The sequence below is a fragment of the Narcine bancroftii genome, chromosome 3 (assembly GCF_036971445.1).
Source record: "Narcine bancroftii isolate sNarBan1 chromosome 3, sNarBan1.hap1, whole genome shotgun sequence".
In the NCBI taxonomy this organism is placed as follows: domain Eukaryota; kingdom Metazoa; phylum Chordata; class Chondrichthyes; order Torpediniformes; family Narcinidae; genus Narcine; species Narcine bancroftii.
This window is the reverse complement of record NC_091471.1, coordinates 309,017,265-309,139,896: the sequence shown is the minus strand read 5'-3', so window position 1 is coordinate 309,139,896 and position 122,632 is coordinate 309,017,265. Positions and strand designations below refer to the sequence as shown.

General features: G+C 42.5%; 3 protein-coding genes across 9 annotated transcripts; 2 read left to right on the top strand and 1 right to left on the bottom strand.

Moving 5' to 3' along the window:
* Positions 1 to 5,124: 5,124 nt before the first annotated feature.
* Positions 5,125 to 13,505, top strand: mrpl54 (mitochondrial ribosomal protein L54). 4 transcript variants are annotated; one of them, XM_069928907.1, is made up of 4 exons: positions 5,390 to 5,708; positions 6,251 to 6,407; positions 6,873 to 6,939; positions 13,166 to 13,257. In XM_069928907.1, exons 1-3 carry the CDS (start codon positions 5,600 to 5,602, stop codon positions 6,934 to 6,936), a joined length of 330 nt encoding a protein of 109 aa, XP_069785008.1. In that variant the 5' UTR covers positions 5,390 to 5,599; the 3' UTR covers positions 6,937 to 6,939; positions 13,166 to 13,257. The 4 variants fall into 4 exon arrangements, with proteins under 4 accessions (XP_069785010.1, XP_069785009.1, XP_069785008.1 ...); XM_069928909.1 differs by lacking the exons at positions 5,390 to 5,708; positions 6,873 to 6,939 and adding an exon at positions 5,125 to 5,194 and having other exon boundaries at positions 13,166 to 13,505; XM_069928908.1 differs by lacking the exon at positions 13,166 to 13,257 and having other exon boundaries at positions 5,389 to 5,708.
* Positions 13,506 to 18,823: 5,318 nt separating this feature from the next.
* Positions 18,824 to 97,158, top strand: LOC138759052 (mucosa-associated lymphoid tissue lymphoma translocation protein 1-like). Of its 4 annotated transcripts, XM_069928899.1 has the most exons (18): positions 18,824 to 19,071; positions 20,390 to 20,568; positions 24,578 to 24,744; positions 31,236 to 31,366; positions 36,480 to 36,624; positions 45,260 to 45,426; positions 49,977 to 50,073; positions 51,429 to 51,476; positions 53,930 to 53,983; positions 55,755 to 55,958; positions 61,306 to 61,483; positions 64,438 to 64,512; positions 67,612 to 67,739; positions 73,311 to 73,460; positions 75,265 to 75,422; positions 76,358 to 76,492; positions 81,836 to 81,910; positions 96,833 to 97,158. In XM_069928899.1, the coding sequence occupies exons 2-18, from the start codon at positions 20,429 to 20,431 to the stop codon at positions 96,848 to 96,850; spliced, it is 2,070 nt and encodes a 689-aa protein (XP_069785000.1). In that variant the 5' UTR covers positions 18,824 to 19,071; positions 20,390 to 20,428; the 3' UTR covers positions 96,851 to 97,158. The 4 variants fall into 4 exon arrangements, with proteins under 4 accessions (XP_069785000.1, XP_069784998.1, XP_069784999.1 ...); XM_069928897.1 differs by lacking the exon at positions 96,833 to 97,158 and having other exon boundaries at positions 18,825 to 19,071; positions 81,866 to 96,199; XM_069928896.1 differs by lacking the exon at positions 96,833 to 97,158 and having other exon boundaries at positions 18,826 to 19,071; positions 81,836 to 96,199.
* rx1 (retinal homeobox gene 1) lies at positions 93,387 to 99,974 on the bottom strand. The gene is made up of 2 exons (XM_069928904.1): positions 99,678 to 99,974; positions 93,387 to 94,613 (listed from the first exon to the last, which is right to left on the bottom strand). The coding sequence occupies exons 1-2, from the start codon at positions 99,969 to 99,971 to the stop codon at positions 94,170 to 94,172; spliced, it is 738 nt and encodes a 245-aa protein (XP_069785005.1). The 5' UTR covers positions 99,972 to 99,974; the 3' UTR covers positions 93,387 to 94,169.
* Between the last annotated feature and the right edge of the window lie 22,658 nt (positions 99,975 to 122,632).

The following is a 122,632-nucleotide window of genomic DNA, read 5'->3' as shown; positions in this document are numbered from 1 at the left end:
AGCAGTGTCCTTTATATAGCAAAGATAAAAAATATATAATTGAAGTTTAAGGTGTGAGCCCCTCATTAAGGTATGGAAAAATGTCAGCAAGTGTTTGAATAAAAGAATAGGGAGGGGGGGGAGGTGTGATTGCAAAGGCAGGAGGTAATAAGTGGAGAAGGGGAGGGGTGGTGGTGGAAGGATGGCCAGGTGAATAGAGAGGGAAGGGAAGGGGGAAAGGAGAGCAGGTTAGCAGAAACCAGAAAAATCAATGTTAATGCCATCTGGCTACCCAGATGGAAAATCAGATGTTGATCCTCCCTTCCCTTCCCCTGATCAGGTCTCCACTTCCCTCCCACTTCACCCAGGCATATCTCCTTCCCTTGCTGCTGTGCCCTCCCTCCCTTCTCCACCATTATCTCCTGCTTTTGTGACCATGCCTCCCCCCTTACCCTTTTATTCAGATGCCTGCTGACAGTTTTCTATACCTTGACGCAGAAGCATATCTAGGGCAACCAAGGCACATACCCGACGCCAGTCTCCTCTCCTGTCCAATATCAAAGTCCCAACCCCAATGCTGAACCTCGCCTTTCGCCTCGTGCTCATCACCCACTGATCTGACTGCTGATCTTGCCCTCGCTGTGGTGCTGCCTGAGTAAGCCTGACATGACACCCAACCACCTTGCTGATACTAGCCCCATTCATTCTTCCCCATCTAACTCCCAAAGCACATCTGCCTCAGCCTCGCTAATCCTATCGAGCACTGTCCATCGCCCCTGCCCCCATCTAACTCCCAACACCCGACTGCTTTGGCCTCACTGATCCTACCTAGGCCTGTCTTCGCCCCCACCCCTATCTAACTCACGACACCCAACTGCCTCTCTGATCCTAGACATGGCTGTCCATCACCCCCCCCCCCAACTAACTCCCGATGCCTGACCGCCTTTCTGATCCTTGGGAGCTTGCCTCATGTATGTTACCTGCTAACCTGACCACTGACCTTGCCCCAGCTTTGGCGCTGTCTGACATCTAACTCCTGAACCTGACCGCTTTGCTGATCCTACCACTGGCACCTGCCCATCTGACCATGAAATGTTTCTAAACAAAGGAGGAAGAAAGTGGAGCTGAAGGATGGAAGTGACAAAAGTTGGAACCAGAGGAAGCCAAGAAGTCGAACAAGTTCTTCATGCCCTTCTTTGAAAAAGCAAGTAGTTCAACACATTCCATGGAGTCGCCGACACCTGCTACAAGTTTGTTAGAATCCGAAATGCATCACAAGCCGAGGAGGAAGTCAAGTCAGATAAATCTGAGTATGAAGAGATTAAGAGTGAGCCTGCCAAGGAGAACATGGACATAACAGGATTTATTGACAAGATTTTATCTGATGAGAATGAACCCGACTACACTGATCCTAGTGAACTGGATGGTGTCAAAGAGCCTCAAACTCTTACCAGGTGATTGAACAGCTTGACATTGGACATCTGAATTTCGACAAGGATACTGGAAACACGATTCTGCCTGACACGTTGAGAACAAATAGTAAAGCTAGGTTTGAAGTATTTCCAGAACATTGAGGAGCCTTTCCTACCAACAAATAACTGCTCAATTAACAAAACTTGGTTCAAGAGGAAATTGGGAAATGATCATAATGAGGAAGTGGTCTATTCCCCTTGTAAAAGGTCTGCATTTTGTATCTGTTGTCTTCTCTATTCCCGGTCAGACCATCAATTCTCTTTGGAGCAGGAAAGTGGATTCAACCAGTGGAAAGCACCTGAAAGGATTACTGTTCATGAAAATGCCAAGAATCATTGGGAGATCTTAATGCAGTGGAAAATTTTTTTGCTGGAAACAGAGAAATAAATGACATGGAATTTCAGTCACTGATTGAGAAGGAAAAGCAGAAGTGACATGATATCTTGACAAGAATCCTTAACTGCATAAAATTCCTTGTGACTCAGAACCTGGCTTTGCAAGGACACAAGGAGTTACTTCAGCTAGACGATGACTCCGATGAGGGAAATTTCCTTGGCTTACGAAAACTACTGGTCATCTTTGACCCTGTCTATCATAAAAGAACATCTCACTCATGTGGAAAGTCATCCTAGATCCATGTCTTATTTTTCACCAGGTGTAGAGGAAGAATTCATCCACATAATAGCACCCACTGTTCACCAGAATTTACTGAGAAGCATTTGTAAAGCCAAATACTGTGGTCTCATGCTCGACAGGACTCCTGATCAGACACACTTTGAGCAGAAGTAGTGAGGTACATGGATTTTGAGAGGAAAACTGACTGTGTTAGAGGGTCCTTCCTTGGTTTTATCCAGGCAAGTTGGAATGATGCTGAGAGCTTGGTTGAAGACATCTTGAAACAGCTAGAAAAGGATGAAATTGAGCTCCAAGATTGTCAGTCACAGTGCTATGACCATGCTGCTGTGATGGCGGGACACAGAAGTGGTGTTCATCAAAGAATAAGTGAGAAAAACAATTTGGCAGATTTTGTGAATTGCAACAATCACTCACTCAACTTGATGGGCACACGTGCAGCCAACCAGGATATAATGATTTTTTGGGGGAACCATTAGAAGCTCTCTACGTGCTTTTCTTGCATTCAACACAGTGCTGGAAAAAACTCAAAAATGCTGTGCCTGTGGCTAAGTCAGAGTGGGAACTAGGTAGAGTGCAAGGACAAGCAGTGAAGCCCATCAACAAGGAGATGGTTCAAGTTCTCCAGGTCATGACAGACAATGAAAATGAGACCAGTGAAACAATAAGTGTTGTGAGGCAGCTGTACAAATATGTTGAGTTATGATTTTCTGACCTTGCTAAGATTTTGGAACAAAGTACTCATTCACATTCACCGTATTCAAAAGAGGTTGCACAATCCTAGCAGGAACTTCCACGATGCTGCCTGGGATTTGAAAGCCCTCAGAGATAATTTTCATGATGAAAGAGACATGTTGGTCAGTGAGTCACATGAAGAAGGACTCTGTCTCTGTCAAGAATCGAATATTGAAAGATGTCAGAAATGAAAGAAAAGAATGGCTGATGAGAACTCGAGAGATGTTGGGTTAACAGCTAAGGAGGAAATGGAAAGAGTCATGGAGAGAACACTTGACCACCTTCACAGAGAAATGGACAGTGAAAGCAAGGAAGGTGCAGTTATAATATTCATGTAGTGCCATAATTTGTTAATTAAAATAGGAAAAATAATCTAAATGTTGTTTCTATTTAACTTGAATTTATTTGTATTTGAATCTGAATTATTTTTGGAATTTTGTGACTTGGGATTCTAACAAAATAGCTATTGCTATTTTGACTGAGCCAAGTCCATTTATTCTAAGGGGTTAATACTGCCACAAGAGTTGACAAAGTAATTGCAGAAAAGCACTTTGTCTGCAATCAGTGATGTGTTAATATTAATCCTTAATTTAATGTTGAAACTATATTTTATCTAGATATGGGTTAATAAGTTAGTTTGGGAGGACAGGGCTCATTAACATTCAACGGAAACATGGTTCTTTGCAGATGCAAGCTGACTTCAGCACAAAGACAACATATTGGCATTTTAAACACACCTGGTTCTTTGAGATGGAACACAGAAGCCAGTTTGAGCCAAAAATGGCTGCTGATTGAAGTTGGAATCAAGCAGATTAAAGAATTTTTATGATGGCTTTTGAGATACTGAAAACAATAGGTGTTATTTCAGAAGCACCTGTATTTATGCATGGCCATTTAAAGCTCTTTGGCAAGCAGAACTCAGGGAGGCATAAGTGGATTTAAATGCTTTTAGCACATGTGTGACAAAAGACTTTATAAACTTCAAAGACTGAAATTATGTCACATACCACGTGACATGTGAGATTTGCAAGAAATATATTATTGAGACAAAGAGGTCAGTTTTCAGGAAAATCACTGTTCTGTTCAAATGCAGAACTGACCAGCAGTAATTTTTCCTGCAAAAGGGGAAAAGCTGCCTATGTAACAAAAAGGGGGGACACAGAATAAGTAGATTTCAAAAGAGAAGCCTACTTCTTACTGTCTCTTTAAGATAAAGATGACAGTTTAATAATTTGGAAAACAGATTTCAAAGTCTTCATTCAAAAGAAAAAGATTTGATCCTGGGAAGACAGAACTTATATTATCCTTTTCATAGCAGATACATAAGTGGCTAGAAGATGGTGACTTCTGCATGAAGAATATCTCTCAAGGACAACTCATCAAAAGAATTGTGAGTTTAAAGAGGTCTGAAGATATGATGTTTAAAAAGTGCTTTATAATTATTTCTGAACTGAAAATTGATTCTTAAGTTTTAAAATTAACTTTTCAGAGTGGGATTTTAATTATACACATTTACATATGTGCAGAGTGGGGTTATATTTAGAGATTGTTTAATAAAAACTATTACTTTAAATTTACCATTGATGAATTTTCCATTGCTGTTCCTTTGTTAGTGCTAACAAAATTCCTTTAGACCCTATCAAAATTAAAAGGATTGTTAGTTCGTAACAATGCTCTCTGGCATAATTTAAGTACACAATTTCAGAATATACACTGAGTTCCTCCAGCAATTTGTTTTTGTTCCATGATTTACAGACTTTTCTCCAGTGCGGGTAGGTACAAACTTGTAATGCAAAGCTTCATGCTGATATAGATCAGTACTTGGGGTTATGGAATATCAAAGGCAAACAAAAGATTGTTGATTTTGTTACACCAGTGCTATTGGACCCTTTGTACTATGCAATGTCCATTTGTCTTCAGCCAGCTTGATCAGTGAAATTTACTCTGTGGGGCTGTGCCATTTTGACAATTTATGTCCCTGCTGCTTATTTCATCCACTGGCCAACTTCTTTGCCCCATTCATGTAATGAGCAGATACACAAATTGTAAAACAAAGGCAAAATAAACAAGCAGGGAATTTTAACTAGTGGGCTGTTGCAACAACAGCTCAACAGCACGCGCACTTTTCCCCGATGGTCCAGCATAGTGGAGGATGGCAGGCACTAACGTCACAAAGGGCCGCGCGTCCCGCTAACTCACAGCGGGCTCTGAGTGACGGTGGAAGTGGTGCGCACCAGACCACACGGACTCTTGGGGGGGGGGGGGGGGGGGAGGGAGAGTCGGCGACCAGCGTTCCCACGCGCGTGGCGTGTCCCTACCCCGAGATGCGGGGTCGGCGGAATGAGAGGACATGGGGCAATTGCGGGGAGAGGAGGTAGGGAGGGAAGGCGAAGTGGATGGCGTGGTAGCAGCAAGGGATGCTTGCAGGGTGAAATAAGTTTTAAATGGGGGGGGGGGGGGGTCAATAGGTGCTATTTTCCCTAACTACACCACTGCCTGGATGAAGGGCTCAAGCCCAAAACATTGGATATGTGTCTCTTTACCTTTGCTACATAAAGGACACTGTTTGACCTGCTGGGTTTCTCCACATTGTGTTTTTACTTCAACCACGATGTCTGCAGACTCTCAGTGCCCGGTAATGGGAGAAACCCTCACATTGACTGCACCTTGGCCGTGTGAAGCGTCAACACGAAGGCGGGCTCCTTCTGGGTGACGTCATTATCCGCGGGCGGGGCGTGGTGACGGAGCCACTGTGATTGACAGGTCGGGGGGGGAAATCATGGCGGCGCGCAGTGGCTGGCTGCTGGGTGGCGGCGCCTTGAGGATCGCGTGGCTCCGAGGCGGCGACCTCCGCAGACTGGCCGCAAGTGGGTACGCCAAGAAAGCAGGTAGGCAGGGTGCCCACGGGTCACCCATCCAGTTTGGGCAGCGGGGCGTCCTCTTCCCCCTGCTCATGGCGCAGTCCCTCAGTGAGGGGCAACCTCCCGATTCTCTCAACTAGTCTGGGCACGGAGTAACCCTTCCTGGCCCATCACCCAGCCTGTCCTCACTTAACGTTGTCGATACGTCCTTGGAAACGACGTTACCATCGTAAAAGGCCAATGCTGGAGACACTCCGCAGGTCAAACATTGTACAGTGTATAGCAAAGATAACGTTCTCTCCCTCCCCCCCCCCCCCCCAATACTTTATTTGCTTAGTCCCATCTACCTGTATTCCCTAATCCCTCGTGGACCATTAGTTTATTGTGCACCCTCCCATTCACCATCTCCCATCTCCCACTACCAATTTCTCCACACTCACCAAACTCTGTGTTATCTTTTTCCATTGCTGCATATCATTGGTGCGACCAATCCTCAAGATGTGATGGGAGAAATAAGAAGATCCCCACTATGATTCAAATTTTCTGATATTTTTGCTTGCATCTTTCAGCATTCAAGGGGAAAGGTAAGATTGGAGTTAAAGAGGCGTTGCGAGGACCAGAAGTTTGTAAAGATCCTGTCATTCTGACTACACATGCTGTGGGAGTGAATATCTACAAACAAGGCAATGATCCAAAGCTACTGCCAGATACTGAATACCCTGAATGGTAGGTATTTCCCTCAGCTTGATGATCTTTTGTCCTGGCTTCACTGGTATAGACAGGTATAGCTGCAGAACGTTTTTCTATAAGGATATAGCGACTTTGATCCAATAAATAGTTGCTTGAGGGTTAAGTGAGACACTTATTAGTGACCCATTTTCAATTAGTTTCAATGCAAGTTCAGATGTATTTATTTAATGTGTAAACTTGAAATTATCTTCTTTAACAGTGATGTGAAATATTCTTAAATATCATCTGCACTGATGCTTCATGAATACAGAGTAATATTAGCGTTAACGATCAACTAAAGTTATGAGCGTTTCACTTACCTTTTACCGTTGCCATGTTTATATTATTCGAACTAAACTCCTGATTCGTGCTCTGCCCCATTGCGCATGCTCCTCCCGGCACGACACCACCCGAACGCACTGCACCTTGCTCCTGGAACCGCGCATGCGCATAACCACAAAGCTGGCCATGGGAAGTAAAACTAACCTCCGATGACCACGCAGGGACCAATGGGACACTGACTTAACGAGTAAGTAAATTCTTTACACACTTTTATCCCTTTTGTTCCCAACAAAGGATATCAATTGTTCTCAGCCAAGGCAACTAATAGTTTTCCAACAGCTCAGATGTCCTTTCATAACACCTGCTTGTAACACCTGCCTGTTCTCCTTTTTCCCCTGCCAGACTCATCAATGTTATTTCCAGGTGATGCTGAAATTTACTTGTCTTTCTTCATTTTAGTAGACAGCATTCATTGATCATAATATGGATTTTTTTTAGTTATGGGGAAACCAAAAAGATTGAGTAAATGCTTGAGAGAACACATGTAATTAACAAGGATGACTCAGAGCTTCAGTTTAGTTGCCTGTCCCTTTAGGTCCTTTTACACCGCCCTTGAACCATTTCACTTTTCTGTGCGAACACGACAAACACAGGATGGTTGGGGGGTGGGGCATTTTCATCCTGGTACTTACCCGCCAAGGTAGGTAGTATCAGAACCGATGCGTTTTGCATTGGCTCCAGTGTAAATGGCTTACCCATCTTCCCAGGCCACCGATGCAGGTTCCGTCTCCTTTTGACCTGGGATGCCAGGTTGCTATGTAACTTTTCTTAGTTGAGTTTGAACACCCTGACCCGACCTGGCTTTAAACACTGGTTGTTCATATGCTACTCTGTGTAAAAGGTATATTTGATTCTCCAACCTTCTTCCACTTGAACCTTGGGCCTCCGTCCCTGTAAAGCTTGAGGAATGGCACCTCTTTCTCTGACTTGACAACATTATAGTTTTCCTGAATTCACTGGTTTTGCACAGTCATTCCAGCATTTATAGCATTTGTTTTTCTCCTCTCCTTTTTTGATAATTTCATTTTTCATTCCTCGTTCCTCACACGTTTCCCCACACTTCTTATGTTCCTCATCCACCTTAAACAAGTACTACTTGCACCATTCAGTCTATACTCCACAAACTTTCCCTACTTGGTTCGGCTGGGAGTCGGAGGAGGAGCTTGGAGAGAATCAGGCTGAGTCAGAGGAGGAGGAGCTTGCTGCAAATGATAGGGTTAATTGGTCAAGGGGTTAATAAAAGGGAGAAAAGGTAAGCTGAGTTATTTGCCTTTGTATTCAGAGTCATGCCAATAGGGTTAGTGCTCTGTACTGGGTGTCAGATATGGGAAAAATGGGTGACCTCCACCCTCCCAAATGGCCACATCTGCATCAGGTGTACCGAGATGCAGTTACTAAGGGAGCGAATTAGGGATATGGAGTTGCAGATTGATGACCTGCGGCTTGTAAGGGAGAGTGAGGAGTTAATCGACTCAACTTTCAGGGCGATAAATACTCCAGAACCTGTGTCAGTTAAGTGGGAAACCATCAGGGGGGGAAAGAAGAAAGCGAGAAAAACGGAGAGCACACCAGTGACTATCCCACTCAGCAACAGTTATGTTGTGTTGGATTCTGTTGAGGGAGATGACCGGACAGAAGATGGCCATGGGCACCAGGTCAATGGCAATGAGCCTGGCAGAGTGGTGCAAAAGAAAAGGAAAAGGAGAAATGCAGTAGTTATTGGGGACTCCATTATCAGGGGTACAGACAGGAGGTTCTGTGAGCCAGATAAGTATACCCGCATGGTGTGCTGCCTCCCTGGTGCAAGGGTACGAGATATCACAAATTGGGTCCAAAATATTCCGAGAGGAGAGGGATAGCATCCTGATGTCTTGGTACATGTGGGTACAAATGAAATTGACAAGAAAAGGGAGGAGGTAATGAAAAGGGATTACAGTGAGCTGGGATGAAAGCTGAAAGACAGAAATGCTAGGGTGGTGATCTCGGGATTACTACCTGTTCCAAATGCAAGTGATGAAAAGAATGTAAGGATAAGGAAAATGAACGTGTGGCTGAGGTGCTGGTGTACAAGGCAAGGATTTGGCTTCTTGGATCATTGGGATCTCTTTTGGGGAAGGCATGATCTTTACAAGAGGGACAAGTTGCACCTAAATCCAAAAGGTGTCAACATTTTGGCAAGTATGTTTGGTACAGCAGTGGGGCAAGGTTTAAACTAATTTGGCAGGGGTATGGGAACCAGAGTGATAGGGAAAAGGATAGGGAAGATCAAGTAATGGCCAGGAAAAGTAAAATAGGAAAAGTAATGTTGGGAGGAGAAAGTAAAAAATCAATGGCAGTGAGTTTTCGGGTCAATGATAGTGTTAAGAAAATTACAAAGAAAAATAGTGGGCAGAAAAATCAAAAGAAAAGGTTACAGAAGTCACTAGATATTAAAAGGACAAAGAGCATAAGGGCACTTTATCTGAATGTCCGCAGTATTAGAAATAAGGTTAGTGAACTTGAGGCGCAAATTGGTACCCATGCCTGATTTGGTAGCCATCACGGAAACATGGCTACAAGGTGACCCTAAATGGGAATTAAACTTTCAAGGGTATCAGGTGGTGCAAAGAGATAGACAAGATGGTAAGGGAGGTGGAGTTGCACTCTTAATCAAAGATGAGCTCCAGGCAATAGTGATGGATGATATAAGATCTAAAGAGCATAATGTTGAGTCCATTTGGGTAGAGATAAAGAATAACAAAGTGAAAAAATTATTGGTGGGTGTTATCTATCGCCCACCAAATAACATTAGTTTAGTGGCACAGGAAATAAATAGAGAGATAAATGAGGCATGTAATAATGATACGGCAGTAGTCATGGGGGACTTTAACTTCCACATAGATTGGGAAAATCAAGTTGGTTGTGGGAGTCTGGAAGAGGACTTCATAGAATGCATCCGCGATAACTTTCTTGAACAGCATGTTAAGGAACCCACAAGAGAAAATGCTCTCCTGGATCTAGTGTTGTGCAATGAGATAGGTAGAGTAAATGATGTAATAGTCAGAGACCATCTGGGAAATAGCGATCATAGTATGATTGAATTTCTCATTCAGATGGAAGGGGAAATAGTTAGATCTAAAACTAATATATTATGCTTAAACAGGGGTGACTACCATAGGATGAGGGTGGAATTGGGCAGTGTGGACTGGGAGAACAGGCTAATTGATGAAACAGTTGAGGAACAGTGGAAGATTTTCAAAGAAATATTTTGTAATGCTCAACAAAAATATATTCCGGTCGGGAAAAAGGGCAGCAAGGGAGGAAAAAAATCAACCGTGGTTAACAGGAAATAAAGGAGAGTATAAAATTGAAGGCGCAGGTGTACAAAGCTGCAAAGAGCAGTGGGAAACTGGAAGATTGGGAAAACTTTAAGAGACAACAAGGGGTTACAAAGCGGGTAGTAAGAAATGGGAAAAAGGATTATGAAAGTAAATTGGCACAAAATATAAAAACAGAAAGCAAAAAATTTTATAAGTATATAAAATGGAAGAGGGTGGCCAGAGTTAACATAGGACCCTTGGAGGATGAGAAAGGAAAACTGGTTGCAAAAAATGAGGAAATGGCCAAGGCATTAAACAAATATTTTGTGTCAGTCTTCACGGTGGAAGACACGTTCAGAATGCCCAAGTGCGGAGTTAAGGATGCGAATGTTGGGGAGGGCCTTGATAAAATAGTTGTTACAAAGGAAGTAGTGATGGAAAAACTAATGGGACTAAAGCCAGACAAATCATCTGGTCCTGATGATATGCATCCAAGGGTTCTGAAGGAAATGGCAGAAGTTATAGTTGATGCATTGGTGGTCATATACCAAAATTCCTTGGATTCTGGGCAGGTCCCGGCAGACTGGAAAACAGCAAATGTCACGCCACTTTTTAAGAAGGGACGTAGGCAGAAGACTGGAAATTATTGGCCAATTAGCTTGACGTCTGTAGTTGGAAAAATGCTTGAAGCCGTCATTAAAGATGAAATAGTGAAACTTTTGGAACGTAAGGGTTCAATCAGGCGGAAGCAGCATGGTTTTAAAAAGGGAAGATCTTGTTTGACAAACTTGTTAGGATTCTTTGAGGATATAATGGGTGCGGTGGATCGAGGGGAACAGGTTGATGTTGTATATTTGGATTTCCAGAAAGCGTTTGATAAGGTGCCGCACAAGAGACTTATCAGTAAGTTACAGGAAAGTGGAGTCCGGGGAAGTATATTGGCCTGGATTGAAAATTGGTTGTCTGACAGGAGGCAGAGAGTCGGATAAATGGGAGTTTTTCAGGTTGGCAGAGAGTGGTAAGTGGGGTGCCGCAGGGGTCAGTGTTAGGCCCACAACTGTTCATCATTTACATTGATGACTTGGAGGAGGGGACAAAATGTGGTGTAGCCAAGTTTGCGGATGACACCAAATTGAGTGGAAGAGCAAATTGTAATGAGGATGTGGAGAGTCTGCAGAGGGATATAGTTAAGCTGGATGAGTGGGCAAAGGTCTGGCAGATGGAGCACAATGTTAGTAAGTGTGAGGTTATCCACTTTGGCAAGAAAAATAAAAGTGCTGAATATTATTTAAAGAGTGAAAAACTACAGCATGCTGTTGTGCAGAGGGACTTGGGAGTGCTTGTGCATGAATCGCAAAAAGTTAGGTTGCAGGTGCAGCAGGTTATTAAGAAGGCAAATGGAATGTTGGCCTTCATCGCTAGAGGAATTGAATTCAGGAGTAGGGAGGTAATGTTGCAACTGTATAAGGTACTGGTGAGACCGCACCTGAAGTACTGTGTCCAGTTCTGGTCTCCATATTTGAGGAAGGATATACTGGCTTTGGAGACGGTCCAGAGAAGGTTTACTAGGTTGATCCCTGGGATGAAGGGGTTGACTTATGATGAAAGATTAAATCGTCTTGGATTGTATTTGCTCAAGTTCAGAAGAGTGAGAGGAGATCTTATAGAAACATATAAGATTATGAAGGGTATGAATAGGATAGATGAAGGAAGGTTTTTTGTGCTGGCCGGGGAAACTAAAATGAGAGGACACAGTCTCAAGATTCGGTGGAGTAGATTTAGGACAGAGATGAGGAAAAGTAGTTTTTCCCAGAGAGTAGTGAATGTTTGGAATTCTCTAACCAGGGAAGTGGTTGAGGCTGCCTCATTAAACATATTTAAAATTCGGTTAGATAAATTTTTACATGATAGAGGAATTAGGGGATATGGGGAGAAGACAGGTAGGTGGAGTTAGGTCATAAATGAGATCAGCCATGATCGTATTGAATGGCGGAGCAGGCTCGATAGGCCTTTTTTGGCCTACTCCTGTTCCTACTTCCTATGTTCCCTTTTGTTGACCTCCGCTAACCCTCTTTCCTTTTTGTGGCTACTGAAAACTTCTTATACTTTTAATTTTCCCCTCTTCTGTTTAAGATCACGACATGAGACATTTCATCTATTTCCTTCTCCATGAATGCTGCTTAACTAGCTGTGCAATCCCAGCACTTTCTGTTTCAGAAAACCAGCATCTGCGGAATTTTGCTTTTGGGTTGTGCATATTCCTCCTCCCTTTCGTTTGATTTTTCCCATCACATGTATTAGTTTCCAAAATTCTTATAACCCTTTGTGGCGAAGACTTTTAACAATCTCAGAAACAGCATGATTAGCATAACAGTTAGTGCAATGCTGATGGAGCGACAGCAATCTGGGTTCAAATCTGGTGCTATCTGCAAGGAGTTTGTACGTTCTCCCCGTGTCTGCGTGGGTTTTCCCTGGGGGCTCTGGTTTCATCCCACTGTTCATAATCTACTGGGGATTGTAGGTTAATTGGGTGTAAATTGGGATGCACGGACTCGTGGGCCAAAAGGGCCTTTTGCTGTACTGTATGTCTAAATTTTTTAAAAATAATGTTTATTTATCATCTCCTTCGATCTTTAAAAAGTTATCAAGGATGGCAACAGTAAATGCGGATTTTCCAATGTTCTCCAGGTAGAAAAAGTCCTTTTTCCAAAAAGTTATGAGAATGTTGGGAACTAATATATTTGTAGGGCATCAAAGGTTATGGGGAGAAGGCCCAGTGGTGGGGCTGAGTGGGGAAAATGGATCAGTTTGAAATTAAATGGTGGGGCAGACTCGATGAGCTCAGTAGCCTATATCTACTCCTATGTTTCATGACACCGATCTGGAGCAGTTAGTTAATATGTAATTATTTTGATTTTATTTTCTCTTCAGATAATCTTTAATTCTAGTTTATTGAGGTCAGTTTATTCAACACAGATTTGACATGAGCACCATCTGGATGACTAGATGAGACTCAGTAATGCAGTTTTCCCTGTTGGTCACTAGGTGGGGTTGTCAAATGGATGTTTTGAGCAGTAAATGAATTGATCTTTTTATCAGATGAATCTCTTGTAGGTTATTTTCCTTGAACCTTGGGCCTCCAAAGAACCTGGATGAACTTGACCCAGAATCCCGCGAATACTGGAAAAGGATAAGAAAACAACACATGTGGCAACACAACAAAGAACACAAAGGGAAGAAATTCTAACAACTTTGGATTTTAGCAACGTATCCATTTCACCAAAATGAAGAACATCTTCAAAGGAGAAAATTTGAACAGCATTGGACATGTGCAACATATCTTCAAACTGGTCATTATTCAAGGAGGAACTATGACAGAGTTGAATTTGAGTTTCTCAGCTGCACACAAGTTGACCCAATAATGTAAAATAAAAAGTAAATAATTTTGTTAAAATATTTTATTCAATGTGCTCCAAATAGGCTTGGGTCTTGTGTGGGGGAAAAGTCCTTAATCTCATACATTCTGTCTAGAGTGATGATGGGTGTCCTGCGACCTCGCTATTTCTAGGATTCAAGTACTAGCTCACTACTATAGGGATCCTGTCTATCTGGGATCAATATTATTAGGATGCTTGTTCTCCAGTTGAACACAAAATAGAGCAGGTTAGGGCTTGCTAGCCTGCCATTCAGCATGACTATGGTTGATCAATGCTGGCTTCAGCACCTGTGCCTCCTTTCCACAACCCCCAGTTCTTTTCTTTTTCCCCCCCAGATACCTGACCATCTCCACTTAAAATATATCTAATGATCTTGGAGGAAAGAATTCCAAAGATTTGCCACCTTCTGAGAGAAGAAATTTCCATGCACCTCGGTTTTAAATTATGTCTCTTATAGCTATCTCCTTCACCAGTGAAAACAAAATCTCAAGATCGACGCTGTTGGACCTCATTAGGATTCAGGCATGCTGTTGCGGGAGCATTTTATTTGATCTCTGTTCCTTCCCTCCAACCAAATGGCATTAACAGTGACCTCCGGTTTCCATTAAACCCCCCGCCTTCCCCATGTTGTCTTCCCCCAACTCTCTCACTCTCCCCTTTTCTCTCTGTCTCCTTTCACAGAGCCAAAATCAATTCTTACCTCTCATCTTATTATATTCAATTAACAACTTTTGGTCTGGACGATTCCCCCTCCCATTCTCCCCTTTCTCTCTCCAGTCTTTTTCCAGGTGCCTTCCAGTTTTTTTGCTTATATCTTAAAGAAGGGCTCACATATCTTTACCTCTTATGACACCGCGAGACTGGCTAAGTTCCTCCAGTTTTTACTGTGTGCTCCTGGAGCACTGGTTCTCTGGACTCAGTGTTGCTGAAGAGTTGGTACAGGGCACTAGTTCTCTGGTTTCGGGGTTGCTTGAGCACTGGTCCTTTACCCCTCTTGCTGGGGCACTGATTGCATGGGTTATGCCTCTGCTGGTTTACTAGATTTGTGAGCTTGGCCTGGGTTTGAAGAAGCTTGATGGAAAATTACAGTTAACACAATGCTCTCTATAGTTAAAAGATTCTCAGCAGCATGGATAGGAAATTGGCTTAAAGGCATCAACAAATGGTTTTGGAGCCTAGAAAAAAGCAGGCAATAGATTTCCTCAGGGGTGAAGGCCACAATTTTATATTTATCACATAGATGTGTGGTCTAAATTTTGGATGACACATAACGTAGTCGAATGCTAACCAGTGAAGAAAGTAGTGATTCAGGATAATATATAAACATCGATACAGAATATTTAATAAGCAAATATCAGGTTTGCAGCTGATGCAACAATAAGCAGAAAAGTTCTGAAGAGAAGAAAAAATGCCTCATTTGTCCCATCCAAAAATTTGTCCTTCAACCATCCCCAAAACAGATTTTTATGTTAAATTGTTGTCCTAACATTAATAATTGGAATATAATATGAAATTTCAAATTTTTTTTTAGATATACGGCACTGTAACAGGTCTTTTCGGCTCTTGGCCCACGAGACCATGATGCCCAATTTATACCCATTAACCTACAAACCCCAGTACATTTTGAACGGTGGGAGGAAACCAGAGACCCTGGTGAAAACCAGCACAAACACAGGGAGAACGTACAAACTTACAGACACCGTGAGATTCGAACCCTGGTCCCGATCACTGGCGCTGTAACAGCATTTTGCTAACCGCTACGTTAACTGTGCAGCCCCAAATGTATTAGGGTATTTCTGTGGTATGATGAGGAGTCTTTTAAATGCATCCCTATTGATCTCTTGGTTTCCCTGAGAATAGCATGTTCGTATCTCATCAAAGTATTTAAATTTGTTACCTTTTCAACCAGAGTTTTAAAAAAATCAATGTGCAATGCAGTTTTAAATAACTAAGGACTTTCTTTCCGATATCTAAAGTAACAAAAAAAAGGTCACACTCTTGTGCTTTTCTGCCAAAATCAGATATTATGTGGATTGGGACTAACTTTCCATGCCAGGTTCACTTTTATGTTTGAGGGTGTATCATATTTGTAAGTAATGGGCTGGTGCAGAAAAAAATAAAGTTAATTCTTGTTTTTGGCTGTGTAACTTCTCTCCAGATTGATACCAACAGCCTACATCTCTTGTATCCATTTGTTTACCTCTTCAAGCATCATATCAGACAAAGGGTGTTATCCATTTAATGCTGATAATATTTCAGGGCCTTTGCGCCTCGTTGTACTGTCAGGTTTCCACAGCCCCCCCAGTTTTTTTTTATCCCCCCTCAGATACCTTGTCTATCTTCACTTTAAATATATCTAATGATCTTGAGGGAAAGAATTCCAGAGTTTTGCCATCTTCTGAGAGAAAATGTTTGTGCATCTCAGTTTTAAATGACCAATCTCATCGAGTATCTCCTTTGCTCGTGAAACATCTCAAAGTCTATTACTGCTGAACCTCTTTAGGATTTTGGACTTGCATAAAATTGTATGGGCAAGGGAGAAGGGAAAATCCAGACAGAGACCATGCTCATTCTTGATGGAGCATTAACTTATGCTGTGATTATTCTGACAACCCATTCTGCACCCGACTCGTAATAAGATTGACTAACTTAACACAGAACGACAATTAAACCTGAGATCAGTTCCCAGACTTCCTGTGTTTCATCGATGACAAAAGAAAACAAAATATTTTTAAAGAGTTGCAAAGTAAAATGGACATTCTGAGATCATGAAATATTGATGCAAGAAACTAAAAAAAGTTGTGATATGAACCCAGGAAATTATAGGCTGGTGAGCCTGACATGAGTACTAGATAAGTTATTAGAAGGTGATCCATGGCTGGGAGGGGTATGGAATGGGTGCATGTCAGTGAGATGAGGCAGAATAATAGTGCGGTACAGGCTAGAAGGGCTAAAGGGCCTGTTTTTTGTGCTATGTTGTTATATGCTTATATATCTCAATATTAAAATATGAGGTGAAATTCTCAAGGATTTTTCACGAGAATTATATAAGACAATATAATTTATATATGACTCATTCTATATTGCTTTATATAAAAGCTATAAAATTAATTAATATCTAAACAATACATGCATGTAATATTTCGCATTAAACCCTCCCTAACTCGTAACCCTCTATTCTTTTCTTCCATCCACGTGCCTGTCGAGGAGTCTCTTAAATACCTCTGTTTCAGCCTCCACCACCATCCTTGGCAAGGCATTCCAGGCACCCACAGCCCTGTGTATATTTGAAGAAAAATCCCTGATTTCTCCCCTAAACTTACCTCCCTTCACTTTATACACTCTGGTGTTTGCTCTTCCTGTCCTGTGAAACGGGCTGGCTGGCTATGCCTCTCAGAATCTTCAAGACCTATATTAAGCCTCCTCTATCTAACGAGAAAAGTCCCATCTCTGTTTATCCCTACATCTTTCCCATCTTTCTCTTTGGCTTGGCTTCGCGGACGAAGATTTATGGAGGGGTAATGTCCACGTCAGCTGCAGGCTCGTTTGTGGCTGACAAGTCTGATGTGGGACAGGCAGACATGGTTGCAGCGGTTGCAGGGGAAAATTGGTTGGTTGGGTTTTTCCTCCTTTGTCTTTTGTCAGTGAGGTGGGCTCTGTGGTCTTCTTCAAAGGAGGTTGCTGCCTGCCGAACTGTGAGGCGCCAAGATGCACAGTTTGAGGCAATATCAGCCCACTGGCGGTGGTCAATGTGGCAGGCACCAAGAGATTTCTTTAGGCAGTCCTTGTACCTCTTCTTTGGTGCACCTCTGTCACGGTGGCCAGTGGAGAGCTCGCCATATAACACGATCTTGGGAAGGCGATGGTCCTCCATTCTGGAGACGTGACCCGCCCAGCGCAGTTGGATCTTCAGCAGCATGGATTCGATGCTGTCGGCCTCTGCCATCTCAAGTACTTCGATGTTAGGGATGACGTTGCTCCAATGAATGTTGAGGATGGAGCGGAGAAAACGCTGGTGGAAGCGTTCTAGGAGCCGTAGGTGATGCCGGTAGAGGACCCATGATTCGGAGCCGAACAGGAGTGTGGGTATGACAACGGCTCTGTATACGTTAATCTTTGTGAGGTTTTTCAGTTGGTTGTTTTTCCAGACTCTTTTATGTAGTCTTCCAAAGGCGCTATTTGCCTTGGCGAGTCTGTTGTCATAGACAACAGACTCGCCAACGAGATAGACACATCTTTCCCATCACCTTCATCCATAAGCAGGCCTTCCAGATGAGGCAGAGTTTCACATTGCACCTCATCCAACGTAATTACTGTACACAATGTGACCACCCCAACATTGCTTTGTGGTGCATCCACACTTTTTTGGAACTCTGTTACCAGCTACTTTAATCCTTTTTGTTAATTCTGACACAGATATGTCTGTCATTGACCTCACCCATTGCCATTATGAAGCCAAATGTAAACTTGAGGAACCAAATATTCCTCAGTTGCTGTGAAGCCGTTTAGGTAACCACCACCCCCCCCCCCCCCCCCCATCCCCCCTTGCTTGTTCCACTGTTTCCAACTGTCCTTTACCTGCTCCTGTCCTATTTTTCACCCCCACTACCAGTGGTCCCTTTCTCTGCCTATCCTACCATTCCGACCTTCATTTGTCCAATATCCTCTCACCTCGGCTCATCCCCTCCCCCTCATTTTACACCTGCTAGTTTCCTTTCCCACTTTTATTTCATCCAAAGGTCTCAAGCAAAAATAACCAACTGACCATTTCTCTCCATGCAATCCATCCCCCACATCTGAGAAGGAGAGGCAGAGGAGACCACCCACAGGATGGTGACCAAGGCAGTGAACCAGTGAGGGAACTCTGTGGTGCAAAGGCCAATGCATACTGCGGTCTGCTGGTGGCTCAAGGCAAGGAACCCACGGAGACTGGGGGACTGCTGGAGGTTGCTGTCGGGAGACTCACGCCGGGATTTGGACTGCTGGAGACTGGCTCGAAACTGGCTGAAGGGGTACAGGGGTGCCAAAGGTGCTGAAGGATTCCTGACCGTGTCGGAGGTTCGGATCTGGAGCTTGGGTTACCAATTATTTGGACTTGACTCTGTGTGGCTGTGGAGGCTGCGGAAGCACTGGAAGTGAATCTATGGATGCTTAGGAACTCTGGGGGGACTTTCGTTTGCTTCTCTTTTTCTGACTGCAAGATACACTTCAGGGAATTTTTGCCGGTGGTGAATCTGCCTTCGGGCAGGCAAAAGCATTTTCATGTAATATAAGTCTGTTTTATGACAATGACAATAAATTGAATCTTGAATCTGACCAGAGCTCGCGATCAAGTTGGGGAAAATTCAGTGGAAATGCAGAAGTGAGTTTGTTGACAAATGCATCAGAGTTTCACATCCTCAGTTTTGCCTGTGTCTTTATACACTTCCCTTTTTGAAGAAACCAGTAGTAAATAGGGCATTTGTATCTAATCGTGACTTGATGGGTGCCTCAGGATGATCCATAACCTATATGGAATTGAATCGACTATGTACCCTTTCTCTGTACTGGGATCTCATCAGTTTCCAGACCATTCTAGCAGAGGTAAGTGTGAACACTTGTGTTGTAGGTCAGTGATTCTCAGCTTTTTTTATACCCCACTCACATACCACTTTAATCCCTTACTAACCACAGAGCACCTATGTTGTAGGGAGATATCTGAAAATACTAAATGTTTAGATTCTATAATTTCATGAAGAAATTCGACAAACTTTGTGTCAGTCGTTTCCAGAACTCTTAGTTGTTAAATTTGGATAATCCCCACAATCATTAATAAATAACTGCATTTCCTCTCACAGTTTTCAATGGGGATGATAGTTTGTTTTCAATGGTTCAAATGCATTTTGTAAACTAAATTGACTTCAAATGAATTTACAGTGTCTGTGCTGTATCAATGAATTACAGCCTGATCTGTCTCAAACCATAAAATGAGCTGCTGGAGGGGGTTCAATGAGTCAGGCAATGCCTATGGAGGGAAATGGAGAGTCGGTTTCAGATCAAGATGCTGCATCGTCTTTTTAAGCCATCTCCACAGCCTCTTAATTCAGGCACCTGCCTACTTTTTACTCGTATACCTTGATGAAGGGCTCAAGCCTGAAACATTGGTTATGTATCTTTATCTTTGCTATATAGAGGACACTGTTTGACCTGCTGTAGTTTCTCCAGCATTGTGTTTTTACTTCATCCATGGTGTCTGCATGCTTTCATGTTTTACTTCTACTTTTTACTCATACCTTGAAGAAGGGCTCAGGCCCAAAATTTCGATAATATACCTTTACCTTCGATAGACCTGCTGTAGTTTCTCCAGCATTTCTGTTTTTTTTAACCACCATTACAGTGTTTGCAGACTTTTGAGTTTCACTGTTCAGGATATGCCCACTTTGAAGCAGTTTTCCTCATTTTCTTTCACAGATGCTGCCTGATGCGCTGAGAACTCCCAACAACCATTTTTTTTTTTGCTCAAGATTTCAGTATCTGTAGTCTTTTGTGTCATTTATTGTCCTGTTCTGTCAGTTAACGTTGATCCTTCATTTCATTCCATTTTTCCTTTCCTCTTGTATTCTTTTGTATTTCTTCTGAAGACACAACCCATTACCTTTGAAATTAGCCCTTGTAGGAAGAACAAGCTATGGTAAAGCATTCCAGTTCTGCACCTTGTAGAAAAGCATTTGTTCTCCTTTCCCCATTCAATCATGTGCTTTCATTAGAAACATCACTTTCCTACTTCCACATTTGTGCTTTGAATTAGAGCTCAGAAACAAGGTAGCTCTTTATTACTTAAGCTGTGCCAATTTGAGAGCTTTTATCTCTGTCTGATTTGTAGTGATTACGGCATTCACACTTCTCTGTGTTGTGCTTCTAGAAGTGTATTCATTGCATTGAGAAGTTGAAGTAAAAAACCATGGACTACTGGAGTATGCCTTTAAATAGCCTTGGGGAATTAACACTGAAGAAACTCAGCGTCTATCTGGACAACTGCACAATGAAAGGTTGGAGAAAATTGGCTGAAATTGTAGGCACAGACAGTCGGTACAAGTGCAGGTAGGTGCCTAGTGATTTGCCCACTATTTGACTGCTGGAAAAAAATGATCAGATTCTCAATGTTACCATATTTTCCAAGCTACTGACTGCTTCTGATGGTGTGCTCTCTCTCAATGGCAAATCATCATGGCTTGGCTTCGCAGACGAAAAATTAGAAAAAATTGTAGACATGGACATGTCCTTTGAGCCGGCACAATGGATTTTTTAGGGGGAGTGTAGTGTGCAGTACTGGCCCCAACCTTTACACCCAGGGTTTATCTGCTAGAGCCTAGAACCTGGGATGGTGGCATCCAGATCCTTGGGTCATAGGTGTTACATTGCAGTGTCCTCCTAGATGAATGGCCTGGCAGGACTAACAAGCCCCTTCTGCCTGGGTTTGAAATCAGTGTTTTCCTTCTCTTCGGCTGGCTGCCAACCAAGGCTAATAAGCCCAGCCTACCCATCCAGTTATATCACCAGACACTCAGTCGCGCCATGACTTAGAAAACTCGGTGAAAATGGGGGACACCAATGAGAAGGTGTTGCTACGGATGCAATAATGTAGGAGTGGCCATTTGCATTGACCTCCTGTCTGGAAAGCCAGTCAGCTGCCATGCTGCAATCCGAGAAAGGAGAGGCGATATATTATGCGTGCACTTTCTCTGGGTTAGCGGGACATCAGGCCCAAACCTCACCCACCCCCACCCCCCATGGGAAATACCATGTGCTTTATAAACCCAACTGAGTGCTCATTTTCATGCCCTATGAAGAAAGATGGGTTACGAAGGTTCATTATGTTGAATGGATTGATTTACATTACATTCAGTTCTAACATAACTCAAGATGCAAAGATAGAGTCTTTTATTTCTCCTACATAGATACATTACAAAAGTGCAAAGTTAGAGAGAGGGATCAGCTGGTATGGAGCAAAGGCAATATAATGTTGGGGTTCATTCAGGAGTCCGATAATGGCAGGAAAGAAACTGTCCTTGAATATGGTGGTGTGTGTCTTGTGAATCTTCTTCCTGATGAGAAGCCAGTAAAAGGAATATGGGATGAGACTTTAAATATGTTGTCTGCTTTTCTAAGACAGCAGAGTCGTAGATGGGTTCAGTGGAGGGAGGGGCGTTATGTGTGATGGCCTGAGCCACATTCACATGCTGCTGCAGTTTCTTAGGGTCTAGGATGGAGTCGTTTCTGTACGTGCAGTGATGCATCCTGATGGGATGCAGGTGTCATGCTGAATTTCCTCAGGCTTCTGAAGAAATAGAATGCTAGTAGAATGCTGGTGCGCATTCCTGGCCATTGGATCGATGTGGATACCCAGGACAAGTCCCTGGAGATACTTACCCCGAGGGACTTAATGCTCAGAATCAGAATTTATTGTCATGAACAAGTCATTGTTTTGTGGCAGCGTCACAGTGCAAACATACATATTGTAACTATATTATTACAACATTACTACTAAAAAAAATAGCTACAATATTAGAGCATGAAAAGTAAGGCAGTGTCTTTGGTTCATTGATTATTCAGGAATCTGATGGCAGTGGGGAAGAAGTTGTCCTTGTGCTGTTGACTGCTCATCTTTAGATCCTGCACCTTTTCCTTGATAGTAGCAGAGTGAAGAGGGCAGGGCCTGGGTGTTGGGGGTCTTTGAGGATAGAGGCTGCTTTTTTAAGACACCACCTCATGTAGATGTCCTCGATGGAGTGGTCTACTATCTGCACCCCAGCAATGTTGACGTGGACTGGTGTGTGAGCTCAACCCCTACTTCAGAAGTCTGTAGCCAGCTCCTTGTTCTTGCTATCATGGCACCATCCCAGAAGTCCCCCTATCTGTTTTCTCTATTTTGTCATTGTTAAAGACTACGAAGGGGGTATTACCCACAAAATTTGTGATGGAGTTGGAGCTGTGTTTCCCATTCATGAGTCATGAGGAATACAGTGGAGACTGGGCAGACAGCCTTGTGGTGCTCCATCCTACGTAACGAACCTTCAAAGCAAAGGTGGATGGAAAGTGATTAGGAAAGGCAACTCTGTTAAGGTAGGCCATGATAATTTCAGAGCTAATGGTATCATCTGCTGAAATCAACTAACTTACTACGGAGCGAATGGGGAATCATAACATTAAGTTGAATAATTGACAATGGTAAAACATCTTTATTTCTCCATTCCAACAGTGATTTGTATTTCTCCATTCCAACAGTGATTTGTATTTCTCCATTCCAACAGTGATTTGTATTTCTCCATTCCAACGGTGATTTGTATTTCTCCATTCCAACGGTGATTTGTATTTCTCCATTCCAACGGTGATTTGTATTTCTCCATTCCAACGGTGATTTGTATTTCTCCATTCCAACGGTGATTTGTATTTCTCCATTCCAACGGTGATTTGTATTTCTCCATTCCAACGGTGATTTGTATTTCTCCATTCCAACGGTGATTTGTATTTCTCCATTCCAACGGTGATTTGTATTTCTCCATTCCAACGGTGATTTGTATTTCTCCATTCCAACGGTGATTTGTATTTCTCCATTCCAACGGTGATTTGTATTTCTCCATTCCAACGGTGATTTGTATTTCTCCATTCCAACAGTGATTTGTATACCCATTGCATTTCTACAAGTATTCATTTCTCTTAATGTAATTTTCTTGCAGCTGCCCAACCAACAAACCTATTCCCAAATATTTCTAATTTTCCATTCTAGTATCTCTTTTTACAAATGTAGCTCATGTAGATGAATCTAACTTCTGGAACGGCTGGCTGCCAGCTGCACATTAATTAATCACGAGGCTCATTTTCTTGCTGACCATGATAAAGATCCCATGAAAAGTGAAAGGATACATCAGTGTGGCCAGGCCCAATTCCAATGCTACCTACAAATTTGCTGATGACACCACGGTTGTTGGCAGAATCGCAAACAGGCAATGAGGAAGCGTACAGGATAGATCAGCTCGTTTTGAGTGGTGTCACACCAACAACATCAAACTCAGTGTTAGCAAAACCAAGAAGATGATTGTGGACTTCAGGAGAACATGATCCAGTCCTCATTGCGGGCTCAGTAGTAAAAAAAAGTCAAGAACTTCAAAATTTTGAGTGTCAATATCTCCAAGGATCTGTCCTGAAATCTCCATGTTGAAGCGGCTATACTTTGTGAGGTGTTTGAGGAGATTTGGGTACGTCACAGAAGATTCTTGAAAACTTCTACAGGTGTACCATGGAGAGCATTCTGGCTGGTGGCATCACTGTCTGGTATGGGGGTGCCAATGCTCAGGACAAGAAAAAAACTCCAGAGGTTGTTAAATTGGCTTGCGACAACAGGGGCACCAGCCTTAACTCCATCGAGGACATCTAAAAGAGCTGGTGTCTTAATAAAGCAGCCTCTATCGTCAAGGACCCCCACCACCCAGGCCATGCTCGCTTCACTCTGCTACCATCAGGAAAAAGGTACAGGAACCCAATGACGAGCACCAGCAGCCATTAGATTCCTGAATGATCAATGAACCAAAGACACTGCCTTACTTTGATTTTACTTGCACCATTTTTATTTAGTTTTTGTGTGGTGGTTTATATGAATGTTTGCACTGTGACGGTGCTGAAAAACAATGAATTTCGTGACATGTTCATGACAATAAATTCTGATTCTGTTTCCCACCGTGTTACTAATATTGAAATGCCAGGTTTGACTATTATTCCTGGCCAAAATCTAAATTGACAGCCTACAGAACTGGGGTGGGATGGGGTGCCACATTGTCAGAGATATTTAATTAATCCCAAACAGTCTGTTCAAAATATGCTTGATCCATTCAGAATTTTCTCCTTGTCTCAGCCAATATGATGGGAAGGTCAGAATGAGAAATGTTATAGGAAGATGGAATTAATGGAAACATTTGGAGAAGGGTAGTAAGGTTCATATCTGAAAAAGGTTCATATCTAAAGATTATTGGATTGTATTTTTGATGTTAGATTCAGGGGAATGTTACAGAACAGGAGCAAATCATTTGACCCTTCATTGATGTTCTGTTGCCAGTGAGAAGGAGCTGGAGGCTTGCTCGCTGAAGGTTCTTGACCCAGATGGAAGCCCAAGTCGATACTTTATCCAGTTAATCGCAGAGCGTGGCTGCCCCGTGAACTATATGCTCAGCTGTTTGGATAAGATGGGACATACAGAGGCAATGCAGTGCGTGTTATCAATGGGTGAGTGAGATTATACTGTTGACACGATGTGTATCATTTGGAGCAGAGCTGCAGCTAAGGGGGCTGATGTAATCAGGAAGCTGCTGTACATTTATCCTATTAGTCATTGCAAGAATAATGACTTTAAGTTTGTAAAGGTCACCCACTTATGTGATTCATGAGGATTGATCTTCTGAATCCAAGCCGACAAATGTACCAATAACTGTAGGCAGGCTTTGGAAGGTCAGAATCTGGAGTTGATAGATGGATATATTATCCTAACTCTTCCAATCATTTTACTCCCCTAAGATTCAAGATTCCTTTATTTTTATATAATAAATACTGAAGATTCATCAAAGACACACAGAGGTATCACTAGCCTGGCATTCCCACCAATGAGAGAAAGAGAGCTCATCTCAACAGTTTAATTTCTCCTTGCTCATCACTTCCTACCTATGTCTCTGATCCATCTTATTTTAAGTTTTCAGTTTCTTAGATCCAACTACTTTGTAAAGTATATATGCTTACTTCATTTCCATGAGAGAACCTGCAGACATATTTGTATAATTCAGAAGTTCAATATTGCTCATAGTCTGTCTTCAGAATTTCCTAGAAAATGTTGCTGTAACTACAACAGTTAAATTATACAACCCTTAAGGGATGATAATCTTGTAGTAGCTATCATTGATCACCGCCAATGCTCCATGCTCTGCTTTCGCATTAACCAATTGAAGCTTTTTACTAATTTCACCAGGTGATTGAATTTTGCATATTTCATGATCTTTGTAGTTGTACTGATTTTGTTAAAGACTCTAACATTGCATAGTAGCACTACAAACTTCAATGTATTGTTGGAGTATTCAAGGCCTCTTCTATTGCTGTAATTCCATGTGTAGCATCATGTGATGTAATATTTAAAGAGACTGCGTTTACCTCTGGCCTCGATAATGAATCTCTCCTTGAATCTCAGAGAAATGTTGTACCTTTACTCTTCTTGAACATTAGTTGGACTCCCAAACATCTTTGATCTCATGGTCTGCTACTTTCATGGGTATGGTTCACAAAGGAATGGCTGAGGGGGGATAGATGACAGCTGCATCAAAGCCCCAGTGTCTCGGATTCAGTCTGGATATCCAGTAATGGAGTTTACATGCTTTCCCTGTGCCTACATTGTGTTTTTCTTCTAACAACTTTGCCTTCCCTCCACCATCTTAGCCCTCACTTGTATATCCTCCATTACCTGCACACTGCCCTGACATCTTCCACCCCCACGTGCAACAAGAGCAGAATTCCACTTGCCCTCATTTACCACTCCACTAGCCTCTATGACCAACTTATCCACCTCCGTCATTTCCGTTAACTACCACATGATCCCACCACCAAATATGTATTCCCCTCTCCGCAGGAACCACTCCCTCTGTGATTCCCTTGTCCACTCCTCCCTCCCCACCAATCGTCCCCTTGGCGTCTTGACATCTGTAACTGCAGGAGAGGCTCCATCTGCTCCCACAAGGCCTTCTCATCACTATATGGGGCCCCAAACAGTACTTTAAAGTGAAACAGCATTCCACTTGTGAATCTAAAGCATCCCGTGTTCCCATTGTGGTCTCCTCTACATCGGAGAGACTTGGATATCGCTTTGTTGAGCATCTCTGCACTGTCCACCACAATAACCATCCATTTCAATTCGCCGATCCATTCCCTTGCTGACATGTCTGTCCGTGGTCTCATGCATTGCCAGACTGAGACGACCTGCAAATTGGAGGAGGAACACCTCATTTTACGACTGGGCGCCCTCCCACCATATGGCATAAATGTGATGACTTCTCTGGTTTCTATCAAACTCCCCCACCCCTTCTTCTCCTTGTCCCTTATCATATCCAATTAACATCTTTTGTTGGTCTGGACTCCTTCCCCTGCCAGTCTTCAGTCTTTATTCAGATGCCTTTCTGCATTTTGGTTATTACCTTGAAGCAGGGCTCATGCTGAAATGTCAGTAATATACCTCTTATGGATGCTGTGAGACTGGCTGAGTTCCTCCAGCATTTCTGTCCGATTTTACTACATAGTTTTCCACTGGGTGCTCTGGTTTCTAGCCACAAGGCACGCAGTTTAATAAAGCAATTAGTCACTGCAAATTACCTCCATTGTGGAGGTGAATGGTGGTCATTGCTTTGGATGAGAGAAAAATGAAATGGGAGTGGAGTTGGATTAGTCCAAATAGGTGCTGGATGATTAGTGTGGTCATGGAAAGCCATTGGGCTATTTCTGCATGTATGACTCCTATCTCAAAATTTTTTCCAGTTTTCACAAAATAATTGCCCTCCATAACGTTTGGGACAAATTCATTTTTCCCTATATTTGCCCCTGTACTCCACAGTTTTAAATTTGAATTATCAAACAATTCACATGTGATTAAAGTGCACATTTTAGATTTTATTCAAGATTATTTGTGTATATTTTGGTTTGACCATGTAGAAATTGCAGCACTTTTTAATACATTGTTTCCCCACTTCCGGGTACCATGTTTGGGACATTTGGCTTCACAGGCGTTTGTGACCCATCCTTCCGCTTCTTCAGGTATATTTAACTGCTTCATTGGTACAGGTAGAAGAGAACTAGGCTTGATTCAAAGCTTTTTATCACCTTTGGAGCCTGTAGTTTCCAATTTTCAAAATGAGGACAAGAGTTGTGTGATCAATGTCAAAGAAGCCATTATGAGGCTGTAAAACAGGAATAAAACTGAGACATAGTCCAAACATTAGGCTTACCAAAATCAACAGTTTGGAGCATCGTTAAGAAGAAAGAGTAAACTGGTGAGCTCAGTAATCGCAAAGGGACTGGGGGGTGGGGGGGGGGGGGTGGGGGGGGGCAAGGAAAACTGATAACAGAAGAATTCTCATCACAATAAATAAAGATCCACAAATGCCTGCCGACAGATCAGAAACCCTCTTCAAGAGGCAGGTCTGGATGTGTCAATGACCACTGTCTGCAGACTTCATGAACAGAAACACTGCAAGATGCAAACCACTTGTTAGCTACAGAAACAGGATGGCCATTACAGTTTGCCAAGATGTATTTAAAAGATCCCGCAGATTTCTGTAAAAATGTCTTGTGGACAGATGAGACCAAGATTAACCTGTATCAGAGTGATGGCAAGAGTAAAATGTGGAGGCAGAAAGGAACGACTCAAGATCCAAAGCATTTAACAAGGTCCACCTTGAGAGACTTGCTCAGGATACTATGAGGCGTGGGATCCATGGAACCTTGGCTGTGTGGATTAAAAATTGGCATGCATGTAGAAAGTATTCGGCTTGGAGGTCAGTGACTAGTGGAGTTCCACAAGGATCTGTTCTGGGACCCCTGCTCTTTGTGATCCTTATAAATGACCTAGGTGAAGAAGTGGAAGGATGGGTCAGTAAGTTTGCGAATGACACGAAGGTTGGAGGAGTTGTGGATGGTGCTGAAGGTTTCAAACAGTTGTAGACAGAATGCCCAGTTGGGCAGAAATGTGGCAGATGGAGTTCAATCCGGATAAGTGTGAAGTGATGCATTTTGGCAGGACAAACAGGCTGAGAACAGGGTTAATGGTTGGTTACTTTGGAGTGTGTATGACAGAGGGACCTTGAGATATGTCCAGAGATCCCTCGAGGTTGCCATGCAGGTTGTTGAGATAGTTAAGCAGGCCTATGGGATGTTGGACTTCATTAATTGGGGAACTGAGTTCAAGAGACGAGAGATCATGTTGCAACTCTCCAAATCTCTGATGTATTGTGTTCATTTCTGGTCATCTCATTATAAGAAGGATGTGGAAGCTATGGAGAGGGGGCATTTGAGATTTATTAGAACATTGCCTGGTTTGGAAAATAAGCCTTATGAGGCAAGGTTAGTTAATGGAGCTGGGACTGTTCTCTTTGGAGTGTAGAAGGATGAGAGGAGACTTAATAGAGGTCTATAAGATTATGAGTGGTGTAGATAAGGTTTTCCTAGGGTAGGAATATCAAAACTAGTAGACATCTGTACAAAGTGAATGGAGGGAAATTTAGGGGAGACATCAGGGGTAAGTTCTTTTTTTACACAGAGAGTTGTGGGGGCCTGGAATGCCTTTGCCAGGGATGGTGGTAGAGGCTGAAACATTAGGGGTATTTAAGAGACACTTTCACAGGCACATGGATGAAAGAAAAATAGAGGATTATGGGGTAGGGAGGGTTTAATTTTTTTAAGGAATATATGGGTCAGTACAACATCAAGCATTGAAGCTGTGCTGAAGTGTTCTTTGTTCATACCACCTCATTTGTGAAATATGGTGGTGAGGGTGTTATGGCCTGGGCATGTATGGCTGCCACAGGTACTGGTGCACTTATCTTCATTGATGATGATAGCTGCAAAATGAATTTTGAGGCATATAGAAAAGTCTTATCTGCTCAAGTTTGAGCAAATGCCTCCAAGCTCATTGGATGGCGCTTCACCCAACAGCAAGACAATGATCCCAAACACACTGCTCAAGCAACAAAAGAGTTTTTCAAAACTAAAAACTGGAAATTTCTTGAATGGCCAAGTCAGTCACCTGATCTAAATCGAATTGAGTATGCCTTCCATGGGCTGAATGAAAAAAGTAAGGGGACAAGCTCCCAAAACAAGCAGGAGCTGACGATGGCTGCAGTAGAGGCCTGACAGAGCATCACCAGAGAAGATACTCAGCACCTGGTGATGTCTTTGATCACAAACTTCAAGCGATCATTGGATGCAAGGGATATGCAACAAAGTACCAAACATGACTGCTTTAATATACATACCATTGCTATGTCCTAAATATTATGGTGCCCTGAAATGACGGGACTATGTATTTAAAAAGTGCTGTAATTTCCTCATGATCAAACCAAAATGTACACAAATACCTTTTACTATAATCTGGAATGTGCACTTTAATCGCATGTGAATTGTTTGATTATAAATTTAAAACTGTGGAGCACAGGGTCAAATAAAGGGAAAAAAAAGTGTCTTTGTCCCAAATATTATGCAGGGCACTGTGTATATATGCCTCCACTGTTTTTCTGATGTTTTATCTCTTCTTCTCCAACCTGCCAGGGCATCTCAGAACATGAATTTTATCCTGCAGACCAAACTCTCTGTCTTGCTACTTGTGCCCAGGAACTTGCCCCTATCAAATGCATTCTGAGCTTTTTATTAAATTTTTAACACTTTGTCAGCTCGGATTCAGAACTCTCATCAATCATTCTATTGCTTGCATAGGTGGGTGACCTTTACAGACTTAAAAGTTGTAATTATTCACGAACACTTTGGAAGGAGTAAATCTAAATGTGAGTGTGCCATTGTCCCTGAACAACTGAACAATGTCTTGAGAGATGCCTGGTGATACCCAATCAAATTTTCACAATCTGTTTCTTTAATATCTCCTGTGGTCTGAAAACCAACCTTTCCACTTCTCCATTTAAAGTTGGGTGGTACTAAGAATTGAAATGGTGTTTGATTCCATTGTTCTTTGTGAATTGTTCAAGCTGAAGCCATTTAATCTATTGGCCTTTTATCTGAAATAAAGTACAGGAACACAATCCTTTATCCGGAACCCTTGGTGGACAGTGTATTCCAATATTCAACCTTTGATTTTCAGTGGATAGAGTAAGGGTGGAGCTCATAAAGTTAGTTTGGTTTTTAATTTTATATGTGTTGTGCTTTTTGCCCTTTGACGCCCTTGAATTGAGGATGATCTCCTCATGGTATTCCAAAACATGTTTTTCTAGTTTATTTCTCAACTGATGCTGTTTTTGGCTGTTATCAGCCTCTGTCATTCTCAGTGAGAACAGTAGGATTAGTTTTGATGAAAGCCTTTAACCCAATCTGATACCATCCTTGTGGAGTCCTTATTATATTATTCAATTATTTCTTAAATAACTCTGAAATTTTGTCCTCAGTAACTTCTCTGATACAGATTCCAGCATCCATCAGTATCTGAGGCATCCATCCTCGCATTACCTTTCACTGTCTTGGACACAGCAGTGCAGTTAAATGATTGCACAAATAAATGAGAGGCTTTAATTTATAATCTGTACAGTGTGTTCAAACTCCACCAACAAAGTCTAGAAATTAAGTTTGGTGTGGAAGAAATGGCTTGAAGCTGATAAACTGGTTTACCTTATGATGAAGATATGACTCCCGGCCACACAGCGTGGGTTGTTCTTGCCTGTTCTCCAAAGTGATCAGAAACCAGAATCAAAATTACTAGTGCAGTTTTGGAAGTCTGTCATAACTGTAGATAAGGATGACAACAAATTCAGATTCCTAGGATAGATACCCAGATCATTAGAATGGAACAGAATGAATGTAAAAGAATAAAAGGTTTGGAATAATCTGCAGGGGTGGGATAGAATTACAAGGTGCATGATTGGATGCAAAGGAAAAGTTTAGGGGGTGTCTTGATGAAAGAGGAAGACTATTTTTTGCTGTATTCATTCATTTATTGTTACAGTTCCTGATGTCTGCCTTTCCCACAGCCTTGAACACTATACAAATCATTGCACAGCCCAAGTCACAGGATGTTACTGTTGGAAACAGGGTGTCGCTCTGCTGTCAAGCCATAGGGCCCCCTGCTCTGGGCTATCAATGGTTTCGAGGAAAGCACGAGGTGAGAATGGTGACCTAAGCTATTTTCTGTTCTTTTTAGGCAGTCTCTCGAGATTGAGGAAAACTTGCATCCAGTTGATTTTGCAATGGTTGATGAGGCCAGTGTGAGACCCACAGACTTTGTCTTAGGTGGGGCAGGAAGATGCTTGATGGGATGCATGGTGCACCAGCTTCCACTCATTATGTTGATATATGGATGCAGAATTCCAAATGCTGCGATAGTGCTTCGAGTTAAACATGAGTCTGCAGACATCCCGGTTGAATAAAAAACACAAAGCTGGAGAAACCCAGCAGGTCAAACAGTGTCCTTTATGTATCAAAGATAAAGATACCTAACCAACATTTTAAGGTATATCATATCTTGATGAAGGGCTCAAGCCTGAAATGTTGGCGAAGTATCTATCTTTGTACACTGTTTGGCCTGCTGAGTTTCTCCAGCTTTGTGTTTTTATTTGTGCTTCTACTCCATTTTTTGAGTGGTCATTTGCTGTAGATTTGCAGAGTTCATTAGCGACATTACTCTTTTTCAAGGAGTCTTTGAGAGCTTTCCCTTGAATAATTTCCTCTGTCCGCCTGCTAATCTTTGCTGTGAGTGAATTTAACATTGTTTGAATGAATTTCATGGTCTGCCTATTGGAGCCAACTGTATAATTAGGGTGCTAAAGTTATGGATGTTGGCCTGGGAGATGATGCTAACATTAGTTTGCTTTGCCTACACTGGATCTGGAGGATTTTGTTGAGGCAACAATGGGTGGTATCTCTCTGTTCTTTGAGGTGCTTACTATTGGTAACACAAGTCTCAGGTGTGACAGAGTTCGTCATGACTCACTGGACTGTGTACACTGTGCTGGATCAAGCTCTTGATCTTCAAACACTCTTCTCCTCAAAAGGCCAAAAGACTATGGTTGATTAATAGTGAATTTAACCATTAATTGTCTTCATTGAGAGTTGGCTCCCAGAATAATGAAAGTTTTCCAGTGCATTGTGGGGCAGTGGATTTGTGCTGTGGGGACAGGTTAGTGGAGGACCTTTGTTCTGTAGATGTTGAGAGTTGGGGCTACTGTTACATATGCTAGTGAATGGATGAATGTGGTCTTAGAGCTCGGCATCTGTACAAACCCATATGTAAGCGCTGATAATATATAGCAGCTTGATGTCAATGGTTGGAGTGAGTTATGTTCTAGGGTGAGGTTAGGCCAATTGAACAGTTTCCCATTTTTCCTCTGGATTATGTCCACTTCAGCAGAAAGTTCAATGCTATAAAAGTGATGGGAGGGAATTTAGGGTGAAAGGTCACATTGGACAGAATCAGAATCAGTCTTCACTGAGTTATGGCTTCTTGAGGAGTCATTGATAAGATTACTGCTTCATGTCATCATCAAACAGACATAGGAGAGAGACCTAAACAGGCTGGCCATTCAGGACAGAAATTGAAATACATTTCTTCTCCTTGACAGTAGTGAATCTTTGACATTCTCTACCTAAGAAGGCAGTGAAACTCGGTTTCTCTGTATATTAATGACAGAAATGAATAGATCTTTAGATATTTTGTGAATTAATGAGTGTTGAATTAGAGCAGGAATTGGCACTTAAGTAAACGTCAATCATGAAATTAATAGCAGAACAAACACAAGGGCCCACTTCTACTTTCATTTCTTATTTCCCGGGGGCTCCGTCGATGGATAGACGCAAAGCCTTTTGATCTTCGAAGCACCAGTGAAGTCTGTGGTGTTTCATCAATACCTGCCTTTGTTGAGAGGTGGCATGCTAAGTGATCCAAAGGGCCGAGTGTAATGGATGATGATGCACCATGTGATTCCCTTTGTGTAATGCAGTGAAGATCATGTCAGCAGAGTGGTGCCACTCTTTGTGTTGCTGCCTACAGCACCACAGGCATCTGGATTCCTGATCATGGGTCCAGTTTCTGAGGCATTTGCACCTTCTCTCTGAGACCACAAAAGTTTCCTTTGCTCTGGTTATCACCCACATCACAAAGATGCGTTGGGAGGTGAAATATCTATTGTAAATGATCAATTAATGGCAAAATAATTGAAAGATGAATTGGTGGACGGTTGTCTTAGAGGGCGGCACGATTGGTATAGCGGTTAGTATACATTTACAGCGCCAGTGATTGGGATGGACCTGGGTTCGAATCCCGTGCTTTCTGTCAGGAGTTTGTACGTTCTCCCATGTCTGCGTGAGTTTTCCCCAGGGGTTCCAGTTTTCTCCCACCTTTCAAAAATGTACTAGGGTGTCGGTTAATGGGGTGTAAAATGGGCAGCATGGACTTGTAGAGCCCAATTGGCCTGTTATGGTGCTCATTTAAAATGAGAAAGAGACAGAATAAGTTTCAGGAAGACAGAAAAATAAGGAAAGGGGAAATGGGAGGAATAGGGTTACCCACTTAGGAGCCTGTCAACACACAATGGGCCAAATGGCATGTCTACTTTGGCTCAAAGTGGATGGAATTCACTGCAATTGGAGAAGTAATTGTTCAGCCATTCAGAGGCCCAAGCTGAAGGGGACAGAAGGAAGACCTCTCTGCAATCACTGTAGTAGGATTTGTCTCCTTGCTTGAAGATGGTGATGGTGTCTCTGAGATGTCATAGCACATCTTCCCCTTCCCAGATGTGGGAGATTCATTTGTGAATTTGTGACTGAAGTTCTTCCCTACCTAGTGTTGGAACCATCAGGAGTGTGCTTGGGGGCTTATCCTTCAGTTAGCTTATAGTTTTATCCTCTTGTCAATCTGGGATTGTGGCAAGTTGAGCAGATAGAATCAATTCTTCAAATTGGACATCACAAGACATTTATGTAATAGCTATTCAAAATTTATATTCTATATTATTTAAAATATACAAAAGATATCTGAATGCTTTAAGAATATTGGATTGCAGGTGGGGAAAGAGGTTTGAGTTTTTCCTTCATCCAAGTGGCATAACAATTGTAAAAGTTTAGTATTCTGACTCCAATCCCAGTGGAGATTATTGCAACGAATCTTTTATAAATCTTTGGAAATCAGAATAAGCCCCATTTATTTCAGATTTATTGTCAGAGTACATACAACACTGAGATTCCTTTCTCCTCCGGGCATGGAAGAATTACCAACAATTGGTAGTGCAAACTGTTCCCAGCATAAACATGTAAACAAATAAAAGAACTGTAAACGGATAAAGAATGTAAACAAACTGACTGCAATACAGAGAGAACAAAAGAAAATCAATAAAGTGCACAAGTAAAAGTTCTTAATGAGTCCCTGATTGAGTTTGTCATTGAGGAGTCTGATGGTGGACGGGTAGCAGCTGTTCTTGAACCTGGTGGTGTGAGTCTTGTGGTATCTACACTTTTTTCCTGATGGCAGCGACGAGAACAGAGCACGAGACAAGTGAGGTAACCCCTTGAATATTTAGACAAATAAGAGAAAGGTCATTAGCTAATGATCTCCCATTAAAATGCGACAGGTGAGGTACCTCCCATTATATTGGGACAATGAGGTATCTCCCAAAGTAGTATGGGGCAGTGCTGCCACTGGTGCAGGCGTGGCAGAGCAGAAAGTGGAGACACGGTGCTACTCCAAAGGATTCAACTGCCAGGTCCTAATGCCAATGGCTCTGTACAGGCTTCAAATGGTCTGTTAAAGAAGCCGATGGTGTTTTTAAGTAAAATCCTGCAACCATGTAGGCCTGTGCCCAAGATGGCGGAACCTGTGTTCAGCAACAGTCACAAGGGGTTGGAGTCTCCGGGGGAGCAGTGGGCCAGAGCAGGGCGCTAGAAATGAAGAAGCAGAGGAGACCACCTGATAGGGAAGGTATCAACAGCAGCGAACCAGCGAGGGGCTCAGCAGCTGAAGGGCTCACACAGGCTGCGTGCAGCTGGAGACCAGCTCATGGGAACCAGTCATGTAAACCAGGGGATTCGAGAGAGTGCGAGGGCAAGAAGGGTTTCCCGAAGGGCATCGGGCACTGAAGGCTTCCTGATCGTGTCAGAGGTTTGGACCTGGAGCTCAGGTTGCCAATTAATCGTACTGGAGCCTGCACAGCTGCAGAGAATCCACAGAAACTCTGGGTCTGAAGGGACTCATGGTTCTCCTCCTCTATTACTGTCAGGGGTACTGGGCAACACTTAAGGCAGATGGAAATCAATTTCATATTTCATGTAATATGGCATGTTGTGAACTATTACATGACAAGAAAGGAATCTTAATTTTAAAATAGGGCATCTCCTGTTACATTGGGATATGCTGTACAAGGTACCAGCCTCTCCCCCCCCCCCCCCCATTATACTTGAGTGTGAGGTATCTCCTATTATAGTGAGAAGAGAGTTGTTTGTCCATGTACTGAGGTAGGGAAGTTATTTCTGAGTGGAGTGGGACAGATGAGCAGTGAAAATTTGAGACTAACCAACGTAACAAATGTTACTGAAAGGTAGTAGGCTAGATTGGTCAGGCCTTTAGGCAACAATGATGAAAAATGGCCGATTGTTTAGTATTCAGTGAGATGTGTGCACTGTACAGTCAACTAATCATGGAGTGCAATGGAAAACCAATAAAAAACCTGTTTTTATAATTGTATGATGTAGGTCTTGTAGGTTTTGGCTATTTATGCCAATGAGTTCAGCTGAGAGACTACAAAACTTAAGCACCTGTACTCCTGAAGCATCCCTGTCACCAAGGTTAATTTTTTTTTAAATTAAAAAGAATGTAGACATTGAGCACGGCAACAGACCCTTCTGGTCCACGAGCCCATGCTGCCCAAATACACCAATTCACCTGCAAACCACGTACATTTTTTTTTAAGATTGGGAGGAAACCGGAATACCCGGATGAATCCCACCCAGCCGCGGGAAGAACAGGTAGACAGCGCTGGATTTGAACCCGGTCGCTGGTGCTGTAATAGCGTTGCGCTAGCTGCTATGCTAACCATGCTGCTCTACTTTTAGAACTGGGCCGGGGTGCACGAAGGACAGGGTTGAGCAGTAAAAATGCGAGGAAGGATACATAGTTCCATATGCAGTGACACTTTCTCGATTTAAAAAAAAAAAAAAAATTGTGTGGTTTGCTAAAGGTGAATACCATTCCATACAATCTCACTCTGAACTTTGTTTCATTTTACCAGGTTAAGGGTGGAACTTCTTCAGAACTTCTTTTTAACTGTGTGGGCCAAGATGAAGGGGGCTGGTATGTTTGCAGAGTTCACTGCGGAACCCAATATTCATTTTCTGAATGGGTCCAACTGCGCGTTTCTAGCAGTCCAACAAAAGGCAAGTCAAAGTATTCTTGTGGAATTGTACATGATGCTAATTGGTTATAATAATAATAATTGGTTATAATTATGACTGATTAAAATCAAATGATAATTTTACACTGACCAACATCAATGCAACCATGGTTTGTTTAAAAACAAGAAAATCTGCAGATGTTGGGTTCAAGTGCAACACACAAAAGTGCTGGAGAAACTCGGCAGGTCTCACAAGATCCGTAGGAAGTAAAAGGCACCCACATTTCAGTCCTGTGCCCTTCTCTCGGAATCCGGGAAAAACAGGTTGATGCCTGATTCTTTGTCAGCTCAAAACATTGACTGCCTTTACTTCCTGTGTGACCTGCCAGCACTCTTCTGCATTGCAACCATTATTTATATTGGCCATGGTTGGTGTCAAATTATTGCAAACCTGGCTAAGCCCCAGCAATTACATATTTTTTCCAGACCAAACCATTACAGGCCAGTGGAATTGGTGTAGGGGGGGGAAAAGGTCAGGATGGAGATGGTGGGCCGCAGGGTCCGTTCCTCTGCTATATGACTCTATGGCATTGTTGTAAGTATAACAATTTCACGCATGCCATGCATATTTTGGCAATGCGAAGTAAATCATCCTGACCAGAAGAAAGGCTTGAGGGAGACCATATCTAAACCAAACCCAAATGGTTAAACCAAATCCAAATGATTCATCAGAATAAACTCCTGACTTGTATAGATGGACTTCATTCTATTCAGGTCAGAGCCAAGCTTCATTCAGGAGTTATTGCTTTTTGGACTTTGAACTCAAAAGGCACTGGTCTGATGCACTTAAGATTTCCTTTTAATTTCATTTGAATTGAATGTGAAAAGTAAAAACTTCCATAAACCGACGAGATTGGCCAACATAGTGAAAGAAATGAGTTGGCTGGTGTTATTGTGGAAAAGTGAGTTAGTGATATTAAACTGATGTCTGTGTTGAACCTTAACCTGGATCAAGGGAAGTACCTTCAGAAAAGTACAGGAGAATCAGAATTTATTGTCATGAAATTTGTTGTTTTGTGGCAGCATCACACAGTGCAAATATTTTATATAAAACACTTTACAAGAATAATTTAAAAAATAATGCATTAAAAGTCAAAAATAAGGCAGTGTCTTTGCTTCATTGATCATTCAGGAATCTGATGGCAGAGGGGAAGAAGCTGTCCTTGTTCCGCTGAGTGCTCATCTTTAGGCTCCTGTGCCCTTTTCCCCGATGGTAGCAGTGTGAAGAGGGCATGTCCTGGGTGGTGGGGGTCCTTGAGGACAGAGGCTGCTTTGTTAATGCTTGTAGATGGCCTCGATGGAGTGAAGTCTGGCGCCTGTGATGTCACAGGCATCACAGAGAGTAAGGAGGCAGAATAATTTTTTTGAAAAGCAATTTAAAGCAGAGCCAGTATTTTACAGACAGGAGAGCAAGGAGGGTATGAGTCCATGTGAAGAATGATAAATATAAAATTAATAGAGATTGATTCATTTTGGTGGGGATTTAAGTGTGTCACTGTCACAGTGTTGCTTCACAATTGTATTGTGTGCGTTTGTGTGTATGCTCTTGTGTATGCGACTGCTTTCATGTGTGCACTTGTGTTGAGTGTGTGTATAAGACTGTAACAAGTGAAATACAGTGAATAAGGTCTGTGTCACAACCATGAGCACTCCATTAATCTTTAAATTGTGATGACAAAATTGGAGCTAGATATTCATTCCTTATGTTGAGATGTGTGTGTACACACATGCTTGCATACATGTGTGAATCTACAGAAATGTCGCAAGTTTCAATACGAGGAACTAAAAAGGCCAGGATATTTGCAGTTAATGGTTGGTCCCCAGGGGATACAGAGGGACCTTGGGGCACATGTGACCTCTGAAGGCAGCAGCCACTAGATAAGGTCTGAAGGAGGCATACAGAATACTTGCTCCATTAGCCAGGGCTTAGACTATAAGAGGTAGCTTGACCCGCTGAGTTTCTCCAGCTTTGTGTTTTTACTTCAACCACGGTGTCTGCAGATTTTCGTGTTTTACTTCTGACTACTGCACAACTCTTGTGAAATCTCTTCGGGGGTGGTGGGGGGGGGGGGGGGGAATGCCTACCCTGAAGAAGTTCTCCTTTGCTCTCTGAAGGGAGTTCTATGGAATTATCTCTCACTGCTCCTCATTTGTAGTCCCTGCTAAGCTTGACCTGCTGAGTGTTTTTGCCTCAACCACGGTGTCTGCCCCTTAGAATATAAAGAGATTCTAGTGAAAATATGTAAAACATTAAATGGGCACTCTGGAATTCTGGATACCACTCTATGGAGGGGATGTCAATGCACCAGAGAGTGACCAAGAGAGAGATTTCAATGACTAGGTTGGTTGGGCTGGTTTTCTGACGGTGGAAAAGGCTGAAGGGCAAAGAGGAATGTGAGCATTAGGAGGGGAAAATAAAGAGAACGCCAACCAGTCCTCATCGAGGGGTCAGCAATGAAAAGGATTAAGAAATTCAAATTCCTGGGTGTCAACATCTCTGTTGATCTATCCTGGGGCTAAGTTTCATTAGGAGATTGAGGAGATTTGGTATGTCACCAAAGACTCTTGCAAATTTCTACAGATGTACTGTGGAGAGCATTCTGACTGGTTGCATCATTGTCTGTAATGGAGGTGCCAATGCACAGGACAGGAACAGGCGACAGAGTGTTGTAAATTCAGCCAGTGCCATCATGGGCATTAGTGTTCACTCCATTAGGGACACCTTTAAGAGGTGGTGTTACAGGAAAGCAGCTTCTATCATCAAGGACCCTCACCACCCAGGCCATGCCCCCCTTGTCTCTGCTACCCAACGATACAAAAGCAGCTTCTTCCCCTTTGCCATCAGATTTCTGAATGGACAATGAATCACAGGCATCACCTCACTTTTGTTTTGCACTTATTTATTTTAAAAAGTAATTTATAGCAATTTTGTACCTGTAATGCTACTGCAAAACCACACATTTTGTGAGATGTTCACAACAATAAATTCTGATTCTCTTATGCTGAAGTATGAGGGACATCAATTGGATGAATAACTGGAACCTTATCCCGAGCAGAGGTGTTTAAAACAAGAAGACGTAGGTAAGGTGTCGGGGATTTGTGAAAAGTGTTTTTTTCACCTAGAGGGTGGTTAAAATCTTAACTCGCCATGAGAGGATGTGGTGGAGACCGGTACTCTGACAACTTTTAAGTATTTAGATGAGATTTTCGGCAGGAGACAATGGGCCAAGTGCTGAGAAATGGGATTGGCACAAAATGCTCAGCATGGAGGGCAGAAGGGCTTCTTTACATGATGTAGGACTCCATAACCATGAATGTAGTTTTTTTAGATTCATTATTAACTTGTGTAAGAGCTGACGCTCTCCTTGTTTTTAAACGTGCACTGGTTCAAAGTCAACGGCTAACTTCCCTCTCTAGGAAGGGATCTGAGTGAAATAAGCTGCTGAAGTTTTGATCCTTGGTTTTCGCCTCCCCTTTCCTGAAGGAACTGACTAATCCATATAGCATAGGAGCTCTATCCAAGACTGATCCAGAGGCAAAGAACAATCCCAGTGATGATCAATCACTGGCCTCCAACCAATATCCAAAGAGCCGACCTGTTTAAATCTAAGCCACAGGGATGTTGCAGAAAGAACTTTAAAAGGGGACACTGTCGCTTTAAGAAGCCAGGAAGTACAAATTCTTTACAGCACCTATGTTGGTTGCTCAATATTCTTAGCTCTGCTAGTTCCTTCCTCTTTCCGTACCATGTCTCATGATTCTTCTATTAGACACGTCAGTCACTTTTTTCAATTTGAGCCAGCTAAATTCCTCATCCTCAGTTTGGTTGTTTGATGTGTAATCATGAATGAGCTGTCAAGCATGTGCTGTCAGCTGTCTGTGCACAGACCTCCAAACTGGAGGTGGGATGTGGACAACAAATTACACCAGGAAATAGAAAGGTGTGTCAGAAGGACAATGATATGGTAGTCATGGGATATTTGTTCATGCAAGTAGATTGGGAAAACCAGGTTGGGACTGGGTCTCTCAAGAGAGAGAATTTGTACATCGGATGGCTTGTTGATGAGCCCACTAGGGGATTGTGTGTTGTGTAATGCGCCAGATATTGGAAGAGAGCTTAGAGTAAAGTAACAACTTGGGGTCAGTGATCACAGTATGATTGAATTCAACTTGAATTTTATAAAGGAGAAGCTCATCAGATGTGTCTGTATTTCAGTTGAGTAAACAGGAATTACTGTGGCATAAAAGAGGAACTGGCCAAAGTAGATTGGAAGGGGGACTAGTAGGTAAGACGGCAGAGCAGAGGGAAGACAGGTGGAGATTTTGCAAGAAAGGAGAGAGGTGCAAGAAAAATACTTACCAAAAAAAAAGGAAATATTCAAATGGAAAAATGTCATAACTGTGTCTGACAAGGGAAGTCAAAGCCAACATAAAAGCAAAAGCGAGGGCATAAAAGAAAGCAAAAATTAGTGGGAAGACAGAGGATTGGAGAGTTTTTTTAAAATTTGAAAGTAACTAAGAATTTCATAGGGAGGAAAAAGTACAAAAGTAGGGGCAAGCAAATAATATCAAAGAGGATACAGTAAAAGAGAAGTGAGATATAGGTCCACTAGAAAATGGCACTGGAAAAATAATAATGGGAGTCATGGAGATGGCAGAGGAAATAAATAGAGTATTTTGCATCTGTCTTCACTGTGGTAGACATTGGCAGTGTGCCAGATGTCAAAGAGTATCAGGGAAGGGAAGTGAGTGCAGTTACTATTTCAAAGGAGAAGGTGCTCATAAAACTAAATAGTCTAAGGATGCTTCCCAGACCAGATGGATCACACACTTGGGTTCTGAAAGAAGTAGAGGTTGTGGAGGGATTGGTAATGATCTTTCAGGAAATTATAGATTCTGATATGGTCCTAGAGAACTGGAAAAGCTCAAATGTCACCCCATTATTCAAGAAGGGAGGCAGGGAGCTGAAAGGAAATTATAGATCGGTTAGCCTGACGCCAGTGGTCGGGAAGAAGTTGGAGTTGATTTGTTAAGGATGAGGTTACGGAATACCTGTAGGCACTTGACAAGATGTGCCAAAGCCAGTGTGGTTTCCTTCAGGGAAAATCTTGTTTGACAAACCTATTGGAATTCTTTGGTGAGGAATCTGGATAAGGGAGATGCTGTGGATGTTATATATTTGGATTTTTAGAAGGACTTTGATAAGATGCCTCACATGAGGCAACTTAACAAGATATGAGCCCATGGTGTAACAGAAAACATAGTAGTGTGGGTAGAGCAGTGGCTGATTGGCAGGAAGCAGGGATCATGTTCTGGTTGGCTGCCAGTTGCTCGTGGTTTTCCACAGGGTTGGTGTTGGGGCTGCTTCTTTTTATCTTGTGTATTATGATTTAGATTCTGGAATGAATGGCTTTGTGGCCACGTTTGCAGATATACGGGTACGTGGTGGAAACAGGGAGGCTGCAGCCTTTGATTTGGATTAGGAGAAGGGGCAAAGAAGTGGCAAATAAAATACAATGTCGGAAAGTGTCTGGTCATGTACGTTGCTCGAAAAAATAAATGGGCAGACAATTTTTTTTAAATGGGGAAAAAATTGAAAATACCCAGAAGCAAAGGGACTTTGGGCTCCTCGTGCAAAAATGACCTGAAGGTAAACTTACTGGTTGAGTCAATGGTGAAGAAGGGAAATGTAATGCAGCCATTTATTTCAAAAGGAATAGAATCTAAGAGCAGGGATGAGATGATGAAGCTTGATAAGGCACTGGTGGGACCTCACCTGGACCATTGTGAGCAGGTTTGAGCTCCTCATTTAAGAAAGAATGTGCTGATGTTAGAGAAGGTTTAGAGCTGGATGATTCCAGGAATGAAAGGGTTATCATATGAGAAGCATTTGACAGGTCTTGGCCTGTTCTAATTGAAATTTAGGAGAATAGGGGGGTATCATTGAGACATTTTGAATGTTGAAAGGAGTGGACAGTGTAGATATAGAAAGGTTGTTTCCCATGGTGGGAGAGTCCAGGACAAGAGGGCGCAACTTCAAGATAGAATGGCATCCACTTAGAACAGAGATGTGTAGGAATTTCATCAGCCAGATGGTGGTAAATTTGTGGAATTTGTTGCGATAGGCCATTGTGGAGGCCAGGTCATTGGGTGTATTTAAGGCAGAGATTGATAGGTCATTGATTAGCCAGGGCTTCAAAGGTTATGGGGAAAAGGCCAGGCAGTGAGAAAATGGATCAGCACATGATTAAATGGCGGGGCAGTCTTGTTGGGCTGAATAACCTATTCTGCTCCTTTGTGTTATTCTCTTATGGTTTTCTGCCAAAACATTTTCTTCTCTTTAAATCATTTGTTTCAACATGAGTATGTTTCAAGATTAGTATATGATAGAGGAGAATGCTATAATGTCCTGGTAGCATTCCCAGTTAGTTTCAGTCCTGTTAATGATGTAATCCAGTGATCAATCATGTGGTCACTCTCTGACATCACCCACACTTCTGTGAAGAGGTACGAAGTTGGTCTTTCTTATCCAGCCCGTTCTCAGACCCAATCAGCAGTTGGAATCAAGGGATCACTAGGTCTGTGATGAAAAGCAATGATTGTTAATTATAGAAATCCGAAATAAATACAGAAAATGTAGGAAACACTCAGCAAGTCAGGCAGCATCTGTGAAGATCACTATCCAGTGAACATACCTAGAAGGTATGTTGTGTGTTTTAGATGAGGTCAGAAATAGATCTAGAAGCATCCTGTTGACATGTGCAAAATGCTTATTTCATGAGGTACATGCAGACGGTCTAGGAAATGTCAGAGTCCACAATTTGCCATTTGAGATAGGAGACATTTTCCAATAAACCTCACTACAAAAAGCTTGGCTAATCTTTCTCCACTTTCAACAAAGCTGACATCAATTGTAGCTATGAACCACTACTAAACTCACCCACTCTCTATTGAGGCACTCAGGTCAAAGGCTTCCTGTACATGGACATTGATCAGATGCACAATTGGTCCACAGACTGATCAGCTTCTGCTTTGGGTCCCAGGGTAAACCGGAAGATGATTGAGGATAGGCTCTTTGATCATTGTTCTGACTGGCTTCCAGTGTAGGCAGGTACAATATTATCCTTTAAGAAAAAATTGGATGGTGATATGGATGGAATGGTATGGAGGATTATGGACCGAGAGCAGGTCAGTGGGACGAGGAGAGTGGAAGAGTTTCGGCACGGACTAGAAGGGCCATAATGGCCTGTTTCTGTTGGGGAACTGGTTTGAAGGGGCTGAGGTGTACAACAAAGGAGTTGCATGGAGCGGATCACAAATGTCCACCATAAATTGGGTCTCTAGGCGCAGTGCTCCCTCTCAATAACAGGGAAGATCTTGGTCATTAGGTGTGAGGTTCTCTCAATATTGCTGGACATGGCTCAAGTATGGCCCATCCCTCGCATCTCCACCTGGTAGTCACCAGAGCTGGTTCATATAGAGATCCAAAATGGAAAGGGTCTGAAGAACTGACATGTACAAGTCATCAGACAGCAGGGGCAAAGGTATACCCAATGTGGCCCTCATCCTGATGACTACCTACATATGTGGCTGCTTCAGGCTGTATGTGGAACCAAGTGCTGCAATGTTGCTGAGGTTCTACCTGTGCCAGGTATTGTGAAGGAAGGGCCTTACCCCGTTGCCACGCAATGTCCCAGTTGGGTGGTCAGCATTGAACATCCTGAAGGCACTGTGGGACAAGGAATCAATGGATACTATGGGATGGTTCCCTGAGCAGACCATCCAGGTCATCTTGCAGAATGCCTCATCATCAGTGCTCACTAATGAGCACCAGGACTTGGCCTGGCTGGTGGTGAGAGGAGCCCTCTCAGTCAGATCCTTCCTGTACGAATGAATTATCTCCACCATGCACTGCAGTGGAGTGAAGATAGGCGCTCACCTCTTATTTGCTAAGTGTGTGGCGAAGGATTAAAAGGGTGCTTGTCATGATTTATCTCCAGTAGCAATGGAACAGAGGACTCTGATTGTTCCTAGGAATGCATGCAGAGACAAACATCCAGAGTGAAAGATGCCCTTTGGTTTGCCCAACACTTTTAACACCCCGAGATATCAGTGAGGGAATACAGCCTACTGCCCTATTCCAGGCTGCAGGAGTACGTGCTGAGGGACTCACTGAGGGTGCTGTGGGGTGGGACCACAGTCTGGAGTCCTTGCAATTAGGGGCTGAGACTGAGGGAAAATTCCTCAAACAGAGGGGGAAGTAACTACAAAGCGCCACAGTGGTGCTAAATAGAGAATGAATGCAACAATGTTCAGTGATGGAAATTATGCTTAAGAATGTGAAAGGACCTTTTAATGATTTTCTTTTGCAAATAATTTATTGTGAATAAAGTTTATTTTTGGAAAAAAAATCCCCTTCTATTACCAAGCTGGGAAGAAACTCTGTGCTAACCATATCAGCTTTAGCACCTGCTGTTAAGTCTGACTGTGTTGAAAATGTGCAGCATCTTTTACAGCCATGGTTAATGTGCTAATTGTGCTGTGATTTAGCTGAGACCATGCAAAGTTGATCTATTATCTCCCTTAATGTTGATGTGTTTACTTTGCTCTTTGTTCAGCAAACAAGTTTTGCAAAGTCAATATCTTGGTGCATCCTGTCTCACTGAGCCTAAAGGAGGGTGATACCATGGTGCTCTCATGTTCTGCCGCGGGAAATCCTCCACCACAGTACCAGTGGTTCCGAGACCACCAGCTGTTACCCGGGGCGAATAAACCAGACCTGCAGGTTTGTGACCATTTCCAGCTTAACCTTGAACATCCGGTCTCAAATAGAGCTTCCTTTTTCAAATATTGCAACCACATGTGACTATTAATGCTGCCAAACCATTATGCTGCATGAACAGTGTAAATTATGACACAGACAGCAGAACATCAGCTGAATTCATTTACAGAGGAGAGAAAATGGGAAGTTAATAGGAGTGCAATGGAAATTTCAAACTAAGTCGAAAAACGTTGAGGGGATTTCCAAAATAGATACTCCTTGTGATAGCATTGAAATTTGATGAAAACTCATCTCAGAATTGAATTCTAAAGTCAGAGAGATACATTATGAAACAGACTCATCAGCCCATCGAACCACTCATAGTTTATTCTTCCCATATTCTCAGCAACTCCTCCCAGGTTCTAAACTAGAAGTCTGCAGATGGTGGGGTCTAGTACAGTACCCAAAAGTGCTGGGGTAACTCAGCAGGTCATGCAGCATCTGTAAAACCTGAGAGGAACCATACCATCCTCCCAGGTTCTCCAATCCACCTGCACACCAGTGACTAATTAGCCCTACCAACCCAGCCATTTTGGGATGTGGAAGAAAATGGGAGAACCTGGAGGAATCCCACATGGTCAATGAAGATGTGCAAACATCACACAGGCAACTGCAGAGGTCAGGACGGAACCTAGGGTGCTGGAACTGGGAGACTGTGGCTCTAATCTACAAATTTGCCGACGACACCATTGTTGTTGGCCGAATAACTGGAAATGATGAGTCAGAATACAGGAAGGAGATCAAGAACCTGGTTGGTTGGTGCCAGAGCAACAGTCTTGCTCTTGACGTCTCCTAGACCAAGGAGCTTGATTGTTAATTTTAGGAAGAAGAGGACAAGGGACCACACATCTGTCTGCATTGATAGAAAGGAAGTAGGGAGAGTCAGAACCTTCGTTTCTAATATTTCAGAAGACCTTTCCTGGAAAGGCAACTGTGAAGAAGACACACCACCAATGCCTCCACTTCTTAAAGATTCTGAGAAGAATTGGCATGTTGTTGGATACTCTATCAAACTTCTACAGATGCCTTGTGGAAAGTATAAATTTTTAAATTTAAATTTCTAAACTTTAGACCTATAGCATGGTAACAAGCTATTTCGGCTCATGAGCTCATGCTGCCCAATTACACCCAATTGGCCTACAACCCCAGTACGTTTTGAATGGTGAGAGAAAACTGGAGCCCCTGGGAAAAATCCGCACAGGCACTGGGAGAACGTACAAACTTTTTGCAGACACCACAGGATTTGAACCCTAGCCCCGATCGCTGATGTTGTAACTGCATTACGTTAACCGTGCCGCACTATTGGTTGATTGCATTACAGTCTGGTTTGGAAATGGAGTAAAAATACAAATCCTGGAAGGCCTGAGCCCTTCTTCAAGACTGCAGGTAATAAACATAGCCAGGGCTATCCCTGGCTCTGACCTCCCATCCATTGTATACCTCCATGTGAGGCGCTGGCTCAAGAAGGCAACCATCAAAGAGAACCCTTATCACCCTGGTCACAACTTCTTCTCACTGCGACCTTTGATCAGAAGGTATAGACGCCTGCAAACCAGCCCCTTTACATTCAAAAACAGTTTCTTTGAAACAGCTTTCAGTCTCTCGAGCGATATACTAATCATGGACAGTCTGCACTATTGCAAGTCTTTTATTTTAATGAGGATTCCTATGAATATTTACAGTAAAATTCCAGTTATCCAGAATTCAAGCAAATGGCAACATCAAGCAACTGGCAAAAATATTACGGAAAATAAATGGGATAAAAAATACGAAAGTTTAAAATTGATGCACCTCATCATTAGTTCTTAATTCACATAACACACAGTCTCAAGCAACTGGGAAATTCTCTTATCCTGAATCTACCAATCTCCATAGCTACCAGATACCAAGGATTTTACTGTATATCTATTTTTTATCTATTTATTGTCTCTTTTAACAATTAATTTATCATTATAGCTTTTCTTTATAACTGTTTGGCTGCAGCAAGCAAGAATTTCGGCACATTTGAACAATAAACTCATCATAATAGCTGTGCCACTGATATGCCCCAAAACATTAAGATTGATTCTGCCTGCTACAGTTCGAGGGACAATCAGCTACACTTGTCCTAATATTTGGATGGATTAAATTTCTTCTTATCAGTTCTTGATGCTGGTGGAGCATCATGACATTTGGAGGGCTGGATGGGTTGAGAGACAAGATGCTGAATAGGCATTGGCTGCCTGCATTGAGGGGCATCTTCCAAATGAGAAATAGAGGGGGCCAAGGAAATTACCTTGTGAACATCTGAGTTAACAGCTTGGGAGCAGGAAGTCATTGTGGGCGTCTCTTGGTAAACCGGATGAATAAATTATTAAACCAATTCTGAAGAAGGAGATTGGTGCAGCTGTGCATGAGGCCAAGCCTGTGTCCAAGGAGCCAGGCTCTTATCAGAAGATTGGACCCAGGACTATGCTGGAAGTAATAATGTAGTCCAGGTCTAGTGGATGGTAGATTCCACACTTGACATTTAACAGCTCAACAAACCCAATGAGTTTAAATAAGATTTGATTTCATCAATACTTCAAAGGTGCTGAATGGAACAAAATAACCCAATACAGGCTGTTCCATTGGTTGAAAAGAGGGATTTCATTTCCTCGGGATATGACAAAAGATTTATTGAAAATGTACAACTTGGCACTGGAATTCATACATGGGAAGATCTCACAAATCAAGTGCCCGGTTCATCTGATGGAGGGATAAACATCAGCTGGGTTTGCTCCAGCTCTTCTTAGTGTTGTTTATACCTGAAAAGACATTGGTGGCTTCCTTTTATTATTATTCTTGTTCATTCAACGGAGGTTGGCTTTGTAGGCTGTGCCAGCCCATCCCCAATTGCCCTTGAGAAGTTGATGGTGAGCTGCCTTCATGCAAATCTTTAGGTGAGGATATATCCACAATGATGTCAGGGAGGAAGTTCCAGCATTTTGACCCAGTGACAGTGAAGGAACGACCATATATATTTCTAAGGCCAATTGTGGTGTTTCCATAACGTTGCTGCCCTTGACCTAGCTGATAGAAGTTGTGGGTTTGCAAGTTAGTGTCAAAGGAGTATAAATGTCTTCTCTGGCATTTGCCTCTTCCACCAGTTCAACACTTTCCTACTACTGGGTGGGAGCAACAGTCTAGCTTCCCTGTTCAATTCTCTGGAACTGAGAACCTCTTGATTCACTGATATGATTTATCTCTCCGAGTATTCAATAATCTTTCTTCAGGTCCACATGATGCAGAATTAGATATAAACTTCTATCTCCCTTAACACAATGCCCATAGGGAAATGGTTCTCTCAGGGATCCCTAACTAGCAGTTTTGTTTGATCCTGTCTGATTTCTCCTTCCTAACACATGGCCTCCTTTTTGTCTCTCAGCTGTGAGTAACTAATAAGGAGAGAGTTGAGGGGTGTTTCGAATGATTTGGAACCTCAATGCCAATTTGCTGCTGAGTGACCAGGGCAAAGGGAATTTCAGTGTCTTGTGATTCAGCATCATGCCACCAACTTTATTTTGGAGAATAATAAGCAGATGTTGACCATATTTTGTGATAGAGCATTACAGCACTGAAATAGGCCCCTTAAACCCTTCTAGTCTGTGGTGAACCTTTTTTTTGCCCAATCCCACTGACCTGCACCCTGTCCATAGGCCTCCATACATACCACTCCCATCCATGAACCTATCCAGATTTTTCTTAAATGTTGAAATTGAGCCCACATTCACTATCTCAGTTGCCAGTTCATTCCACACCCCCACCACTCTCTGTGTGAAGAAGTTCCCCCTCATGTTTCCCCCTAAACATTTTCCCCTTTCACCCTTAACTCATGGCCTCTGGTTTGTGTCTCACCTGCCCTTGGTGGAAAAAGCCTACCTATATTTACTCTGCCTATCTCCCTCATAATTTTAAAGACCTCTATCAAAGCTCACATCCTCTATGCTTCAGGGAATAAAGTCCTAACCTATTTAACTTTTCCATGTATCTCAGTTCTTAAAGTCCAGGCAAAATCCTAGTAAATCTTCTCTGCACTCTTCTATCTTATAGATATATTTCCTGTAGTTAGGTGATTAAAACTGCACACAATACTTCAAATTTATCCTCAACAATGTCTTATACAGTCTTACTGTTGCATCCCAACTCCTATGCTCAATACTTTGATTTATGAAGGCCAATATACCAAAAGCTCTTGTTACAACCCTATCTACCTGTGATGCTACTTTCAGGGAATTATGTATCAGTATTTCCAGATCCCTCTATTCTACCACATTCCTCAGAGCCCTGCCATTTACTGTGTTATGTCCTTGCTTGGTTTGTCCTTCCAAAATGCAACACCTTACACTTGTCTGGAAAGGATTCAAGGGAAAATTCATCGATTTAACACCATTGCTTCATCCAATTGATTGGCCAAAAAAGTGTGGGCAAATTTCATTCTCCGTGTTTGAACAATGAATATTTATTTGTTTCTTTCTTATTAATTTTGATTTCAGATTAATGGAGTCACAACAGCTGATCGTGGGAAGTATTTCTGTCACGTCTTCAATCTTTATCACGAAGCCTGGAGCAATAGAGTTGTTGCAGAAATTGGTATGTTCAGTGAAATTCTGTGAACCGGTTTCTCCTTGAGGTACAGTCATGCAACTGATACTCTCGGGCAAGAGCATCTCTGAGGGGAACCACCTGGACAGTTAGAAAAGTCTCCTTTCTCCAAATGGTCATTCACTAAGAAAATGCATTTTTACAACCATCCCATAGCATGAACAACTAGACAGTTTTCTAAATTGTATGTCAGATGTAGAGATGCAGCAAGTAACCTCGATAGCCCTTGACCAGAGAGAGGGAAAAGCAGCCAAGATTCCTACCATAAATTGCTATGCAGAGACCTTTGCCATGATTGTGATTGCCTAACATATATAAGCTGGATTTCAACAAGATGGCACAATTATATATACATAGAAGAGCACAGGGACAGGCTCTTCAGCCCACATTGACAGTGGTAAAAGCTTCGTCAAATTAAACTAAATCTCCTCTTGTATATGATCCATAATCTTGTTAGCCCTGCATAATTCATATGTCAACCTGAAACCTTTTTAAGGGCTACTATCTTATCTGCTTCCACCTCTACCCTGGCAATCCGTTCCAGATTCCTCTGTGTGGGTGGGGGAGAGGGGGGAACTTGCCCTGCACTTCTTCTTTAAACTTTCCCCCATCACTTTAAGTGCAGGTGCTCTAGTCTGTAGCATTGCTACCCTGCACAAAGATTCTTGACAATACCACGGAGTGCAGATTTAGCACATCGCTCACATGATAAATAATTGATCCAAAGTGGAATAGAAGGCACCAAACTCACAGAGGCCAATACAATAAGAGCAGCACTTGGGAAAATAATTCTTAAGGACCACATCCTGTGATCATATTTTAAGAAGTCAGTCCTGCCCGAAAGTTGAGACCAAGATTCTTTGATTCTATTTGACTCTGTTCGATATTTATGTTGTTGCATTTACAGGGAGAATATAGAATCTTCAACTGTGATTGGAAAAAATAGAGGCATCACTAACTTTTAAAGGTGTTGAAACAGTACATTCTAATGGTGTGGTGGAAGTTGCAGGAACAAGAACGTTGGAGGCTCTCGATGCAGAACCAAGGCCACACCACTGCCTCCACAGATGCTGCCTGACCTATTGAGTTCCTCCAGCAGTGTGTTCTTTGCATCTGCAGCATCTTGTGTCTCTGAAGATCAGTAACGTGAAGCACGCACAGCAGCATAGTTGGTGCTCCCTGTGTAATGCCATGCTGAAACTTACTAACGGCTTCAGCATTGCATTCTCTGTTGATGTATTTGGCTCTTAAATGAACTCACCACAATACTCATCTGAGTAATTGTAGCAAAGTTGTCAGGAGTGCTACCATCAGTTTTTAATATCATTCCTGTATCCTTTCAGGGCCAAACACTTCTTTCAATGATTCGTACGTTGTGGACACTGATAAAGGTAATATTTTTCAGAATGACTTGTCTACCGTTCTCTTTTGTTTTCTTTGGCTTGGCTTCGCGGACGAAGATTTATGGAGGGGGTAAATGTCCACGTCAGCTGCAGGCTTGTTTGTGGTTGACAAGTCCGATGCGGGACAGGCAGACACGGTTGCAGCGGTTGCAGGGGAAAATTGGTGGGTTGGGGTTGGGTGTTGGGTTTTTCCTCCTTTGCCTTTTGTCAGTGAGGTGGGCTCTGCGGTCTTCTTCAAAGGAGGTTGCTGCCCGCCGAACTGTGAGGTGCCAAGATGCACGGTGAGGCGATATCAGCCCACTGGCGGTGGTCAATGTGGCAGGCACCAAGAGATTTCTTTAGGCAGTCCTTGTACCTTTTCTTTGGCGCACCTCTGTCACGGTGGCCAGTGGAGAGCTCGCCATATAACACGATCTTGGGAAGGCGATGGTCCTCCATTCTGGAGATGTGACCCACCCAGCGCAACTGGATCTTCAGCAGCGTGGACTCGATGCTGTCGACCTCTGCCATCTCGAGTACTTCGACGTTAGGGATGAAAGCGCTCCAATGAATGTTGAGGATGGAGCGGAGACAACGCTGGTGGAAGCGTTCTAGGAGCCGTAGGTGATGCCGGTAGAGGACCCATGATTCGGAGCCGAACAGGAGTGTGGGTATGACAACGGCTCTGTATACACTTATCTTTGTGAGGTTTTTCAGTTGGTTGTTTTTCCAGACTCTTTTGTGTAGTTTTCCAAAGGCTATTTGCCTTGGCGAGTCTGTTGTCTATCTCGTTGTCGATCCTTGCATCTGATGAAATGGTGCAGCCGAGATAGGTAAACTGGTTGACCGTTTTGAGTTTTGTGTGCCCGATGGAGATGTGGGGGGGCTGGTAGTCATGGTGGGGAGCTGGCTGATGGAGGACCTCAGTTTTCTTCAGGCTGACTTCCAGGCCAAACATTTTGGCAGTTTCCGCAAAACAGGACGTCAAGCGCTGAAGAGCTGGCTCTGAATGGGCAACTAAAGCGGCATCGTCTGCAAAGAGTAGTTCACGGACAAGTTTCTCTTGTGTCTTGGTGTGAGCTTGCAGGCGCCTCAGATTGAAGAGACTGCCATCCGTGCGGTACCGGATGTAAACAGCGTCTTCATTGTTGAGGCCTTTCATGGCTTGGTTCAGCATCATGCAGAAGAAGATTGAAAAGAGGGTTGGTGCGAGAACACAGCCTTGCTTCACGCCATTGTTAATGGAGAAGGGTTCAGAGAGCTCATTGCTGTATCTGACCCGACCTTGTTGGTTTTCGTGCAGTTGGATAATCATGTTGAGGAACTTTGGGGGGCATCCGATGTGCTCTAGTATTTGCCAAAGCCCTTTCCTGCTCACGGTGTCGAAGGCTTTGGTGAGGTCAACAAAGGTGATGTAGAGTCCTTTGTTTTGTTCTCTGCACTTTTCTTGGAGCTGTCTGAGGGCAAAGACCATGTCAGTAGAACCTACAGTTCTATTGCAGTCCTATTTCATGTTAAATCACACTCACAACAGCTGCTGATTTCACTAGTTGACAATGTCTCCCAAAGCTGAAAAGTTTTTTTTTTCCCCTTCATGTTTGAAATCTCTCATAACTTCCCAGTTCTACTGTCATATTTTTGAAACATTCAACAAATTTGGCATTCTTTCACTTCAGCGATCTGGATCCAGTGCTCTGGAACTCCCTCTTATGCCTCTACCTATTTCTCTATGGCTTGAAACAGCTCTCGCCAAATGTTTAGTTTATCGAATGTTGGCTTTTATGTTCATGTTACATGTGGGACAATTTTGATGTTGGATTTGCATTCATCAGGGTTTGTTCTTATTGGAATTGATCTTTGTGTTTATGTTCTTGCTGTTAGATTTGTTTACGAGGTTTAATCTGGTGTTAGCTTTGTGTTATAGATTGGGGAACATCTTGACAAAGGGTTTATATTTACAAGGAGGGTGCATTTGATGCTTCATTAACCCAAGACAGGTATGGGGCTGTTTGTAATTAGCTATTAAACTATAAATTAGACTCTGCCCTAAATTAGGGGCATCTATATTGGCCTAGTTAAAATGCAGCTGCTCATACAATCATAAAATGGTAGCTCGAACTTTTTTGGTAACCAATTGAGATCCTGATGACCGGTGCTTTGGATCCCAAAGTGGTGAAGTTGGAACCCCAGTGAGTGAAAACCTGGACATTAGCAAATGACCTCAGAGCCCCAGTGAAATGGCAAGAGTTAAATAGGCTCCAGCAAGCAGTGACTGAAGACTGGAATCCTGGTGGGTGAATTTGGGACCCAAGGTGTGTGATGGTCAACACTCATGTGTATCTGGTTATCTGGTGGGTAACAGCCAGGGCCTTGTTCAATTGAGATTGGAAAACGATTGGAAACCATTAGAGTGTGGGATATTTGAATCTAGCCTCATTAATTTATGTTGGTTTTACTCACAGACTCCAGCGCAGGACCACAATTGAAGGTTCATCACCATCCTACAGATTTCTACGGTAATTCTGATTAGTTATTCGATCAGCTTTGTTTTTCTTCCCATGAAGGTGCTGACTCTTTCTGAGATGCAGGTAACATGGGCAGGGGTTAGTGCATCTTGAATAAACCTAGATTGATCTTGTTGATCCCTTACTCAATTACTAGTGAGTGACAGGGACAGGGCAGTACCTGCTGAATGGGCACTATACATAGGAACATGGGAAAGTTAAGAAAAAAGAGTAGGCCAGTCAGCTTCTCCAGCCTGTTATGTCACTTGTCAAGTCTGTGCCTGATGCAGCCCTGGTTTTAACATCACTTTCCCATTCTTTCCACACACCTTTTTAGAGCCCCGTAGTTTCTGTCATTCTGTGTCATGACTCTACCTCTGGATAGAGAAATTCAAAGATTGCCACCCCTAGGTGAGAAGAAATTCTTCCTCTCCTCCATCTTAAGCAGGCCAAATGTTATTCTGAAAACATACCCCTAATTCTCAAGAATCCAACTGGAGGAAACATTCCTTCCCTGACAACCACCTTCAGAACTTCTGTTTCTATAATCCATTGTTCTGAGCTCCCATGAGCACATACCCAGCTTGTTCCATTTTTCTTCATATCTCAAGCCCCTCATCCCAGCATCAACTTTTTTTTACAACATGGTAATAATCCATTTCGACCCACAAGCCCATGCCGCCCAATTACACTCATGTAGCCTATAAGTACCCCCAGTACTTTTTGAATGGTGGGAGGAAAGCAGAGCCCCCGGAGGAAACCCACGCAAACACAAGAAGGACATACAAACTCCTTAGGACAGAACCTCTGTCCTAATCGCTGGCGCTGTAACAGCGTTGCACTAACTGCTACGCTAACCTTTTTGACAATGACGCCACTGCAAGCACATCCTTCTCTCAAAATGGAAACCAAAGCTGGATACAATAGGCCAAGCATCAACTAGATTGTCTTTTGATTCCATATTAACTGAATTTAAATTCCACATCTACCATAGTCGGACTTCAATTCCACTCGCAAGGTTTTTAATTTAGGTGGTTAGGTTACTGGTCCAATAACTTAACCAGTGCGTCTAACACATTTAAATGAAACACTTCTGCTCTATGTGGTCTAAAGAAGCTTGAGAAGGCTGATGACTCAATGGCTTGGACCTGTTGTGGGAGACTTTGGTTCAAATTCAGCCCACATTTGCAGGGAAATGTATCTGGACAACTTCAAGTGGGCCTAGACCCTGCATTGACAACTGCCCCAGTTTTCCAACAGAATAATGGAGAAACTACTGGTGTTATTTTCTGATCTTAAGACAGAGTAGCAGGAATATCAATTTGGCAGATGCTGTCCCAGACCTGGGGAGGTTGACACGGATTAGCCTCAGTGTTTCGGACATGGTGAAGTTGCAGGACTAGTAATCCAAAAGTCTGGCTAAAAATGCTGGTTCCTCAGTTCAAATTATCAGGTGTTGAATTTAAACTTAAAAAACATTCTCTAATAATAAAAATAAAATTATTATTAGTAACACTGAATAGAAAACTACCAAATTGTTGGAAAAAATCCATCAAACTCACTATTGCTCTTAAGGGGAGAACTGGCTTAAATAATATTTTCAGATAAACAAGTGTGATTTGTCTCTTAAATGCACTCTGAGATAGCCCAGCAAGCTGCACAGTCCCAGAGTAGATACGGATAAATGTTGAAGATCCCTGGAACTTGAAAAATGAGTATACACAAATAACAATAAATGTGACGCAGCGTTATTCCAAGCATTCAGTTATTCTTTTCCTTTCAGCGACAGACAAGGTTGCCCTTCTTCTGGGGAATATGAACTACTTACACCACAAACAACTGAAGGCTCCTATGGTGGATGTACATGAGCTCACGAACCTCCTCCGACAGCTTGACTTCAAGGTGGTGTCCCTGCTTGACCTCACTGCCCTCGAGATGCACAGAGCCGTCAATGAATTCTTGCTTCTTCTGGGCAAGGGAGTGTATGGTATCCACATTTTAACTTCTCCAGACCAAATATAAAATGGGTTGACTCTTATTTCCCTGGTTTTTTTTTTTTTTTACCCCACTTCTCCAGTAAACATTTGCCAGTTCCTCATTGCTTGTATTTTACAAGGTTCTTGACTTTCACTGCCAAAATCAACCCCTTTTCAAACATATCTTGATATTTTCATATTTGATTTACTTGAGATTGGACCAGGCAGGATAACAGTTTGAGGAAAAGAAAAGAAAATCTCATAATTATCTTAAATAGCTCAATTCTAGTAAGAAACATCTTCATCACATCCCCTCAGGATCTTATGTACAGTAGAACCCTGATATCCAGCACCTATGGGAATTGGCAGATGTCAGATAAATGTTGTGTGCATTGGTGAACTAACGGCGAGGCTCACCAACTTTAAACTTCTGTATTTTTTCCCTATTTATTTTCCGCGATTTTTTTTGCCGGTTGCTTGAATTCCGAATAACAGGGATTTTATTGTATTTCAATTAAATGACCAAGTCTATCCCGTCCAACATTTCCTCATTAGACATACAACTGATTTCAAGTATCAGTGGAGTAAATTTTTCCTGAAATGTTAACGAATAACTTGCATCTTTCCTTAAATAAGAAGATCAGTACAGTACTCAATCCTCCTGATAGTGTGTCACCAATGCTCTGCATAACTGCAGCAAGAGGAATAGTGTATAAGACTTAAGAGGTGTTGATGAGGCTCTATGGGGCTCTAGTGAGACCTCATTTGGAGTATTGGTGCAGTTTTGACCCCCTTATCTTAGAGGGGATATAATAATGTTGGAGAGAGTACAGAGAAGATTTACCAGGATGATTCCTGGAATGCAAGGGCTGACATATTGAGGAGCGTTTAGTGGCTCTTGGACTGTATTCATTGGAGTATAGAAGAATGAGAGGGGATCTCATAAAAATAGTTTGAATGCTAAAAGGATAGGACAGAATAGGTATGAATAAGATGTTTCTCTTGGTGGGTGAATCCAGAACAAGAGGGGAGAGTCTTAAAAGTAAAAGGTACCCATTTAAAACAGAGATGAGGAGAAATTTCTTTAGCCAAAGGGTTGTGGATTTGTAGAATTCGTTGCCACATGCAGCTGTGAAGGGGTGATCATTGGGGGAATTTAAAGAGGAGATTGACAGGTATCTATTTAGTCAGGTTATCAAAGGATTATGGGTAAAAGGCCAGAACGTGGAACTAGATGTGAGAACAGTATAGCTCAGGGTGGATTTGTGGAGCAGGCTTGATGGGCTGAATGGCCTACTTCTGTTCCTTTAAGGGGTACAGTAGTTACGGCTGATAACCACAGTTCCAGTGATGTGTATTTGATCCCGACATTGTGAATGGTTGTGTAGTTGGTTCTATGACAAAGTGCGCTTCTCCCGAATGCTCCACCGTGTATACTTGTCTAATAGTCGATCCTGTTAAAATTGACCCTCCCCCTTTTATTGGCCCAAAATTCACGTATTTTACTTATATCCCCTGTAAAAGTTGACCCCCCCATTTTGTTTGGCCCAAAACTCGCATATTTTCCAGGTATCACTTGTAGAATTTGGTGCGAAAATATAAAAATGCATGCAGTGAACTGGGAATCACTGGTAGTGTGTTGGGCTGATGGCTGGCCCCACCTCCCGGCTCTTCCCCCATCTGTTCACATATAACCCAGGTTTCCCATCTAAACCCAGAACCCTTCTGAAGACTACTGTGAAACTTTACCTATAGTTATAAGCTAATAAAAGCGTTTGTTCTCCCTCCAGTCGTGAGAGCTCTTATTCCCGCGACAATTTTATTAGCTTATTCCCTAAACGATGGAAGTGCTGCTCAAGCCAGTGATGCCTGCTGATAGACTTTCTATCCCCTGTCATGTCTGAGGAGTTCACGTACTGGCTAGACTGCTTCCAGGCCTACCTAAACGTGACCAGAGACGTCTTCCACACCGATGAACTCAGGAGGTCCACACTCATTTCAAGAGTAGGAACAAAAGGGTATGCAGTCATCAGAGACTGCACTACATATGATGCTGCCATCGAGGCGTTGATGGCATGGTACCCGAAGACACAAAATGAGGTCCTAGCGAGGCACCAATTCGTAGCCAGGAGAGACCATCAATGACTACCTGCTGCATCTGTGGATGCTTGCCAACAAGTGCAGGTACGAAGCGGCTATGGGCCATGTTGATGAGGAAGAACAGATCCAGGTCACTCTAGTCGCGGGGGGTCCACTCAAGGAACGTGAAGCAGCGACTGCTCGAGTCAGGCTAGCCCCGTTGAACTGGCCAAATCATTGGAACAGGCCAAGCTCGAGAACAGCAACCTTGAAGCCAGCGAGCTCGCTCACCCAGGTGACCCCTTCCAAGAACTGGCTGCTCCCACTACTCCAGCCCTAATGGCTGCAGCTTCCCGTGCTAGGGAGTGCATTTTCTGCGGCAAGAGCCAGCACCCCCAATCTCGTTGCCCAGCAAATGTTTCTGTGTGTTCCAGCTGTGGCAAGAAAGGGCATTGGGTGAGGGAAGTCCGTGGTCTGCATCTTTCCCGGATCCGATTCCAGCCCCAAGGCCCACCTCCCCTGGTGCAAAGGAGCTCCACCAGGATTTCCAGAGCCCCCCCCCCCCAGACTGCTTAAATTTGTAAATTTCTAAATAACTGTATATCTTTCAACCATTTTTTTTAAACCCATGTTCGCTGTCCTCATTCACAGACCTTAAATTCTACAGGAAGGGGTGAATGCAGTGAACTGGATTTCACTGGTAGTGTGTTGTGCTGATGGCTGACTCCGCCCCCATCAGTTCACCTCTAACCCCGGTTTCCCGCCTAAACCCAGAACCCTCTGAAGACTACTGTGAAACCCTACCCTTAATTATAAGCTAATAAAAGCGTTTGTTCTCTCTCCAGTCGTGAGAGCTCTTATTTATGCTACAATGCAGCTCAGCTCGCATACAGCACCTGTGGTTTCCAAACTTTGCCTCCATTTTGTTTCAAAATGCCCTTCAGAGAAAAAGAAACAACAAATATACAGCAGCATTTAAGCTAAAAGTTGTTAAAATTGGTGAGAAGACAAATAACTGTGAGGCAGCGAGAGCGATGTATGTATCAGAGAAACTTGTGAGAGACTGGAGAAAGATATCATACAAACTTCAGACAATGCCAGAGAGAAAGTGAGTTGACAGAGGTTTGAAAGTGGCCACAATTGGGGGGGGGGCGAAAATTGGTCTATGTGTGATTGAAAATAGCCAAGATGGGAAAATATGTTACTCATGGTGTCATGGAAGCAAAGAAGAAAAGAAATTTAGATATCACAGCAAGAGCTGGATGGTGCACGAGGTTCATGAGGCAGTATGACTTTGCACCTCGGCAGAGAACTAAGATTTCATAAAAACTGCCCGCTGATCTGGATGATAAAATACTACAGTTACACCATTGTAATCGAACACCACAAGTTATCATGCATAGGGAACATGGATGGAACACCAATTATACTTGACGTGCCAGAAAATCAAACAGCAAATCCAAAAGTTGAAAACCAGTGGTCACAAGATAAGTTGGCTTACTTTAGTTTCTTTTCTTGTATGGCCTACTTTAGTTTCTTTTCTTGTATGGCCGATAGTACTAAAGTAAAAGCCAGTGGTTGTTTTTAAGAGAAAAACACAACCAAAGGAGAAATTGCTAAAAGAAATTGTCATCCATGTTCTGCATCCACAAGGCTGGATAGGTGAAGGCGGATGTCGAAATTGGTGAAAGGAAGTTTGGAATTTGTGACCTGGTGGCACATGTTGTTGGTGGCCTCTGATTACGAAAGACTCACGTAGCTGTAATTCCCGGTGGACTTGCAAGTGTTTTGCAACCAGTGGATGTTAGTATAAATAAGCCATTTTGATGAGCATGAGCTGGAGTAATTGGATGGTTGAAGGAGCAAAGGAGGCAGAATGTGGGCTCCATCACTGTCAGATGTGTGAATGGATCATTGATTCAATGAAGAAAATGAGAACCAACGTTATTGTCAAATAATTTCAGAAATGTGGAATTTTGAATGGATTAGATGGTACAGAAGACCATTATGGGGTGAGGGGGAATGATGAAGAACAGCACAGATAATGAAGATGGTGGATATAATTAATCATAATGATTATCACATTTCATCAGATGTTTAATGAACTTTTTGTGTTTGACAGCCTTGTTATGGTGAATGTTTACTTCACTATTTTGCATGCATACCTTGAATAAAAACTTACTACCGGTAATTATTTTGTTTCCATTGTGACTTAAGGTGCATTGAATGTTTTAAAAGCAAAAATGCTGTAAAAGAAATGATACCGCAGTCCCGAATATGAAATTGTGGTTAAAGCTTTTGTGAGGTGAGAAGGTTGTGGCAGAGTATTACGGTAGTTTCGATGCGCAAACTCCGTATTATTACGTGAATTCGTTATGTTTTAGTTCTTTATTAATTTGGACTTCTGCTGCAGACAAGGTACTTTGAGTTGATTGTGTGAATTTTAGCCCCTCAAAAGAAGTACCCGTGTAAAAGTCGACCCAAAAAAAATTGATCCCCAAAATTCGACTATTACACAAGTACATGTAGTAGTTTTTCTCCACTTCCGTAACTGTGCTGGTAGGCTAATTTGCTACTGTAAATTACCCCTCAGTGAAAGTGAGAGGCAAAATAATCAAAAGGGAGTCAGCAGACACTTGAAAGAGAATATGTTGCAGGGTTACAGGTGGAATGGGACTTGCTTTGCTGCTGTTAACATGTTGTCGATAGGGCAAATGGCCTCCATCATAATGAGTAAGCTAAGTCACAGCTTATTTAAGTACATGTCAAAACACTTATTGCACGCTGTCAACAACTCTGTTTCCACTGCTCTGACAGGTAATATATTCCAGATACACACCACTATACATCTCTTACCCCTTGCCCTAACTCTGTCCAAGTTTTATCGATCTTCAATAAGGGAAAAGGTTTCCTGCATTCTACTCTATCTATATTCCTTATAATTTTATATATTTCAATCATGTCCACACTTCGCCTTCTCTACTGAAGGGATAAGTCCCAGCCTCTCCATCTCTCCTCATAACTAAAACACTCCATCTCAGGCAACATCCTGGTGAACCTCCTCTCACTTTTTCTAGCTCTATTACCTTTTTCCGACAATGTGGTGAGCACCACTCTCATCTTTCTTCAGTTGAGGTGTACTCAAGCCATCTGGGTTGGGGAGTTGGGCATACAGTGTGTTTGTCGGGAGAGGGCAAGTGGTTTAGCATGGAAGGTATGTGGACTAGGAGCAAATGTGGGATATATCTGAATAGCTTTGATTGTTCAATTTCTCCTCAGGTTTGCTTTACTATGCTGGTCACGGATATGAAAACTACGGGAACAGTTTCATGGTTCCCATCGATGCTCCATACTCCTACACCTCTGAACACTGCCTATGTGTCCAAAATATTCTGCAGTTGATGCAGGAGAAACAAACAGGACTGAACATCTTCCTCCTTGACATGTGTCGCAAAAGGTGTGAAAAAGGAGAATTATATTTTGAACTTTGTGTTCTGCAAGGGAATGATTCAGTTTCAGGCAATACACTGCCTCAGCATCAAGAACTCCCAGGACAAGTTACAGCACAAATTGGAAACCATAGAAAACTACAGCACAGAAAACAGGCCATTTGGCCTTTCTAGTCTGTCCCAAAACATCATTCCTCTTGTCCAGTGGTTTTCTTTCCACTCACATACCACTTTAAGTATTCCCTATGCCATAAGTGTTCTGTGATTAATAAGGGATCGCTTAAAGTGGTATGTGAGTGGGAAGGTTGAGACCCAATTGAAACTGAAATATTTTGCTTGAGGAAAAATTGTCATTGGCCCATTTCCTTTGGAGTTATGAAACCGTGCACATAAAGAGTTAGTGAGGTATGATTAAAATAGTGGTTTTCAAACTTTTTCTTTCTTCCACCCACATGCCATCTTAAGCAATCCCTTACTAATTACAGAGCACATGGCATAGGGAATACTTAAAGTGGCATGTGAGTGGAAAGGAAAAGTTTGAGAATCACTGCTCTAGTCCCACTGACCTGCTCCCATTTCCATAACCCTCCAGACCGCTCCCATCCATGAATCTATCCAATTTATTCTTAAAACTTGAGGGAGCTCGCATTTACCACATCAGAGGGCTACTCGTTCCACATTCCTACCACTCTCTGTGTGAAGAAGTTCCCTCAAATATTCCCCCAAACTTTCACTCTAAAGCCATGTCCACTCATATTTATCTCTCCCAATCCAAGTGGAAAGAGCCTACTTGCATTTGCTCTGTCTATTCCCCTCATAATTCTGTAAACCTCTATCAAATCTCCCCTCATTCTTCTACGCTCGAAGGAATAAAGTCCTAACCTATTTCATCTTTCCCTGTAACTCCACTCCTGAAGACTCAGCAACATCCTAGTAAATCTTCTCTGCACTCTTTTGATCTTACTCATATCCTTCCTGTAGATTGATGACCAGAAATGCACACAATACTATCAACTTGACCTCACTACTGTCTTATACAACCTCACCATAACATCCCAACTTCTGTTCTGAATACATTGATTTATGAAGGCCAAGATGCCAAAAGCTTTCTTTACCACCCTGTCTACCTGTGACGCATATTTGCATATGATATAAAGCACCCCAAATAAATGAAATGATGCAACAAACAAAGCAGATTTCATTCATGGAAGAGCTTCAGAACACTGTCCCATCAAACATGTTCATGGTAGGAACAGCATGGGAAAAGATAAAAATAGGTTAAATAGAGAGTAAAGCTCCATTAATACAGTGACAATAAATGCTGACAGGACAGACACTGTACATATTAAGCACAGGTAGATTTCCCTTAATACTGTGGCACCAAACTGGCCCAGCACAGCACAGTTTAGATTAAATAGAAAGTGAAGTTCCTCTAATACTGCCATCAAACACTCCCAGGGTGAATTTATGTGTACAGTTACAATGAATTACTATTAGTTAGGTTATGTTTTATGAGATTATATTTGGCTTGGTGTCAATTATGGGAATGGTTAGAGGTGCGGTTGTGGTCAGTGAGGTAGTCATAGTAGATGGGGAGACTACAATTGAACTGGCCTCAGTTATTGATGATCATGATTGGTGGAATGAGTTACAATAGGTGGTATGATCATAGTTGGTGGGGTGGCGATGGTGAGTGGGATGGTCGTGATTGGTGGAGGGGTTGGTGGGATGGTCGCAGTTGGTGGGATGGTCGCATTTGGTGGGATGGTCGCAGTTGGTGGGGTGGTTGGTGGGATGGTCACAGTTGGTGGGATGGTCACAGTTGGTGGGATGGTCACAGTTGGTGGGGTGGTTGGTGGGATGGTCACAGTTGGTGGGATGGTCGCAGTTGGTGGGATGGTCGCAGTTGGTGGGATGGTCGCAGTTGGTGGGATGGTCGCAGTTGGTGGGATGGTCGCAGTTGGTGGGATGGTCGCAGTTGGTGGGATGGTCGCAGTTGGTGGGATGGTCGCAGTTGGTGGGATGGTCGCAGTTGGTGGGATGGTCGCAGTTGGTGGGATGGTCGCAGTTGGTGGGATGGTCGCAGTTGGTGGGATGGTCGCAGTTGGTGGGATGGTCGCAGTTGGTGGGATGGTCGCAGTTGGTGGGATGGTCGCAGTTGGTGGGATGGTCGCAGTTGGTGGGATGGTCGCAGTTGGTGGGATGGTCGCAGTTGGTGGGATGGTCGCAGTTGGTGGGATGGTCGCAGTTGGTGGGATGGTCGCAGTTGGTGGGATGGTCGCAGTTGGTGGGATGGTCGCAGTTGGTGGGATGGTCGCAGTTGGTGGGATGGTCGCAGTTGGTGGGATGGTCGCAGTTGGTGGGATGGTTGGTGGGGTGGTTGGTGGGATGGTCACAGTTGGTGGGATGGTCACAGTTGGTGGGATGGTCACAGTTGGTGGGATGGTCACAGTTGGTGGGATGGTCACAGTTGGTGGGATGGTCACAGTTGGTGGGATGGTCACAGTTGGTGGGATGGTCACAGTTGGTGGGATGGTCACAGTTGGTGGGATGGTCACAGTTGGTGGGATGGTCACAGTTGGTGGGATGGTCACAGTTGGTGGGATGGTCACAGTTGGTGGGATGGTCACAGTTGGTGGGGTGGTTGGTGGGATGGTCACAGTTGGTGGGATGGTCGCAGTTGGTGGGTGCTCATGATTGGTGAGGTAGATCAAGTGATAACAGTTGATATGGTGATGATGCTTAGAGTGATGGCTGTGATTAATAAAGATTGTTGCAGACGTGGTATTGAGGTCTTTGGAAGGAAGAACAAAGAGGGGATGTTGGTGCACAACTGATTAAATAGCAAAATGACTGTTCAAGGTAAAATGGTCTGGTAACAGATCAATCCAGGAAAATAAATCTGGATCCAGAGGTGATGCAATATGACAATAGTGACTTTTTTACAATTCTACTTTCTCAGGAACATGCATGATGAGACCATTCCGCAAATGGAAGCCTTGAGAGTCACAGCAAATATTGTTTATGGTTATGCCACGTAAGCTCTTCATTCTTACTTTGTTTGCTTGAGAGTCACAGCAAATATTATTTATGGTTATTCCACGTAATCTGTTCATTCTTACTTTGTTCTCTGTGACTTCAGCTGGTCTGCCATTTTAATGTATTTTCCAGTGCTGCAATTCGATTTTATAGAGTAACCTTGACTTCAGTTGCTATACTGGAACATAAATGATCTGTATCTTTGTATCACCTTTTGTGATCTGAAGGTGCTTTGGAGCTTTTAGCTAATTAATGAATTCTTGAGGCATGTTACTGTAGTGCAATAAGGCAAAGACTTGGTAGACTGAGAAATGCAAGAACCGCTTTGTTTGAAGCAACTTTTAAGTCTGTTGTCTTTGCTTATTTTGGTTGAGGCAGTAATATTGGTTGATTCAATGAGAAGAACTCCCACCTTTTTTGTTAACATCAGCTATGTGGGAATTGTCTCCCATGTTTCCTACAACAACGATCAAACTTCAAGATGTAATGAATTGGCCAGCAGGTGCTTTGGGAGATCACCACGGCCCTGTGTGAACAAATTTCTTTGTTTCCTCCCAGTGGATTTTTCTTTACATCTTTATGAGGCTTCAGTTTAACATCTCATCCAAAAGACAACACCTGAGATCTCCACCTGGATTAGATCAGAATGCCAGCTAATATTTTGTGCCCAAGTCTTTGAAAATGGACTCGAACATTATGATTCAAAAGAAGAATTCTGCCAATTAATCTATGATTGACAGTTACTCTAAGTAAACAAAGACTTGATAGACTAAGTTTTATTCTGCTCTTCATTGACTTTGTAACTTAACATAACTATATGAATATGGTGACCAGCAATGGAGCTGGCAGCCGTACCCAACGATAACATCCATACAATGACTCACAGTTATTACACTGGACAACAATTTATTTCAAAAGGTTGGGACAGCCAGAATGTGCAAAGGTGACTAACGTGAGGTCAATATAGGATTAGTGCAAATAGGTGCTTCATGATCACCATGGGCTCGATGGGCCAAATGGCCTGATTCCTTGCTATGAGAGGTGCAGGTTGATTCAAAGGTCTAACCCCAGGGACTGTATCTCGTCAAGAAGATCAGCCCTGCTATTGGGTTGAGGTTAGGGCTGATGTCTGAACAGTTGCTCTCAGATAACCAGGTGGCTCGAGAAGACCAGGTCAGCAAGACCCTTTCATGGACTTCAGGAGATATTTCTGTTCCTGTCAGCTCCCCTCGACATGTAAAACTGACCTTTAGTGGCTGGTAGCTCAAGAACTGAGAATCATACTGAAGTGCCAGTTGATGAAGTAGACAAAGACAATGTGGTCAAAGAATAATCATGGCTTTTATTAGCAGAAACTCATGGTACAATAATGAAAGACAATAGGTTCATATGCAGTTATAACCAAGGGGAGCATCCTTAACAGTAGAGATAATGCACAGCCAATGTTAGTACAGCCAGGCTCGCCAGAGGGGAGACAGGCAGCTTGGCAGACATTCACCACACATGCATACCCGGCCTCAGAAGCCTGATCTTGGACGAGAAATTTTTCAGAATGTTTGCTTCCTGAAAAGAAATTGGGGATTAGGATAGACAACTTCAAGCTGAACACAAAGATAATTTTAGATTTTCTGTATCAAATAGGAAGTTGGAGAAACATTGAATTAATTTTTATTGAATTTAGCATGTTATATTGCCTAATGTTGCTGACATGTTGCATTAGTTCAACTGACCTCAAAATATTTTGCTGCTGAACTTCATTTGTACTCAGCATCTGATGCCTCTCGTGTCAGTGTCCAACAAAAGTCGGCCAGCATTGATGGATTCCAGTTGCCCTGATACCTCTTTTCCATGGTCACAATGTCCTGGTGAAACCTTTCACCATTTTCGTCACTGACTGCACCAAGATCAGCAGGGAAGATGTCCAATTGCGAATGCAGAAAATCAGTTTCCATTGGCGTGTTGCCCTTCATGGTTTTGTATGCTTGCAGTAGACTTAAAATATGACAGGATATCTCAAAAATAAATTAAATCTAAAAAAAGTTAAGTAATCGGAAGTTTTTAAGGTGATTTTCATGATCACCAGCCCAAAATCTATAAAATACACCCAAAAGTATTCAGGAAGCACAATCCTCATTGTCCAGTGTTATTTATTCTTCCTGCTGCCAGACGTTCTCGGTCTGATTGACTGGACCCAACACACCAATGGCATTACGCAGAAAGCAGGTCAGCGCCTCTACTTCCTCAAGAGTTTGCGGAGGTTTGGTATGACACAAGAAAGCCTGGAAAATTTCTGCAGATGTGTGGCTGACTGACTGCATCATGGTCTCGAATGGGGACAACAATATCCCTGAGTATAAAATCTTCCAAAAGGTAGTGAACACAGCCCAGGACATCACAGGCAAAACCATCCCCACCATCGAGAGCATCTGCAGGGAACAGCAACAATCATCGAGAAACCACACCACCCAGCACACTGTCTGTTCTTGCTGCTGCCATCAGGAATGAGGTCTAGGTGCCACAGGACTCATGTCACCAGGTTCAGGAACAGCTGCTACCCCTCCATCCTGAGGCTTCTCAACAACAAACTCAAGGGCTCATTTAAGGACTCTTACTTATGCACTTTGATTCTTTTCTTCCCTCTGTATTGCACTGTTGGTTTACATTCATTACCTGTTTTCAGTTCTTTATTTGTTTACATATATGGGCTGTGTACAGTTTTTATTTGCACTACCAATAAGTAGTAATTCTACCTTGTCCGCAGAAAAATCTCAGTTGTATGATGTCATGTATGTACTCTGACAAGAAATCTGAAATCTAGAAACTTTGAAGATTTATTGTTTGAGTGCGTCTGGGAGGTACTGGTCACACATGACCCCAAACAAAATGGTGATCACAGTCAGAAGCTATAAATGAGTAAGGTGGTGATTCTGATGTCGTGACCCTGTGTTGATGACAAGACTGGAGAGAGTGCCTGTGTGGGGCTCTAGAGCTATCATGTAAATGAGGAATGGGAGGTTTTGATGGGGTTTAATTAGCTCTTAATCATATGTCCTACACATTTCAGAGCCTGTTAATGAAATGTTATAAAATGTTGCAGTTGCCCGGATGCAGAGGCATATGAAATCAGCCAGGGAGAGTTTACGAATGGAATTTTCATCAGTTTCCTGAAGAAGCGGTTATTGGAGGATGAAAAGATTACGGTGCTACTGGATAAGGTTGCAGAAGGTGCGTTTGGTTTTGCACAAACATCATATTTCCACCACCCAGGGGATTTATTTGCTGCTCATTGTGACGTGAGCCAGAGAGAGCTGGAAACATCCCCATAGACCTTCCTGTCTCCAACTGTCTCACTGCATCAAGTAGCGCAATGGGGCAGTTGGTAGAGCTGCCCTCGACATGTAAAACTGACCTATTGTTCACCTTTAGTGGCTGGTAGCTCAAGAACTGAGAATCATACTGAAGTGCCAGTTGATGAAGTAGACAAAGACAATGTGGTCAAAGAATAATCATGGCTTTTATTAGCAGAAACTCATGGTACAATAATGAAAGACAATAGGTTCATATGCAGTTATAACCAAGGGGAGCATCCTTAACAGTAGAGATAATGCACAGCCAATGTTAGTACAGCCAGGCTCGCCAGAGGGGAGACAGGCAGCTTGGCAGACATTCACCACACATGCATACCCAGCCTCAGAAGCCTGTAGCACAAAAGACCCAGGTTCAATACTGAGTAAAAACACACACAATGCTGGAGAGACTCAGCAGATCAAACAGTATGTAACAAAGGTAAAGATACATAACCAATGTTTTGGGTTTGAGCCCTTCATCAAAATATGAGAAAATGCCTGCAGACATCTGAACAAAAGAGGGGGGGGTAGGTGGGGTGACAAAGGCAGGAGATGATAGGAGGAGAAAGTAGGGAGGGGACAGCAGCAATGAGGGGGATGACGGGTGGCTGGGTGACTGGAAGAACAGGAAAGGGGTAGGGGAAAGAAAAAGGCGAGCAGGTTTTATGGAAAGCAGTAAAGTCAATGTTTAATGCCATCTGGCTGAAGGGTGCCCAGATGGAAAATAAGGTGTTGTTCCTCCAATCTGCAGATGGTTGGGGTGGGATAATACTCAAGGCCATGGACAGACATGTAAGCGCTGGATTGTGACTCTGAATTGAAATGATTGGCCTGGGAGGTCACTGAGGTTGCAAATGGAGCAGAGGTGCTGAGTGAAGAGATCTCCCAATCTGCGACCGGTCTCTCCAATGCTGACCTCAGCGTCTATCTATGTGAAGTTTGCATGTTCTCCCCGTGATGTATGAGTTTTTCCAATTTCCTGCAACATGTCAAAGATGTGTTAATTGGTAGATTAATTGGCCACTGTAATTCACCCTGAGGATGAAGATAAGAGGTGGGATCTGGGGAAATGGATGAGAATGTGAGTAAAAATGTGGGATGAATGTTGGATTTATGTGGATGGAGCAGGCTCAGTGGGCATTATAGCCTATTTCCATACTTTATCTCTTAGTGATACTATGCAATCTCTTCCTGGTGGCCCTGGTCATGTATTTTAGTATCTCATTCCACATTCACTGATTCTGGGAACTCTGCCATCACATTAATTCCTCCTTGTAGGACAGGTTTCCAAGAGTGAATTGTAACTCTTGGTAACCTATTGACCCCATTCCCATTCTAATACCCAGCCTCTCATTCCCAGCCTGTCTCTTCCCTTCTCATTCCCAGCCAGCTCCTTCCATTCTCATTCCCAGACTGTCCTGCCCCTTTTCTAACTCCCAGCCTATTTCTGGAAATGAAGAACAATCTCATGGATATTGGCCAGCAATCTAGCACAAGGAATTATTGCATTGTTTTCATTTTCTTTAAACAGTTTGGATTTTGGCTTAAAGAAATCTTGAAACTGAAGAAAAGGCTGATTGATTTGAGATTGGCGATCTACTCCAAGAGTGACGTGAACTCTGCAGGATTAGATTCAGTCAGAGTTAGAAATGCCTCTCCTGCCTTTTGCATCCTTTCTCATTTCTTGTTAATCATTTCTGGCCCAAATATTTATACAGTATAATTTAAGAGATGAAGAGTGATTGTTAAAGGCCCTAATTTCCCCACTGATGTGCAATATTCTAAATTTTCTGCCTCCATGCTCACATACTCACAGAGCTCTCTTCTTCTCTATTCGTTTACCTTAAAAAGATTTATAATTTGCCCCAACTCACTAGATAGCTTCCATTCCACTGATAATATTTCAATTTAACAGATTTAGATGCTCTTTAGAAATAATTCCCTTATAAATGAACACATATATCCACATTTTTTTTCTATGGTAGCTTTCATTTGTTATATAATCCTGTGCACCGTGAGTGTCTGCTGCTGTGCAATTGCTTCCTGTGACACCAAGAACATTGATCAACCAGCAATAGGTAAATCTGGAGAATTGGTCCCAGACACCTGGTTCTGTGTGTTGATTGCAATGTTCAAATTTCTTGGCAGATTTCCCCTTTAATAGCCGAAGGCTGGAATGGGAGCAAATGATGCAGGATTAAATATAAGAGAATTGTCAGAGAGCAGGAGAAATCTCTTTAGAGTTCTGGGCCTTCCAGTGTTCATGGTTAAAGCACAATCAACAACAAATATTCAAGATGAAATTAGAAGGTGCATGAAGGAAGCATGAGCAAGAGGAGGAAATGTGACTAATTCATCCTGAATGGTCTTTTCTGTCAAGGAGTAAAACACGAGAATCTGCAGACATCATGGTTGAAGTAAAAACACAAAGCTGGAGGAGAAACTCAGCAGATCAAACAGTGTGCTTTATGTAGCAAAAGTAAAAATAAATAACCGATGTTTAGGGATTGAGCCTTTCATCAAGATATAGAAAAATGTCAGCAGGCATCCAAACAAAAGAGTAGGGGAGGGGGAGGTGTGGTTGCGAAGGCAGGAGGTAATAGGTGGAGAGGGGAGGGAGAGGGAACAGCAGCAATCATGGGGAGGAGGAATGGCTGGGTGAATAGAGGGTGAAGGGAAGGATGAGAGCTGGGAAGGGAAGGGAGGAGAGGGAAGAGGAGAGCAGGCTAGCAGAAACCGGAAAAGTCGATGTTAATGCCACCTGGCTGGAAAGTGCCCAGATGGAAAATCAGGTGTTGTTCCTCCAATTTGTGGGTGGTCTTGGTGGGATATGGCAGACATTGGAATGTGACGCAGAACTGAAATGGTTGGCTGCTGGGAAGTGTCTGTCACTGGTGCAGATGGAGCGAAGGCGCTCAGCGAAGCAATCTCCCAAGACAGATCGAAGGTGCTCAGCGGTCTTTTCTCTCATTCTATTAAGTTGTATATATTTATTTATAAAATTGCCTCCTTTTCCACCAGGTGGAGCCTCTCGCCCTGTGTAGATTTGTTGGTTGTACATTTGCTTCAGCGACGTAAACTTCCCATCAGCAGGGTCCACAGTGGAATGGGGAATGGGCTAACTGTAAAGCCATAGGCATTGTGGAAGTGGTATTGCCTTCTCTTCAATGTTTCGGTGGAAGTTTCTGACCAGCCAAGTCTCTTATTTCAAAGTGATGTGTGAGAGGTTATTACAAGTATTTGGCGGGGGGGAGGGAGTGGGGGGTGTGGGAGGGAGAGAAGATAAAACTGGCACATTCATCTGAGGATGTTAACTCTGGCTGAATATACTTAAGGCCCTTTCATACAGACACTCTATTTCCTATTTAAAGGGGACAGCATGGTTAGCGTAGTGGTTAGTGCAATGCTATTACTGGGTTCAAAATGCCTCTGTCCGTAAGGAGTGTGTATGTACTCCTCGTGACTGTGTGGCTTTCTTCCAGGTGCTTCGGTTTCCACCCACGTTCCAAAGACGGACAGGATTAGTAGCTTATTTGGGCACTGAGCTTGTAGGCGAGAAGGGCCTGTAACTGGCTTTATCTCTAAAATTTAAAAAATATATATAAATAAAGAAAAGAAAATGGGTGAAAAAGAGCACTATATATTTTAAGCTCAAGGATTTTCTCCTTATTTTATCCGTTTTGACATGATTAATCTTTACCCCAGGATAAACCGGAGCGTTAGCGGTTCCATCAGCATGACGTCAGGCTGCAGAGCCAGAGCTGTGGGAGCAGAGTTTCCAGCCACAGTTCTTCTTTGCTAAATGTCCACTGATGTTTGCTCAATGTTCAGTTGCATTCACTACTCTTCTGCTAATGAAGCAGTCCATGACTGCATGCAGCAAGACCTGAACAGATTTCACACACCACGATTGTGACTAAAGTGCCAGGCAGTTATCATCTCCATCAAGCAAACTATTCACTCTTTCCCCATGATGAACTTGTTAACTTCATTCACTTTGCGGCCAACTTTCATCCCGACCTCAAATTCTCTTGGACATTCCTGGTGACATTCTCCCCTTGATCTCTATCTTGGGAGACAAGCTTTCTGGAGACATTTGTTTTTACAAACCTGCTAACTCATACATCTACCTCAACTACAGTTCTTCACATCTAGTCCTCTGCAAGGATTCTATTCCTTTTTCTCAATTTCTCCGTCATATGTATTCCCAAGATGAGGTCTTGCAGTCCAGATCATCCAAAATGTCTTCCTTCTTCCAAAAACGTGGCTTCTCCATCACCACCACCAGCCCTTACCTGCATCTCCTCAATTTCCTGCTCATCTGCTGTGGCCCCCTCTGCCCCTGGACGCAACAAAAACAGGATTCCCCTTGACCTCACCTACCACCCCACCAGCCTCCCCATCGAACACATTATCCTCCATTATTTCTGCCACTAAAACATGATCCCACCACCAGACACATCTTCCCCTCTCTGCCTTCCGGAGGGACTGCTCCCTCCTTGACTCCCACTTATCCCTTCCTATTAATCGCTTCCTTGGTTACCCTCCCCTGATGCCGCATAGGAGGTACCACAGTTGCACCCACACCTCATTCGGGGCCCTATGCAGTCCTTGCACTTCACTTGTGTATCCAAGGGATTTATCTATTGCATCCAGTGCTCCCCTTGTGGACTTCTCTATCTACATCAGAGAAACTGGATGCAGATGGAGATCACTTCGCTGAGCACCTTTGCTCTATCTGCATCAGTGACAAGGATCTTTCAGTGACCAACCATTTCAATTCCGTGCCCCACTCCTGCACTGACATATCTGTCCATGACTTCGTGTACTGTCAAACTAAGACCATCCGTAATTTTGAAGAGAGCACCTAATTTTCTGTTTTTGCACTGTTCAGCTGGATGACATTAACCTTGACTTCTCTGGTTTCTACTAGCCTACTCCCTATTCTTCCTCTCTCTTCATCTATCTGTCTTCTTTCCTCCAGCTCTCCAGCCCCTTGCCTCTCGATTCACGGAGCCATCCCCTCCCCTTGTTGGCTGGTGCTCCCTCCCTTCCTTATCTATTACCTCCTGCCTGTTGGACTGTGCTCCTCCCTTGCCCTCTCTCCCCCCACCCTGCGCCCCCCCCCCACCCATTTTGTTTGGGAACCTGCCCACATTTTGTCCATGCCTTGATGAAGGGCTCAAGCCCAAAACGTTGGTAATGTATCTTTATCTTTGCTTTCTATAGTACCCTGTTTGACCTGCTGAGTTTCTCCAGCAATGTGTTTTTATCTTCAACCACGGTGTCTGCTGAGTTTCATGTTTTATTTCCCAAAGAGATTTTGGGGGATGAAAGCCATTCCAGTAAATTCTGTAACCCTAGTGTTGCGAAGCCCAACAGACTGCATAAATGAGTTAAAAAGAACACTGAATTGTCCCTCACAACTCTTTCTCTTGTGTAATTTCAGATATGGGGAGATGTGAGCTCACAAAGGGAAGGCAAGCTTTGGAGATCCGGAGCAGCTTGTCAGAGAGGCGGTCACTGAGAGATAAAATTAACCCACCCGATTATTATGATGAGGTTTCAGTCAGGAACCTGCAGTGGGCCAAGGCCAATGGTAAGAGAGAGTGCTCCCTCCATTTAATACTCCAGTTTGTATTCCACATTCTTCTATTGATAAAACCGAATGTCTCATAGGGCGAGGTAATTCTGTTGGGTTTGACATTCATTTTAATGGGTCTTCCCATAAGTTTCCATTACCTTTCTCCAGTTGTCTTTGTCAAGAGAAAGTGCCTTTAGAACAGTTGTACTCCTATGTCATGCCTAAATGACTGCAGATCACATGTGGCTTTCACATGTTACAGTGTATCTCAGTCATGCTCAATGTTGCTCACACCAGACCCAAGCTCTGGAAGATGTTTTGCTCCCCAGCTGTGAGATTAACCCAGTTTTAGCCTCCAGCCAAAATGGACTAACACCACCTTCCAAATGTGTCTCACTCATGACCTCACTCTGGTTCAACTGAAACAAGAAGTGCAAGCTCCATAAAAAGATTGATAGCAAGCATGTTGTTGGTGTTTCAAAGGTACAGTTATTGTTTTAACAAAGCCTGGAATTGAATCATAGAAGGGAAATTGCTCTCTCTGAAGAGGCAATGGTGAAGCTGGGTCCTGAAATCAGGAACTGAGGAAAGTTTGGGCTTGTTTGGGAAAACAGATATTTTCTAGATAGAGGGAGAATGACACAAAAAAAGTTTGAAATTAAGAATAGAACTTAATGGCAATGTTTACTCAAGGGTTAAGTGCCTAGAAGAAGGGGTGTACTAATTTTACTAGCAATCTGACAGTTGACAGTAAGATGGGTTTTAAAAATATAATTAGAAAGTCAATAATCTTAACATTATGGCCATGTAAAGGTCTTGACTCAATGAAGTCTACCACTGTAGATCAGCCTCTCTACATCTCCAATCAAAGGATTGTTATTTTGGCTTGTAGTGGGTGCTAGCCAAATTCCTGTCATTGGTGAATCAATATTTCAGAATACCGTAAAACGTCTAGTATCTGGAATTCAAGTAATCATCAAAAAAATCAGAAAAAACTAAAATAAATTTTAAAAGGTAAAATATATGAAAGTTTAAAATTGTAAAAGTAAATTTTCTGTGAAATTACACATAAACCTTTGATGAACATGGGAGCAAATATTCAGCCAGCAGAATGTCTTGGACGTGCTTTGCTCGTAGCAGCTGTTTGAATAAAGTTGGGAAACAGCAATGGCATCGCCCAGAATGAAGAACTGGTTGATGCTGTTTGTTGTTGGAGTCTTGAAGTGTCTCCTTATTCCTTCTTAGTAAGAGTTGCCCCGGTCAAAGACTTTATCTTGAAACTTGGGGGAGGGAGGTGGGGGGGATTAATTATCTATAATGTTATTGTTCATCTTTTGGCCAACTCCATGGAGAGGGAGGAACTTACAGATGCAGCAACTGTTAAAGGTTTTCATAGAATGTGACTGAAAATAAAGTAAAATACTTTAAGGTTTATATATTCATGCAATGAAGCTTGTTCAGTGTAAGTACAGTATTCTTGTCTTTTAAACTGTTTATTCTTAACAGGTATATTAGTTAGGCTTTGTAAGAGTAACTCTCAAGAAATCGGAAAATACACTTATCCAACATCTACCAATTCCCATAGGCAATAGATTCCAGGGGTTTTACTGTAATATGAACATGAGGGGCTCTCCATGGATTTCAGGAGATGATACTTAGTTTTATAGTGCTGTAGAATATTGAAGACTAATACTGAGACAGGCGATGAGTTCTGGAAGGATGCGATTAGTCTGATGGTTGTGGGACTGGGGTTAGAAGATGTGAAATCCTCTGCACACAATCAGAATATTCACAGTGCCAATGGACCCATTCTTTCCAGTTCTCCCAGAAAGCATGCATGTCCAATTTGAATGCGGAGTCTTGATTCGCCTGGGATTTGCAGCGGAATTTTCAAACATTATGATTATTTACACCAGCGTAGTTCAAACTCCCCAGCACATCATCAAATGTGAAGCCAGACTGAGCGACTTTTCAGAGGTAAGGAGCAAGAAGGTTCTCAGCAATCTTTTCAGGAATCTTTCACAATGTAACCAATACATCCATCTGAGATGGATGTATTGCTTAGTAACAATAGGGTAAATGTGGCGGGTGTACAGAATGGGTTGCTGGCGGAGGTGATTGAGGCAGGTACTATTGCAATGTTTAAGAAAATATGGACAGATACATGGATAGGATGGGTTTAGAGGGCAATAGGCCAAATGCTGGCAGGTGGGACATTTTGGTTGGCATGGGAAAATTGAGCTGAAGGGCCCATTTCCACATGCTATATGATTCTATGGCAGGTACATACAATAATTCCTTTGTATCTCTGACACCCTCGGTGATACCCAACAGCGGCCCCCATAAGCACTGAGGTTACACCTGTGGCAATTGGGAAATTCACCCCAGGTTTTCATCATGTTAGGAGATACAACTCTCTGCAGTTTGCTCTTGCCTCATTTTCCCAGAACCGAAACAACACTGAGATTGACACATGAATCAGCCTGGATTAATCCTTGATTAGGCTGAGGTTTCATATCTCAGCTGGAGGAGGATTTAAAGGCTACAATCAGCTTCACTGCTTCTGGGATAAGTGGGGGAAAGGTGAGCTTCACTGCCATCCAGTGACATCAACTGGTAGGAGTTATCTGAGGTTGTGCATGACTGCCACCACAAACTTGCTGGAGTCCTTGACCGGGAGCTGGAGAGGGAAAATTTGCCAAAAAAACAGGTTGAAATAGTGCAGTGTGTACATCTGGGGATGATGGAGCAATTATCATGTGAAAGGCCAAATTCCAGTATGTTTATTAATATTGGTTTAGTGCAAATAGGTGGTTAATGATCGGCAAGTACTCGCCTGGCCAAAAGACCTGCTTCTGTGCCCTATGACTCTATACCACTATGACTTACCCCTTCTATTGTCTGAATATCAGGAGCTGGATGTGAACCTCAAACAGACCAACAAAGGGTTTCCTGAGGAGAAGGACAGTATCCTCTTCTCACTTTACAACTTTACGTTTCCAGAGCAGTGTCTCTATACCAGGCTTGGTGGTCTCCAGAAACTAAGGGTAAGCATCCACCCCCTGAATTCTCATAATTTGTATATTTATGTATATTTTTAGGTTGTATCAATGTTATATACTTTCTTATGACATAGGAATAGGTCAATTAAGTCTTTGCAGCTCTCTCAGTGCAATTCCATCAATCCTTTTCTCCCGCCTATTCCCCTGGAACTCAATCTCTCACATCCACCCAATTTTCCAGCCATGTACCAACATCAGGCCATTTACCTCATTGGGATATGAGCGGAAACCTGTGTCCCCAGTGGAAACCCTATCACAGTGGTTCTCAACCTTTTTCTTTCCACTCACAATCCACTTTAAATAATCCCTGTGCCATTGGTGCTCTGTGATTAGTAAGGGATTGCTTCAGGTATCTGAGTGGGAAGGGAAGGTTGAGAATCATTGCTCTAGACCCAATTGTTACTGAAATATTTTGCTTGAGAAAAATGGTCATTGGCCCATTTCCTTTGGAGTTATGAAATCATGCACATAATGAGTCAATTAGGTGCGATTAAAACAGTGGTTTTCAATCTTTTTATTTCCACCCACATACCACCTTAAGAAATCCCTTACTAGTTACAGAGCACTTTTGGCATAAAGTGGTATGTGAGTAGAAAACAAAAAGGTTGAGTTACAGGGTGAGTATGCTTATTCCACACACATAACACCAGAGGCCAAAATTGAACTTGGGTGTGGCTGGACCTGTGAGGCAGCTATACCACCTGAAGCGCCTTTGCATTACATCGTGATGTCCCACCAGAACACCATCTGATGCACCAGGCTGTATTCACAAAGAATTAAAATGCCACTCCATTCTTTAAATATTTCCACAGGTTAATTTAGATTAAATTTAAATATACAGCATGGTAACAGGCCATTCTGGCCCACAAGCCCGTGCCGCCCAATTACACCCAATTAACCTTCACCATGGTATGCTTCAAACGGTGGGAGGAAACTAGAGTCCCCCGGGAAAACCCATACATGGAGAACGTACAAACCCCTAACAGACAGTGTGGGATTCAAACCCAGGTCCCTTATCTCTGGCGCTGTAATGCCATTGCACAAACTGCTATGCCAACCGTGCCGCCCCTTATGGAAGTTATTGCATTCTTGAAATTGGGTAAAGCAATGACCTCCAAATGAAATTGTTTGCGATAACCCATTTTTTGGGGTGAGGTGGTGGGAGAGATTTACTGGACAGGACTCCTCCATCCTTTCGAGCTTTCTTGCATGCTTGAACTTGCAGACTGGACATCAGTTTAACATCTCATAGGACAACAATTAATCTACATTAGGATAAATTCCAGAATGGATTTTGAACTTATGATCTTTTGATTCAGATCAGATTGCCACCAACTTTGCATTGGTTTAATATATACTGTACCTAGTGACTTTGAAACTGTTCACCGGCTTAAAAGCACTATTATGTGTTGATCAGGAAGGTTCAGTTTTGATCCCAGTCAGAGTTACTTGACTAATGTGCTACAATTGACCTTGGTGAGTTTGGGTTCTACAGAGGATTAAAATGAACCATATTTCTCACGGTGCTCAATAACCATTTCCAGAAAGTTCTTCCATACGGAAGTAGGCATGGGCCCTATAAGGCCAATGTTTTTCCAGGTGCATATACACCCTAATGATCTCTCACTGGCAAAAGGTGACACTTTTGCACTGTGTTTTATATTCCCTATTCCCTACGCTAAATAGCATTCTATATAGATACATAGGGGTAGCATTCTGAAGGGGCAGGGTGAGCAGTCAGATGTCATGGTCCACGTGGGGACCAATTACATAGCTAGGAGTAGGCATGAAGGAGTTAAGAAAAAAGTTAAAAACAGGACCTCCAGGGTGATAATCTCAAGATTGCTGCCTGTGCCACATCCCAAAGAGGGTAGGATCAGGAAGTTTCAGCAGATGAATGTGTGGCTGAAGAGTTGGTGCAGGGGGCAGGGGATCAGATTTGAGGATCATTGGGATCTCTTCTGTGGAAGGTCTGACCTATACAGAAAAGGATGAGCTGCACTTGAACTGGAGGGGGACTAATATCTTGGCGGGTAGGTTTGCTAGAGCTGTTGTGGAGGGTTGAAACTAGTTTGGCAGGGAGTTGGGAATCAGAATGTGAGTGCAGAGTTAGGGTAGAAGGACATGAAGCTATATGCTCTGAGTTGGTGATGAAGGACAGGCAGTGGACAAAACAGAAATGAAAGCAGTTAGGGAAGTGGAAATGTGTCTCTTTCAATGCTAGGCATATTAGAAATAAAGGGGATGAACTTAGAGCTTGGATCAGTACGTGGAACTACGATGTTGTGACTATTACAGAAACTTGGTTGGAGGATGGGCAGGATTGACGGTTGCAGGTACCGGGGTTTAGATGTTTTAAAAGGAATAGGATGAGAGGTATAAAAGGGGAAGGAGTAGCATTTAGTGCCACAGTTGCAGAAAGGGAGGATGCTGCAGAGGGAGTATCTACTGGATCGATGAGAAATAGGAAAGGAGCTATCATTGTGCTGGGAGTAGTCTGTAGGCCCTCAAATAACCAAAGGGACACCAGGGAGCAGATAAGCAGTCAGATCTTGGAATGGTGCAGGAAATGCAAGGTTGTTATGAGTGATTTCAACTTCCTTAAAATTGACTGACACCACACCTCCTGACTGCAAGAGGGATAGATGGGGCTGAGTTTGTCAGGTGTATTCAAGAAGGATTCCAGACATAGTATGTGGACTGGCTGATGAGAGGAGAGGCCATAGTCGATCTAGTTCTGGGTAACGAACCTGATCAGGTGGCGGACCTCTCGATGGGGGAGCACTTTGATGAGGGTGACCACAATTCCCTTAAGTTCAACGTAGCTATGGAAAAGGATAAAAACAGACAAAATAGGAAAGTGCTTAATAGGGGAAGGGCTAATTATGAAGGAATGAGGTAGGATCTAGCGAGAGTAAATTGGAAAAAGATGTTCAAGGGTGAAAGTACAGAAGTAATGTGGAGGAAGTTTAGGTACCACTTGTGCTGGGTTCAGGATAGATTTGTCCCACTGGGGACAAGGAAAAGATGATAGGAAAAGGGAACTGTAGCTGACAAAACAGGTAAGGCAACTAGTCGAGAGAAAAAAAGCATTCATTAGATATAGGAAGCAAGAAACAGGAATACATGATAGCCAGGAAGGAGCTTAAGAAAGGACTTAGGAGAGCTTAAAGGGGGCATGAGAAGGCTGTGGCATGTAGGATTAAGGAAACCCTAAGGTGTTTTATGCATATGTGATGAATAAAAGGATAACGAAAATGAGAGTGGGGCCGCTAAAGAATAAAGGAAGCAAAATGTGCCTGAAGGAGCAGGAGGTTTGGGAGGTCCTAAATGAATACTTTGCTTCAGTATTCACAAAAGAAAAGGACCTTGATCAGGGTGAGGTCAGAATAGAACAGGCCTGTGTGCTGGACAATGTGGAGGTTAAGGAAAAGGAACTGTTGGATTCTCTTAGAAACATCAATTGATAAGCCCCAGCACCAGATGTGATATACCCCAGGCTGCTGTGGGAAGTAAGGGAAGAGATAGTTGGGGCAGTAGCGATGATCTTTGAATCCTCTTTGGTTGCAGGGGAGGTACTGGAGGATTGGAGAATGGCAAATCTAGTCCCCTTGTTTAAAGAAAGTAATAGGGAGAATCCTGGGAATTATAGACCGGTGAGTCTAATGTCTGTGGTGTGCAAACTTTTGGAGAGGATTCTTAAGGGTAGGATCGATGAGCCTTTGGAGAAGTCCAGGCTATTCAAGGATAGTCAGCATAGCTTTGTGAAAGGAAGGTCGTGCCTCACAAGCCTAATTGAGTTTTTTTGAGAAGGTAACAAAAGAAATTGATGAGGGTAGGGTGGTAGATGTGGTCTACATGGATTTGACAAGGACCCTCACTTAGAGACTCATCCAGAAAGTCATGAGGCACAGGATCAGTGGAACCTTGACTGTGTGGATTTAAAAAATGGGTTTCAGGAAGAAAGCATAGAGTAGTACTGGAAGGAAAGTATTCTGCCTGGAGGGTGGTGATTAGTGGTGTGCCGCAGGGATCTATTCTGGGACCCCTGCTTTGTAATTTTCATAAATGACCTGGATGAAGAGGCAGAAGGATGGATCAGTAAGTTTGCGGATGACACAAAGGTTGGAGGAGTTGTGGATGGAGCTGAAGGTTGCTGAAGATTACAAGAGGATATAATCAGGATACAGAGTTGGACCGAAAAGTGGCAGATGGAGTTAAATCTGGATAAGTGTGAGGTGATGCATTTTGGAAGTACAGGGTTAATAGTCAGTTACTTAAGAGTGCAGATGAACAGAAGGACCTTGGAATTCAAATCCGTACATCCCCCAAGTTTGCCACACAGGTTGGTAGGATAGTTAAGAATGTCTATGGGATGCTGGGCTTCTTTAATAGGGGGACTGAGTTCAGTAGAGAGGTCATGTTGGAACTCTACAAATCTCTGGTGAGACAGCACATGGAATATTGTGTTCAGTTCTGGTCACCTCATTATAGGAAGGAGGTGGAAGCTACAGAGAGGGTGTAGAGGAGATTTACCAGGATGTTGTCTGGATTAGAAAGAAAGTTTATGAGCTGGGACTTTTCTCTTTGGAGTGTGGAAGGATGAGAGGAGACTTAATAGAGGACTGCAATATTATGAGAGGCATAGATAGGGTGGACAGCTAGCATCTGTTCCCTTGGGCAGGAATGGCAAACATCAAAGGTCATCTGTACAAAGTTAGGAGAGGTAAGTTTAGGGGAAACATCAGGGGTAGTTTTTTTTTACACAGAGTTGTGGGGGCCTGGAATGTCTGCCTGGGATGGTGGTGGAGGCTGAAACATTAGGGGCATTTAAGAGACTTTTGGACAGGGATGAAGGAAAAATAGAGAGTTATTGGGTAGGGTGGGTTTAGTACTAGGGATATATGGGTCGGCACAACATCGAGAGCCAAAAGGCCAGGACTGTGGTGCAGTGTTCTAATTTCTATATTTGTAGTTAGATTTTTAGATTTCAATTTAGATTTCAGATTTATTGGTCAGAGTACATACACGACATCACATACAACTCTGAGATTATTTTTCCTACTTTATCTGCACCCTGCATTATTTGACCATTGATACACAACTCCTCACACTTGTTTATTTTCCTGTTTATTTGTTACTATTGAACTACCTGCTGCAAGTTGGATGGCTTGGATAACACGCAAAATGAAGGGTTTTTTTTACTGTATTTCTGAACACGTAATGAATAAACAAGTTACCAGTAAATCAATTCAAATACCCAAGGCAGGAGAAGAAATCACATAAATAACACTATGTGCTTTTGTATTTCCCCTTGCTACTCTGCAGAAAGAGCTGAGCTTTTCCATCTGCTTACAGTATCAATACGAACAAATGGAAGATGCCATGGAGGAGAGTAAAGTAGTGAGTATTGGAAAGCCTCTTGTCTCTAAACTCAACTTGCATGGATCAGAGCATCAGAGTGGCCACAGTTCATTTTATTGTTCATTGCAAAGTCCTTTGAGTGAACCATCCCAGATATTGATGGGAAATTCAAACTACTGCTCTCTGCCGGTCACTTCGAAAAGTTTGAACAGTTTCTATTCATCGAACAAGTGCACCTATCGACATCACAGCACCCAGGAGCGACGAGACCAAACCCAAACATCGCCAAGAGCTTTGTCTGCAATAGGGCCCAATGAGGAGATTACTGCACAGTTCAAGTCTCTGAGCTTCTCTGAGTGGTCAAGAGACTCTGCTTGGTCTTTGGGCATCAGGAGCGACAATCAGAACAATGATGGAGAATTGCACACTAATGCACAGAGCAAATACTTTTACCATTACCAATGCGAGGGTCAGTAAGATGTGCAATGCAAGAACAAAATCTAATTTTGTGAGACTATGCATGTTTCTATTTTTCAGTTTTACCCAATCGTTCTCCATCCAATCATAGCCTATTAGAATTCTGCCCCCTCTTTCTCAGAATCTGAGGGCCATTTTGTATATCTTAGGACTTCCCAACCAGTGATGAAAGGAAAAGTAGCCTTTTTTGCTCTTAACTAGGCCAATAGCAATGTTTTGCCTCTGAAGCACTGCATTAAACACATCCTGGCACTGGCACATGTCAATCAAAATTAGGATAAATGCCTAAGCCAATCAACAGGAAAACTGGCTACAGCTTCCCTTCATTTTTGGAAAAGTGTAATGCTTGTTTTTCCCTCTTTGCTGCCCTATTTACCATGTCACTAAATCAGAGAAGTTCTCTATGATAAATCTTTAGTTTGTGGGAGATAGCTGATCCAGGCAGGACAAGAACTGAGGCATCATAATTGGTTTGACTACCCTGGATGAGGGAGAGGTGAACCAGGGGAAGTTCTCACTCCTGGTCACAGTATAAAGGACAGATTCAGACCTGGCTGTGAGGGATTTCATGGCTCCATATGCTTTTCCGAAGACCTCTGTCCAGGCTCATGATTGGGTGAAGTTGCAATGACTTTGAGACCCAAGTTATTCCAAACTTCCCAGCCACGAGAGAAGAATTTGGGCCAAAAAATTAAAAGGGGGAAGCAGGTTCTCATGTAGATTAGGTCTATTGTGAATTGATTTGTGATGGTTGTTGAGTCACCCTCTAATTGATCAATGGGTCTTGACATGATGAATGTCAGATTCCATGTGTGACCCAGACAGTTCCCAGAACAAGTTTTATCACCAGAGTTAATACGAGTTGCATAGCCATGAGTTTTCTAGCTTTTGAGCATGTAATACTTCCTATAGAAACTCAGCTACTTGTTTCTGAATTTTATAATAGCATTTTCAGGACAGCTAAACTAAGCTAAATGTATAATCTGGATGTGGAGCTGCTTCAGCACAACGGTGATGACCTTCAGTAGTGCAGTGTTGGTTGTAGACTGATCTAAGCATAACATCAAGAACTACCATATGCAATGTGATGTCCGGGTGCAAGTCACTGGGACAGACTAGATGGGCTGAAACGTCTGTTTCCGTACTTTGTGTTCTATGGTGTGTGCGCGCTCTCACAGACGCAAAGATCTCCAAATATAATTTACAATGCATGAACAGCTCTTATGGGAGTTGTGCATGCAGACTCACAAGCACACTATTGGAGTTATGCATTAGCATTCTCACACATGCACGTGCTCACAGAGGTACATTTACGTTTGAACACACACTCGCATATCGGAAATACCAATGGGTGCATCTACCTTCAGGTTATTGTCAAGAGCATGTGTCATGGACTTCGTTGTTTTGCGACAGCAGTATTGTACAGAACAAAGTTCAAAATTAAATTACAATTCAGTAAAAAAAATTTTTAAAAATAACTTGTAAAAAAGAAAAAAAAGTGAGGTAGTCCTCACTTGTCCAGTCACAAATCTGATGGCTGAGGGGAGGAAGCTGATTTTGTACCATTGACTGATGATAGCAGAGTAAAGGGCATGGCCTGGGTGATGAGGGCTCTTGATGATAGAAGCTGCTCGCATGAGGCACCGCCTCTTAACGATGTCCTTAATGAGGTGAACTCTATTGCTCATGGTGGCACAGGCTGAGTTTACAACTCTCTGTAGCCTGTTCCTGACCTATACATTGGCACCTCCATAACAGACAGTGATGCAACCAGTCAGAATGCTCTCTAGAGTACATCTGTAGAAATTTGCAAGAGTCTTTGGTGACATACCAAATCTCCTCAAACTCGTAATGAAACATAGCCACTGGCGTGCCTTCTTCATGAATGCATCAACACGATGGCCCAAGGATAGGTCTTCAGAGATGTCAATATGCAGGAATTTGAAGTTTCATAATCTTTCCACTGCTGACTCCTTTGTGTTCTTCTGGTTTCCCATTCCTAAAGTCCATAATCAATTCCTTAGTTTGATTGACACTGAGTCCAAGTTTGGACAAGCTGATTTATCACACTCCTGGTCGCTTCCTCATTGCTGTCTGTGATTCTCCCGGCAACTGTGGTGTCGTCAGCAAATTTGTATACAGCATTTGAATTGTGCCTGGCCATAGTCAACACTGCTAAGCAAACCAGTGACTACCAGAGGTGCAATACCCATGGTCAATCACAACCGATGGAGGCCAAGAGAGAGCCACGGTGTTTGATACACTCAAGAATAGGCCCACTTGGACACAGAAAGAGGCATTCATAAAAATAGACAGACTGCCACACAAAGATCCATTCATACACTCCCAAACACTCAGGTACACAGATGAACCATGTGGTTCTTCTGAGAATGAACCCCTCCTCCTCACCAAAACCTGCACCGTAGAACTGAAATGTTCGTCTGATTGTCTTTAGGGAGAAGAGAGAAAATGAATATTGTTTAATAGTTCATTGTGGCCACTCTAACATTGATGGGATGACCCTTTGGAGCTATGTTTGCTCTGTATTACTGATCACACATGTCCCTGTGTTCTGCCAGATGGATGTTGGAATCCTGTCCACAGGAAAGTCACAAAAACTGCCAATGTTTTTATTCAATTTCTTTGATAAGATCCCTTGTGTGGGGTGTTGGGAGTGTGAATAACTGCCCTAATATCTCCTTACGATGCTTTTTATGAACCAAATAACGTTCCTATGAAGCCGATTTCCTGGACAGACTCCATCAGGAATGTGTGTATATGCATGTGTGGTTTATGTAGTAATGTGTGTTTGCTGTGTTTATATCTGTGTGTGTTTTGTGATCACATGGTGTGTGTGTCTCATTTTCTTTACATTGAAATCACAGAGGCATTTCTTTTCATTCTCTTTCCATGCCATACAAGTGTCTTTGTTCTCTGAATGGGATTGGAGCTTGGTTCAGGGAAGCTGCTCAGATGGAGCCCTGTACAAACTTGGCGCCAGGACAGCTCCACTGCGGGAATCATGTCATGTGAAAACTCAGTGTCTATTCAAAGCGTATTTTAATCAAACTCAATCTCAATTAATTCCGCTCGTTGGCCCATTATCTTTGCTCAGACGTGGTTCTCTCTGAGTTAGGCAGTTAATTTGAAGCCATTCCCATTAGTGGGACTCAAGGAATCGATTATGTGATTAATTACTAGTTAGAGACTTAATTGTCCCTAATGAATCAGCAAGTCCTGAACCACCTATAGGGGAGTAACAAGCGGAAAAAAGAGCTACTTCACTTTGCATTCTCCCTAATTAGAAAGGGTTCTTGGAGCTTTTCAGGATCTTGTAACAGAATGGGCTTTGTCTCGGGAACAAAAATTAGGAGGGGAATCAAAACAAATTTAAAACAAACCTTTTGAGATATGTCTGCCTGGTGGATATGTTTTATTCAAAGATGAAAATCCCTTTTGATTCAATTAAAATCAATCAGCTGCTTAAATATTTAATATTTAATAGAGATGAAGAGTAAAAGGTTGCAAAAAGTGTAGAGCAAAGAAAGAAGTGTCCCAGGGCAGAGTAATAGAATACAGGAAAACGAAGAACAAAAGGATTAACAGGAGGACAATACCACTGATCAGGTCAAGGCAGAGGTGAGAGGTTGTTCTAACATTGTGCCTGTTGCCAGCGGCACAAAGCCTCACCTGTGCCTTGACCTTTGTTGCCTTGTTTTTGCTGCTTTCTTCAGTCTAGTGTGATGCATTCTGAATAGGTGCCCAAAGGTGCACAGTGCTCCAGTTGGAATGGGAACAGGTATTTTGGAATTAGCAGAATAATGGTCAGCACAGACTAGAAGGGCCAAAGGGCCCATCTTCTGTGCTCTAGGACTCTATTTTTCCAAGGAATAAACAACAACAGTAAGTTCCTGCCCTTGAATGATTATTGCATCCTGTGATTTGTCTCACACGTAATACTGATGACGTTATCACATGGTGGCATGGTGAGCGTAACCCTGTTACATTACCAACAACCTGGGTTTGAATCCAGCACTGTCAGTAAGCAGTTTGTATGTTCTCTTTGTGTCTGCATGGGTTTCCTCATATCCTTCAAAATGCACAGCAGTTGTAGATTAATTGGGTGTAATTTAAAATGTACACACTCTTCAGATCAGATCCTCTGCTTAGCACAATGTCCAAGTCTTCCCCTGTTCTACACAATCTAACTTCTCGTTACCCTATCCCACTTATCTTAATTTATCCGAAAATCCATGGGTATCTCTTCTGGTCCCATCTCTGTCTCTCTGTTCATTTTAACACAAGCTTATTTTGTGGTCCATCAATCCATCAACGTAATGCCCTGTAGAATGAGCTGATGCAGGATCCTATCTTGCTTAAGTTCTACAAACTTTGGTGAGCAAGTTGCTCTCTTAGCCAAAAGAAAGGGCGCTTGTGACAGGCATGGAGATGAAAACAATGGTCAGGTTTTGTTTCAGCTTCAAGAGGCATAAATGGAAAATGTGGTTCAGTAGCTTGGTTCACTCAGTGGTACTTGGAAATCATAGCTGCAAAGTCATGATAGGACTTGGAATCCTGGCTGCAAGCAGTGTTCCCTGTTGAGGGAAGGTTTGACTGTTCATCCCATCTGTCAGTGAAATACTTTGTGGCCCTAGTAGATGATGCAGAGTTGTGTCTCGACCAAATCCCATTCAATAAACAGAGCAGCTCCATTGTTTGTTCTCGTTGCCTCTCACATCCTTTATTTTAAATATCAATAATTATAAAATATTGGCAAGTTGTGGCATTAAAGAAATTAATTCTCAAAGACAAGTTGAATTATACAAATATGTCTGATTACTGCCCAGTTAGAATGGTTCAATCCCATGCCAGACAGCTGAAGGTTCAAGTCCCACTACGCAAGATTGCAGCTGGTCCCCTCCATTCCAACCCTGAGAAATTGCTGCTGGTGTTTGATTTTTTTTGTGGATTGCCACTGATCTCTTGCCAAGTTCCAAGATTATTACATAGCACCACTTTGTAGATTTGTAGAGTTATCCAACAGGATATGGCCTATATGTATTTCTGAGTGTACATCATTGAAATCAGACGTCTGATCACAATTACCTGGAGTGGTTAGATCTTAAGCAGAATACAGAACTGCTGCATTTTCTGTCATAACAGTAACAAACTTCACTAAACATTTGAGGTGCCCATTGTCTAGGTAGGCAATGCTCTTTATTTCACTGCCTTGACTTGTGTCCTGCAATCCCACACTGCCATGCTTTTAGCACTGTTGGAATATGCCCCCTGAGGCTGAAGGTGGAGTAGATTTTTTTTCTGGGATTTTTCCCAGTTGAATTTTCAAGTGTGCCTCAGAAGTGGGGGATGTTGCATCTTCAAATCCCATTGCAAAAGCTTCCAAGGCTGATGCCACAGCTCAGCGCTGATTTGTAGGCGATGCAATCGATTGGAAGATGAACTGAAGAATAAATAAAATTAAAAGAAGGTCTCTGGTCCTCTCTCTGATTTCCAGGCAAATATTTGTTCTTCAAAAGCAGTTTGGCTGTTATTTTTTTTCTTTTTGATTCCTGTGCTTTGTTCCCTAAATTTTTGGGAAAGTATTTCTCTGACCACAGAGCAGTGAGAGATGTCAGAAGGCGTGAAAGACGCAAAATAAAATCCTGAAAGGTCAGCCATGACTACCTTTGAGGTCAGTCCCACTTTGGCAGGGCACCCCAGAGCGACTGGTTGTGAGATCATCAGATTTTGGCTCGTTGGACAGCAAAAAAGGAAAACAGGAAGAGAAATCTGCAAGATGATTAGCCACCGTTCTCGACCTTTCTCGTCCAGCGTGACTCTGACCATTAATTCAGCTCCTGAGAAGATTGTTAATAAATCTGGTGATTTTAATTTCTACGCTTCAACATGTGTTGCAACAGGCTGACTCCCTGCAATTAGAGCAGCTCTGCCCAGTAAGCTGTCCAGCTCCTGCCAAGCTGAGTGATTGGAGCCTGCCTGCTTCTGACAGGTGCATGAAAAGCCACATCATTTGTGTAAAACTTTTCAACTTGACTCGTTTTTGCTCCTGTGGTGAAGGGACAATGCTAAAAGGAAACCAAACACAAAGCATTGTATGCAATGTGATGTACTGTTATCCCAAAGCTTTAAGTGGGGGGGGGGGGGGGGGGGAAATTACATCCACAATGTGGCCATGCAATGTCTGCACCAGACCTGGACACATACTGACTAATATTTACAAGAGGAGCTCTGACAGAAGAGTTTTTCAGCATTCTTTCAAGTATAGCGAATGTTTAAATGAATTGAGCCAGGTAGATATGTTAAGCATTTGAAATAACAGCAATACCCAACAGGCTAAGCAGCGTCAGGAGAGAAGACTGCTTTATGTTTTGGAATTCTCTGCCTCTGGCATGTATTTTTCTTTTGAATGCCCCTCGCCACTCATTTCTTTCTTTGGATCCGCGATCACTGAGTCTTTTTTTTTGTTTTCAGAGTGTGATTCTCCTGCCCCATTGCGAGGCTACTGGAGTCCTCTCCTCCATTGTATAATTGCAAACGTTCTTCAAGGATACAATGTAGGGAAAGAGTAGATTATTGTGGAGTGGGTTTACATTGGTCAGTACAACACTGTTGTAGGGGCTATTGGGGATTGGCAAAGAAGGTGTCGGGGATTGACACAGCTAATTTTCTGTTTCCTTCCATTAACTGATACGAGTATTCTGCTGATGCTACTGGGCTACTTAAAGCCATTATTCTATTTTCTGAAAAAAATCCAGTTATCTGAAAAACGTCCGGTCCCAAGCTTTTCAGACATGGGGAAATGTACTAAACTAAACTGTTATTCGGGCATGGAACCCTGCCATAACTAAATAATAACAGTTTAGTATCTACAATTCAAGGATGTTTCAAAAGACACACCTAAGTAAATACACTTGTATACTCGATTTGGATTATTTTTGGGTACATATATGCTGTATATACTTATGTAATTGTCAATTTTTTGGGGGAACATTTTACATGTCAAATTTGGAAGGGGGGTGACTTTTACACAGGTCATACATTTGACCATGGTAAATATTGTTCAAGGCGTCGTGAACTCGGATGGCCGGGAACAGGTGGTGAGTCCTCATTTGAGATATCGGGAGCTCGGATGGTCAGGACCAGGTGGTGACTCCACGTTCATGGCATTGGGAGCTCAGATGGGCAGGCGGTCAGGGCATCAGGAGCTATTTTGGGTGGGTAGCCAGGGCAAGGGTCCATTGATCAGGTAGGAACAAGGCCTTTCTGCATACCTCCTCTCACCCTCTGCCCCAGCTTCAACAATCTGGGGCTAGGTCCAGTTGAGGAGAGATGGCAGCTCCGTCAGGCTCACTCGTGTGCTCCTTAGTTAGTGAGGCTGCTGGCTCTTCGCACACCATCTCTCATCACATCTGTCTCTGTGATTTCCCCTCCCACACACCCTTTCTGTTCATCACTGACTTACAAACATTTTGGAATTTGGACAGGATTCAGCTTGGAACCCTGCCATAACCTGAGAACTTCCTGTATATTGAAATACACAGCTGATTGTAGAGCTCCAGGTATCTTCAGGTGAAGATATACATGATAAACACAGTCAAGTGTCAGGAATCAATCTGGAGAATCTTCATTACATTCTCTCAATCATAAATACATCCTCCCAAAGGTAGGGAAACCAAACCTAATTCTAATGTGTATCTGCACATTATCTTGTGGTGATTTGTGCGCAAAGACAACCAAACCCTTCCGAATACCAACAGCTTTCAAAATCTTATAGCAAAAGTTGTTTTCTGTGTTGTGGGATTAATTTCTTCAATGAATTGACTCACATACAAGGTCTGACTTCCTGTCTTAGACACACTCTTTGTCCCCATTGCAACAACAATTTTGTACTGGGGTTAAATTGGACTATGCTTTCACTGATACTTCTGGTGTTGTGGGATCTGCCTGCATGTTTGGAGTGAAGTGATGGGATTGTTTAGTTAGGAGTTGGCATGGGGCAATGCAAAAGGCTTCCCCTGATATTGTAATAAGTATCTACAACCCTTAAGTTCCTTATGTTCCATTTCAACAGCCTGCTCACTTAAATAATCTTCATTGCCCTTGTAACTAATAAATGGAAATGTTCAAGCCACTTTCAAAAAGTACAACTTACTAGCACAGTTTATGGTTCATTGATGTATTTGGGCAGCATGTTACTCTTAGGCCAGAAGGGCCTGTTACTGTACTGTATCTCTAAATGTAAAATGTTTAAATTTAACAAATGTGATCCATTTATCTCAAAAGCTAAGCTACTGCAATCACAACCATCCATTGTGAAATCAGACTTCCATTTAAAGCATGATTCACTTTGGTATGGCTGCTAATATTCTAGCCGCCTTCATGCCTGTGAAGGTGTTATCGCTGGACACAAATCTAAACTTTGTACATATCTAACACTGATGTATAACTGTCTGCATCTGTTTTAATAAGGATGAATTCCAATTCTTGGCCAGTTATTTTTAACCATCGTGTGACTCTTCTACCCGGTTTACACAGGAATTGTAAAGCCAACATGGCATAAAGATGAAGTTAGAACAATCTATAGAATAGTTGATGAAATGTCAATGGCACAAAAGATAATGGGATCTTTCAACAAAGGTGCATTAGGAAAAATAATTCAAGAGGGAAATTTGTGCATGAGAAACATTAAAGTATTTGTCAAAGTGATAGTAAAGGTGGATAAGGGTAAATTGGTAATACTTGGAATTCTAAAAATCTTTAGTTTGTGTGCCACCCTATAGAGTGTTTGAATTTGTAGAGTTCAGAAACAAGTACAGTAAAGCCCCTTGTATCTGGAATTCAAGCAACCAGCACCCTCAAGCAACCGGCAAAAAAAATTGAGGAAAATAAATTTAAAAGTGAAAATAAATAAGAATAAAATAACAGGTTAAAAAAAATACATAAGTTTAAAATTGTAAAAGTAAATGGTTTCTGAAGTAACATAAATCTTTTTTGAAGATGGGAGCAAATATTCAGCCAGTGGAGAGCCTTGGTCGTGCTTTGCTCGTAGTAGCTGTTTGAATAAAGTTGTGAGAAACAGTGATGGTGTTGCCCAGGATGAAGAATTGGTTAATGCCGCTCACCATTGGGGTGACTCTCTTAGAGTGACTCCTTATTCCTGCTTAGTAAGAATCACCCCAGTTAAAGAGAGAGGTGCTAATTATTTATAATGTTATTGTTCATCTTTTGGGAGGCTCTGTGGAGGGGGAAGAACCTGTAGTTGCAACGAAAGTTAAAAAGTTTTCAAAAAATGTAACTGAAAATAAAGTAAAATACTTTAAGGTTTCCATGCAAGTGAAGTTTGTTCAATGTAAATACAGTATAGTATTTTTTTTATCTTTTAAACTGTAAGTTCTTAATGCAGGTGTATTAGTTAGGCATTGTAAGAGTGTGTCTCAAGCAACCAGAAAATACACTAATCTGCCTTCTACCAATCTCTGTTGGTGCCGGTTACCAGGGGTTTTACTGTAGCAAGCTAACTCTTCTTCTCTTTCTTTGGCTTGCTTCGCGGACGAAGATTTATGGAGGGGTAATGTCCACGTCAGTTGCAGGCTCGTTTGTGGCTGACAAGTCCGATGCGGGACAGGCAGACACGGTTGCAGCGGTTGCAAGGGAAAATTGGTTGGTTGGGGTTGGGTGTTGGGTTTTTCCTCCTTTGTCTTTTGTCAGTGAGGTGGGCAAGCTAACTACAAAACAGGAAACAATGTAGAGTTTGAAGATAGATACTCAAATTGACAAAGTGTGTCTGACAAGGGAAGGTGATGAGTCCATTTACTGTGACTATGGACTCAGATTCAGAGGTACAATTTCAGGTTTGTGGATGATCAAAGGGAGTAATTAATGTTGAAGAAGTCTATGACATAATACACGAATAAACCCTCCAGAGTGGCTGTCAAGTTAGCTAATGACCCTCAATATAGATGTATATTTTGATAGAAAGTAAAAGGAATTAAAATAAGATAATCACTTATACCCTACAAAATACATGTCCTGAGATCGATTACTAAAAGAAATGATGTGGAGTAATAATCCCATTTTTTTTAAAAACAAATTCTGAGGTTAATAAAACTACAAAGATTAGAACCTTAGTCAAAACACCTTGAACGGTTCTAATCTCTGTGTGAGGAACTTCACAAAAAAAGATTGAACATGTTGGGATTCTGTGGTATGACCTGTTGAAGGTCTTTAGGTTTGCAAAGTATTTGAAGGAGATGTTTCTCTTTGAATTGAGTAAGGCATATAAAAGAGCCATTAATTCAAAATGGAATTCAGAAGAAAATTTCTTATCTGGAAAAGGGTAGAATGCAGAATTTATTACTCCAATTCTGTGTATGTATATAAATACTCACTGTCCCAGGCACTACCTAGACTCTGTCTTCCCTGTTACCCTTTTGTTCTTATTATTCCATTAAAAAGACTTTGGCAAAATTAATTTCAACACATTATTTTTTTAAATGATTTTTGGAATATATTTGTTACAAGGGTTCTATTTAATATTTTGTCTCTTACTCCACAAAATGAGAAGGAACAACTGAAGCCCAGCAAGTTCATTTGGGTTTCTGAAGCTGCATTAATAATCCCAGGGTTTCCCAAAGTATTTCACATTCACTCAAGAATCAAGGATAAAGAATCAAAGCTGTGAAACGGCAATGGGATTTGGTGTAGCTAAATGATTTACTTCACCGTTTCCAGCTTCGCTTTTAGGCTCCCAGTGTAGCCAAAGCTTCATCTGTATCTAAACTGTCTTGAACCTGTCCCAATGGTGTTAAGAGCATGACTTTCTTTTTAAGTTGCCTTGTGTCTAAATGTGCTGTACCTGTGCAAAATATATTCTCACTCTGATCAGTACAAGCAATCAAATTCAGAGCAGTTTATACAAATTACAACAGAATTTAGGCAAGAGATTGATATCATATTCGACAACTAGACAACGAGTGTTCAAGGAGCTGGTTTTCAACAGTCCATTGACTTTGCGGATTTAGCGTGAAATTTCTTACAATATCGGTGACCAATAATCTAGAAAACCCTTCATTTGAGTTTCAAATAAAATTTATTCACAAGAAGTCAAATTTACGACTCAATGAGCAAGTAGCGTACAAGTCTTTTGCAGGGTCAAGTTGAGGGTTCTTTACAATAGAGTGCTTTTTAATCTATCTTTAAATGAATCTGCACCTTGTTATGCTGGAATTTAAAAAACACTCATCAAGTCACTGCTTTTCATCTGTGCTATAATTGTAATAAGGAAATTATTCTATACTCTATAAATGTTTAAAACCCAAGCTTGGTGTTATCTAACTTTTACTTCTTGGCTCATCTCCACTCCTACTGTTCACAACCTTGGCAGTGTCCTGCACTCTGGGCTTTTGGCCCTTGGCCTAGGTTTCTCAATAATGTAAAAAAAAATTGCACATTATCTATATGCTTGAATAGATCTACATTGGGAGAATGGAAGACAATGTTTTGTTATCACTTCACAGTGGTAATAAACTAGAACAAAGGGAGTCTTGCCTCAGAAGTATCACCTTAATTAAGCAAAAGATAACGTTCATCCTTTGGCTTGTAACTAAAACCAGTCAAAGTTTGTAGTTTTATTAAATCTCAGTTTATGCTGGTTATTCCAGTAGCTTTCAAGATGCAAGCATTTGCTATCATGACTACTAGTCCATAATCAATGCCATTATAAGCTGGAAGTATCCATCATATCCACATTCCAACTTGGAATTTGTCTGTTAACAATCGGTCCTTGGTTAGTATGGTTCTGTCAGATAGGTTGCCAGCTTTTGTCAATGGACTGAATATGTTCCTTGGCTTTCATCCGTAAGGAGGCAATGCTAGAACTTCTCTGGTCTGCATCTTCCAAAGGATATTTGTCAATAAATGTTGTTGCACATTGGTAGGTTGGAGGTCCCATGGACTGCATTGTCTGGGCCATTGGTGGTGGTGAATTTAAGAATGTGTGACCCGAGTAATTGGTCTGCAAGCCTTGAGGTGCCCCCATGAAGCCAGGTATACTGTGGATAGAGGTTGCATTCGGGATGGGAGATGTCAGCCAGGGATCCATTGGGAGGGAATTGCTCATGGGTCCAACACTGGAGGGCATCGATGATCTGTTGAAGGACAGCATGGGAGAATCGTGCAACTTCATTGTGCTGGCCTCTATTTTCTCTTGTCTTCTCCACTTTGCCCTCCTGTTTTGAAACCAAACCTGTGATGTAAAAAAAAAAAAAAATTTTTTTTTGAGGGAATAATTTATACAGAAAATCTGATGCGCATACAACCTTACACTCTCTTCTCTCTCCAGGGCCTTATCCCAAACCTCGGTCTTTTGCTGAGATTTCTAAATGGTGTGAGTGATACCATTCCATGGGCTGATTTTACACTCGATGGCACATTTCCCAATAGGGATTTAATGGCTGAGCTTAAATCTGCTGTCCCTCTCATACCAACACACTTCCTTTTGAAATCAATAGATATTGTCTGAAGTTGGAAATGCTGATTAGTTTTCCAGTTCTGTTCAATGAAAAAGCTATATAAATAGACCCATGAGTTTAAATATATAATCCATTGCATGTGAAAGTGCAGTTAAAAAGAACGTTGCAATCACATGTGTTCTGTGCCGGTGTATAGAACTAATGATAAATTGGTACTAATATTGGCTAGAATGTTGTGTGTTAATTTAAGTTTCTTGCTATGAAAATGTTATTTACTACATTAAAATTAGCATAGACTCACTAGAATGGTATAGGAATGGGATGCTATTGTTTAGAAAAAAGGCCTGAGGTCCCACAAAAATTTTAAAGTGTTTCAGTACAGATAGTCCTCAGCTTACAACTGTCTTCTGTTCTGACAAACCGGTCATATCTTGAAATTGACGTAAATCGGAAATTCACTGTTTTATCATTCGTCAAATATAACATGGCGGCCACCAAGGCCAGCTCTCCTGCCATAGGCACTATGTTCCATAGATAGGCCCCTACTTTCACCCCACATATATTTTTTCTTTATTTTTAAAAATGTATACAATATTTTTTTCAATCATGTATACGGATGGTCGTAAGTCACATAGGTTGTAAGTTGGGGACTACCTGTACTAGAAAATACCTTTGCTTGAAGACTCAGTGGTGAGAGGTCAGTTTATAAAGAGGTGGGAACATACTTATTTTGCAGATATGAAGAATATAAAATACATTGCAACAGACTCATCTTTTATGGGAAATGGAGTAAGATCCAAGGATATGGAGAAAAAGTTGGCAGTAACTTTGGACAGAATGATCTCTTTCCATATAGATGTCTGTAGTCTATCCTACTCCACTGGCTGATCTTGAGCCCAGCATCATTTAATTGATATGGGGTGTCTTACTGACTGTGCCACACAGAAAACATGCCTCAATGTACAAAGCAACTGTATTATGCAGATTTAACTATGGAGTGCTCACCTTTATAAAATAAATATTTGATGGGAGAACTATTCACTGTGTTTCTCCTATGGTACAGCTGTTAAATCATGCAAACCATAGGCTGACAGGCATTAGCTGATCCAACTTGAGACAGCACCCTGTGTTAGGGATAGCCTGCAGAAACTTCTATCACAGGCAGTGACGAATCTGCCCATGCTGTCTATTGCATTATGTAATCCAAGCTATATTCACAGCTCATTATCTCTGCATAGTCTTGGATCTTATTCTATTTTTTCCCATCAAAACTGGCATGAGGGTTGACTCAACATCATCTTGTGGCAAGCCCTAAATTTATGTAAATGTTCTTTAAAAATAAAGTCCTCTGTTCTCTCTGTTCTTGTTTCACTCTGACTTCAAATATAACCAAAGTGTGATTGTGTTATTTAAAAAAAAGGTCTTCAAATAATAAAGTTAATCACATAATTGGGGCCACAGTGTTGGGTAGAGGGTCTGATACAGAGCCATGATGCAAGTGTCTGAAAAAGATTATTCATTGTTCCACATCACAAATGTTCATCTTCTCCAAATATATCTGAAAAATTAGCATTGAAAACTTTCTTTTCTTATCTTGCTTCAATGGCCATAGGAGGACTGACAATTATATCAGGTGTAAGCAAAAAAACATGACCACCATTGTCACAACCAAAATGAATGTTTGTTGAAGACAATCTAACCTTTTATTTGTGAGAAACTTGGGGTGGCATAGTTAGCATAGCCAGTGACCCAGGTTCGAACCCGGCGCTGTCTATAAGAGGTTTGTACTTTCTCCCTGGATCTGCGTGGACTTCCTCCAGGTGGTTTCCTTCCACAGTTCAAAAAATGTAGCAGGAGTCATAGGTCAATTGGATGTAACTGGGCAGCATGGGCTTGTGGGCTGAAAGGGGCTGTTGCCATGTTGTATGTCTAAATTAAATTAAACGTCATTTTTTAACAACTTTTCTTTTTTGACTCTTCATATTTTCTCCAGATCTGGGTGCAGCTGTGAGCACACAATTGGGCCCCAGCTATGCTTACCTCTTTTTTTAACCAGGTATGTGGCACCACTCTTCAACTTCCTCTGCTACATTGATGACTGCATTAGTGCTACCTCTTTTACCTGTGCAGGACACGGCACTTCCATTAACTTCATGAGGGTGGAAGAGTAGATCAGGGAGGCACAGAGAGAACGATCCCTGCAAAAACGGGAGAGGAGGGGAAGATGTGGCTTGTGATCTTGTGGAAAGTAGCTGAAGTATCAGAGTATGATGTGTCAGGTGCAAACGTTAGTGGGGTAGAAAGTGAAGACCAAGGCAACTCTATCCTTGCTGTGCCTGGGTGGGAGGTGGGGTGAGAGTGGAAGTAAAAGAATCACAGAGGAGGCACATATAATCTTTAAAAAATGAAAATGGTGGGAATTAATGTTTCTTAACGAAGAAGGACATTTTGGAGTTTTCTGGACTGGATGCCTCATCCAGGAACAGATGTAGTAGAGGGAGAGGAACTGTGAGAAAAGGGTAGGGTAGGAAAAGGTAAAATCCAGGTAGTTGTGGGTGTTGGTGGATTTGTAATGGATAATTTCATTTCCTGATATGGAGAAAGAGAGGTCCAGAAAGTGGAATGAGGTTTCAGAAACGGTGGAACGATCAGCATAGCGGTTACAGCACCAGTGACCCATGATCAAATCCAGTGCTGTCTGCAAGGAGTTTGTATGTCTCTGTGTGGCTTCCTCCCACCCTTCACGACCTATAGGAGTTGTAGGTTAATTGGGCTCATGGCTGGAAGGGCCTGTTACCGTACTAAATGTCTGAATTTAAAAAAAAACAGCTTAAGTAAATTTAAGGGGACAAGTGGAATTTGGCAGCAAAGAAAATGAAATAGATGAGTCCTTCAGGAGTACAAGAGGCAGCACTAACCTGGATTATTTGTCCCTGTCATTTTAGACCAGAGGACACTGGAGCAGGAATAGACCTTGAGCCTTCTCCAACCATTCAATAAACATTCTTTGCTGCTTGATTCCATTGTAGTTTCAATATCTCTCAAACTGGGCCCTAAATATATTCAACGTGTTCCACTCCACAATTTTCTGGGATAGAGAATTCCAGAGATTCATGACCCTCTGAGAGAGGTCATTTAAATTTACTTTAGTCTTAAATGGGTGATCTCTTATTCTGTATTTCTGTCCCCTAGTTTCAGATATTCTTCCCTGACCCCCCCCCCCAAAAAAAAACTTGGGAAATGTTGCAGCATTCGCTCAGTTATTTCTCCTAGAATCTTACATTATTCATTTAAAACCATTTTTCATTCTTACTAAACCTTTTCTTCATGTCATCGTCCTAGAAATACACCTTCTCTGTACTACCTCCAATACAAGCATAACCTTTAAATGTGGAGGCCTAAACTGTGTGTAGTACCTTCCGGTTCAGTCCCTGCAAAGTTGCTTAAAACTAAGTCATTACAAAAAAAAACTTCCATAACCTTTGCAATGGAGGGGCAATTGCACTTTGTGGGAGCTTCCTACGTTGCAACAGGCACTGCCCTTCCAATACACATCAATGCGGTCAATTGTTTGAGCTGTCTGGTTTATTCACTACAGTGGCTGAGCTTTGGAAACACCAAATTCACGCACGTCACAGGAATCGCCACACACTCCCCTTGTGGGGAATCAAATTCTTCCAACATTCTGCGGAATGTTCCCAATCTGCCCTCCTCTATTTCCCTGTTCTGAGATGTTAAATACTCTAAACATTTTGTTTATTTGTATTCGTAATTTACTTCTTTCGTTTTCTGATTTCCCCTTAAGCTTATCCTCACTATTCAGTAACTTATTTTCATGTTCCCTCTCGTTCCCCCGCCCCCCCCCCCTGTGGTTTTCCCTCCCTGTACTGCATCCCTCCACTTCTCGAAAGTACCATTCCTGTCCAGTGTTCAAAACTTCTCGTGTGCCTCTCGAACGTTACTGTCGATGCCCGTTTCACCATCGGCTGGACTAATGTGTGCAGCACTATCTCCGACGTAAAGTTATTGCAGATGAGCTTTCCAACCAGCAGACCCTCCCTTCTCCATTCACAACAAAGAGAATGCAATATTTTCCTTGTTTATCTCTCTCTGCCCCTGCTCATTCTCTCTGTGAGATTTAACGTGTGTGTGTGAAACAGAGTGTATGTGTGTGAGAGAGATTGTGTATGTGTGTGTGATAGATTGTGTGTGTGATTGTGTGAGAGAGATTGTGTCTGTATGTACGTGCTTTAATTTATCCTGCGACCTATTACTTGCCTTCCTCGTTTCCTCCTTCCCTCTCGCCGTTCCTCCCGTCTTTCAGACTGTTTTGAATTCATGTTTTGTTTCCAACTGTTTTTGACTTTTCATCGACTTGCCCCTTATTTTGGGACTCCTGCCACTCCCCTATTGTACGTTCAGTCTCTCCATACACCCGCACACCCCTCCCCCCCAATCCTGGTTATTCTGACCTCTCGTTTGTCCCGTGACCTCTCCCTCCTCCCCAACTTTACCCTTGCTCTTTGACACAAGACAACTGCAGCTGTTTTCATGTGGAACAAAGAGAAGCGAACTACCAGATCACCAGGTCAGGAGATCTCCATGGAGAGAAGTGGGCGATCAACATTTGGGGGCGGGCTCCTCTTCCTCTCTCCATGGATGCTGCCTGACCTGCTGTGCCCATCCTAGATCCAAGCATCCGCTGTTTCTGGTGGATCTGGAGTTCCTCCAGCGTAAATAATTATTTGTCTCCTCGCCCTGTGTACACTCCCCCCTCCGACCCTACCTGCCTGGGCTACCTTCTCGCTTTACCTTCGCACTCCCCACCCCCGCCTCACCTGCACTCGGACCTCCGGCAGGTTGACCTTCATGGCCAACTCTTCCCTGCTGTACACATCGGGGTAGTGCGACTTCTCGAACGCTCTCTCCAACTCGTGGAGCTGGTAGGTGGTGAAGGTCGTTCGGTTTCTTCGGTGTTTCTTCTTGGGCGGCTCCTCCTCGTCCATGTCCTGACCGATCACCTCCTGGCGTTCGGCACCGCTGGCGAACTCACCCGGATTCTCTCCGCATTTTCTGCACAATTCCTCGGAATCTAAAGAAGACCAACACGGGACTAAAATGCCTGAAGACATCTCCTAAAGTTTGGAAGCAAAGAATATCTCTTTCAGGACCGCGGTGAATGAATGAACTGGCGGTGAAACCATTAGGGCCACAGTGCGAGGAGTCGCGTCGGCCCATCGAGTGCGGGGCTACGCCGACCGTCAACCACTGAGCCTGAACCGACAACAGTCATTCCATTTCTTATTCTCTTCAACGTTCCCAATCAACTCCCCTCCTGTAAATCCAATGCAATTGGGTGCATGCTTAGTCGAATTGACAGAGGACGCGTTCAGAAGGAGACCACGCTCACTGCCATCTGACCGTGAGATTGGTTGGCTCAGAATTTGTCGTGAGCTCAGTTTTGTTGGAGATGGGGGTTTCTGGATAAAGAACAAGCCCTTCGATGGCAAGTGAACGAAGGGAAGCTGGAGGGGCTCTTTCACGGAGGGAAACGGTCAATGCCTCTCGAGTCTGGACCCTTGATCCACGGATGCTGCCTGTCCCGGCGAGTCCCTTCAGCTTCTCTTTGTTCAGTCCAGGTTCCAACGACTGCAATTTTTGTGTCTCGTTCAATTGCAAGTCTGGATTTTGAAAGCGGGGTTGCACTGATTTGGAATTGGCCGAAAAGCGGTTGGGTTGGATCGGCAACTTCTTGGCGAGCATGTTCCTCGCCGGCTGATCTGATCGAACTTTCGTGCTAAGCTCTGTTTACGGACATGAGGAGTCATTACCCAGGTTTCGGGGCCTTAAACACCGTCTCCTTCAAGGCGGACCAGATGCGGGCTAGCCCTCTTTTCGTGCATTTCCTTATATATTGTATATATTGGTCGCTCCACTTGGAGCGGCAAGCTTTGCAATAGGACCTGCCGCGAAACTGGGATGAGAACTGTCGAAACCACACACACACACACAAATAGGTCAAAATTAAAATGAGAAAAAGCAACAATATATCTCAAATTATTGCTTTAAAGAAGTTGTTTAGAAGCTAACACAATGGAATCAGAATAAGCCACGATCGAAACTCACCAACAAATCTGGTAAATTAACTAGATTGTGTAAATCCAGTCATTAATATCACATTAAATATTTTCTATGTGTTAAACACATGTTCGCCCTGGAAGGAAATTCGGAGCCGTTCATTAATCGAACTCAGATCCTGTTCTGGCGAGTTTGAAACCAGAAGCACTGGACCAGGAAAATAGGCTCCTCCTTCTTTCCTGTTAATATCCCTATTTCCAGATTTATGCTGAATTACTGACATAACTTGCTCCTAATTCTGATACAAGAGAACTGTTAGCAACTGTATAAATAAGAGGAGGGAGATCACCAGGTTGTTCACACAGACCTTCTCCAAAGAACAGTCTGTGTGGAATTGGGCCTGAATTGGCCAGGTTGTGCCGCGACAAACGAGCATCTCCTCTCGACAGTCAAAGTTTCTTTCAACGTGGTTAAGGTCTGCATTCATTTGCCAAACTGCCTCTCAAAGTGTCAAAACGGGAATTATTTTCTATCTTCCTCGCAATCACGGAAATCTGACACAGATCTGCAATAAAAACCGACCTTTCAACGATGGAGATTGTATTTAACTCAGTCAGTGTCAAATACACGAGATCCGGGCGCCCAAATTAAACAACACGTCAACGATTATTTTTGCTTAGAGTCATACAATAGCAGAACAATACAGGACGGAAACTGGCCCTTTGGCCCATCGAGTCCGCTCTTACCGTCAACACCCACTTCTGCTAATCATACGATCATTCCATTCTCTCGTCATTCCATAACTCCCTCCCTCTTTCCCATTCTATTACGCACCTACACACGAAGCAACAGGCAATTAACCTGTTGGAGGAATTTGGATAACGTGAGATCTCCACCGACGTCAGGATTGATCCTCTTGTTTGGCGCCGTGCGAGGGTCAGCTCCACTGTGTCGCCCAGTTTTTGTTTGGTAGGTATATATGGGTTGGCACAACATCGTGGGCCGAAGGGCCTGTACTGTGCTGTATATTGTAAAATGGCAGACTTTTCCCGGAAACTTTTAAAAACTATTTTGGACAATAATATTTAAAAACAATATTGAACATGGTAAATTGTAATTAACGTGTTTAAATATGAGGATTATAAGGCCCGTTGGGGAATATTCGATGTATATGAATATTTAGTGTAAGAGGAAACAAAACTAAAAAGTAATCTGTTGAAGAGATTACATGTAATTACTTTCCGAAGAATTCTCTCAAAAAGCGGTGGGGACAATGAGACGCTTAGAACTGGAGTTCGCTTGTTCGGTTTTGATTCATCTAATCAGCAAAAAACTCGGCACTGGTTTATTTTGTCCCGTTCTCGCTAAAACCCGATTGCGCAAAGTTTAAGGCCAACATTTTAAAAAGTGAATATGCCGTCTTACCGTTGAGTGTGAGAGACCGAGTCGTACCGTGGGCAGGGAAGCGGCCAGAACAGTCCGTCTCCCGGGGATCCCCAGCCTCCAGGGGGGACTTGGAAGAAAGGGGCGCAGAGTTGAGCAGGGATTGATTCTTTGCAAATCCTAGGATCGCGTCGATGCTGTGAACTCGCGAACAGGCGCTTGGGTTCTTAACCATTTCTTGGAACTTGCTGGGAGACGGGCAGTTCGCGTGCGTGTTACTCATTTCAAGGTCGAACAGCGCATCCCGGCTTTAAAACAAAACATGGCACATCAACCTTACGCGAGGGCTTCGCTTACAATTTCATTGCAAACAGCTCTCAAACGAAACTTTATTTGGATATATTCTAAGTTGATTTGGAAAGTAGAATCCGACCTGCCAAAGGGCTAAAACCAGAAAGATAACAGACCTCCAGCCAAATTACAAAACGAAACTTTGAATTTGTTGACAATTGTCCCTATACCCACCCCCCCCCCCCCCCCCCCCCACGTAGAAATTGTAATTGTCCGCCTGCAGCGGCTGGGAAAATCTTTAAATGTAAGAGTGAAACAAAGATCGTTACCCTGAATTAAACGAAGAGAGGGAGATGGGGAATTCTCTGAACCCTCCATGAAAATGCCCCAGTTCAGATTATTTCCCAGTTTCTTCCAGTCGCTCCCCGCTCCAATAGACTTCCCAGATGTCGGTGTACAGGAGAAGGGGGAAGGAATAAATCCCCAGGGATTAGCAAAGATGATCATTAGGAGACATCCTCTAGAGACTGTGATTGACAAGAAGAGTTCTTTTTATTGGCTGTAGTCATTCCAGCAAATACCCTCCATCTCAAACTGCAACTCAGAGGAAAGGGAAGGGTTCTTGGATAACGATAACAATGAGTTTCTTGTCATACACACTGCACAATGTATTATCTGCCCGAAATTCTTACTTGCTGCAGCCGAACACGAATTGATAAATAAAAATTGTAATAGTCATCTAATTGAATTAAATTATAGGAGGCAATAATTACATAAAGAGGAAAAAAAAATTCACAGTAATCCTAGTGCAAAAACCTGATTTGCAATAGCGCAGATTTCCGTTGGAAATAACCATTTTATTTACTGGGGCCTGGGTATGGATCAAATCAAATGGTTTGGAGAAGCCGCACACCTCCACGCACTTCATAAACACAGAGTGTCCCAGAACTGAGACTGTTCCCTAATCAACTTGCTGCAGTGCCGTTTACACCTGGATAATCGGGTTGGAAGTTATTTTTAGGTCTTAATTCCAATAGCATTAAAATGGAAACAATACATCATTTCCTACTTTAAAAGTGACAAATGTTGTCAGTCAGGCGGTAAGTACTGAAGGAGAAGGAGTCAGAGCTGAACTCCAAAACTTCTCTTTACACCAGTCTTGTTTATGTGACAAATGCAATTAATAATTCTAGCGTTGAAGAATAATCGGTTATGTGAATTTTGTACTATTTAATTCGCGTTCATATAACATTCCATTCATTTCCACAGATAAGGGTTAGAATGCCAGTTCTATGGGTCAAATTTCGCATTCCTTGCAGAAAAAACATAGTGCTGGAATTTTTTGCTTTTACTCTAATCTTCCTTGCACATTGATCACCTCTCAGCTTCAGGTAAATGAGCAGGGTTTGCCCAGGTGATAAAGATTGCCCGCCTATAGAAATCCATTTGGTCGACGGTTTTATAAGACGCGCATCGCAAACAAGACCAAACACAGCTTAAGAGACCACCTGTGCAGAGGGACTCCAAGAGAATGTAGGAACATGTTGATGGGGAGAGGTAGGAAATGGTGAGTAATGGCAGAGGATAGGGTGGGGTCACTTCGGATGATTGTGGGCTTCAGGAGGAAATCAGGAGAACAGGAGCCAGTCCTCATCGAGGGGTCAGCAGTGGAGAGGGTCAAGAACTTTAAATTCCCGGGTGTCATCATCTCTGAGGATGCCTCCACGTTGATGTAATCACAAAGAAGGCCCACCAGCGGCTATACTTTGTGAGGAGTTTGATGAGATTCGATATGTCACTGAAGACTCTCGGAAACTTCTACAGGTGAACCGTGGAGACCATTCTGGCTGGTTGCATCACTGTCTGGTATGGAGGTGCCAATGTACAGGTCCGGCCTGCGACATCATGGGTACCAGTCTTCACTCCATCTTTCGTCAAGGACCCCCATGGACCCACCCCCCCCCCCCCTCACACTGCTACCATCGGGAAGGAGGTACAAGAGCTTGAGGACCAGTACCCAGCTTTTCCCCCCGCTGACATCAAATTCCTGAATGAATAATGAACTCGCACACTCTCTCACTTTGTCCTTTCATTTTTATTTAATTTGAAATGTATGTTTGCACAGTGCCGCAAAACAACGGATTTCGTGATGTGTTCGTGACAATAAATTTTGATTCTGATTCTGAATTCCTTAAAAAAACAGTAAAACACGTGATTTTCACTTTTTATTTTTGCATTCATTGGGGAAATCCTACAGGTTTAATTTACCATTCTATAAAAGCTCCTGAATGATGATAATATTAGAAAGGACATCATCTTCCCTCCCCAACACACTAGGATTTTCCCTCACCTTCGAACACTGCAGTGAAATGGCCCCCCTCCCCCCCCCCCTCAAAGAGAACAGGCAATCAAACCGTAACCCACGAGGGAAACACCTTCCACCGACCGCACCTCCCTAGCTCCAGCAGGGAATAATCCTCTAACCGGGCACCCTTGCGCCAGTAAGATACCTAACCACATATCCTGGACACCAACACACGAGGGTAAAGCCCGGATGACTCGGGCTTTACTGAGTCAGCGGGTATATTTTGTCCCCAATTATACTAAGATCGAGGAGAGTGAAATCCACCTGAGCATATTCCACAGCCGATTCCCGACATTAGCACCTCGGTTCCCGGGAATAGACTAACGGAACGGGCACAATCAATTTACTGTACTCGATTTACTGTACAGACACGGACAGAAACACATAATTGTGAGTTTTCCTAGGTATTTTAGAGTCCACATTTTATTTTCGTGAATATTAAAGACTTCCAGAAAGGAGGGTGATTTCAATTTTAACGAATTTTGGTTTGGCAAGTGACAGAACAGATAGTTAAATCTTTCGTTTCAATAAACCAGACTGTCATGGATACAGAACTGGCGATATGCTGCGTGGGAAAATGAGTTCCAAAAGGAAGCCAAGTGTCTGTGAAGTTCTTGAAGGCTGATAGAATATGATGGAAAGGAGAAAGAACTGAGTAAATGTATTGGAGTTGGTTTTATATAAAATAGGTCAGCCAGAGGAACGCGGTCTCTTTAAAACAATTGTGCGGAAACAATGAGCGGCCTTGGGTCTGCGGAGACGCCTCTAATCCCCTCATTACTGAGAACGAATGAAGTACAAGCTCCTATGAATTTGTATCTTTTTCTGTGTCTTTCAGAGCCTCTGAAGTCCGGTCTCCTTCCACTTTGCAAATTCACAGGACAATAAATCGCGGCGTTTTTAAGAGCCAAGTGGAGAGGGGTTTCCCAATTAGAGCAACAACATTGAAAAGATAAACAAACACACCAAACTTCGGACAAGGGAGGGCCAAGCGCAAAGAAAGCGGCTGGTGTCGGCACGAATTTGCCCGGATTCACGGCCGATTTAGTGCGCACACATTCTCCCCCCAACAACCCCCCCCCCCCAAATCTGAGATCATCTCATTCTTTCCATTACAGTTATTGGAACGAAAGTATTGTTTGATGAGTTTTACTTTATCTACAAATCACATTGCCGGAGTTTGCTCATTGACAACGTATCGAATTTATTAACCCCTTCCGCCCATTTTACAGAGGTTTTCAACCTTTTTCATTCCACTCACAAATCACCTTAAGTAATCCCTCTGCCATCGGTGCTCTGTGATTAGTAAGGGATTGGTTAAGGTGGTGGCTTGTGAGTGGAAAGAAAAAGTTTGAAAACCACTGTTTTAATTGTACCTAATTGACTCGTTATGTGCACGGTTTCAGAACTCCAAAGGAAATGGGCCAATGACAATTTTTCTCAAGCAACAAATGAGTCTGGAGCAGTGGTTCTCAACCCTTCCTTCCCACCCACATACCACCTTAAGCAATCCCTTACTAATCACAGAGCACCGATGGCAGAGGGATTACTTAAAGTGGTACATGAGTGGAAAGAAAAAGGTTGAGAACCACTGATATGTACATACTCCGGACTGGGTCCATGGTTAAACTTTAACAGCATGAAAACCGGGACACGGAACATCTGCGCTGGTTGGTAGTCCCTGAAATACGGGATACGGAGCGTCTGCGCTGGTTGATAGTTCCTGAAAACCGGGACACGGGAGTCCGAAGTGTTAAGCTGACCTGCCTCCACCTCCCGCCCGGTACTTGTGAATGGGGCTGCGTTTCTCCGAAAGCCGTGGGCGCTGTTTTATTTTGCTTTCACTCTGGGTTTTGCCGCAGCGAAAGATTTTGCAATGTGGCAAAGAGGGGCGCCGGACTCTGGAACACGATCTGCTGGAGGAGCTCAGCGGGCCGAGCAGCGCCAATGAGGTTCGGCTCGAGGCATTGACCGTTCTCTCTGCTGCTCAGCCTGCTGAGCTCCTCCTGCAGAAGATTGGCCAAAGCAGCCCGATCAATGCCCCTTGAACCAGGCGCCCGCTGATTAAACTGATCTGCAGAAAGAGGTCATAAGAAGTCCTTGATGTCTTTAGGCGCTAAATTTCTGGTTCTCAGCCTCCATTATAACCCAGATCTCAACGAATCTGCACCTCCACAATGTTCCCAATTGTTTCAGGGGGTGCCCACATTCAAAGGGAAAACCCTCGCCACTGGCAATCTGAAATAAGAGTAGAAAGGAATTCATGGAGTGCCTTTGGCAACCTTGGTTGGGCCATTCGTGGTGGGTGACAGAATTGCTGAATAAGCGGCCATATTGTTCAAGGCTCAAATGTGTTAAGAGTTCTGGGTTAAGCTCATTGTTGGACAGGATCCTGAGGTGACATCAGACCAAATGGAGGGCTCAGGTTCAGCCATGTCTTACCAATTTGACTGAGTTTTTTGAGGAAGGGTGATGAGGATAGGGTTACAGACATGAACTTAAGAAAGGCCTTTGACAAGATTGGAGGCTGAGTCAGAAGGTGCAGAGAATGGAGGTAAATCTCTCAAGGATAAACAGGAGAGTTTCAATTTGATTTGCATGTCATGTTTGGCACAGGCAAGTGGGTCAAATGGCCTGTTCTTGTGCTGTACTATGTTCTAGATACCCTCGGAAAAATCACAAGTCTGCGGATTCACCATCACCCATTTCATACCACCTGTCTTGCTAAACATGAGAAGTGAATCTTGGCCTCAGGACGTAGGAAGGAGGGAGAGTGGATCAAAATGGTCTTCAATGTTTAAGAAAGGGGAATTGTGAGGGGGGTGGGGAGGGTGCTGGTGGACCAGAACTGTTTTGCTGAAAGGAAGGCTTTGATAAAGACAGGGGTCAAGGGCATAGGTTAAGTGCAGAAGAAGTATTTCAAACTCTTTTAATGAAGTTCAACTCTGTTTCCTAAAACAAAGATGACGGCAATGAGGTATCAGGACAGCTTAAAGGGCTATACCTTTAGTGAGCAGAACTCTGAAACATCATTTATGGCTGCAATTCTCAATTTTTATTTTTGTTTGATATTATGTCTAAGCTTTTTTTTTGCTAATACCTTGAAGAAGGGCTCAGGCCCAAAATATCAGTAATATGTAGTGGCTACTACAGTAGAGCTACTGAAGTAATTTAAAAAAAACCACACACACTAGACTGGTTTACTCAGGGTTTACAGGCTTCTTTTATATACTGCATGTCCCGGGCTCCACAGGATAAGGCGGGACGTCCTATGAGATTGCTGACGATCCATGGGACCGACAGGGTTAAATTTAGCCTTGTAAGTGTCCCGCATCTTCCAGCGAGAGACTCAATAGCTCAACGTGCCATTCCTCGGCACTCAGTATCTCACGCGGGCGGTGAGTATGCAGCGTCCATATTTATGGTCTGCATGCCCGCAGAACTGCACCAGCGACAGTTGGCCCACTGCACGGCGACTACATCATATCATTATCTTCTATGGATGCTGCGAGACCGGCTGAGCTCCTCCAGCCTTTCTCTGTGTTTTTACAGCAATCGCAGCATCTGCAGACATTCGTCTTTTTGTCAGTCTTGCATATTTTCCAGCTGGAGACCCTGAGTTATTTATTATCAGAAGGGGTAATCTGGTGAGGTGATGTATTTATTTATCCCCCACCGCTCAAAGCAACAGCAGCAACTCTGGGATTCTACAGTTTTCTGGAAAGTTGAGGGAACATGCGGATAAGCGATTAAAACAGAGAGCGGTGTAAATAATCATTAAGTCGGGCAGCATCTGTGGAGAGAGAGAGAGAGTAAAAATGAATCTGCTGGAGGAACTCAGTGGGCCTTCGCAACATCAGTGAGAGAAAAAGAATGGTCAACATTTTAGACTGGCTCCTTCATCAAATCTGAAAATGCAAAAGGGAGGGAGTCAATTTCATGAACAGACCAGGAATTGCTGGAGGAACTTGGCAGGTCAGACAGCATCCACGGTTAGTCACAACACTTTATCGAGCCCCAAAATATTGGATGATCATGCCTAATCATAGATGTTGTCTGACCTGCTCAGTTCCTTCAGCAAATTTTCATCTATTTCAGATGCAGCTTTTGGGTTCCACTAATGAGGGCTTTTGGGTTCCACTAATGAGGGCTTTTGGGTTCCACTAATGAGGGCTTTTGGGTTCCACTAATGAGGGCTTTTGGGTTCCACTAATGAGGGCTTTTGGGTTCCACTAATGAGGGCTTTTGGGTTCCACTAATGAGGGCTTTTGGGTTCCACTAATGAGGGCTTTTGGGTTCCACTAATGAGGGCTTTTGGGTTCCACTAATGAGGGCTTTTGGGTTCCACTAATGAGGGCTTTTGGGTTCCACTAATGAGGGCTTTTGGGTTCCACTAATGAGGGCTTTTGGGTTCCACTAATGAGGGCTTTTGGGTTCCACTAATGAGGGCTTTTGGGTTCCACTAATGAGGGCTTTTGGGTTCCACTAATGAGGGCTTTTGGGTTCCACTAATGAGAGATACGTCCCCTCTGCACTCTCAGACTTGACGAAGGGTTCTGGCCTGAAACAGTGACCATTGTTCTCTTCCTACTGATGCTGTTTGAGCTGCTGAACTTCTCCAACAGTGTGTTTTTTGTTGCTCTCTCTCTCAATTACTAGCCCAGTGGGTCTCAACCTTTTTCTTTCCACTCACATCCCACTTTAAGTAATCCCGAAGCCATCGGTGCTCTGTGATGAGAAGGGATTGCTTAAGGTCGTATGTGAGTGGGAAGGGAAGGTTGAGATTCACTGCTCTAGACCCAATTGTAACTTAAATGTTTTGCTTGAGAAAAAATGGTCATTAGCCCATTTCCTTTGGAGTTATGAGACCACCGCCAGTGGGCTGATATCACCTCAAACCGTGCATCTTGGCGCCTCACAGTTTGGCGGGCAGCAACCTCCTTTGAAGAAGACCGCAGAGCCCACCTCACTGACAAAAGGCAAAGGAGGAAAAACCCAACACCCAACCCCAACCCACCAATTTTCCCCTGCAACCGCTGCAATCGTGTCTGCCTGTCCCGCATCGGACTTGTCAGCCACAAACGAGCCTGCAGCTGACGTGGACTTTTTACCCCCTCCATAAATCTTCGTCCGTGAAGCCAAGCCAAAGAGAAGAAGAGATGAAACCATGCAAATAACGAGTCAATGACGTACGATTAAAACAGTGGTTTTCAAACCTTTTCTTAAAGTGGGATGTGAGTGGAAAGAAAAAGGTTGAACCACTGTACGAATGTCCAGCTTTTTAGCCTTGAGATGAGCTTTGGGGTTACATCAAGACCATCTATTTCCATCCCATGACCTCAGCTGAGTCCACCACAAGATTGCTCATCGGCTGCTGAGACCGTCAACTGACTTTCCAGTTTCAATGAATGGATTCCCACTTTTGACCCTTTGCTGATGAGACCATCCCGGACTCCTGTGGTCTATTCCTGAGCTCACACACTCCATTAATTCATGCTCATCTGTGCTCTCTGTCCAACATTCACTCCAAGGTAAATGATTTGAATTTAAAATTCTCACCATTGTTCTCAAGTTCCACCATGACCTTGCTCCTCCTTCCACCAACCTTACAAACCTCTCTGTCCCCTCCAATTTTAGCCATGTGACTACTTTATTTTATTTGCTCCACAAATGGTGACCATGACTTTGGCTGCCAATGTCATGGCCTTCCTCTATTAAATCTCACCTTCCTCTCCATCTCTCTATGGTGCTCTTTGAAAGCTGGCTCCTCGAGCTTGTCATTGAGTACCTTCCCTCATATTTGGTACAGGAGCTCTTGCACAATGTCCGTTGATGCTTAATCTGTTGTATTCTTGGACCAGTGTGCCCTCTGGCAATTACACCTCCTCCCTTGTCTCTAAATGGGTGAAATCAACTAACTTTGGCGCAGACCTGGGACAGTGGATTCTGTTTGATTTGACACCTTACTGTAACTTTCACCCTGTGTTACTTGATTTGTGGACCAAGTTTGCTCAAAAATGACTATTTTCACATCTCTAGACATGTGATATGTTATTGATACTTCAGGTCTGAGCCCTTCTTCAAGATATTAGCAAAAAGCTTAAAGTCAAACAAAAATAAAATTTGAGAATTGCAGCCATTCTCAATTCAGTCATTAGGCAGAAAAGTGCACTGTACAAGGACCACTGTAAAAATGCCCTGAATGTGAAAATCGCATCTTTCCTTCCAGGGATCTTTAGCGCAAGGAGAAACCACTTAACCCATTGGGAGAGTACTACTTCCCTGCTCTTTCCTCATGGATTAAACTTTCCATCTATTTCAGGTACTGATGCCCAATTCCCTTGCGATAATCACTGAATTTGTTGCTGCGTGGCTTTTGTATTTATATTCTTGAAAGTGGGAGATAACAGAAAGGCAACAAGATAATGTCCTCATTCAAAAAAAAGTTGCTCCCCATCACGCTCATTGGTTCTAGTTAGAGGCTTGAAGAGTGCCTTACAAGCCTGTGAATTTTGGGGTGAGAACTGTGAAATTCCCTATGGCTGAATAGCGGATCAACCCTGCTTAATGCACAAAAAATAGGCTACTTGCGCAATTGAGCAACTGGCAGTTATAGATCGGTAACCAAACATACATCAACACCTGCGGAGAAGGGAGGAGACGTGATGGAAGTGAGGGACAATGTGGACTTTCCAATTGAACCTGGTCTACAGTATGAGGGGTTCTTGCTACCTGATGGCCTGCTGCTAAACCAACGCTGCTTCAATAAAAAAAAAACAATAGAAATGGCAGTACCCAGCCCGTGCATGAGGTATAACCTCCTTAACTCAAGTACCCACTTAATAAATTAATATAATTGCCTATTAGTTTTCATTGAGGTGAGGGGTAAATTGATTTGTGCTGCAGAGGGGATTTAATAGATTCATCACTTTACTATATTAATACAATACCGCTTTACTCGTTTCTTAATTACACTAATTGAAGGCAAATTGGTTAAGAAGGAGCAACGTACACGTCAATCCGCTTACTTTTATCAGATGACAACATAAGCTGCAGTGATCCTATTAACTGTAAAATCTGCTAACACTTAAAGGAGCTGCGTCAGGTCACTGTGGCCATGTGAGTCCCCCTCAGGACTTGATGTTTTTTGGTTCACTTAAAGTCTGATTGAAAAAGATAGGGCAAGAATGTCTGAGAGCATCAAAATATATTCCGTTAACTCACCTTTCCTCCTGTTCCATCCTGTCCGATGAGTGCTGCCTGGCCATTCAATCTGGTGAGGTATCACAGCCATGGTCTCCCCTCCCTTTAGCTCCTTGGCACTCACCCACCATGGTGGACCTTGTTTGCTGCCAACTCTTCCCAAAGTGATCAGCAAGGGGAAACCTGGGTTGAGATGTCCTTTGTTAGTTCCAGGGTGCTGCCCCAAGACAGAGCTCAGCTATTTGCCTGACAGCCACTGATCCACTGATTAAAACTTTCTGCAACTACGCTTGCAATTTTGTTAGTGGTTGAGAAACTGTCACAGTTAAAAAGTCCTCTCCAAAAACCCAGAATATATCCAAAATATCCAATGCAGCCGTATACAGGGGCAAGTTAAAATGGATTGTAAGTTTCATGAGGTGGGTACTTAGTTCTTCATGTACAGTGCCTCCATTGGAAAAGCAATAAGTAAATACTTTAAAAAAAAGTTTAGCATTATACAGTAAATATACATATTTACAAAATGCAAAATATATACAAAATATATTTATGTGTGTGTGTCTATATATAGAAACTGTATATATTTATATATAGACACACACAAACTACACAGAAATACATTGGATATGCAAAAAAATTATTGTCACAACTGACAGTGCTATAATCTGAATCTACATGCTTCCAAGGTTGTTTTGTCCCAGGAGTACGGTCAAGCGATTGTAAGTGGAATCTCAAAACAAAAATATTCCCTTTACATTGAGAAAAGATTTTGACACTCATTCTTAATGAAATGTCACCAATGGGAATGTGGGGAGAGCAGGTGACAAGGAAAACGATCAAGGAATGGGATTAATGAAATGGGATCCTTCATGTTGTAAAGATATAGGGTCATGTGATTCCAGATTTCCCTCATTCCCCTCAGTGAGTGCGGGGTCTGCTGTTGACAGGACCTCTCCTTAGAATTGCTCTGATTTTGGTAACCATTTTTTCCAGGGGCTGTTAGTGACTGTAAATTTCTAGTAGGGCTGAGAACAATGGAATTAACTAGATTTTGTTTTTAGTTGCAATTCAAAGGCAAACTATCTGACATGTTTTCACATTATGACGTTACAAACCTTTCATATCTCTGGTTAGTGCAAGGTCAGTGGTCAGCTTAATCTTCTTGAATTCTTTCTAAGCTCTAAGCAGTCTAATTTGGTTCCTGCCTCTTGTGCACCATGTTGAAATCACTATGTTCGGTTTTAACTTTCTTTACTAAAGCACCAAACCAAGGAATTGTTCCTGTCTCCAACTGGTTCTGCTCTCTGCATCCTTTTTTCTTCCAGAGCCTACTCCTTTCTCCAATTTTGTTTTTTTTTCAATTTCCACACACTTGAAGAGACAAACTAATCTCCCAAACACCATAGAAGTAGAGTCGAAACATTTTCCACATACTACGCATTGAAGAGCATACCTCCATATCTTTCATATTGTCGAGTGGCAGTAAGACACATATCCACAAACACCTTATGGAATCACAGACCCATTTTATAGAATTTTCAGGGACAGCCAGTCACATTTCTACACGCATGCTGTGCAACTAGAGTAAGGCACTTCTCCACGTTCATACTGTAGAATGTCAGGCAAACAACTCCCTGTATTTCACACTGTGACGCTAGAGTCAGACATGTACAAAGAGCAGACTAATAATTGGATATCCCTGCACGTCTCACACATGATTTCAAGACAATAAAACGCATCTCCATACACAAACTCGACAGCTTTTCAGACTAATCTCCACATTAATTCTGTAGAGTGACAGGCAGACATCTTACATTCCACACACTGGAATGGAAGTCAGACACATCTCCATCTACGGGAAGAATCAGCTGCATCTCATTGCCTCACAGATTGTAGAGGGGCCATCAGGTATGTCTCCCCATAATCTACAAACTATGCAGGAACACCCATATTTATCTAAACTTCTCCATAAAACCTGTTCATTTACAACTGTTCACTTGTAAATGGACAGTTTCCACTGTCCCCCAAATTTCAAACACAGTGGAAATCATCAGACACATCTCTGGTATTTCACAATCTGCAGAGGGACAAACCAACCAATTTTGTATATTCTACTTACAATAGAGAGAGTATCAGATATATTTGCCATACTGCAGAGAGACCTACAAATCAGATACATGCAAAGTATCATCATCTAACCATACAGCACAGAAATAGGCCAGTTTGGCTCTTCGAGTCCATGCCAAACACCTTCTCCCACCTAGTCCCATTGCACCCACCCCATAATCTTCCATACCCCTTTCGTCCATATACCTATCCAACTTTTCCTTAAATATTAAAATTGAGACCGCATCTACCACTTTGGCTGGAAGCTCATTCTACACTCCCACCACCCTCTGAGTGCAGAAATTCCCCCTCAAGTTTCCCCTAAACTTTCCCCCTTCAATCTCAACCCATGCCCTCTGGTTCAAATCTCCCCCACTCTCAATGGAAAAAGTCCACATTGACGCTATCTGTCCCCCCTCATAATTTTAAATACCTCTATCAAATCACCCCTCAATCTTCTACACTCCAGGGAGTAAAGTCCTAGCCTGTTTAACCTTTCCTTGTAACTTTCCTGAAACCCAGGCCACATTCTTGTAAATCTCCTCTGCACTCTCTCCATTTTGTTGATATCCTTCCTATACTTCAACAACCAAAACTGCACACAATATTCCAAAATTTGACCTTACCAATGCCTTATACAACTTCAACATTGAGAGGAATCCAGATACATCTTCCACATCCAAACACGACGGTGTTATTTCTTGTGTTTCCGAAAAAGTCAATCAACTTTTAACTGTAAAAGGATCAAGTTTTGTTAAACAGCTTATCCACCACAGAATGTAATATTTCAGGATACAAACCATGATCTCATAATCCACCCACCTAATGCATCATGTCAGCAAACTGTACAATTGTCATCTTGCAATCTGATTATATTTTTTCTTGTACCTGGATTATTGCACGAGGAAAGAAATCCCAGGAAGGATTACAGGGTAGGGATGCACAAAGCCAAAATATAATTTTTAAATGTATTACACCTTGTTTTGATTGCTAGGGGACCCTTGGTATTTTTCATGCCCTTTTATTTGAAAATTAAGTGTGCCCAATGTGAGTTTCTTTATCGCTTGGTTCAGTGTTACCTTCATGAAGCAAGAACAGTGAGAAATTAGGGCGGGAGAGTCAGAGTAATACAGCAGGGACACAGATTCTTTGGCACATCGTATCCATGCTGACCTTTAGTCTATTGCCGTTGTGACTGGGCGATTTTAGTACCTTGTGTTTTTGATGGTCTTCAGCTAAGACTAACCCCTGACCTGACTCCGTGCTACAGGACACACCTGACCAGAGGTGTTGCTGTGATAGAACGGCACAGAAAGTAGAGAGTGAAAACACAATTCTGGAGAAACTCAGTGACAAAGATCAAGATGCATAACCAACATTTTGGGCTTGAGCCCTTACTCGAGGTATGAACAAAATGCAGGCAGGTGTCCAAACAAAATGGTGGGGGCAAGGGGAGGAGCAGGGTCCCACAGGCAGGAGATAATGGATGATAAGGGAGAGAGGGTTATTACTTCCTGCCTGTAGGACTGTGCTCCTGTCCCTAGCCCCACCATTTTGTTCAGTCGTCTGCTGACATTTTGTTCATACCTCGATGAAGGGCTCAAGCCTGAAATGTTGATTATATATTGTTATCTTTGATGCATAAAGGACACTGTTTGACCTGCTGAGTTTCTCCAGCTCTGTGATTTTACTTCCACCATGGTGTCTGCCGACTTTCATGTTTTACTTCAAGAAGAGAGATAATGTCTCACATCTCCAACAGCTTGGGTTGAATCCTGACAACAGCTGCTGTCTGTGTGGAGTTTTCATGTTCTCGTTGTGACCTTGCGGATTTCCCTGAGTGCTTCAGTTTCCTTCCACACCTCAATCATTAATTGGATGCTTCAATTTGCCAGTGATGTGAGTACCAAAAACTTGAGGGGGATTTGATTGGAATTTGGGAAGGTGAATAAAATGGAATTTTTCTGGGATTAGTGCAAATGGGTGTTTCGTGGTCAACATGGCCTTGATGGGCCAAAAGGCCTGTTTCCTTGCTATGAAAAGTGCAGGTTGATTCAAAGGTCTGACCCCAAGGCCAGACAAGATCAGCCCTGCTATTGGGTTGAGGTAAGGGCTGATGTCTGAACAATTGCTCTCAGATAACCAGGTGGGTGGAGAAGACCAGGCCAGTGAGATCCTTTCATGGACTTCAGAAAACTATTTCTGTTCCTGCCACGCAGAAGTAATCTATTGCTCACTTTTACAGTGGTTTCTGGTAGCTAAAGGACATGCAGCCCAATTTGTAGTGCCATCTTCCAAGACAGATGTGTACAGTGTTACACATCTGTGTTGTTATTGGCCTATGTGTTGTGTGGTTTTATGTTAAAAAGTGACAGTTTGCCTTAGAGAGCCAAGGTGAAGGACAACTGCTGAGAGAGTGGAAGACGGACTGAGCATGTGCAGAAAAATGATCTAAACATTTCTGGACTTGGATGATAAACCACCACTGGGGGTGCTGTGGAGTAGAAGGAGGCCCAGAGCATGAGTCATGGTCTGGAGGACAGTTTAGAATGTTGGGCATTTTAAAAGGGATGAACATTCCAAAGGCAGCCAGAAAGATCTGGATCAAGCCATTGTTCCTCTCTCTCTGAAAGCAACACAAGAAGACAACTTTGAATTTTGTGCTCTCTCTCTCTCTCTCTCTCTCTCTCAAAGATCTTTTGGCTTCAGTTTACCAAACAAACTGAATTTTGTTTATGATCTTTGCTTCAGTTGAGATTGAAGTTTTGTGAATCTTGCGTGTTTTGTGTTTGTTTTGTGTCTAAGTTTTTCTGTGGGCTGGTTGGAAATATAACTTAGGCTTTAATTACGTATGTTATATTTAGGCTGGGGAATTTATTAGTTTTACACTGATAGAGATTTGCATAGTAACCAGTGGGCATTGTTACAAAAGGGGGGATTTTGAATTAAAGTTTGAAGGTGATTTTTTTGTTGATAAAGCCATTTTTCATCTTTACACCTGTATGCCTTCTTTGTGGTTGCTGGTTTGATCTTGTAACAACAGCAATTCATTCTTCCCCCGAACAATGAAAGCATGGAATAATCTTCACCCAACCACACTCACACAACCAGATCCAATTCAATTTAAGACCACTCATCTTCAAAAATCTCGTCCTGAAGCGCACCCTCCCCCCACCTTCAGTTTACATTCCATATGGAATATTTTGTCCCAGGTTCAGAGGCCTGATCAATCCTTCAATGAGAAGTCTTTTGTGGTCTGAAAATATCCCTGATGAGTTTGAATGCAAGCCAGCCAGTTGCTCAACTGGTTTTCTTCATTTTACATCATAACAACATGCAAAACACCTGTATATTTCCATTCCTTTTGACCCCTGCACTATACATCACTTCAGTACAATGCTCAGAGTTCTTGGTAGTCATCGCAGCCTGTACAACCTGTTAAAGCCATCTGAAGTAGAGCACAAAAAATCCTACACAGATGCACTCAGCAAGTTTGTTGGCCACTTTCTGGAATCACAGAGAGATGCAGTACAGAAGCAAGCCCTTCAGCTACTGAAACTACATCAATCATCAAAGTCTGAAGGTTTTTTAATTTAATCTTTAAATTTAGACATACAGCAAGGTAATAGGCCCTTTTGGCCCATGAGCCTGCACCACCCAATTACATGCAATTTTTGGAGGGTGGGAGGAAACCAGAGCACCCGAGGAAACCCACACAGTCACAGGGAGAATGGTCAAACTCCTTACAGACAGCGCAGGATTTGAACCCCGGTCGCTGGCGTGGTAACAGTGTTGCATTAACCGCTTTGCTAACTTAGGAAGGGCTGGGGAAAGGTGGGAGAGAAATGGTTTCAAGCTTCATTTTCACAAAGGCAGGGATGACCTCTTGGAGAAAACCAGGAATGGCAAAGTAAAGCTCTAAAGATGCAAGAAAGAAGAAGAGTATCTTGCAAGTAGGTGGAATGGTTTGTAACTATCTGAAGTAAAAGTGGCAACATTCCTGAGCATAGTGTGGAGTCGGTGGTGGAAGAAGTCACCGACAGTGCCGAAGAGGAATTTAGACCAGCACATGATTCGCTTGTGGGCTTTGCAGGAAGATGAGAATAATGTGGATGGATGCCCACTGATTGGCATGGATGTGGTGGGACAAATGGCCTGTATTCATGATGTTAGAACTCTAATACTCTTAGTTTATGACACATTGTATCACTGCATTACTGAAGAAATTACTTCATGTTATTGAACAGAGCTTCCATTGGTCATGGAATGGATAGAGGCATCAAAACTAATAGCTGCCTTCCTGTTACTGCTATCTCCCTTTCCCATCTCATCTCAAAAAAAAAGATCCCAGTCCAAAATGCTGGATATTAATTTCTCTCCAAGGATGACCAGTTGAGCCCATCCTTGTTCGTTTAAGATTCCAGCAACTGTGGGAAGGCTGGAATTCCAGTTCTCACGTTTCAGAGAAAAAAAATGCATGCAGCATGCAAATTAGGACCACGCAACACTGCAGCACAGAGACAGGGCCCTTCGGCCTTTCTAGTCTCTGTCAAGCCATTATTCCGCCTAGTCCCAGACTGAATGTTCGAGTTGAGAAGGGGGTGCTGGGAATTGTCTTTGAAGTATACCATTTTCATCAAATCTTTGGTCATCTCTTTTTTTGTAAGTGGGTATTTTTTTTTCCATATATAATATTGTTAATTTTATTAACTCTTCACTCTTTATTTTGGGTGGGAGGGTTTGACTAATTTTAAGTTAGATTACTAATATTGTGTTACAATTAACTGGGGGGGGTAATTTTGTGTAGTTTTCTGATGTAATATTGTAATCATACCACTTTAAATTTTTTTATTTTTCTTTAAATGTAATTCTCTATTGTATTCATGTTATAAAATTTTAAATAAAGTTCAAAAAAAAAATCTTCGGTCATAAACAGTAAGTCTCTTTTGAAGATTCTTCATCTAAAGTCACTGTACGGAAACTGACTGTTTCCACTCTCTGAACTCAATGTGATGACGCAGGCAGATGTACAACCTCCAAGCAAAATGCAATACCAGAGGCAATGCCAATATCAGAACTCATATCAGTGCAGGAATGAAAATGGGTGAGCTCAAAACAACATCATCTTTGAAAGGTATATGGGAAACATCATTCAAAAGGGTTAAAAATACGCATTACATTTCTTTAATTTAAATGTGAAAATCACACTCTATTGAAAAATGGTAAAAATTCCTCAAAATATCAATGATTAAAAGCATTAATAATTTGATAAAAGTCTGATTTTTCCCTTATTCTTAATTTCCAGATTGGGAATCCCCATTGTAAATAAATGGGGATCCTATACTTGGTTGGGAAAGACATTCCTCAGTAAATTGCCAGGAAATGCAGGCATACCCAGACTCTATAGACTCAAGTGATGGAACAATGACACAAGCTGTCACTCAGCTGGTCCTGGACTCTCAGTAGATCTTAATAAGTTTTGGATACAGCAGCTAAATGTCAGCAATTGTTCTGAAGATCACTTTAAACTGCTGGTTACAGGCAGACTGAATCAGCCCTTTGAATCTAAAGAATAGAAGATTAATGATTAGGAGATATTGTTTTTTTGAAATAAAAATATTACAAATTAAGGATATTTACTCAAAACTAATCAGCAAACTCCAAAATCTGGGCCTCAATAATCCACTGTGTAATATGATCCTGGATTTCCTCAACTCCAGACCACAAGCATTGAGGATTGGCAAGAACATCTCCACAATCTCCATCAGCTCAGAGCACCATAGGGCTGTGTTCTTAGCCCCCCTGCTCTACTCGATTTACACCTATGACTGTGCGGCTTGGTACAACAACAACAACACCCCTTACAAATTTTTTGATGATACCACAGTGCTTGGCTGTATAAAAGGAGATGATTGAGTCAGCATTCAGGAGGGAGACTGAAAACGTGGCTGAATGGTGCCCTAAAAATAACCTCGCATTCAATGTCACCAAAACTAAGGAACTGAAAACCAAAGATGTACGATCCAGTGATCACTGGGAAATCAGAGGAGGAGAGGGTGAGTAAATTTTAATTCCTGGGAGTCATTATCTAAGAAGACCTTTCCTGGCCCCAACACATTAATGGCATCATGAAGAAAGCACGTCAGCTCCTCAACTTCCTTAGGAGTTTGCAGAGGTTTGGTGGACATTGGAAATCTTGGAAAACTTCTGCAGATGTGTAGTGGAAAATGCTCTGGCCAACTGCACCTGGTAGGGGGACACCAATATATTTCAGCAGAAAGGAAATGGATGCAGCCCAGTGCATCAAAGACAAAACTCTCCCACCATCAAGAAAATATTTTTGGAATGTTGCAGTCGGAGAGCTGCAGCAATCATCAAGGAGTTACACCACCAGGACATGGTCTGTTCTCACTGCTGCCATCAGGAAAGAGGTCTAGGTACAAAAAGGCTCACACGACCAGATTCAGGAACAGTTGCTACTCCTCTGGTCTCCTCAACAACAGACTCAATCAGAGATTCATTTAAGGATTCTTATTTTGCACTTTATTTATTCATGAAAAATTATTTTTTTCTGCATTGCACAGCCAGTTGTTTTACATTTATTTATTTGTTTACATTCCTCTTTTTTTGTATATGTATCTTTTTCATGAGCTCAGTCTACAGTTAATGAAAAGTTGAAATTCTACCTGGCCCACAGGAAAAACAATCTCAGGGTTGTATGTGATATCATTTATGTACTCCGAAAATAAATTTGAAATTTAAACTTTGATAGATGGAATAACGAGATAATTATTGCACTTGCAATTGAATTTATATGTAACATTGTGCTTATCTGGATTATATATAAATCAGCTTCCACTCTTTGAGGAGATTTATTATTGCAATATTAATACTGTATTCATCTCAGTGACTTACTGCGTGGATCAAATAAAATGAATGGGTTAATTGAGTTGTTTTATTAGATATACAATTATATTTATCATCTCAAACATTAAAAACTGGATTTTCCTTCATTTTATGACAATGGATTTTGAGAATATTTAAAAATTCCATTGTAATCCTGTTTGGTTTTACATTTTGGATCAGAAAATGTTATATGAAACAAGATTACATGAAGAATATTTAAGATCATGGATAGGGTTATGAATTTAATTTGAGGCTGGGGACTTACATGCATGTGTGTGTGTGTGTATGTGTATATGCATATGCATGCATGTGTGAATTTGTACGTGTGTGTATATGCAAGCACGTGTGTGTGCACGCACGTTCACTTATGTCTTTCAAGGTTTCTTGATCTTTGACCATGTATGCATATGCATGTCTGTGCACCTTCTCCATCTGTGTGTAAATGTATCCTCCACAGTCCAGATACTGGGTATTGAACATCTCACTTTGTTACTGATGCATGAACTCCTCTCAACTTCCCTTCCTTTCCTTCCACCTAGTCATTTCATATTGGTTTTGGAGCAGAGCAAGTGGCCTACAATCATCAATCAAGAAGAAAGAAACCCCCAACTTTCTCATTGACCCTAAGAGAAGGGATTTCTTTTTAATTCATCTTGAGACCTGCTTACAAGAAATACACCTACGTGAAGAATGCTTTCCTCAACAGTATAAAATATGCCTATTGCATGAAATTTACCAACACGTTCTGCTGATGTTCATTATAACACCTATGTTGAGAAACTACAACCAAAGGTATGTCTAGCAATTGTATATTGGCTCATAGCATCACACTGCTGTGTTATACCACAATATGAGGGTGTTTTCCTCTTGTAAGCTTCTACTCAAGGTGAAAACAATTGCTGGGAACAGGATATTTTTGCTCTGTGGTTAGTAATATTAAGGGATTACTTACGGATATGTGAGTCTAAGATATCTTTCACCTCTGATTTGACTTGACTCAGTTAGATATTGAAATAGGCATCACTTAATACCATATTTTTTCATGCAATACTCTGATAAAAGTGAACTAATTTTTGATCCGTGCCTAATCTATGCTGTAGGCGGTACCCAGGAAAGTTGATGGCACCAAATAGATGGAGGTTAATTCTAAATTGAATCAGAATTCTGGGAGTGATTGATGGTGGCTTTAAATATCTCTCTCCTTATCATATCCAGTTAACACCTGTTGTTGGTTGTACTCCTCCCCAAGCCAGTACTGCCTCTACTCTGAGATTTCCTGGTTTTTGCTTATTCCTTGAAGAATAATGTTGGCAATATAGTTTTATCTCCTGTGGGCACTGCAAGCCTAGCTGAGTTCCTTCAGTATTTTGGTGTGTTTTTACTCAAGACTTTGATGGCACTTTTCCTAAGCTTATGATGTGAGCTTTAGTTGTGAATATTCTGTCATTTTATAATCTTGCC

What these genes read in the sequence shown, in the direction of transcription:
- mrpl54 (XM_069928906.1), top strand. Translation starts at nt 5,600, where the DNA reads ATGGCGGCGCGCAGTGGCTGGCTGCTGGGTGGCGGCGCCTTGAGGATC. An exon ending in TGGGTACGCCAAGAAAGCAG is followed by an intron (nt 5,709 to 6,250) that starts GTAGGCAGGGTG and finishes TGCATCTTTCAG; the next exon opens with CATTCAAGGGGAAAGGTAAG. An exon ending in GATACTGAATACCCTGAATG is followed by an intron (nt 6,408 to 13,165) that starts GTAGGTATTTCC and finishes AATCTCTTGTAG; the next exon opens with GTTATTTTCCTTGAACCTTG.
- LOC138759052 (XM_069928896.1), top strand. Translation starts at nt 20,429, where the DNA reads ATGGACTACTGGAGTATGCCTTTAAATAGCCTTGGGGAATTAACACTG. An exon ending in GGTTTCGAGGAAAGCACGAG is followed by an intron (nt 31,367 to 36,479) that starts GTGAGAATGGTG and finishes TCATTTTACCAG; the next exon opens with GTTAAGGGTGGAACTTCTTC. An exon ending in CGAATAAACCAGACCTGCAG is followed by an intron (nt 45,427 to 49,976) that starts GTTTGTGACCAT and finishes TTTTGATTTCAG; the next exon opens with ATTAATGGAGTCACAACAGC.
- rx1 (XM_069928904.1), bottom strand. Translation starts at nt 99,971, where the DNA reads ATGTCTTCAGGCATTTTAGTCCCGTGTTGGTCTTCTTTAGATTCCGAG. An exon ending in TGCCGGAGGTCCGAGTGCAG is followed by an intron (nt 94,614 to 99,677) that starts GTGAGGCGGGGG and finishes TTTACATCACAG; the next exon opens with GTTTGGTTTCAAAACAGGAG.